This window comes from Pezoporus wallicus, unplaced genomic scaffold (assembly GCF_028554395.1).
Source record: "Pezoporus wallicus isolate ANWC-B61680 ecotype Strahan unplaced genomic scaffold, APGP_CSIRO_Pwel_v1 contig_6464, whole genome shotgun sequence".
In the NCBI taxonomy this organism is placed as follows: domain Eukaryota; kingdom Metazoa; phylum Chordata; class Aves; order Psittaciformes; family Psittacidae; genus Pezoporus; species Pezoporus wallicus.
The window spans coordinates 6,392,815-6,501,696 of NW_026642130.1; the positions used below are offsets into that span (position 1 = coordinate 6,392,815).

A 108,882-nucleotide genomic window follows, 5' to 3' on the forward strand; every position below is an offset into this window, starting at 1 on the left:
CAACACAAAACTGAAATTGTGGCCTTAATAGGCCTTGTTGAAAACTGAAGCTTTTTGGGCTCCAAAGGGCCCCTAAAATCTGAGGCTCCAAAGCAGAGGTGGACTGCTCAGCCCCTTGACCTCAACATTTCTTTTAAAATACCAAGCTAGATACAAGGTATGTATGCATCTAACATTCAAATTCAACATTTAGGATATTCATTTTCTCTTGACACAGTGTCCTCATAACAAGTTAAATCTTTGTTACCCGCATCTGGAAAAGAAAAAGAAGAAAACCTGAAGAAAACATTTCCTTTCTTTCTTCTTTTCTAGGCTATTTCAATTTTGCTGTAAATTATATTAAATACACAGGCTTTACTCAAAACACCAAAAGCTTGTGAGAAACAATTAAGTGATAGCATTTGTGTGTTTCACAAACTCAAGCACTGATCAGGCTACTTTTACTGTTGTTTGACCAATGCACAATAGCCGTCTACAGAACTAAGCAAGAGATTAGGCTGTCCAGGCACTACAGGTAGCCAATCAGTCTTTACAGACTAACTGAAACCAATTAGATTTAGGAGAGCCCTGTATTCATTCCAAAGATTTTCTCCAAATCAGTGAGTTATCCAGTCACAGTTTGTTGCCTTTTTTTTAAAGGCACTTTCTAGCCTAACAGGGATTAGTGCAGTCAGCATCACTCCTGATTTTTTTTTTAAAAATTTGCTCCCATTTTGTAATTAAGATCATGACACTTTCAAATTGCAATTACATAGAAATACACCAAAGCTGTAGCCAAAACTATCCTATTTCAGTAAAGCACAATAGATAGCCAGACAAACTACCCAGTCTCTTATGATAGTGGTAGCAGACATGAACCAGTGTTGAAATACTGCTCCTTTCCAAAACCATGATTTTTTGACAAGCAAAATGGATTTACCTATGTTAAAATTTGACACTTCTCCTCATCAATCCTACACTACTTACTCCTTTGAATTTCTATGCTATAAATGCAGGAATAGTATATTACTTTGACTAGCATATACCAATTTAACTGTGACTAGCTTGAATTCTATGTATTTTGACATTTCATGCACCTTTTAGATACGAACAACTGAGCTCACAATCAAGCATGTAAGGTTTTCCAGCAGTTTTACATTAAGACAAATTCAAAAGCACCAGTTAACAAAATTCAGTGTTCTGGAAGTTCTGCAGACTGAGGGTTAGATCTGTTTCTGTGAGTGACTTGTCTCTTCAATTTTACTAGTAGATTTGTCTGCACATTCCTTCTATTACTAGAGATCTGGTAAACTTTACATATAGGAGTCAGTGCAAGAGCAAAGAAAATCTAGTTGGATTATTTGCTACATAAACCTGAATGATACACCAGCACATCAACTTTATAGGACTGAGAACAGTTAACTGCATAGGTTTCTGAGATTTGCTTTCTGAATACACTGAATAGGTATTTGTGCAGTTGTCTTTCATTTCACTGCACTCAAACATACCTGGAGAGATGATGAAGCGAAGGAGTTTTTACATTCCTGGGAATGAAGCAAGCACATGTCTAGTTTGAAGTAACAGAACTTTTATGGAATTCAAGTCAGTCCAATTAAATAATTTTTCTACTTAGAAAAAAAACAGGAAATCTCAAACCCATCTTTCATTTAACAATGCAAAAGAATTACAACCCCATTCGCTTGCATAGGTAGCACAGACTAGTCAGCACTCATTGAAGTCTTACTAGAGACTCTAGCTCCATTCACAAACCCACATGCTACTTGGCAAACACAGTACAAAATATTTAATTTTTATGTTGATATCTCCTTTAGCAAAACATGGAATAGTTGGCTACAGATTTTATGCCTCAAGTACATGAATACCAAAACAATCAATTTGGTTGGAAATGGGGCAGGGGGAGTGAGGGGAAGAGGAAAGAAACCACAGTTTTCAAATAAGGATTTTCAACGTCTTTGAAACTTGGCCACATGCAGTTATTGTCTCAGTTCAGGACACAGGCAGATACATAGTATGAAGCCAACTACATCTGTCTAAACCACTATTTTGTATGGTAATCTCCACAAAAGCTGAAGTTTTTGTGCGACAAGGCTATAAAAGTGGGTTTCTATCCTAATGAGCTAGGTAGTTTAACATCACAATCTCCAAGACACTCGTAGGAGCACAAGAGAGGCAGAAACCCTCTCTACCACTAGTTCTAGTAATAACAATTCCTTCAGAACTCTGAGGCACTTCATATGCAGTATGCACCAGACTACCTCATTTCTATCTTCTCACACATGCACCTACCATCATGTGAAGACCCGACAGAACATTACACTGCATATCTTGTGAAAAAGTTAAATCCTGAAGATACTGAAGGTTTACAAGTTAGATAAGAGTTCAAATGTGAGCTTCCCTGAACATCTGTTGCCTAAAAGTTACTGTGAGAAGAATGCAAACTGCAGCAGCTTACTCTAAAATGTAAGTGAAACAATCTGTTCAGTCTCACTGTCCAAAGTGCAAAAATAAATACTATTTGTTCCTTAAAAGGTGCTGTCAGTAGTAAATAAATCTCAGAGAACTGTTCCACTTAAATATACTAAGAACTTAGAAGCTTTCTACCTAAGGAATTATAAGGATGACCTGTTCTACAGTTACCTCTGCTACATTATAGCCAGTCTCTGACCACCAAATTTAGTTAAAAATACTTCTATTATAGCAAATGATAGCACAGCACAAATTTTGCTCTCTAAGAGCACAGTACGGGAGGATGAGAGTGCATCCAGATATTGCTGGTTACATTTTTGGTTTTGTATAGTTCCACCTGCATGCAGGTTTTGGCCAGTTAAAAGCTAATTTGATCATGTACTTTTGATAGTGTTTTTTCGCTCATTCTTGAGCTGTCCATTGGGTGTAGCAGCAGTTTTATAGTCATTGTCAGGTGTTTTCATCACTAAGAGCCTGAAAGGTTCAGTTGTTTTCCAAAGTCTCTGAACAACAACTGCATTTTGAAGCTTTGCTTCCTGTAGTGTGAGTGTCTCATCTCGCAGCTCTCGAAATGGCAGCGAAGTAGTCAGCGTAAAGGGGACACTTCCCTCTGATCCTTGATACTTTGTTATGAAGTCTCTGACATGGCTTATTCTGAGAAGAAAGAAAGAGAACTCAGCATTAGAGTACTCCATTGCCAGCACAGACTATATGCACAACAGACAGTCACCACAAAAAGAAAATGAGACAACCACTTCATGAAATAGCTGATGGCGCAGAAATGGAGGAGTATAAATGGATGGAATCCTAAAGTGCCTGATCCACTTGGGAGGCAGTGACCAAGGCTCGTCTGCTCTGAGAGCATTCCCAAGGAAAAAAAGGATGAGTATCTTACTCTGAGCTCTCAAATGCTTCCCTGTGGCTCAGATGGTAGTTACACCAGCCTACTATTTCTTAACCAGCTGGTGGAGCCCTTACCTGAGGTTTCTGTAGCCAAGAGGTAGAATTAAATGTATGCCTCTAGTGTGTGGTAAATGTAGCAGAACCATAACACTAAAAAAAAAAAAAAAAGGTTTGCAAAAATTGTCTGGATAGCTTATCTAGGTCTAAATACAGTCTCCTTCAACCCAAGCAGGTGTATCAGTGAATTCATTACAGATTCAAGCTGCCTGTTGCGAAGAACCTTGCAACAAGCGAGCAAGACCGAGGTTTTGCTATGGAAGAGTCAGAATTGACCAATTTAATTAGAAAATGAAGATGACAGGATACATCTATACCAGTAAAATAAACATATTGTCAATGGTCATTCCCTCATCCTGAGGCCAGCTGACAGCCTCCTGCTACTGACAAATTATTAAACTCATCCTTTGTCTCCCCCATGCACAGGGTAGCCAATGGGGTTTAGTGCATCCTGGAATACTGAGCTAAGATCCAAACCAAGCCTAGGTATCACCTGAGAAACTGCTAGTTGGCTTGGCCAAAATCATCCTAACAGTTAGGCAGCACAGATGACCTTCATGGCTTAGCCACACTTACTAGGCCAGATATAGCCAGGTTTTAATTCCTGTGCATGCAGGCCTCAATCAAGAGACAGCACTTGGTCTTACAGGCCTAAAGCCTGAAAAATCTCAAGCAGGAATAGATTCTGGTTTTGACATTTACAGGTGTCTACATGCATGATATTGAAGTTGCAGCTCAGGCAACTGGCTGCCAGCTACCTGCTTTAGGATGGACAAGTTCCTGTCCAGGCTCCATAGACGATGCTCCAGGGTCACACTAACTTTGCAACTGCTTAAGGAAGAACACAGCTCAACTCAAGGTGTGCTGTTCCTACAGCACTGCTCTGCTTGTTGCTTTACTCTCATGTCTCCTCAACTCCCCATACTACAGCCCCAATGCTGTAACGTCAACCTTTCATCACGAACCACATCTTATCTAAAGCAGCAGTTACCGTGGCACACACACACACTCTATTTGTAAAAGGGTAGAAGTAATTTATCTACCCAGGCACTGCAATATATATATATATATGATACAGGTTATTGACCTGTAGTTTAATTAACGAAGAGTTGACTGTTTTCTGCTTCTCCATGAGGAGTGCTACACATACAATCATAATGCTTAAGGGCTTTGGACTCTAAAAGGATTTCCTCCTATTTCTCTTTAGGTCATGCTCAAATACTGTCTGTAGCACAAATATGCTGATCTTGTGATGAAAGGATAGGTTATGATGGAGTATTTATTTCAAACTACTTCAAGAAAAGTATCACATATTGTTGTTCTGCTTATCTCACTCTTTTTTTCCTCCTCCAAAAGCACTTAGCAGCTGTTCAAACTGCTACTTACCACGAAGACAAAAAGGTTCTAAATATACTTAAATGTGTGAAACCTGAAATAATTAAGATATTAAGCCCTTCAGTGTTTATAGCTGAAATAGCAGTTCATCCTTTAGCAGTACATGGCAACAGTGTTTTAGTTTATACCTTATGCCACTAGCAGTAATAAATTAGTACAAGTTAAAGTTACAGCCATTAACCTTCAGCTGCTGAGCTTTTCTTCTGACCAGCCACAGACACACACTGTTTACCTTGACAGCAGCCTGGGTTGTATTAGAGCTATGATGACTTCGAAATTACTTCACAGAGAAGCACAGGAAACATATCCTTTCTCTGGTGTGACTGTCTAGTAGTGGAGTAATTTCTTAAATTACAAATTTGAGAAAGGTTTCTAAAGACAGCAGATCTACAACTGAAACAGTTAATCCTACTTTCTCAAAGATCCTGCAGACATATGCTGTGCCAATACCTTCTTATGTAATCACCATTTATAAGCCTCTTTGAGAGCTGGAAATTTTACTACTTAAGAATTAAACACACTGCATACATTCTACTGTGTCCACGTTGATGTGCCAGTAATGACCCTCCGCTGCCTAGTGGACTGACTTTGGCCCTCCCAGGATGTTTCTGTGGCTCAACCCCAGAGTCGCACCCTCCAGCTCCTACCTGTGGTGCTGTCTGTGCCCAGTGACTAGCAGGCTTTTTGCTAAGCAATTTGCTCCAGGTGTAGTCATTTTGTGAGAGATCTGTCATCTTAAAAAGCTGTTTCCTCTAGTAATGAGCAATACATACACCTTAACTTCCACTAACCTACCAACAGCTCCTACAGTTGCCTTAGATTTTCATTTATGCTGAGTTATCTGCTGTCTACTAACATCAGTTCACATGTCTCTTATGCTCCTCTCATCAGCTGACAGGTTTCTTAACATCTGAAAAGTGGTTTTCTAGATGGAGCTGAACAGCAGTCCAGTGTTATGTGAACTGAGGAGGTAAGATGATTCACAGAAATTAGAGACTTTTCATGCCTACAGGCATAAGACAAGCAGGTCAGATGCAAATGTTTATGAAAGTGCTAAAATAAATCTTACCTGTGAGAAACATTGAATTTCTGAATTATCCTTTCTCCATCAGCTAACCAGATCTGGATGTTAGTGATAGGCTCCAAATTGTTTAACGGTACTAAAGGGAGGTGCCTTTTGTTGTCAGGTCCTTGATGATCATCTCTTACTTTGGAGATTATCCTTGGAGTAGCACTGAAAAGAAAAGCCAGATAAGGTTATGCCTTCTGTGTACATACGTGAGCTTGAACCTCCCTCCAGATCTTTGCTTCTGGAGCTTTCTGCCCTGGTTCAGGGTGTATTGATGACTTCTAACAAATATAGGAATACCTACATAAATGTCAGCTTTTCTGTTAAACTGTATGCCAATACTTTCTCTTGAAGACTTCAACATGCTAAAGAATTTCAGTTTGCTCATGTTAAACATTTTTACAAGATGGAAAGGAACTTAAATATCAAAGGATTAAATAGGAATACACAAGAGATAAAACAGTCTGAACATTCCTCGTGCGTTTTTTGTACTCTAATCACACAGGTGAAACTTTAAGGGGTTTGAGTATTGAATTTGCATACTCAATGTTAATTTTCACTGTAATGTGATTACAGTAACTCAATTTAAGTGAATGCTGTTAGCCTTGATTTAGACCCCAGAAGCATCTATTTCATCTTAGAAGCATTACTCATCTATCAGAGAAACTGAGTTCATATGAAAAATCCAGCCTGATGCACACAGCATTGCATTTTGTTTTTTTTCTAAGTCACTATCACAAGGGCAAAGATCCATAAAATGACTTCACAGAATACAGGGACCTCAGTCCAAGTGCGTGGTCTTAAAAACAATAAATTACTGGCAAAAATTTTTATTCTGAAGAAATGTCTAGAACTTACTGCTGCTGTCAGGACTAGGCTTGTTCAGCATGTACTGTTTAAGTCATCAGAAAGCCTGATCCAACAGGCATATCCTCAGCCCACGAGAGTATAACCAGATGTTTGCTTACAAAACAATAGCAGTGATTTAAGGAGTTACCATTTCTTCTGAGCTCAGCTGTGGTCACAAACTACACAAATATTTCACAGTGGTTTGCTGAAAAGCTTTCTCTTTGCACAGAAAACTGATGAGATACTGTTTCTTCAGAGAGCAGTCGGTAACCAATGGCCACAGAGCAACAGTCTTAATACTACACCTGCTTTGCATCCTTATGTTCTTGTGTGTATCTTAGTTTAATCATAAAGCAGAAAAATCACAGCAAATTTATTACTCAAACAAATATGGCTAAGGACTTAATATATTCAGGCTAATAAAGTCTTGGGCTCAAAAGTCCTGCTCAGTCTGAGGTATTTAAAAAACTTAATGACCCACTGCCTAGTTAAGTGCTCTCACTTCCAGGCTATCAGCCAGCAGAGGCACTTTTTATTTCCTCCATTGAAACTCTGCAAACAGAATGAGACTCAAGGAATCTCATTCCTAAGTGAGTAGTAAGTGATGTTCATTGCAACTGGAGGCAGATGAGAAGCACAGAACTCTTTTGTGTTACACAGAAATCAGCTGGGGCACAAGAACTTGGCACCAATATATTCCAAGAGGCACATCTGTACAATATCCTGGTGCTCCCAGTACAAGTGACTTATTATCACCCACCTACCTGTACTGATTTACTTATCTCACACCCAGGCTCTGTTTATGCTTGACCCAAATACAAAATAAAACCTCACTGTCCTCCAGATCTGGAAAAAAACACTTGAGAACCATCAACACTGTTAAACAGTCTTGTGAGCAGAGCGAAAAACCTCCACAAAAGTTCAAGCCCTACTTCAGTACAGCAGTGATCAGTGTTTGCTGTCTACTTTATCAGTTCCTTAGTGTTCAATTCCAGATCCAGACACTGAAGCATATACAGTTGTGTATGCACCAGCTGACCCCAGTATAGTGGAGGCTGGAGAGAGGTAGTCAGCCATGGGGATGCCAGGCAGCTGCTTTAGCCTGGGCTCAACTACACTGTAGCTTGGTCACAGTTGTAGTTCACAGAACTGTCTGAAATGGATATGGATTTTGGTGTCATTCTCGAACCAACTTCCCTCACAGTCACTGTGGTAGGCACTTAAGAGCATTCTTTCAATAGCCTGTATGTCTGAAACTGCAGGCAACATGCTAAGTGAAGCTGCAAGAGAAAGTCAGAAGATCTATATTCACTAAGGTTTAAAGCATTCCTATACTTAATAACTTTGCTGACAGATAAAACCAATCTAGTGGTGGGAGTTTTGACCAAAATCACAAAAGCAAGAACTTAAGTCTCTTATTTGCCTCAGATCAAAGCATTATCACCCCTTTTAAAGGCTTATTTCTGTTATAAGATTATACAAAGAAGATGTAAACTAAAGATTGAAAAGACATAAGAGCATCCTGTCAATTTTCTAAAAACAAGAATCCCAAATGTTAGGTATCATACCTTACTGTGACTAATGGTTAAGAAGCTTGGCACACAGTGTTTTACCCTAATGAAGTTATAGAGCAAGGCCACTTTGCTCCAAGGGATTTCAGTCAACAGTTTAATTAACATGCTTCTGAGGCAGTCCTTAAAAAGCATTGATAAGATGAATAGAAAAGCATAGTCACAAATCTTGTTATAATCCCAGACTCTTGAATGCAGCTGAAAGGTGGTAGACAAACCAGAATATATCTATTAGTTATATGGGGTCATCTGCCAGGGCCTAGGCTAGTGTGGGTAAGCCCTTCCCAAATCCTCGTTCGCGAAGCCAAGCCATCAATCAATCATATGGGTTCATAAGGTACATTGGAAAATAAGTCTCATTTGTTTCTCCAGTAAAACAAAGAGAGGGATCAAGCTCATGTGAGTTACATCAACCACTATATTTCTAGTTCCTCCATTTTTCCCCCTCTATGAAAAGTTATAATGAGCCACTCAACAGACTGATTCATAGTGGTTCATCCGCCACATAATCCTTCCACCTGGGAACACTGGCAGAAAATCGATAGACTATTAAAAGAAAGTGGTTTTGCAAAGCAGAACTTTAACTGGGTCATAAACTGAAGTAAACTGTTCAGTCATATGTCTCATTTCTGATTAAGCACACAAATGCAACTGTGGGAAGAGAGTAAAACAACTTAAAACTTCTTACAGGTATCGGCACCACTACTATTTCCCCACAAAGATTTTCGCTGAAAGAGTAGCATATGCAATGGACATTTATTAACATCAGGAAGTGAGCACTAGTTTATTGAGTAAGAGCACTCACAGATCATGGTTCCAACATCAGCAGAAGTTATTTACTAACCTTTAAATGAAAGGCTCTGATAGCATAGCACTGACTGGAGCAAGAGTAGATAAAAAAAAGGCATTTTATCTAGTCCATGAAGAAAAAAAAAGAAAAATGCTGAGCAAGTTGTAGGATGTCTCAGTGTACAAGACCAGCCAACTGAAATACACAGAATAGCATCCTTCCAGAGCCTAACTTGCCTTTTGGGAAGCAAGATCATTACTTGCTGTAGGCATGACAGAGCATGACAAGCAATAGAACACCCTCCCATTTAGCAATGGTTAGCAGCAGAAACTCAGTACACTAAAGACAGTTTGCTTTTGCTATACAGAGGTCTACTGTTAGATAAGGTTAAGCTCATGACTCTTGTTTGCTTAGGATTTCAGCGCTACCAAAATCAAGTCCTGCAGCATTTCATCCGTCTCTCAAGGGAAGACTTTTCCTATTGACCATATCTACTCAAGCATGCAGCAACTGAATGGCTGTGCTATAGAAACAGATAAATCTGATAAAACAGATACTTGCTTCTCTGAGGCAGCCTGGAACAACTCATCCTTTACTATTATCAGTCACTTATTCTGCACATTATTATCTTCTTACCCTGCTGCCTCATCTGTTCCTACCCAGGTGTCGTGGTTTAAACCCAGTCAGCCATAAATCATGCAGTCGCTCTCTCACTCCTCCCCCTTTACTTCCCCCGCTCCCAGAGGGATGGGGAGGAGAATCAAAAAGAATGTAACTCCCACAGGTTGAGATAAGAACAGTCCAGTAACTAAGGTATAACACAAATCACTACTGATACCACCAATAATAAGAATGATAAGGGAAATAACAAGGGAAGAGAATATGATACCACCCGCCAACTGAGCCTGATCGAGCAGCGAGTGCCCTTCCAGGTAATTCTCAGTTACATCCTGGGCATGATGTGCTGCGTTATGGAATACCTCTTTGGCTAATTTGGGTCAGGTGTCCTGTCTCTGCTTCCTCCCGACTTCCCCTCCTCCCTGGCAGAGCATGAGGCTCACAAAGTCCTTGGTCAGACTAAACATCTGGGCAGTAACTAAAACATCGGTGTTATCAGTGCTGCTCCCAGGCCAAAAGTCAAAACCACAGCACTGCACCAGCTTCTAAGGAGAAAAATGACAGCTACTGCTGAACCCAGGACACCAGGTCATGCTTTCCCTCAGAGTAAGCACTGGGCCTTAACAGCAAGACTTTTCTGCTTAATCAGAACAGCTCTTCACCTAAGGTTTTGCAGTCTGCCAAGCCACCCAGCAGGTCACTAGGCAGTCCCACCTGTGAAGGCTTCCTATAGGCTCCTTTGTCACTGAATGGGTTCTGTTCTCTAGGCTGAAGTCTTCTCTTATAGGCATGCAAGTCTTACACCACATGGGTATGTGAAACATATAATTTGGCTGGAGGAAGCAAAAGTCACAGGGATCAAATACAGGAATTCCTGGCCTGCCCCTTTGCAACAGCCTTTCAAAATACAGTACTGTTTGGTTATAAATCAAGTCCAGTTTTAGCACTGGCATTAGTGGCTGACACTTTCCAACTATAAGAGACTCATGGAGTAAACAAAAGATGATCACTGTAACACAGTATAATATCTTACTGCAATAAATATATGGTTAAATACTAAGGAATTTTAAGGGAATGCAAAATAACCTTACTACTTCATTTCCCTTTATAGGATTGTCATACTCCACTCTTCTTGCAAAATGTACTGCACATACAGCTTTAAAAGAGATTCTTTTCTCTTAAATCACAGAATAGTGACAGCCTTTCAGCTGGAAACAGTTCTGCTAGTACTGAGACCTTGAATAAAGAAAGCCAACCACATCCTGGTTGTATTAACCAGCAGACAGTAGATTGTCAGAGCCAGTTATGCCCCATGCAGCACATGTCAGACACACCTAAATACTGCACTCGGATTTGGTACCCAAAATAAAGACAAACTGGAGCAAGTTCCATGGAGGGCCACCAAGATAGCCACAGGCTGGAGCATCTGCCCTCTGAGAAGAAGTTGGATGAGGAGAGATTGTACAGCCTCTGGAAGAGATGGTGTTAGGGAAGACAAAACCTAACAGGAGCTAGCCAGGGTCTACAGAAGGTTATCCAGAGCAGGGAGCCAAGCTCATGGTGGACATAAACTGAAACAAGAGATGTTCACACTGGACACAGGAAAAATTTCTTTCCCATGAGTACAGTCCAGCACCGAAGCAGGCTGCACAGCTTCCACTCATACAGAATTTCAAAGTCCAACTCGATAAAAGCCCAAGCAACCTCATCTGCTCCCACACCTAATCCTGCTTTGAACAGAAGCTTGGATTAGAGAACTCCAGAGATCACTTCCAACCTGAATTATGAGAACCTTTACCACACGTATAGCTCACTTCAGCTACTCAGTCACAGATTACGTCAGACTACTCACCTTCCTAATCTGTAACCGTGTCCAGAAAAAGGATGAAACACTGGCTTTTGTGATGACAAATACAATTTATCTTTTTTATCTTCCACTTTCACATCTACCTCCTCTTTATCAAAAACTTTGCGTAGCTCAAAAGGCAGTTCCCTTAAGGAAAAAAAAAAAAAAAAGTCATAAAAAGAGCTGTTACACAGTATATGTTTTCAGTATACCAAATAGGTATCTGAGGTCCCTGAACTGCAAATTAACTAAAAAGCAAATAATAAAGACATTATCATGCAAGCTGAATGATGTTTAAATTTACTCAGCAGTTACCACTCCAAAGCATATGATGTGCAGGAAGTTCAGTATTGCCACACATTGCTGCAAAGGGTTCAATTATTTTATCCCCATAATGAAACAAGAAAAAAGAATTGGCTTTTAAAGAGAAAGAACTGAGTTTAGACACAATGTGTTTAATTACAAATAAACATGAATCTCAGCTTTTAAAAATTAGATCATTGCCAATAGCTACACTTCTAGTGTAGCAGTACCACGTCAGTAACGCTTTATTTGCATTAAGCAGAACACAACAATGAATTTCTCTATGAGCTCTGATGCAGACAGTACATTTTTGGGTGGTGGGGCTCAGCTGGCACAGGGGCTGTACTAAGTGCTCCTCTACCATCAACAATTATTCAGGAACCATCTTGTAATTAGTATGTTCACAAGCAAACAGTGGAAGAAAGGCAGCAAACTTTTGATGCACGCATACAAAGCGAGCAAAGCACTTTAAAAAGTGCAGTTAATTGCTATTACAACTAACACAGGCAACAGCTACAGAGGAGAAATAGTGTAAAAATAGTGGTTTTGATGGGCTAGCAAAGTATGCAAAATACAAAAATTACAATGGCTTAGTAGTTTCCCATACTTGAAAAGGAATTATTACATTATATTCTCAATAAAATTTTATTTGCCTCTGCATTTGAATGGGGTAAGGAAACAGACTACAAATTAAAGGCTCAAAATTACACTGGTTTGTATGGTCAACCTGCTTTTTTAAAGTAACATTGCAAACACTAGCAAATAACACAAATCATGCTATCCTGATAACAAGGGGATAACAGTAAGACTGCTACACACAAATGACTGAGATAGCAAGTTTGGACTGGGAAAGGTGTCTGAAATATAAGATTGATCAGAGTTTCTTGATGTTAAACGGATAAACTGTGCCCATTTAAGGCTTATCATCAATAAAAAGGAAACAAAGACCATAAAAACAGAAATGCTAAACCCCTTGTGCATTGAGTTCGTTAGCCAAAGTACCACTGATGAGTAGCTCTTACTGGGTATTCTGATTTATTCGTTATTTCATTTTGCACCTGCTGTGCCCCCCACCAACACTCACTTTTATCTATTTCATCAGCAACTGTACGAGTGCTGCAATTGAAAGCTATATTAAACCTGTTGATGTTAAAACAGCCATTAGCACTGCAGGAACTGAGTCAAGCGGCGGCCTGCACTCCTACAGGGATACTGCAGTGCAGCAAAGCCAAGCAGCTATGTAAAAAACCTAGAGCATAAGCTAAGTGCTACCCAAAGCACACTAACTCAGGCTGATTAAGAACACAAAACTCACCCTTTTTTTATGGAGTCCAAGAACTGCTGGTTTGCAACATCAGTGTAGCTCCTAAGTTCACCATCATTTACTGTAAACCCATTTTTCCAAAGTTTAATGATTACATCAACCTATAAAGTAAGAACAATTCTCATAACACCGCTGATGTAAGAACAGCTTGGTATACCCACAGTACCCTATAACTGTAAATCATCCACTGCATGGACTAAAAATACCAAGAGAAGGCTTGCTATAATCTGTTTCAGCTCTGTGCCAGCAGGCAGAACAACTGCAAGGGGTAAGTGACATTTCTAAATATCTTGTGTCAATCAGAGTTAGAAATAAACCTTCCCAATCATTTTGCTTCCCTATGTCAGGAACAACTTCAATTCCGCAGGAAAAAAAAAAGAAAGAATAAAAAAAAACAAAAAAGAGCTGGAATATCCCAGCCAGCTGCAACTCTTCGAGAGCTAATTTGAGAGCACACACATGCCTGGTGTTGGAACACCAGCAACCAGAATAGTCCAGCTGGGGATTTATTTGGGTAAAGCCTTGTTTTAATCATTCAGGAGGATTTTCTGCAAGTAAAGCACTGAAATACTTCACGCAGAAGCTTTTCACTCAGGAAATGCAGCAAGTATCAGAAAATTTACTTTCAGATAGTCATACATTTATGTCACCCTGGAATTTCTGGTGTATTCAAAACATTGGTATTAGGGCAATAAAAAAAAAAACAAACAAAAAAACCACAATAGCTTACTAACTTTGCAGAAAACATTCACTACTTTAACTTGTAGCTTTCACAATGTTCACTAAAATTTCTTCAACTTTAACATGGATATATATTTGGGATTACATTTTCGTATTTATGCATCACACCATTTAAAGAACATTTGATCATTAAGGTCTGACCCCTGAAATAATCTTGTCTTGACAGATACTTGGCTGCATGTGAGGTATATAAAGCAGGTACAAATGCAGAATTCACCTCAGCTGGAAATCAGCTTGAACTAGGCTTGACAGTACTTTACAATTTCATCTTTTTTTTTCTTTTTTTGCAGTTTAACTTGTTAGAAGATGATTGCTAAACACATTGATGACTGGTAGAGCACATAGCATGGGCAAACTGCTGAATAAAATAGCTTCTCTTTTGGTTGGGTAGTCTGTCAAAAAGGCACGCAGCACTCAGCAAAATGACATTCCTTTAAGTCTTGTGTCTTATGGCACCTATGCATACGGAAGTCTCATCATGGGAGAGCTCCTCTACAGTAAGCCAGTTTGCGAGTTTAACATAGACTAACTATTCCACACCAACTCCGCATTTAGACATTGACAGAAGTACTGCCATGGAACACTATTTCAGAACTGGAATTTCCTGGCTCCACTAACATGATTTCCAGCAACGCCCACTGAAAATTTCTCCTTGACATCTTTGCTCTACATGGCTGTTTCTCCAGCCCCTGACCAGTCTTTAGGGAACAACAGAAAAATATGAAAAGGACAGAATCACTGAGATACAAGCCCATAGTAAACATTTCACTACTACCAGAACTATACAAATGAGAGAGAATAAAAAAAAATCTGGCCTATGCCTCTAGAAGGAAAAAGCTACAACTCTTAAAACTTATGTAACAGTACTTGTCATGATTCCTTGCACCTCATGATCAGTTCACTCCCCTTGCTAATAAAGCAGAATTGCCATAGCCTATGCCAGTGTAAGTCCTAGAAGAACACTAAACCCACTATAAGTAAGAGCCAGAAGCACTGAAGCATAGGCCTGGCTGACTAAGAGATGGGAGATATTCTTCCTGCTGTCTGAATTCCATGTGCATTTACTTATTTACAGATGCACTGGATGAGGCTGCTGGACTTCTAACATGTTTTCTGGGGTAATCCTGGAGTGCTGTTACTTCAAACATGAGTATTTTTTTATTCTCTGCCTACCTGGTTCTTGACTGTAGTTGGGGGCATACATATAGCACCAACCTTCTGAGCTTCTTCAAAAAGATTATCTACAAAGTATTCACAGCTTTGTTCTGTACCATTCAAAATCTGATCATCAGTTCCTGATTTACACCTGCAGAACAAAGGCATAAGTAAAAATGAAGCCTTGGATAACAGGTTAGAAGACAAGCAGTTACCCTAGAAGCTCAGTACCAAGAGGTGTAAAAGGGATGCTTCCCCACACCCAGGTGACTCAGTTGTTACAAAACATCAGGTCAACTCTGTATTGTGCCTTTTCTAGAAACTTCGTATGACTCTCTTACTGCTACTATTTGCATTTCAGAAGCATAAGTTAAAGAATTACAATAGAAAAGGTGAATTCATCTATGCAGAAGCTTCTAAACTTGGTATCAGTGCAAGGAACGCAAGTTAGATGATTCATACTTCTAATTCAGACCCTCAGACACGTAACTGCACACCAGCGAATGGCCTTCCTTAAAGCATTTCCATGATACAGGCTTGGGTGACTTCCTTTGCCATAAGCTTTGAAAACCACATACAAGAAAACTGCCCGAGGATTTACTTCCCAACTCCTACCTGGACCTCCCCATCACAGAAACATCATTGCTGTCCTTGGAAGTACATAAGAGAAACTCAAGAAAAATCAACTCAACACCACTTGAGCACACTGAAGGAATGCAGTAGAAGACTTCAGTACCGTGGAGACTGCCAGGTGCATCAACTACATCTTTTTGTAGAACACTGTATATGTAACAGCCGTTTCTGTTCAATTTTCACCAAAATGCAGAAATATGCAACCTGAATGAACAACTATCTTTCAGTTTAGATCCTTTCCATAGTAAGAGGATTATGCAGCTTTTGGTAAACATTGCAGGAATTGTTCCTACTGGAGATTCAGAAAAGACTATTTTAAGCAATTCAGAAGAGAAAAAAAATCCCAGCTCTTGAAAAATATCCAGTTTTATGTAAAACTGCATTGAATTCAAGGGCAGCAATGCTTACTTGAATGGTAATTAGATACATTTGCATAAAAAGGAATTGTTTGCAGAGCATCTATGCGCCACTAAGAAATCCCTACAGATTAACATATTTAAACAAAAGAAAAACTCAGCAACCTGAAAAAAGAGATTTCAGACGTGGGCCGTCCCCAGTTTAGTTTCCTAATGGAACAAAAGAAACTTAAAATGTTAGTCTGGGTATTCACTAATGATTTACCTTGGAAACAGAACTGGAAAACCAAACACCTCCATATCAAATACAGAGATGCACAGCGAGTTAGCATTTTGCAGGCTGCCTTTCTACTTTAAATAAAAATATTTACGCAGCCTTTTCCATCTCAAAAAACATTGCAGGTATGTCAAAAATCTTTTAGCAAAACAATTTTTTTTTAACTTCAATGCATGTGGAGCAGGTGGACACAAAAAATTAACATGAAGTTTGAAAAGTCACAGCAGGACACTCAAACAGCAATAGCAAAGGAAGAGGAAAAAAGGGGTGGGAGGAACTGGGACCTACCATTCTTTCTTGACAGTTTTGATATTGTCCATGTCTTTCATTCTGGTGCTTCACCTAATTATGAAAAGAAGATGGTTTAAAAATCACCAAACTATAACAATTATACAAAATGCCCAGCACACTGCACCCTTTTGTAGCTGAAACACTATAGTTTTTCCTGTGTTGATAGTACATTTAACCAGAAACCTCCAAATGCCCCCCACCAAGTCTCCAGATGGTTCTTTGTTTTCCTGCAGCTTCTAATTTAATGACACATGAACCATGCATCTGTCTCAGATATTCAAAACGAAGGTTACTTTTTAGAAATGAACAAAATAAATTCCACAATAATGTGAACTGAAAATACATGCCCTCACTTATGCTAAGCAAAAATATCATATGCCTTTTCTGAGCCACATGATTTTAAACGCCACTGATTTTTCACACGCTGAGACAGTTGCAGAAAAACTGCATTGCCACTGCAGGCATTCTAATGACCTTCATCTTGATAGTGCGTGTTATCAAAAGGTGCAAGATTTGTCAGGTTCTACTTCCTACCATACCTCAACATATTGGTGCAGCATCCCAGAAACTGTGAATTTCTGGTCTCCTGTTTAGCTGGAAGGGAAATCTGGATTTGCAAGTACTAAATATACTACAGGATTAGTCTGCAGAATCAAAGAAATGCAGAATGCCATACTGATCTCATTATACTCAGTTCTGAACTCTCTGAAAAAAAGTTACAGAAAGTCACAGAAAGCCAGAGACATCCCACCCCCCACCCCCCCCCCCCCCCCCAAAAAAAAAAAAAAAATATCCATACAGAAAACCCAGAATCACTCTAAAATTCGAAAAAAGCCCCCAGGAGAACATAAATCTTAAACTGCAGCTGTGTTTAAAGAGTTACTCCTGAAGACTGATGAGTACAGGTTACACAGATGATGTTCTGTTCTGGCATGTTTGGAATGAAGTCATGACATTCTGCATAGCTCTTAAATAGTGTCAAAGTGAGCAGTAATGGCGACTGTTCTCCTGAAAAGCACAGTGAGACTAAAATAAATTTTTAGTGGTCTTGACACCTAATTTAAGAAGGTGAAGTTAGGGGGAAACAATATTCACTGCAGCACTAACAAGAAAAGCCATTCAATTATTTGGTAATAATTCATGTTCCTCAGGAGGTTGATATCGGTTAAATCCTTGTGAGACATCTTCTGTAGGAATGTATTATATAATCAGCCTTTAGGAAACCCCCAAGATGGCCAAATAGATTCAGTCAACAGATAGTCCATAACAGGTTTTAAAGTTTAGGCAGCCCTCAACATAACCAATGCTTTTATATGTTAGGTCAAAACATTATTCTCAGCACACCTTTGATAAGTCACACAAGATAAGGTACAGTCATCTCCCCTGAATGTTCTGCCAAAACATTACATTTGCGAGGCTGTGCTGGTACATTATGACTTTATAAGCATATCTGATCATTGTACTTGGAAATTTGTACCTGCACTTGGAAAAGAAAACTTTCAGTATCAAGTAAGTATAGTGAATATATGTGCTTAAAATATACCATTTTTCAATCTGCTCTCAAATTAAGTTTTAACACACTTTAGCACAAAGTACTTTTTGTGTTAATGTGCTTATCTTCTTATCTTTCGCTATTCAACAGAATACTCCCCAAAGCAACAAGAGCCACCTCCAGCCATCTGCTTTTGTTGATTCCCTGTGACATGTCATCAGAGCTGTTAAAGAGAGACAGACACAATGAAGCAGCTCTTCAAATTAATTCTTTTGCTACATTAGGCTGGCCTCAAATGTGCCTGAACAGTATTCATAACTGGTCAGCTGTGAAATTCACTGTTCCTTCTGAAGTACAACAGCAATTACGCTTAGAAGAAACATTTGTTTCAATGTATCAAGGTAAAGAAATCACCCTATACAGCATACTGACATATACTATGACCAAAAAGCCATTAGGAGATGATGACCTGACTGCACTGCAAGCACCTCAGCAAGCCAACCCAACCAGCACAAACAACCTCTCCGGCCAAACTTCTGACAGTCATCCTTAGCTGACACTTGAAACAGTAAGAGTTTTGGTACATAGTTTTTGGGTAATAAAATTATCACAGATTGGAACTTTCTGCGTTTTAAATTTAATCTCTGGAGGTGGAAGCAGCAGAAGCTAGCAGCAGCCCACCACAGCCACATCTAGTAACTGTGGGAGGATACTCCTGGCCTTTCCCAGCTCAGACTGGCTTCTCCAGCCCCAAAGGCTCTCCACCAGCCGAAGCTCCAGCCCTGCAACCGGCTCCACGAGGAGGAGGCCGATGACCCAGCAGTGTCATTTCATAGGTGGTTCTTGCAAACAAGCAGCTCTCACCTACACCGTTACAGACATACTAGTTTTTGCAGACATTTTTGCACTCAGTATTGTTCAGCCCACGTATCCAGTTATTTTCATGCAAGAAAAGCAAACGGAAACTACCTTTGATGCTTTCCTCGGTCTGAAGGGCAGGAATAGTCAAGCAAACACACACAGCCCCGGGCCTCATGAAAGCCTGCCTTACTAACTCTGGCACAAAGTGAACTTCTCAAGTTGAAAGCTATTTACAGCACAGACTATCACTACACCACGTAGAAATTATGACTGAAAACTGCGCCTTACCGTGCGACAAAGAAACAAGCAGCTACAGAGAAACTGCCAGCGCAAATTAAAAGCGAGATAAACATCAAACCTAATGGCCTGAATGCGACCGATACGCCCGCGTAAAACCACAGCACGCCTCTTGACCCCCCAGCCGGGTGGAAGGGCTGAGCACTTTGCAAAGAAACATGCCCACCCCGCGGCTGCCACACCGGCGCGTGCCCGCGCTCCCGGTGCCCAGGCCGGGCTTTTTCCGCTCAGCCCAGCCCCGCATGGAGCAAGGCTCCGCGCTTCCTGCCAAAGCCAGTGTTTAAAGACACCGGTCGCAGCTCACGCCGGCCCCGCGGGGGACAGCGCCTGAGGTATTGTTAGAGACGACCGGACCATAACGGGGCTGTAAGGCGGAGTAAGTAGAATCCCGGGGAGCCGAGAGAGGGACCCAGGTAACAACCCCCTCCGACCTGCCTGCGCCGAGGGACGTCGCGCTGACGCCTCGCTCCGCGCGGGACGGAACATGGGGCCGCTCGGTGGAGCGGGGTGAAGCGGCCAAGACGAAGCAGCGAGAAGGCTCAGCCCGCCCTTCCCCTCAGGGCGGCCGCGGGCAAAGTTCAAACCCGGTCGGAGCGGCAGGAGCGCTGCCCCGACCAGCATAGCCTCTGCCCCGCAGCAACTCACCCGACGGAAGCCGCCGCCACCACCACAGCCCCTCAGCGGCCTCCCCGCCGCGCCAGCTCGGCAGTGTCCCACAGTACACCGCGCTTACGCGACCGCCAACGGCCGAAACAGCCGCTGCCCCCGCCCGGACCGGGCGAGGCGGGGCGCAAAGCTCCGCCCCCAGCGCCGAGGGGCGGGGCCACGCCGCCATGTCGGGGGGTGGGCCGGGGGAGGGCTGTGCCGCGTCAGGAGTGTGGCGGCGTGGGGATCTGCATTGGCGGGGGGTGCGCGGGGCGAAGAGAAGCTTCCCGTGGTGCTAACCCTCCCCTCCTCTGCCCTGTCCTCCGTGGAGCGGCAGAGCTGGCGGCCCGCTGCATCCTAGCCCGGTCCTCCTCTCCCCTCTGCGGGTCGTTCTCTGGGGGCAGGGGACAAAATGTCCAGACAGGAACCTGGTTCAGCACCGCGGCTCGTGACCCTGAGCAAGGGGCTGCTGTTAACCCGTGGAGGCGCGGGTAGGCTTCTGTCTGCTAAGTCAATGCGTTTTACTGCCAACGCAGTTTTCCCCTCCTGGGTGAAGAACAAAAGAGAGTTTATACATCTGTACGTGGACGGGCAGCGGACAAAACGCAGCATTCAGCGGGGACTACAAAGCATAGAATGGGGCCAGTGTCTGTGACAGCCGGCTTGTGCCCACAGCTCTGCTCCAGCCTGCCCGGCTGCTCCCGCAGCACTGGCGCGGAGTTGCCCCAGCCCTTTGTCCTTCCAGCCGTGCGACGGCAGGAACAGCCGCACACTGAGCCATTTGGCGATGGAATGCTTCATTATGCTGGAAGGACTAATTAAGGGCGAGTGTTGACATATGTGAAAAGAAGCTTTGCCAAGGCCTTGCACGGAGGACAAAAGAGCAGCGTGGTGGTTGGAAAGCAGAGCCCCCGAGTTCCCCAGGGTACATGAGAAAGGAGAGAAAGAGACAGAATCCTCAGGGAGGCAAGAAGCATTTAGCGGAGTCTCTCCGCTCGCTGGGAGCTGTGATTCTGAGGTGTTTTGGGCCCCTGGAGAAGACTCACTTGGCGGGATGGATGGTGGTGCTAGGAGCTATCCAAAGTAAACACCGCGGCAGAGCAGTCAGTGCCTGGGAACATGCACGGAGTGGAGCAAAAGCAGCGATTACCTGTGTGCTTTTTAATAAGGGTTCGGTTTTTTTCATGATTAGTGATGCACTGTGAAACATTTAGAATTAACCTAAATTGAACAGCCACAACCAGCTAATTCATATTAATTAATGGGAAATCCACTGCGAATTTACAAGTGTGATCAAAGGTGATACTTCATTGAATGTCGTCTTCATGTGGGACCTGTTCCCACAACGCCTTAATTGTAACAATTACAATCACATTCTTCAAAAACACTGAAATAAGTTGCTTAGTCTCAGAGTTCAGTAAAGGTGGGTAAAAGAAGTAAAATCTGCCCCTTGACAATTTAAATTTCTTCCTCTTTGTCATGTATATCACAATGCACTAAATCCTTAGAACACAATTTGGATTAATTGTCAAGTCTTAACTGGATGAGATCTAATCACAGCTCCTGCCTGTGAATCTTCAGGGAAAATAATAAGAAATTTTCCCTTTGTTTTGGTATAAAAGACATGAAGTCTTTTATTCAAACATACAAATTTCTGAGATTCTATTCTCCCTGGATTTCTTTACTGTTTTGAATAAACCGATAATTTTGGATAGAAGGCACTTGTTTGTCACAAGTGTTACTTATGGATTCTATTAAATGAGGTTTTGTATGTTTAGAACTTAAAACAACTATCATACCACATCACCGTTGAAAAGTCCAAGTAATTTACAAAGCCCTAGGTAAAACTTCAGAAGGTTGTTTTGTATTTTCTGGACTGTTATATTTTCTTACAATATTTTAAGCACATTGGCTCCATTTCATTAAACACAGAAGTTCAGTAATATGCTTAACTCCTACCTGGGGGCCTTTCCTGTAAAAAACGTACAGACCCAGAGGTAAGCATGGAGGGAGGCAAGATTGGATTTACCTGGTGTAATGATGCAGGCTTCCCAACTGCAATCAGGTATTGATTTAGAAGATTAAGTCTATTACTGGAAATCAGAGTACAGCTGGAGACATGCTGACCTATTACAATAGGCATCGGTGTCCTAGTGAATATAGTGGTTTCTTAAAAGCCCTTCTAAGTACAGCTGTTCTCCCTCAGGACTGAAACTATTGACAAAGCATAGGAGTAAGAAAAATCTTAAGGAAGATGTTACTGTGTCTTCAACCCCTCTATAATGTAACAAATCAGTTTTTCTTAAAGCTGAATATTTTCAAGTTGTTACAATCAAGATGTCACTAAAACCCTTTTAGACTGTGTGTTTCATACAGCTTTTTCTCTGGCAAGAAATAGTACGCAAGATGAACAGAAGCAAATGGTCCTTTTCTTACTGGGTGGCGAATAGAAGCAAACAGCCCAGACTGAGTACACTGAAACACTCTACAGGGTATTCATGAGATGAATACAACAATCTCATGCCCCCTTTGTCAGGAGAGATCAGATGCACTGGTGTGGAAGATAGTTACAACCCCTGAACTTGTTTTATAATGTAGGAGTGAATCTCAGTGTCGATGAAGTGAAGCAGTGTTTTAGCTGTCACCACCCATCCCATCAAGGTCACAGGAGAACCAGTGCACATGGTGTATCTAAAAACAAGCAGAAAATTAATTTTGAAGGGATAATTTTAAACCATATATTTAACAAGGTTAACCCGTGCCAGAGGAAACCATCAGCTACCTATAATTAAACATCAGCAAGTCAGCTGTATTGATTGACCTTAACTTGAGATAGCAGTCGTTGCCTGAAGCCTTTTGTAAGTGTGTGCACACAGAGCTGTAATGGAACAGGAGGAAAATGGGACTGTAAAATAAACAGAATCTGGTTATTCCATACTTGGCAATTCCATTGACAAAGACAGCACACTCCTCTGCACAGTGTCCTTTTCCCACATGCTCCTCACAAGAATGTTAAACCTTGCAGGCTACCACACAGGAAGAAGAAGCTCAAGGAACTGCCGTTTCTGGGAGTTTGCTGCGCAATAGAAAAGTGAGTCATTGTTTTATGGGAGATGTTGGGTGAACCAGCATTTGTGAAGAGGGTGTTACCTCCATGCAATGAAAGGAGTATCCACACATGCTGCTGCACTCTTGGTCTGTAAATCCACAAGAGAAGTGAATACAGCTTCAGTTTTACAAGTAGAGTGGAATGCTTAAAACCATGAAAAATTCAGGATGGCCTAAGCAACTGTTTGTAGCAGGTAACACAGATTTATAAATAACATAGGATGTGAATTCTCAAAGACACTCTTCAATGAAATTACATCTATGACATGGAAGTGTAGTTTATGAGATCGTTCTTGGATCTGTAACAAGAAAACAAACTTCTAAAGTTAAGACTGTGTAAAGACCTGGGAGATTGATGGACAAATTATATTTCTGATGGGCTTCTTGTGTGACCTTCATCAAGTCATTCTGGATTCTTATGGTCCTAAAGCTTATCTACAAATGTGTTAATAAATGCCTATTTTTATTTTAAGCATTTTAGTACAGAGTCTGTTTCTTACTACAAAGCTATCCATCACTCAGCATAGTAACAGGCTGGAAGTGCTGCTTTCATATGCTTAGTGATCATAAACACCAAAGTGAGATTATTTGCCACTTTTGTCCAAGATAGAAGTAATTTACGCCCTGAATGATAGTGAAAAACAGACCCTGCAGATCCCTGGCTTAAAATATCATCAGCCTGTGGGTTTTACACAATTACTAGTATTAGAAAAACTATCTATTGTAACCTTAGCTGAGTGGGGCAAAATGTTGTGGAAGCTAATGGCTGGATGTGATGGAAAAATAATTTTGAAATATTAGGAGGTAACTCTTATAACTCCCATTTAATGTAATCTGAGAAGTCTACTCTCTGATCCTGCTTCAAGTTGCACGAATACTATCTATTGTAGTGTGGAAAAGAATCTTGAGATAGCTGTGGTGGTAACAGAATTGAACATTAACTATTTAATTCTAAAACATAATTATTGTACATTTTTAAAATTATCATGTTAGTCTTCAGAAATGAGCTACCTTTAATAAAATTGCAGTAACACTGCAAAATGCCTGCAATGTGGAGTGACTGTATCACCATGTGTTCAAGTTCAAGGTAGTACCAATCCTGACTACTGGACACCACTTCTTTGGGGTTTCCAGACTTCTATCCCATGGTCTTATCTTTATGATAGACATTTCTCAAAGGAGAAACCACACAACCTTAAATTTCCTAACATCCCCTCAGGACAGGACTTAAGGCAGGTTTACAAAAGCAAGATCTCTTGTGAATCTTTTTTTATTTCAAGATTCAACTGAAACCAGGATGAGTTGACAGCATGACGGAGAGGGGCACAGAAGAGCTTATAAATAGAGTCCTGAAAAGATGATTTGATTTCCATTCTTTGGAATATTATACCTATTCAGAGATACTGCAAAGTAATCTCTGGTAAATTGCCCATGATTGAAGCAAATGATAACTGACTGAATAGACCCCTTTGGTCCTCACGAGGCTGAAAAGCTCTACAGAAGTTCTGAATAAGGGATGAAGGACTTTTTCTTTTGTTGTAATACATTCCTGATTTCCTTGTAAAATAGGGGCATGTGACAACAAAATCTCCCATCTCCAAATATTTTTTGTGTTCTTAAATACAACTCATGGAGCAAAGAAGCCTTTCCATCCCGGCCACTTTTAATGTCTTTTTACATTGCTAAGTTCCAGTAACATTTCATTCCCTGAGCCATGTTTAATGGAGCAGGATTCTTTTGCTCAAGTACTTGTTCTTATTTTTCCCATTTCCCAGTGGTGTACCTGCCACAGCAGATGTTGTGGCTTCTTAATACATGTTTCAGATATCTTAATGTCTTTTGTGAACTACTAGAGATAAAAGGGTTTTGAACACTGCTGTAAGCTTCAGCATTTGTTATAAATTGGTTCCATTTGAAATACAGTCATTCCCAATGGCATTTGTTTTCAGAAGCATTCAGACATCTGCCCGTACGACCAAACTACAAATCTTGTACTTGAGTCTTACTGGGAATGAGCTCTACAAAATTTTTATGCAATACTTAGTGGAGTGTGGCTCCAGTCCTTCTCCCGTTTGTTTCTTCATTGTCTTTTGTTACTCGGAGTTACTTTTTTTTCACAAATATTTTTCTGCACATACAGATAACAAAAAATGGGAATGAGTAAATACTTGGATTAGTGAATTTAGTCTAAATCCACTTCTACAGTAAATAATCTTTCATTATTCAACCACATTTAAATCTCCAAGTATGTGTGGTATAAAATATTGTCTATCAACATGTTCTCTGTATTACAAGCAAAAAATCCAAACAAAACTAACAAGGAAACATTGTAATTAATGATTTATTTATATTGTCAGTACTAAAATATGGCAGTGGAGCTTACATAGATGCTATTAGGCCAAAAGCTGTTTGAGTCAAAATAACTAGCCACGCCTTGTAAGAGGGACAAGACAAATAAGAAACCTGAAAATATAACCATCTGTGAAAAACAACCTAGGGAGTAAACATCCAAACTGAAGCATGTCTTTACATGTCCCATTCTATGCTAACATAATGAGAATGCAGCACTAAAAATGTTCAAAGCAGTGAGCAGGGATTTTTAACTACATCAATCCCTCTACAAGAGTAGTCCCTCTGGCATCATAAAGAGTACTCACTTGAGTATGGCTCACAGGAGTGAGATCAGAACAGTAAAAAGAAGAAAAAAGGACACAGCTATGGTAAAAAGAAGTAAATTTAGTAAATGTAAAATACATAGATTTTAAGTTGTGGGGTTTCTGTTGCTTCAAGCAGATCTGTATAGGCACCCAGGAAAATCAATTGCTTGCATTAACAACCAAGTTTATTTTACTTTTTCAAAGTCATCAGCATTCATGAGAGGAGGAGTGCTGGTTTGAATCAGGCATGTTGCAAACAGATGTTATGCAAGTTTCCCCAAACGGTCCTGACAATGCATTGCAATCCTGAGTTATGACATTCACTAGAACTGCTGCAGTCTGGACCCTTTTTTGGGCCACAGATTGATCTGCTGGTTTTCCCAAAATGGGGACGATATTTTTGTGATGCATACAAAAACTTGAAGAAGATTAATATATTATTTTTAATTTTCAGACCAACGGAATTTGGACAACGTATCTGAGTTACATGGCCCATCAGCAGTACGGGACAGAAATGGAAAGTACATTACTTATCATATGTATGGCTGTGATAGTAACTCTTAGCAAGTATCATCTCCTGGTCCATTCCCACAATGTGTTTGGTAAGGGACAGTCTCTCACAATTTCCTCTGTTCTTACTTTTGGAGGAGACAAGGAAATGATTTCCAATACCAGTTTTGAAATCCATATAGGTTTTTAATTAACATACTCCTTTAGCCTAAAATGCATGAAATTGCTACATTCTTTCATAACCTTTAAACAACTAAATGAAGAAACAAAGGATATAAAATATAACTGATCTCATGGAGCAGAACAACTCCACTTTTTAAAGACCCTGCAGATTCTTGAACAGGAGATGAAGTACGTTTGCTAATGCACATTCAAAACCTTAAACAGAGAATATCAGATGAGAAAAATACCGTAATTCCTGCACCAAAACACACTGTACTGTGCAGTATCTCATAAAAATGAAAATTTGTTGCTGTTCACAGTAGGAACACTTTTGCTTGGAAATCTAAATAGCCCATTTTCTTATTATATAGCCTAATGTCATTGTTGCGTATTTTGTATTTTTAAGCATATGCTCTACCATTCTTTTTCAGACACTAATCTTGAAAAGATGTGGGAGTATACAGGTAAAGTGGAATAACAGTTTTTGCATTTACTGTTCTTTACTAAAACATGATTGCACTTTCCATCTTTGAACAATAAAAATACTTTGATAAAGCTTGCTCAAGCCTAACAGCCAGAGCCATGTGATCAGTAATTTTATTGTACTATTCTTTCTTGTTAAAGAAGCAGAAAGCAACTGAAATAACTTGGCCAGCGGTGCCAAACAAATCAGTGTGAAAATCAAAAGGTTGGTACTTTGTCACCTACATTTCTACACTTGTATTACTCAGCTACATTTCTTTTACATAGGTTTTGGTTTCGGGGCTTACGTGCAAGCACTGTTCAAGAAAGGGCAACAAGTTGTGGTGAGAACGAAGTGATTCTCCCTGTGCACCAGTGAGTAGGGATTGGATTATAGTTAATGAATAGTCTGAACAGCATTTAGGCATTCAATGTACTCTAATACCTACAATTCTTATTCCCTGTAAATTGGGGTTATTTGATTTGTGATAGAGGGAGGTGAGAAAAAAATCTTTCCAGCCAAGCAAGGAACGCCAAATGCAAGTTGAGGCTACTGGGCAAAATACAGAAGATGTTATTGTGACTTGTACGGCAGGCAAAGCAAGGGCTCATTCCTGGCAGCCTGGCTATCAAGGTGATTTCTTAATAGGGAGATTCACCAGGCTGTGCAATAGTTTCCAATGGGAAATTGGGGAGATTCTATCCATGGAGGGTCCGTTCGCTACAGCTGTCGAGCCAGCCTTCCTGGGCGAGCGGAGCCGCAGGCTGGAGTCCCCAGCCCCGCGGCAGAGCACCCTTCTCGGCTGTAAAAGGTGTCGCCTTTCACCCCCGCGACGCCCCTGAACTCCTCACCTAAGCGCACCCTCATCCCTCGCCTTCAGCCTTCAGGAGGCGGCGGCGGCGGCTACATCGCCCGCCGGGAGCGCAAGGCCAGGCCCATCCGGCTGCTCGCCAGATCCCGAAAGGCTTCGGCCCTGGGCTTCAGAGGCCGCTCGGGCCCTGTCGCGGGGCTAGTACCGCAGCCGCTGCTCCCGGGCTCCGCCGCTCCCCTCAGCCTGACAGGACAGCTCACCTCCCGCCCCGGCTTCCCTGGAAGCCGCCCCGCCTACTGCGAAGCCTTCAGTCACCGTCTCTCCGGTTGCGAGGGGCGACCCCGGCAGCGCTCGCCGGGGACCCGGCGCATGGGCCCAGCGAGGCAGCGGAGCCTGACCCTCCACTACCACCGCCGCCGCGCTCCCAGCGGACAGCGCCGCCCGCCACCTCCTCCCGGGGGCCAGCGCCAAGCCCATAGAGCGCGCCGGTGCCGTGCTAGAGCGTACGCAACGGGGGCCGCCTCTGTCTGCGCGCGGCGGCAGCGGCGCCGCAGCTCCCCCTCGCGGCAACCGGCGGCCTCGCTGCGGACCGAGAAGAGAAAGGGAGAAGGGGCAGTAATGGCGGCCAGTTAGTGCGAGGCTGAGCCGAGAAGGCTGTGGCAGCGACGGGAGGAGCCGGCGCGGCTCTGTCTGTGGCTCTGCCCGGCAGACCGGCTTCCCCGCGGCACTTTTTATCTTCCGCCCCCTCCCCCCTTTCCCCCTTTCCCTCCCCTTCCCCTCCCTACCCGATCCCCCGCCTGTCCGCCCTCCCTCCTCCCTCCGCGCCGGCGGCGGCGGCAGCGGCGGCGTCCCCCCGTGTGCCCCCTCCCCGGGGCCATGGTGAACACCAGGAAGAGCTCTTTGCGCCCCCTGGGCAAAGCGGCGGCCGCTGCGGCCGGAGCCGGCAGCCATTTCATCTCGTCCCGCACCCGCTCCTCCAAACGGGGCACCAAGGCAGATGCGGCCGGGCTGGAAGAGACGGCGGCAGCGCGGGTGAGGACCGGCGGGTTCACGGGGAACGGGGAGGGAGACGGCGGCGGGGGGACAGCGGCAGCAGCGAGGGCCTCGGCGGGGGTGTCGCTGGGGACAGCGCCGCTACTGTCGGGGGGGGCCGGGTACGGGCGCTGGAGGAGGGGGTGGGGGGGTGTTGAGCCGGCTGTCGGCTCGAGGGAAAGAGGAAGGACGGCGGAGCCGGCGGGGAGCCGGGGTGAGGAGGGACTGTTGGACCGTTGAGCCGGCGAGGAGCTCGGGGACGCGGGAGGCCAGCTGCGGAGAGCTACCCGTTGCGTCCCAACTGGGTTCCCTGCTCGGTGGGGAAAGGCCGGTGCCGCTGACAGGGTATGGGGGCGGCTGGGGCCGCGGGGGACGAAGTTACTGCCCCGCTAGTGCCGGTGCCTGTGGCGGGCAGGGCCGGCGGCAGCGGGCGGGGGTCCGGCGACGGCGCGGGGCTCCCCCTGCGGCCGCGCCCGGCGCTGCGCCGGCCGCCAGACAAAAGTTGGGAGCTGCGCCCGCAGCAACTTCGTAGCCCTCCTTCCCATGTATATCTATATATGTATGTGTATGTTTTCTTTTCCCTTAAATGACCTCGTTTCCGGCGGAGTTGGTGTTTGAGAAGGTTCCCCCCTTTTCGTAACACCCCAGCCCCCAAAACGGGAAGGGAGTAATTTTGCCGTCAGGTTTAAGTTGATTGCTTTCCTAACGTAAAATTTCCAACTTACTACAATGGCTTCGTTTGTACTGGCTAATGGCAAGTGAATAGTACGGCCTCATCTGGAAAATTAACGTTTGGTAAATTCTAATTGGCAGAAAGAATTCAGAGGCTTGTTTTTTTTTTCCCTTTGTTGTCTCTAAACAGATCTGTTGACAACACCTATTTTTTTTAATTATAAGCATGGCTTTTTTTCTTTCCATTGGTAGAACTTGATGTATTGCTTTGAAGATTTAAATTAGTGTTTGTAGTTGCCTGATCTGCATACATATTTTAAAAGCAATGTAAATATGGAAGGGAAAATTGAGGGTCAAAGCATTTGACAGTGTTGTACCAATTGGCCATGTCCCAGCCTCTGCTAAGGAGGAAGTTCGACAAGCAGAAAAACAGTAATAGCAGCCAGAGGCAGATCAGAAGGATGACACCTGGAACTGTCACAAAACCTTCAGCTCCATACTTTTAGTTTTAAAATACTAAAAAATCCCAAACAACCCCCAAAACAAAACAGACCTGCCCCCCTACAACCTCCCCAAAAAACTCTGACTAGGTATTCTATGCCTTCTGTGCTTCTCTTTCAGCTCTTTCATGCTTCACAGTTACTCTCTTCCTCGATTGTACTTTTCCTCCTTGTCCCCTATTTCTTCCTCGTTTAATTTCATTAGACTCATGGGGATGCAGCACCATGGCTGTAAAAAGCTGTTCTGCTTGTTCTAGTGTGCAGTTTCTGTTTATTCATATTGTGGGTCTTGCGGTATGTGAGGCAAAGTTTTAGTGTACCCTTTACTGGTTTACTTTGCAGGGAGTTTACTGCTGCTGAAAAAACCTACAGCTTAGGCTTCTTGCCAAATATTTTTCATCTATGACTAGTATTTTTATACTACAGATCATTAAAACGTTTAAATTATGTTATTGTCATGGTGTAAGGAAAGGAGATTGTGCAAAACATTGTCACAAGATCTGTAAATGCATCCCAGGATATTGCCCAAGCTTCTAAAAAAGCATTTCTTCTACAGTTAAGTGTATGTTCTGGTCTATGGCAGTGGGCTTGTTTCACTTCACAACAGGTCTCATGTATTTGAGGCAGTTTTATTTTTAAGATGTGATTGCCAAAGGTGAGCAGAAGTTATCCTGGGAGAGCTTTTTATGTATTTATTTATTTCTGTTTCTCCTAGTGAATTTTGTAGAATATATATATCCCACTGTATTTTACAGTTGTCTTTGTACAGCTGTTTTTATTTCCCAGATGGTAACTATTTGTCAGTGATACAGCGTCTTTCTCTTGAGCTCCTGAATCTTCTTGAAGTAGTGCCAGAGGAGGATTTCAGCGAGTAGAACATGAATAAGTATAGCAGTAGGAAGACAAAGCCTTTGCTTTTGGAAGCAACTGTCGGGAGACAGATAGCGAGGCTGTTTTGTGCAGAAAGTGCCCTGGGATTGTTTTCATGCAGTTGTATGTATTTTTTTTTTTTTTCCAAAGTTGACTGGAACAGTGTGTCCTTTTGAAATCTTTTGGGTGTCACGTCGGGAAACCAGCCTTACTATCAGCAGTTAATTGGGTTAATGGGCAGCTAGAATTTGGAGCTCTGGCAGAGATGGTACGCTTCTTATTTGCACTGTGTGACTTAATTTTCTTCCAGAGAGGTTCTGACTCGGACTCCCAGAGAAATGCTCTTCAGTGGCAATGATTGTAATTACCTTTCAGAATGTATTTGGAAAGATCGTCTATTTGTTCCTTATTAGCAGCAGAAACTCAGCAATCTAATGGTATCCTGTAGGATGCTGATTAGACCAGATGAGGGGTTAGGAGTTGCTTTCCACCTTTTTTATATCTATTTCCTTTTCCTTCCTTCTCCTTTTTATTTCCAGGCTTTTCCTGGTATACATAGGGTTTGGTTTGTTTTGCATACATTTAGAAGGACAAGCTTGAATCTCTCCTCTCCCAAGAACTAGTTTCTAGTCTTCCTGTTCAATATTATGTCTAGTTACATATTAATAGTGTCCGTTTTTGTTTGATCTGAATCTGGAAGCAACACACATTCTGTGGAAACGGGCTGTAATTGTCTAAATGCTTTTATTGTATCCTCTGTATTCCCTCTGTACTACTTGCTCATCTTGAGAAAGCAATGATGTCAGTCTTTGAAAAGTAAACAGTTTTGAATTATTGATTGGTGACCATGCGTTCAGTGATAGAGATAAGTACATGTGTGTCCACTAACCAGAAGCCAGATTAAAATGAGCAAAATCCCTCACTAAATGGATCAAGGAGCCAGGAAGTTTATTCTCTGAAATGATGTCATAGTGGAGTGTACAGAGAGGGTACTGGAGAGGAAAAACTGGGCTATGTTTTGTTCTTGTTTCCAGGATTGGTTTATACACTATTTAATAGAAATTGAAGCTATCCTTACATACATTTATATTCTGTCTTTAGATGAATTATATGTATTTTTTCCCTTCTAGCATTAAAATTTGGGAAGTGATATGGTTTTATATTAAAGCATTCTGATGAGAAAAGTGCCTAAAATCTTCCGAAGTTTTCAGAAACATAGAATTGTAGCATGAGACTTAACAAATCCAGTAGACTTCATTCACACTATGAAAGAATTGAGGATACTGTGACTATAACTGATTAAATTTGTGTTTTAGATTTACTGTTGTCTGCTGTTTTGAGAGATTGAGCTGTGATTGTGGTAACACTTATTTGCAATTGAAATGATTTTTCTCAGGCATCTGAAAACACAAAAATGTTGATCAAGAAAACTAATGAATTTATTGTAAAATAAACACTTAAAATTGTATCAGCCTATTAGACATTTTAGAAATGTATACAAGATTAGCTTAATTTAATTAGTCAAGAAAGCATTAGCAGTGCCTTAAGAGCTCCTTGAGGGCACTGTGATAATTGTAACACACGATCCTAGCTAAAAGTAGTACTGCCAACATTATTCGACTTACTTGGTGGCAACCTAGAGCTCTCCATTGTACTTAATTGCTAACAGCAGCAAACATGGACTTGGGGATTGACATTGAGTGCAGTAGTGTGGGAAGGCATAAAGCTAAGCAGCATTTCCTTGCTCAGTATATTTTAGTGTCTCTTACTGTAATTTCTCAGTCTGTAACAATATTTTTTTCTGATTTCTGGGTGATAATGTAGTTTTTATAGTGTAAGCTCATTGATAGGCTTTACTTCTTAAAAAATCTGTAATGGTCAGCTGTTGAAAATACAGAAAATGAACTTAAAAAAGAATTATTTCTTTTAAAATACTAGCTTTCAATGCACCCCTTAGAGCTTTCTAAAAATTAAATTTTCCTTTATGAGAGAGCCTGATTCAGATTAACATATTTCTTTGTTGTCTTTGCAAAGAGTCTTACAGTGTTCTGGATGTGTTCTCCGGCTTTAATTAAAGTGATAGAAAAAGTTAGAGTTTCCTCCACATGCTGGAAAAATTACACTTGCTGACTCAACACCCCCCACCCCGTAAAGCTCTTCAGGGCAATAAAAGCAAATAACTACGTTTTTAAGGAACTGCATTGTCTTACTGTTGGCGTTTACAGTCACATCAATAAAGGTGCTGAGGCTAATGCTTTTACAGTTCTTTGAAATACATCCTGAAATAGAGAGCTTTATGAAGTTATTCCAAATAATTTCATATAAAGGAAAATTCCCCCCAAAAATTAATCTTTTCAGTGCGTAATAAAATGTCGAGTTCTTTCTGGTTTAGTGGTCTGCTGCTCTTTTGGGACTTAGCAGGAGAGAATCAGTGATCTAAAATGAATTGTGCAGTCTGTTCCTTAGTAGCATGGGAAATTGAGCAATTGTTGGAAGCAATCTATGTCCAAGTTTCTGTCAAAATACCATACAGTCAGCATTTGTAATCCTTCCATGTTTCCAAAGGGGTGTCCTGAGTTTAATTTCTTCCTATTTATCTTGCCAAATCAGTCTGGGCCACTATCTGAAGTCAGGACACCTCCACAGTGTGCACAGTTTGGTTTGGGAGGCACGTGCATCATGTTTGAAGCTGGCTATCTTTGCTCTCACACTGTTAGCGGGCCTTAAAGGGAAGCAATCCAGGGACTAATCCAGTGAGTGAGTAGGACCTCCAAAGAGTACTCAGGAAATGGTGTTGATATTTAGTGTGCTGCATTGCTTCCTCTGAATACTGGGCTTGTCCCAAAGTAATATTAATAAAAGCTGCTTCTCCAACTACTGACTCTAAGTTTAAACTTAAAGCAGAATGCTGAACTCATTGCTGAGAGATCTCATGACAATTTCTGCAAGACTGGCGTACAATTTGGGGTTATGCAGGATAATTAGCTCAGGTAATTACATTCTGACCACCTCCATCCCCCTGCAGTTTCAATTGGATGTGGTATAGTTCTGCGTATCCCACCCTAAATCGTTGAGCATTTGCTATATAGTGTGGGAAAGTTTTCATTCCAATCTATTGATAGTTTAAATGATTTTGCTGTAAAACTTTATAAACCCCTTCTCAAACCAAAGCACCCAGCAAGTAGGCATCAGTGAAGCTTTCACTGTAGGTGTGGCCATTTTAAAGGTCGCTGATTGTTCATTAGATGTTTTAGTGTTAATATGTTATGATGTGTGTGGGTAGTATCACTCATGAGCCCACTTACTGCAAAGGGAGCTGACAATGTTTTTTCAGCTTTTTTTATTCTTTTTATTTTTTTTTTTGTAGCCTTCATGCCTTGCTGCTTTTTCTAAACAATTTTTCCATCTCTGAGTTTACTCTTAAAATACCATCTTTATTACCTTTGGAATAGTCATGGCTTATTTTAACCATTCATTTTGCTTTAAATTATTTGGTTGTTGTTTTGCATTTATACTTGCATAGACTCGTTTCCTGAATAAATTTAATTTCTTCTTGTTTGGTAGCTATTAAAACAGGCCACATTTCAACCAGTTTTAAGATGAATGTGTTACCTTCTGTAAGCTTTTTCATTTTGCACTGTTGAGTATGTTTATGCTATAGTAGCTTCAACTCCAGTTGAACTAGGTATGAAAGAGGTAGCTTTAGTACTTGTACCAGAAATACAGAGTTTATGAGCTTGTCCATGTTCCATAGTTTTTGTAGCCTGTTATGAATTTTGTGGCCGATGACCAAACTAATGTAAAGCTTTGGTGGAAAGGTTTATGCCCAGTTGCACTAGGAGCAGATAGTTCAGTTTGGGCATTTTCGTAATGTGGGAATGGGCTTTTTGCTCTTCTTCAACCTCCAGTCAAGTGCTTCATTTTAAATGGGTAAGTAGTTGAGCCAAGCCATTTAAATAACCTGAAATATAGAAGCTGTTTTTTCTGTAACAGTGGAAGAGATTACTTTCATGAAAATTTGTTGTTGTGCTTCAGCAATCTCTTATTCCAAATACTTAATAACTACCTTCTATTATTTCTCTGATGTATCTTTCAGACCTTGAATGTTGTTTTTATTATGATTTAAAATACATTAAATGTAAGATTTCATATTATGATTTTATTTTATTTTTCTTTTGAAATACTGTCTTCAGGTGCATTGTAGCTGGAGATACAGAAGTTTTGTATCATTAAAAAACATATTTTGTTTTTTAATTTCACACAGAAGCCCACCTTCCTGTAGTGGCACTTGCTGCAGATGCATCCTTGCTTAGTTTACTGACTCGAGTACTTGGTCATGTCTAAACTTTAGGGACCTCTCTGTGCCAGGGGTTCTCTCTGTTCTTCTACATGCTATCTTCATTCAGATCATTCTGCATCTTTACTTAGGTTTATAATAGCACTGAAAGGAGGCCATGTCCTCCAGACTTCCTTTGGGATGGTTTTTTTTCTGCAGAAACAAGATGGATTTTCGAGGACTAAGGGTAGGGAACAAACTTGTTGTTTGACTGTTTTAATTTTTTCCACTTCCAAATTGTAATTATTCTTGAATGTTTACATAAATACAGTTTTTGCTTTAAAAGTCTTAGTTAACATGATCTAGAAACACATGGAAGTGGTTAATGTGGTTCTGACTAAAAATGCCTTGCTTTTAGTATTCCTTCAGTGATAAATTAGGAAAATCAGTGGTTTTAAAAACTTCTGTTATGTAGATTTCTAAAAAAACTTCTGAGTGAGGTGTGGACTCCCATGCAGCAAGTAGAAACCTTTTCTGTGGAGACTTGCTTTTCTGAAGGTGTGTGATTTCATGTGTGCTGCAAGCAGTTAACTCCTTAATTGTGAAAACAAATAGACTTGCCAACACTAATGCTTGCTGGCCATTTGATCAGCTGGATCAGGATCAGGTTACTGGTTTGGCTCAAACTAACCCTCTTCCCCACATCCTCCTGCTTCCCCTTGCCTCCCATCCTTCCCTCTGATTGAAGGGGGCCTACAAGGATATCGAAGAGAGACTCTTCATCAGGGACTGTAGTGATAAGACAAGGGGTAATGGGTTTTAACTTAAGCAGGGGAAGTTCAGGTTAGATAAAAGGAAGAATTTTTTTACCTTGAGGGTGGTGAGGAACTGGAACAGATTGCCTGAAGACATAAATGCCCTGTCCCTGGCAGTGTTTGAGGCTGGGGTGGATGGAGCCTTGGGTGACATGATCTAGTGTCAGGCGTCCCTGCCCGTGGCAGGGAAGTTGGAACTAGATGATCTTAAGGTCCTTTCCAGCCCAAACCATTCTGTGATTGTATGATTATCAGCTGAAAGTTCACAATCATAGCATCCTACCTACCCTCTGCATGGGTAGAGGCACCTTCCCAGGTTACTCCAAGCCCCATCCAACCTGGCCTTGAACACTGCCAGGGATGGGGCAGCCACAACTTCTCTGGAAAACCTGTCTCAGCTCCTCACCACCCTCACAGGGAAGAATTTCTTCCTAATATCTAATCTAAATCTCTCTCTTTCAGTTAAAGTTTAAATCCATTTCCCCATCTCCTGTCACTATATCCCCATGTCAAAAGCACCTCTGCATGTTTCTTGTTGGCCCCTTTAGGCACTGGAGACTGCTCTGAGGTCTCCCTGGAGCCTTCTCCAGGCTGAACAACCCCAACTCTCTGAGCCTGTCACCATATGAGAGGTGCTCCAGCCCTCTAAGCATCTTTGTGGCCTCCTTTGAACTTGCTCCAGCAGCTCCACATCCTTCTTGCACTGGGGCCCCAGAGCTGGATGCAGTACTGTGGGTGGGGTCTCATGAGAGCAAAGGGTGAGAATCACCTCCCTCCGCCTGCTGGTCACAATATCACCCTAGTTTTAGTGAAGGCACAAAGGAGGGGAGAGGAACGCTTGTGGTGGAAATGCTTGGAGAGGAGCAGTAATGCTGGGTTGAGGACAAACCTCGGCTTGCTGTTTATGAGCTCTGTCATAGTTTGTCAGAGGCTTCTCTGTAGCTGATTCTCCCTTTCCTTCGTGAATCCACAACTAGGCCACAGATTGCAAGATTTTTTTGGTTGTCAGACCAAAAGTCATTGGAGGGCACTCAACTTGGATATGAATGGGTGTCTTTTTCTGTCGAAGACAGAGGGAATGTTTGCAAGTGTGAAAATTCCCACTGAACAGTGTTGTAGGTAGCAGTTTCTATTTTTGACTTGTAAACTTTAAACTTCTCTCCACAGTTTTCGTATGTATTAAATAACCTGTAATTCTAGAATTGGAGAGTTCCAGAAAATATAATGGAGGTCTGTTGAAAAAATGAAGCATATCTTCTTGTGCAAAAAAATCAGGGGCTTTTACCTGGACGAGTTGGAAAGAATTTATTTTTTTTTTTTCAGAAAAAGTCTAGATGATGATATTCTTTGTATTCTTAATGGCTCTTATTGATGTAAGCATTAAGTACTGAAAAATACCACAGAAGCTGAGTGTTAAAAGTATTTCGATCATCCTGCACTTGAGATATTCTTTACGGTCATTATCACCAATGAAATACAGCATTAATAGTTGTTTATTCCAAGATCATCAAGCACTTAAGCATGACTCTTGTTATTTTTCCTTAACACTTGTGGAAAGCCAGTAAATGACTGTGTGCAAACAAGTGAAAATGAGAGAACTGCAAGGAGGAGATGAGTTCTTTTAAGCCAACTTTAGCTCTTCTTAAGCTATCAGTAAGGTTGACACACAAGGTCCTTAATGAAACTTGAAGTTATTAGTATGGTAGTTAATGTGCTTTAATGGAAATACGTTTTTCTCCCTCCCCTTCCCCCCAGCTTCTTGTCACTTGAAGGCACAGGCAGTATACTTACACTAGATTTTTAGGACATGAAGTTAGATATTTAGTATGTGGCAGTACATACTTTACAGACATGAATACAGCCTACTGTATTATCCTGCAACTTCGAGTTGAGTCATGTTACCGTCTTCCCCCATGCAAGTGCATCAGGTCTTACTTCTTCCCACCAAGCAGGTAGCCAGTCCTCCCGTGGAAGAGGGGCTGAGGGCATTTGCCGGGATAATGTGGGTTGGGGTGGGGAGGGAAGAGGAGCTTGTTAGGATGTGTTGGTGCTGGAGGGAGTGGGCAGTGCAATGTGTCATCCTGAAATTAGGACATAGTGCAGATGTGTAAGGCAAGGTGTGGTCCTTAGTTTGGGCACGCCGATGAGAGGGTTTCAGCTACTGAAAATATGAGCAGAAAGGAACAGTTTTAGTCCTTTTTTTTTTTTTTTCTTTGTGGTGAAGATACTATATAGCAAAGTAGGGAACATAAGAAAAAGAAACAGGATTTGAAGGGATTTATTAAATTCTGGTCAGATGACGTGGCAGAAAATTTGTTTGATCTACTTACTAGGACTTGGAACCAAATAAGAGTAAAACTAAAAATATCTCAGAGAGATTGTGAAGCCTTTTGATTTTTAATTGCTTATTATGCCTAGCCCAAAAATGCATTAGGAAGGATACCTAGCTCTTACCTAACTTTCATCAACAGATCTTAAAGTAGATCTTTAATGGGATAAATTTGTAGAAATTCACGTTTTAATACATACTTTTTACCTCTGCAGAAACTGATACACAAGGAGGCAAGTGGTTTATCCACAATCACTGGACAGAAAGTGTTTTTGGTGTATTTTTTTGGTATGTTTGCAATGACCTTATAGTTCAAAGACAAGAAAAACAAGTTATTTGTTAACTGAGGGCAAGGTTATCTGAGGGCAAAGATGAGTGATCAGCTTAACTAATTGGTACACTGGGGACGCAATCACATATTTCATTAAATGCAGGTTTTGGAAAGACAACTTTTATCTTTTTGTACCATTGGGATAAAAATGTTTATTTAAATGCATTAAATATCCCTGAAATATGTATTGCATTTCCTCTTTTGCCTATTTCCAGAAAACTTTACATGTTAGTGGAAAAGGTAGATTGGATTTTTTCACATATACTTTTAAAATATTAATCCAGATTATTAATATTCTTGGGCGTCTGAGAAGATGCATTGTTATTCACAAAATACGTTTTAAATTATGATAGGAGTAACTGTAGGACCTGGATTCAGTTTCTCCAAAGTTAGTAAAAGTAGATTGAGAGATGTCCCAAGTCACTGTTGTCTTTTCAGAGTCAAATGGAGAGGAAAAAGTTACTTTTAAATACCAGAAGCAAAGAAGCCCATGGCAGGGGGATTGGAACTAGATGATCTTAAGGTCCTTTCCAAGCCTAACTATTCTATGATTCTAATAAACTAAAGTTTGAAGTAGAGACTGTTGAAAACCTGTACCTAAAACATTTATTGAAAATGTTTATTTTGTTATTATTGGGACAACAGCAAATATTGAGGTGTTCCATGTTTGTTCATTGGGCCAGAAAGAAAAACTATTTAGAATTGTTTGTACTTCTAACAAAATGTGGAGGAATAGCATGGATCACTTGAAGACAGAATGTTATTGTGTCTTAATTTTATGTCTTAGACAAGGGAAGAGGTCATAGCAAAGAGAGAAACATTGATGCTGAGAGGTTTAAGACATTAGATTGGAAACTCTCATGTCTGACTTCTGAAGTTGTGTGAGCAGTCATGCTAACTTTCTGGGTGTGTCAGAGGCTTAGGTGAAGGGTGTGACCCACAAAGTGGATGGCAAGGAGAGCAAGTTTGACCATGGTGGAAAAGTCAAATATTCATGTCTGCCTGCCTGTGTTTTAGTACAGCTGAACCTGTGGCAAACTAGATGGAGTCTTTTCAGAAATTGCAAGGTGTGGTTGTGGTTTGAATGTCAGCCCTTACTGAAAAACTCGATGAACTTGCCTTTATGTACTTGTTAATGATGGGGATAGAAGTGGTTCATACTCATCCTGTGTTACCAAGACTGCTGGGCTGTAGATCTTGGAATGCTGAGACCAGCAGCATAGTGAGTTCTTTGGATATTCTCTTGGCCAGGAGGTTCAAGCTTAAAACCAGAAGAAACAAACTTCCCTTCACTATGCCAGAAGTAATCTTTGTATTTTAACTTTAAAATTAATCAGCTATCATGCTTTAGCTAGATGATCCCTGTAATATAACTGAAGGCAAGCCCTTGTTAGTGAGGCCACCCTTTGTATGTGTGCCCTTCAGTCTCACTGAAAGGCTGTATTGGTGGTGTCACTTTTTTCCTAAAAGGTTAGATTGAGAAGTTGTCAGTTTTATTAATTTATTTCTAGTTTGTGTTCTTTCAAAACTTAAGCACTTGCCTGTCTTTTAAGTTAAGCTCTGTTAGTGTCAAATTAATATTTTGAAATTCAGGGTTGGAAATGGAAGAGACTGCAGGTAGTATTCTATAGCAGTGTTTTTAAAGCTTGTTTGTGAATGTGTGAGTTATAAACATGTTTTCCATCTTTCTCCTTTTCATGCAAAGTAGAGAAAATAAGTAATTGTGCAGCTATATTGATTTTATTGCTTTATTTACTTACTCATTTTAGATTTTCTTTCTAGTTATAGCACTATCAGCAGTCAACTCTTTTCAGTGAAGATGTATTTTCAGTGCTTGCCCACTACCTCTGCAAGACTCATGCTCTTGAATCTCTTAGCTCAACAGTGAAAGTGCAGCTAACACATTCTATTTTACTCTTGAATCCAAAAATAATGAAGACTGGCTTGCCAGTCTAGACCACAGATTGTATCCTGTTAACTCCAGTTATTTACTTACTATAACTGTAACTGTTAGTAAAAGTGCTTTCTGTAAGAAGCTGTGCTGGATTCTGGTTGTTCTGGATCACAGTTCGAGTTTAGCAGGTCTCATTTATGTTAGATCAATACCGTTGCACTAAATACTGTTTTACCTCTTTGTACTACCCGACAGTATGTAAGCTAATTTTTTGATTCTTCCATGCTTGCTTTTTCTTTGTGGCTTTGGTATGCTTTCAGGCAATTTATGACATGATTAAGATTTTATTAATTCATATTCTCTGCATTCTCTCATCATGTGAGTGTGTTTGCTTCAGTGCAGTGTTCCATTAGGAGCTTGGAGTTCAGTGCATTGGTTCCTACTTCTGGAATTGCATTATTAATTTCTTAATTTTTAAATTTGGAGGTTGTATCATACATTTCTCTTTCTAGTCCCAGGACATTTTCATGATGTGTATATTGTTAAGGAGTAAGCTTCTGGGTTGAAACTGAAGTACTGTTTTTAATCATAAAAGGTATAAATGGTTTGAGACCCAGTTACTTGAGGGAGCAAGCTGAGTGCAGTGGAATCATTAGACCTCGTTTGCTATAAATGGGAGGAAGCAGTGGATAGACTGCTCTCTGAAAAGGCTTCTCAAATTGAAATTAACTTTTTTTCTTGTTGTAGCATATCCCAATTTGGTTAGTCTCTTGAGTGTAGTGAAAGCTCCATCTCCATATTTTATGGTAGGTAAGTGAATGTTCTGGATGGCAGTCTAGGTGTGATTTGTTTCCTTAGAGCTCAAATTTTTAAGATTGTTAACTAGAAAATGGAGCTTGGGTTCTTATTAGATGTACCTAAATTGCAGTGATTTCTCATTGTAGTAGCTTTGTCACTGCTTCATGGTAAAGCATTTTGCATGTTAGAGCATCTTCTACAGCAGGCATCCTAACTTAAGTTAATGTTTGGCCTTGACTGTCTCAAAATTTAGACTTGCTTTGCACCTGCTACATTACTGTGTACAGTTAATATGCAGGCAAATGAGGCCCAACTGAAGGTAGTGTCCTACACAAAGGATAACCGGGAATCATCATGTCTGTTAAGTAAACGCCTTCATTACTAGCCCAGCTCTTTAGGCAGCGGCACTGATGTGATCACACTGACGGTTAGCCTGCCCTTCCAGTTTTTGAAGCTATTGGCCAGTATCTGTTCATTTGACTGAATTAGAGATCTCAAAGATATTCAGTATTTATAAATTTTGTGAATATTGGTAACTCAGTAGCAGAGGGAGACCTGATGTAGTGGATTTTGTCTCCAGGCTTATCGCTGATACTTTGGTTTACCTGCCAGCTGGCCACTTGACATGCATGTAGCTCCAGAGTAACTACATTGCTGTGTTGCCTTTGACCAATAAATGCATAGGACAAATGAGGAATACTAGATAATGTTGGGACCAGAAGCAAGTAGCTGGGTGAAATGCAGAGAAAGGTGGTCACAGAAGACCTGGGAGGAGTTAGGATTTTTACATGGGAAAGAGGTAGAAGAGGTATAGGAACCTGTGCATTATTAATTTTACTGCTCACAAAATTGCTTTAATGTTAGCACTTCTAAAGGTTCATTATATGCTTGTTCCTCTTTTTTTTAGTTTCATTTTCTCTGTCTTGCCTAGCCGGTTTAAGACTCGTTCTGTGGCTTACCCTGAAACTCTGCTTCTGTACTGCACAGGGCAGCTCTTGTAGTTTGAGAAAGTAATTACTAAAATTGAGTTAGTAATGATGTATTTCTCTAAGCCTGCAAATAAACTTGTGGCTGATTAAAGCGTAAAGTACATACACGGATGCTTACAGAATGCAGAAGTGAGTATGTCCACTACTAAAATTTTGTGAAAAGTTGATGTTTTGGAGTTGCAGAGTTATGGAAATATCTGGGTGTCTGCCCATGTATTTTACAGTGCTATGCAAGGTGCAGGTGTTTTGTATTGTGTGATAGTTACCTCTGCTACCACTTTGACTAAGCCTTAGTTTTAGATCCTGAATTCTGCTTAATCTAATTTAAAGTTTTAATTATGGTCATCTGGTATAAGTATTGAATTACATTGATTTACTTCCTAAAGAAGTGAAATAATGAGGAAGAAAAAAGTCTGGGTTTTGTTTTACTAGACTCAAATGAGTGTTAAGATTGAATCTTAACGTAGGCCTCTTTCTTTCCCTGGGTTTACCTTGAGAGGCTAAAAATTATCAAAGTTAAAACTATGTTTAAAATGAGACATGAACATGGGCTAGTTAGCATTTAAGACTAGTTTTTAGTATTTAGTGGCTTTTTTTTAAATATTGCCAAAAGTATTTACAAGTATTCATAGTATAAGTAAAACCCACATGTAGCATATTCAGTAAATAAAGATTATATCATAAGGAATGCAGTGTTAATTTATTAGTATTATAAGTATTTAATATTAGTTAATATTTTTTAATAATATAAATTTGGGAGCAAAATGTTAAGGGATGATGCAGGCAGCCTGTTTCACTCACAACTTGCTCTTCCTGTAGGCAGTGGTTCTGTCCTCACCTCATGTTTTTTTCTTGCACTGTCTTTTTACTCATCTGATTCCTCAGTGAAATTATTCACCTCACCAACTCACCCACTGACTTCCTGCTAACCTGGTAGGAAGCTAATATAACCAAAGGAAAGTGAACTTCCGAAGCTTTTTGAGTGGGTTTGGTTTATGGGTGGGTCAGAGAAACATCAGAAGAAGATCAAAGAAGGTTGGAGTGGTGCAGCCAGGTAAGGGAGTGCATGGGCCAGTCACAGGGCTCAGTGGCGCTGAGCGTCTGTGGAGCTGCACCTGTACATTTGAACTTCTTTAGGCTTTGCTACTTTTTAAATACTGTGCTGTGATACTCTTTCTCTCTTCAGAACAATACTTTTTTTCTTTTTAATTTTCTTGAGTATGTGAGACATGATGACGTTGAATTCTCTGGAGTACAAGTCAAATTGTTGTTGTTAATAAGCCTGATGAACAAATGGGCCTTCTGTGATTATCTCCTTTCATATAAGTAAAATTATCTTCTGTTCTTAAGTGCTTACTAAGAATTCCTGGACTTTCGTGTTTGAAAATTGGTTACTCTGTTGTTGCAAGGGAGGATATTTAGATTTTTTTCAGTGAAGGCTGTTTCCATAAGCTACAATTGTAAATTATATATGAATATAAAATTTATAGAATGTTGATATTTTTAAATTTTTTTTGTAGTTCTCCTTAACAGAAGCAGATCCTCCAAAATTTGCTGTCTGACTATTTCTGATATACAGCTCTGAAGTAATCCCTTGCCACAGTCTTTGAATTTTTGTGTTACGTTACCTTTGATAAGCACAACAGAAAAGCCCTCTGGTAGTGTGTAGGTGAGATTCTCACTGGTGTTAAGACTAACGCTGTTGGTGTGTATAATGCTGTTAATGAACATATTAGACAAAAAGTGCCATGAAAGTATGAAGTCCACTTTCAGTTAGTCCTAACTGTGTGTTTTACAGTCTAAAGAAGAGAACAAGGTCTTGCAAAACTCTTACAAGAAGGAAGAACATAATGTGACTGTTTAAGCATTTTAATGGCAGAGATAATATCAGTAGAATAAATTCATGCTGTGCTTCTACATATCTTGATTTTCCTAAAGCCTTTTTCTCTTTACTGCACTATTAGTTCTTTTGCAAGTAGCGTAACTGTAGCAGTGTCATGTATGATATGCAAAATACAGTGGGTTAGAGAAACCAAATGCTTGTTCAGAAATACACGTGAAGTATTATAGAACAGTTTATTATTTAAAATCCAATATTCTGGTAATGTTTTCAGAATAAACATTTTTAGTATTTCATGCAAGCTGGTGATAGAGACTTCCCTTTTACTAAGCTCAAGTTTCCTCCTCTTCTGTTTGGTTACATAAAAATGAGGCAATTAAGTATGGCCTGATGTTTTTTACTTTCCAGAAAGATGAAGGTAGTGATGCTAGCTTGAGTGATAGCCACGTATCTCCTCCCGCCAAACGTACCTCAAAACATGCTGATCCTGTGTGCAAAGACAAATCAAAATCACGCAGTACTGGGCAGCGAGAGGAATGGAGCATCTCAACTGGACAGTCCAGGTAACTTGGAGCCCAGAGAAAAATGAAATCTTACCCATTTTTCCTGTATTGTTAACCTGCGTATACTATTTCTGCACTGAGCTGCAGCTCATGCTCTTGAGTGTACTTTTAAAGTGTGTTATTTTCATACATTTTCTTTTAGTGGAAAAAGACTCTGGAATGTGGGTTACATCAGTCCTCTTGTCTTTGTGTTTTCTTTCTATGCGTATTTGTGCAAAAGTGGAAAGTAATTTTGAGATGCAGTCTGAATTCTAGTTTCTTCATACATCCAAATTTAGTGACTTAATTGGTATTTTTATGTACTCAAGCTATAGAAGACATATTTTAATTAGGAAATCAGTATTCCATCTATGGAATAGATAATGGTCAAGTTTCTTTCCATTGTTGTTTTCAGCCTCTCTTTGGTTATAAGGACTCAAGTAAATTACTGTATTTTAGTGAATATAGCCTCAATCCTACCACATTTTTATAACTTAAAAGAGAAGCAATTTGTTGCATTTTATATCTCTGATTAATAGTATTTTACAAAACATTCTAGTGCTCAAAAGGTTCTTCACATAAGTACAAGTGATTATGAGACAGTATGTTCCTGGGCCATGACCTTTCAGTTAATACTGGTTCTTTTGTAGCTATGTGTTTCATATTTATGTACAAATCAAAATCATTCTTGCAATGCTTTGTATGTAAGAATGACTCTGATTCTCTACTGGACATCTGCAGGGATGAAGTATACTTTTAAACCACGTAAATCTTTAAATAGATCTCTTTTCTTGCTTGTTTTTTCTTTTTAACACAGAATAAATTAAATATAGCATATTATGTGTCATGGTCATCTGTGAATGTATTGAAACTCATGCACCTTCTGTTTGTTTTAAGTGTAGACTTGTACCTGTTCAAAATTCTAAGAATTAAAAAAATACTGTGGCTAGGAGAATTTAGATCACTATGTCAAATGAAAATTTGGCTAGCATACTGAAGCTCATATTGTTACTCATGTAGAGCCCACTGCGACATGTCTTTGCATCCAAAGCTCTGGGTCTAGTAGTGATCTTGAATTGCAGAGCCTTTTCCCCAAAGTTTTGTTGCTTCTACTGGTTTATCCAAAGTGTTTAAATTGTAATTGCCTTTGAAGAGCTATATTAGGTTTCTGTTCTGAAACTTAAGGGGAGAGTTAATAGTAGGACATGGCATGAGGGAACACTGGAAGGATTAATAAAAGAGATGTTTAGTTAATTGGGGGGGATTCATATAATTGGTATTTGGCAGTTTTGTCCCCATGCCAGTGTTGTTCATGAAGCAGACTTTTCAGAGGCTATGTGTCACAAAGATTTTGAAGTCATAGTATATCATGTAACATTCTATGTTTGAAGTTTATTTTCACAGTATAACTTTTGCTTGGTGAAAGAGTGTTAACGTTATTTGTGTGTCTAATGCAATTGTTTCCTAGGTTAACTTCTCAACCTGGTGCTACACTACCAAATGGACGTAGCTTATGTAAGTGTATTACAGTGGACATCTTCTGTCTATTTTTACATTTAACAATTTTATGTCAATGATTTTAAGTTGCATATATTTTTGATAACCTCACTGATTACTCTGAGCATTTTGACTAGAAAAGTTACTGTTTTGGCTCAGTTTTCTTCTGTCAACATCTTGGATGCTCTCTGTGGACATGGGGAACATTCTTAGATGAAATTCCATTTCTCTTCTCAATTCAGACCTCTTGGCCGCGATCTTGATGTTTTCCTTAATTCCCAAATTTACTGTTATGAACTAATTTTGGCCATCCTCTCCCAGCTGGTCTCTTTAATTTACTTACTCTCTTTGCTCATTTAAAATTTGGCCTTCTGTGGTTCTTTACATAACCCTGCTATTGTTTTAGAGAGACCTGCCTTGTCTGCAGCTCCTGCTACCTTAAACAATTTTCCTATATGCTTGTACCTTACAAACTTGCCACCTCATTGCATATCTTAGCTAAAGCCACTTCGTCTTTCGTGTCCCTTTTTCATCAATTTTGTCTTGTTTAGTTCGGTGTTGACTCTATATGTTAAACCATAAGCATATTTGGTATTTTTATTATTTATTGTTGTGCCTAAGGAACAATCAGGAGTGGGATCTCTTTTTGTATGGCACTGTACAGAGTAGCTGGTATAGATTTGCTTGTGAAATCAATATGTTGTATCTGACCTTTTGATACTGTACTTGAAAGACTAAGAATTGAAACTGAGGCCAAGTGTGCATTTTAGTGTTGATTTTAACTTAAAAATATCAAATGGATATTTGAATGCCAAATTTTTATAATAAAAGGAGATTATTGTATAAGGAACAAGCTTGAGTCTTAAGAAATAGATTGTAAAATAACTGATAGCAATTTAAAAAATATATTTCTTTAGTGAATATAAAGGGTGCTTATACTGTGCTCCATAACTTGTTTTATTGTCCTTGCAAAATATTCTCTTATTAATTCTTATTTGTGAAAATGTTGTTTCCTGCATTTTGAAGTAGTAATACAAATTTCTCTTAGCTCTCAAAAGCCACCCCCTTCGAGGGGAAAAAAAGGGAGATGGGGACCATGCTTGCATAAACGGAGATATAGAAGTCAGAAAAAGTTGTCGGTCCAGGAAAAACAGATTTGAAACTTTGAATCAGAGTTTATTGTTTGATCAGCTAGTAAACAGGTATGTGGGGATACTTCAGTTGTATTCACAAAGCATCTTAATGGTTGTTTTAAAAGTTAGAAAACCTTGTCTTCCAGTGCCATCTATGTGTTTTACTGTGGGAATGTATTAGCATTGAGGTAAGCTAGATTGTGGTTTGAGTTGCAGGCTTGGTCCTATGCTGTAACTGCCTGTGTTATCCACGCTCTAAACGCAAAACAATTTACCAGGCTTCCACTGAGGAGTAAGCTACTCTGTGTTTACACCTGGATAAAACTGTGTATGTTGGCAGTTATTGCAGAGTGGCTGATGTGCTGTAAATCCACATTGTAGTTTGTTTCTTAGTAACCTGTTTATGTAGTGATACCCTAAATGTGATGTAAATTGGTGATCAGCAGCAGTGCTTGGAAGCATTCTAGATTTTGCTTGTATGATTTTTATCATAAAATACCAAAAGTTTGTAGCTTGTTTTTGTTTTTGTTTTTACCATTCGTTAGTAATTCACACAGGATGGGTGTCGCTTTTTGACATTTACTGTGCAGACAAAGTAGGTCAGAGAGGGAGGCACGGTCTGGTCTGAGCATAGGAATGGGAGCGAGAAATACTTTTCTTGAAACATTATTTCTCTGTGGCCCTGGGCAGGTCACTTAATATGTCACCATTTTCCCACCTGTAAAATGGATTTTAATAATCACATCTTTGAGAGAGTGCTTGCTCTTGGAAAATGATTTAAACAAGCATTTACTTGCCAAGTATGATCTTTATTGTTAAATGCATTCTGTTGAACCTTTATTAATTCAATTTTCTTTTTCAATTTGCTCAGTAAGTACTTGGTATCAATTTACAAATTTATATTGAGTTACATTTATTTTTTCTAGCTGCAGTTGAATCTTCCTCTCCCCATCAACAGTAGGAAAAAGTCTACCATGAAGTTTGTAATTTGATATGATCATGGTACTGAAGTCTGTATATGAACTTGTACTGTTCACACTGATAAGAGTGTGTCCCGTAATCATTGGAGAATTTTAAGAACAGGTTAGACAAATGTCTGTCAGGAATTATTTAGGTATTGTGTAGTTTGTTCTTGCCTGGCAGAGCAGGTGGACTTTTCCAGGTCCCTCCAACCCTATTTTCTTTGATAGCGAACTGCCATATCATTTTACTTGAAGTAGTTATGTCACATGACAGATATTTTAGAAGAATTGTTTAAAATTATGAGTGGTGCTCCATAATGAAATCTTGACTTTACTGACTTCTGTAACCAGAACTTCACAGACTTCTTTCTTGGCAGGCTTCACCCTTCAGATTTCCTTTTAAACAGCTTGAAAGAAAGGAAGGGAAAGTTTCTGCCTTCTTAGAATTATTATACAATTATAGTAGAATTCCAGTGGAAATCTGCCATAATATCTGTGGGAAGCAGTAACTTGGTGGTCAGGACAGGTGGCCAAATAGTTGACTTGGCCTGGGTAATACTCTGTAGTTTTCTTCCTTAGGAGTGAAGCATCTTGGCCAAGGTTATTATTTATACACCTCCATTGTTTTGGCAGCTGTTTACAAATACTTCAGATAATGAAAATTTAGACTAATTAAATAGTAGAAGAGAAGTGGTAGTGAGGTCAAATGCCGAATGATGAAATTCTAGGTGTTACTGATTTAACATTTAAAAAAACCCCAAACCTTTATGTATTAGTGACTTCCTGAGGCCAGGGTAAGATGCTGTAAAGCTTATGGGGTGAAGGCATTAATTGCTTTCCCAATATCATAATTATGTAGGTGAAAAGCTTTAGTTTCTTATTTGACAGCTAATCTAACATCTAAGCAGTTACAAATTTATATGCTACAATTTACTCTGAGCAAAATTTTTTTTTTAAATGTTTAAGAGGCTGCGGTTGGATTTGAACCTTGAATTTTAATAGCATCAGCATTTCTTCTTTGCATGTGGCTTAGCTTATATTCTGTAGGTTAGTCTTTCAGTTTTCTTTATTATGGTTGGTTTTGTCATTAGTTGATAAATTCAAGTAGATATCCTAAAATTTTCAGATTTTAGTTCATTTGTTTTTTTAGTTGACTTGTAGGCCTTGGAATAGCCAAGGTCTGTATGTTAAGTTGATGGATGTTATGTAAAAAGTTGTGTGTGTCTGCTATTTTAAGTCTAAATTTTTTGTGTTAACTGTTGCATATATTTTAGTACTGCTGAAGCTGTCCTACAGGAAATGGATAATATTAACATCAGGAGAAATAGGCGGTCTGGGGAAGTAGAACGGCTACGGATGTGGACAGATACAGAATTTGTAAGTGCAGAGTGTCTCAGATCTGGGATAAAAGTAGTATCAAGGGGAAGTGCATTTGTTTTTGCAGTCTCTGCATTTGTCTGTAGCTCTGTCAAAAGGTTGCAGATTCTCTTCAGTGGATAACATCAGAAAACTTGATAAATTCAGAACAGTATTAATAGTGTATTTATTGCTGAACTGACTGCCATGCTCTCATGATGTACTGTGGTGGTTCTCAGTTGGTTTGAAGCACACTCTGGTAGTCTGAAAACAGGACCAGGGACTTACATGTGCTTTGTTAACTCAAACGGCTTGATACTGATGTTAACTATGTATTAGATGGACTTAAGTACTGAGAGACTTATTTTACCACTTATGAAATGAGGCTGCTTTTGTAGTCTACCCGTGGAGGGCTTTGTTGGAAAAACACTTACGGGGTAGAGATTGTGTAGAGTGTTACTGACTGCAAGCTACAATTATGAGTGACATGGGACAGTACTGATGGGAGTATATGTTAATTTTATTCCAGGAAAACATGGATATGTATTCTCGAGTGAAAAGAAGGAGGAAATCACTGAGGAGAAATAGCTATGGGATTCAGAACCACCATGAAGTGTCCACAGAAGGGGAAGAAGAAGGTATGGATTGTAAAGAAATCTAAGGGTTTGTCTGAGAACCCTTAGAATTACTTACTATAATTACTTATTATTGCTTTGTACTTAAAACCCAAAGCTCTTCTCAATGCAAGATAGCACTATATTGCACTACAGAAAGTAATTTGGTTTTGGATATGGATTTGGAGTTACTAAATAGAACAATTAATGAGTACACTTCAGTGTGTACTTATTTGCAATAAGTACTGTACAAGAAGTTTTGGAGATCTCTGGATGGTTTTCTTTAAACAAAAGCAAGTTTATCTCAAAGTAGCAGAAGAAAGCCTCTTTTATACATTTTTATATACTATGTTTCCATATCTTTTTTGTAACAGTAAGTAATGGAACTTTCCTTCTAATCCCTCTAGCAATCCTCTGGTGGAAGCCAGGATGTGATGCCTGTAGTCTTACAACTATGCTTGTTCTAACTGGCTTGCTGTTTCTCATATGTTGAATGACCATTACCAGAAGGAATGTGTAATAGTTCTGCATCCTTCGTTTGGGGAATGCATTAATCAAAGTCTCTGTTTTCTGTCCATCCACTGAATTTTAGAAGGCTTGTAGACATACAGCTGGATTTGAAATTCTACTTTCCTTTAGAATTTTGGATTAAACTGGCTATTGGGTTCAAAAAGTATTAAGAAAGAAGGGATTATGGCTAACTTTGATGGCATGGTCAACAGCCTACTTGGCTTCCTTAAGAAATCAGACTCAAACTTCAGGGATCCATACAAGGTTCAGCATAGTGTACCTTGGTTTTGAAGTGAAACTGCTGGAAGAGGTAAGGATTGTTGCAGTTAATAAGAATGCAGTCTTAATTCTGAGATCCATGGATGGAAAGTCTGGTCCTGTTAATAGATGGACCTAGGTGGTACCGTTATACAGTGTATTATTTGCTTTGTGCAAAAATGATATTGTGCATGATAAAGTTGTACTTATTTTCATGCTGTGTCAAATACTAGATTTTCTGAGGCTCCGATGGGAAAAGAGACAAAAGACACTATTCTTAATTTGAAGGATAATTGCTAAAGAAAAGTAGTAGAAGTGATACTCAAAGTACTTCATAACTAAAGCTAATTTGACTGCATTTTTTTTCCTGTTGTTTTTCCAGAACTTTCTGTGGGAATCTAGAAGGAAGTTTGACAATTTGCTGTAGGTTTATCTTCAGATTTCCTGTGATTTGCCAAGTAGTGTTAATAATCCGAGGGGAATAATTATTCTCAGTGACCATTATAATGTTAATGTTTAGGATGAAGATAGCTCTGGCATCAAGTAGAAGTGTTCTGAAAATATTTTTTTCCCCAACAGAGTCCCAGGAAGAAGATGGAGATATAGAAGTAGAAGAAGCTGAGGGAGAAGAAAATGATCGGCCATATAATCTCAGACAGAGAAAAACTGTTGAAAGATACCAGGCCCCTCCAATAGGTGAGTAACTAGGCAGTGCTGATGGGGTCCTGTTCTATTGACCTCTGAGAATACCATGTGTGTGGGAAGGGAAAAGCTGGATGAGTTGCCTTCATCCCTGACAGAGAGTACCCATGCAACTCAGGGCTGACTAAAGGTTACAGGAATGTTGTTAAGGTCATTGTCCAAATGCGTTTTCAACACTGACAGGATTGGGCATTGACCATCTATCTAGGAAGCCTTCTCCAGTGTCTGACATCCTTCTCAGCAAAGAAGGGTTTCCTAATGTGAAGTCTGAATTTGCCCTGATGCAGTTTTGAACCATTCCCCCATGTTTTGTCACCATATCTCAGGGAGAAGAGATCAGCAGCAGCTCCCTTTCCACTTCGTCTCCTTAGGCAGCTGTTGTCCCTCAGCCTCTTTTCTCCAAACTAGACAAACCAGACTAGACAAACCCTGTGGCCTTAGCCATTCCTCACAGGACATACCATTAAGGATCCATCAGGATTCAGTATAGTGTCTCTTGATTTTGAACATTTTAATACTTCTGCTTAAAATAATGTATTCTATGCATATTTGGTTTAGATTAGCGTTGTATGCAGTGTCCTGTATCTTAAGGCAACTTGGAAATTGAGTCTGTAATAGAGAAATGCTGTGCTTCATTTGTTAAAGAGAAATTTCAAGACACCCATTATGACCAGCTGTGAAGAGGTTCCTGTATGTGGTTTCATGTCCTGCAAATAAAGTAAAAATGCTAGTGCCCTGAATGAATTATGTTCTGTGAAACAAAGCATAAGAGTTTTGATTTCCCTCCTCCTCCCTTCCGATAACATGATTGGTAAAGCAGTAATTTACAACTTCTGTGCTGTGTTTAGATTAGTTCCTTATTCAGATTATTCTTTTGTAATTGATATTACAAACATGCAACTTCTCTTATTCAGTGCCAGCTCATCAAAAAAAGAGGGAAAATACACTGTTTGATATTCACAGATCTCCTGCAAGAAGAAGCCATATCAGGTAAGTGTCAGTCTTTTGGTATGTAGTTGTTTGCTTCCCCTCAGTGCATTCCTGTTAGCTTTTGATTTTCAAAATGTTCTCGAGTGATTGTACAGTACATTCACATATGTGAGTGGGTGTTGAATTGTATCTTGGGTTCAGATCCTGATCAGCACACAAAAATGAATTTTATAGCACTTCATTATACCAGTAGAAGCTTTGTGATAAACAGAATGGAAACAGGTGTGCTGCAAATACAGAAAAGAGTTGCTGACTGTTTTCAAACTGGTATCAAACTGAACACCTTTTTGTACAGAAGATGTAATGTACATTCTTTAATATATCTGAAATATTCAGTTTTCTGAAATGCTGTCGTAGTAAAATAAGAGATTGTTAATGCAGCCTTTGAATAACTTTACTTAGGTCCAGAGCAGAAGTTAAACTATAATACAGGTATTTTGTAAAACTGTTCTGTTGTTCAGAATTAATTAAGAAGAGACCATGTGCTTTAGGAAATACAGAGATTTTTCACAGACTACTTGGAGGGAAGCACCAAACTGAGTAAGGCCATCCTGATGTGGTTGGAAGCTTTCCTAAGTACAGTTGCTGCCTGATGAACTTGGGCAGCTTATTGACTGAGTACCCAGTCACACTTGCTGAGATAGCGTGGAACGGACCACATATCTTATGGGGATCTGCTGTTTAGTAATGTTCATGTTGAAATCAGATGTTATTGCCCACTGAGATTATTTTGATACGTAATAAAAATCTGTATGCATTCTAAGCCTGAACTGTACTGTACTTGCTGTTTCAATTTTCTTTTTTATAAAAGAATCAAAACGTTCCATTCTACTGCAAAAATGACTGAGTTTATGTTTATTTTGCCACTTCAATAGGAGAAAGAAGCATGCCATTCACAGCAGTGATACAACCTCTTCAGATGAAGAACGTTTTGAAAGAAGAAAATCCAAAAGCATGGCCAGAGCAAGAAATAGGTATCAAAACATCCTTGGTCTTTAGGAGGGTTTGATTTTTATTGTTCGTAAGAAAGCAAGTGGAACTACTCTGTAATGTTCATCAGTTCTGCAGACTTTTTTTGATTCTGCCTGTAATTTCCTGCAGAGATACAGTTTAGGAGGATTCCTGGTTATATATTAAAATAGATTTGAAGTCTTATGAATAGGTAATTAACAATAGTGATTAAAAGATGGAAAGATAAGAATATCTGTTTGATTCAATTGGATTATAATACAAACAACTTCTGTCAGTTAAAATAGGTTTTTATTCTTGGTGGTGTTTGGTCTGATTTAGTTCAGTACTCTCAATACTAGCTCTTACTCTTCTCTCTGCCTGTTGTTTAACAATACATATTGATACTCAGTGCATATTGTTTTGACCTTATATTTATTCACCAGTTATCTAAAAGCAGAGGATCTATAAGGTATATCAGTAAATTTACTTACTGCCACAGATATAACAGTTGGAGAATGGAACAGGGGAAAAAAAGCTTTTACTCATCTTTTTCCCATCTTTCCTGTCCGCCGCACTGGTCCCTTTTCCATCCTGAGCAATTCCAGCAGTGTACAGCTAAATGTAGTTCCAAGTATAACCTGTGTCTTCTTGGTAACTCCCTTTATCTGTGTATTTCGCCTGATGCAATATCTGTTTTGGGGGCTTAAAGCTTCTTCGTGTACACTAAGAGGCTGGTACAGGTGGATGTGAGTTGTGATTGGTCTGCCAGAAATATTTCTTTTCTGTGGACTCTGATAAGCTATATTTTGAAATACCTGTTTTCCTTCTACTATTAATCCTTTTCTTACCATGCTGAACATATGCAGTTCCTCACTGTCCGTGGACAGTGTCCTGTTCTTTTGGTCAGCATTGTTTCTTCTGTGTTTAATCAAAGTAGTCTGTCCAGCCTAGTTCTTCAGTTTGAAATACCTGTATGGAAGCATAAAACTAACTTTTTATTTAAGGAACTTCCAGATGTACAGGAATAATTGCCACAATAAAAAGGTTAATTTTGATTACCTTATCAATCCAGGATGGTTGTGTCTTTAGGTACGAAGGCATTTAATCTCTTTGTTCTTCCAGTTGCAGCAAAATGATCAAAACAGCACAATATTTATTTGGTGGATGTTTTGTTGAACAGGTGCCTGCCTTTAAACTTTAGAGCAGAAGACTTAGCTAGTGGAATCCTGCGAGAACGTGTGAAAGTTGGGGCAAGTTTGGCTGATGTTGACCCTATGATTGTTGATAAATCGGTAGGTTTTGTTAGAACTTTGTATTATCCTTCCCTCAATTATACATAACCATAATTCACCACAGCCTCTCATTAGAGCTGAAGTAAATTCATAATAACCATACTGATCTCTGACTTCTTCCAGAGCTGTTCTCAGCCTTAGGCTGGGTCTCTGTAAGTGTCCATGTATCCTTGGCACAGTTACCTTGCAAACCGAATAAACCTCATGTGGGCAACTAGGAGCTGGCTTTTAGAACTTCTTTTACACTTTCAGAATTCATGGAACTCCTCTTGATCAATACAGTGTTGTTTGTAATTTATTTTCAAAGTTCTGGTGTCCTCAACATAAGAAGGACATGGAACTGTGGGAGCAAGTCCAGAGGAGGGCCATGAGGATGATCAGGGACTGGAGCACCTCCTATACGAAGACAGGCTGAGAAAGTTGGGGCTGTTCAGCCTGGAGAAGAGAAGGCTGCATGGAGACCTCATAGCAGCCTTCCAGTATCTGAAAGGGGCCTACAAGGATTCTGAAGAAGGACTCTTCATTAGGGACTGTAATGATAGGACAAGGGGTAATGGGTTTAAACTTAAACAGGGGAAGTTTAGGTTAGATATAAGAAGTTCTTTACTGTAAGGGTGGTGAGGCACTGAATGGGTTGCCCAGGGAGGTTGTGAATGCTCCATCCCTGGCAGTGTTCAAGGCCAGTTGGGACAGGGCCTTGGGTGAGATGGCTTAGTGTGAGGTGTCCCTGCCCATGGCAGGGGGGTTGGAACTAGGTGATCTTAAGGTCCTTTCCAACCCTAACGATTCTATGATTCTATAATTCTGTAAGTAAAGGTACTTTTGTGGAAAGGTGTTTCAATACATGCTTTGTGTGCTTTGTTTTTTTTCCCAAGGTACGTTTTGATAGTATAGGGGGATTGAGCCATCATATCCTTGCACTTAAGGAAATGGTAGTGTTTCCTCTTCTGTATCCAGAAATATTCGAAAAATTCAAAATTCAGCCACCAAGGTAGGTCTCTTTACTTTTATTGTATTTCATTTTATTAAGTTCTGAAGAATGCTTCTCTTGAAAACCCATAGGAGATTGATTATTTCCCTGAAGTGTTTTCAGTTCAAATAGACTTACATGTTTGCTACCCCACTTGTCTATCAATGTAATAAGTGGGATGAAGTGTTAAAAAATTCTAGTTGATTTTTCTTGTGGTAGGAAGTTAAACTTTGTGATTTGGTCAAAATAAGACTTCCGAAGTGTTCTGTTTAGTAGTACCTTGCCTTTCTTCCATTATGTCAGTAAATATTTTACTAAATCAAGCTAAATGCTGGTGTTTCTTCTATAGAAGTAATCTCAATAATGTTATAGTGTGGTTTTAATATATATCAGGTGTCTTGGTGTGTGATTTAGGTGGGTACACATAATCTAAGTAAATTAAAAATTTTGGGATATTTTTGTCATTTGAGGGACTTGAGTCTCTCCAAAGAAGTAACAGACACTGATTCAAGTATTACCTAAGATTTAATTCTTGAGGAAGTATTTGGCTTGTGTAAAACAGTCCTTTGGAAATTTAACGTGCTTTTGATTAATGTTCTCTACAAAGCAAGGATTTACTGATTTGAAGTATAAAACAAGCTTAGATCTTATGAATTATGTTGAACACACTAAGTAATGATAGTAGAACTTCAGTCTTTCTTCTCCAGGCTCCCTGTCTTCATTATAAAATTTGACTTGGAGTTTTTCAGGAGACATAAAATGAGTTTGTGACTGTGTTGATCCATTTATCTTCAGGGGCTGTTTATTCTATGGTCCTCCTGGAACAGGTAAAACCTTGGTAGCTAGAGCTCTAGCTAATGAATGCAGTCAAGGAGACAAAAAGGTGGCTTTCTTTATGAGGAAAGGAGCAGACTGTCTCAGTAAGTGGGTTGGTGAATCTGAACGTCAGCTTCGACTCCTTTTTGATCAGGTTAGAAGAAAATACATACTTTTCATAATTTCTCTCTATGTTGTTTGTTTTTGTTTTTGGTTTTTGTTTTGTTTTAGACAGCCAAAGTTATTTGCAGTTGAAACTAAATAACTAAATCTTCATAAATAGGACAGGATTTGTCCAAGTTATGTATTTAGATGAAAAAATAGAGGAATGCTGGCAGCAGTTTTTCTTGCTCTGAAACGTAAAGAAGAAGGCTCTTGGTTTGTCCATTAAGGAAGCAGACAAAGTAGTTTGGGTAAAAATTGGGGAGAAAAAAAAATTGGTGAGTTTGAGTTTGACTAGCATGTTCAAGATAAATGCTACATAGAGGAGGATGCAGGATTGCATCAGTTGTGTGCATTTTAGTGTCCTTATTTGGCTTGGAATGTGATGGACAGAAGAGAGAGACACATAAAACAGTGAAATGCAGTTTTCATACACAGGTGTCTAAACAAACAGGTTAGAAGCAGATAAGATACTGTTCTGTGTAACTGAGTTTAAGGCATCTGTGTTTGTCTCTAATCTCTCCAAAACACAGTAAAACTGATACACTGGTGCCATCTTGCTTATTCAAAGGAGAATGCAGTCTTTTTTGCTTTGAAAGGGTGCAAGGGGTGCTGGGGTTGAAAATTCAGTTTTATTTTCAGACTGGATACTTGTAAACAAACGTGTCTCAGTATGTATGTTAGTTTAGCATGTCTTTATAATAAAATGTTTGTTCAATGTTGATGGATGAATTACGAATTAACAGTGAATTTTGTTTTTTCTCTTTTGCATACCAGGCATACTTGATGAGACCCTCTATAATCTTTTTTGATGAAATAGATGGCTTGGCTCCAGTCCGTTCTAGTAGACAAGATCAGATTCACAGGTAATATTTCTTGTATCTTGGTACATCCTACATTATCTTGGTAAACTCGTAAGTGTAATTTTACTCAGTTCCCAAGTAAGGTTTTTACTTTTGCTTAAGCCCACTTACACTAGAAAGGACAGATTGTTGATTTGTTCTGGCATCAAAAGTCATCTTTGCAGTTCTTCAGGCAAACTGTAGTTTGCTGGGAATGGAATTGTAGTGGAGATTACCCTTCTGCCACATTATTAACTTCAGGATTTCCACAACCTTTCTTCTGGTTGCTGGTTTTGTCCTGAAACAGATTGTCTGTTACCAATCCAACATAAAAAAAGAGTTTGAAAAATCTGACTCTAAAACAATGAACTGTAATACTCTGTAAATGAACTGTCATTTTCTGGGTGTGCAGATTTATCTTGAGTTGCTATTGTGTAATTTTTTTTTAATGTTTTTTACATCAGTTTTCTGCTGCCTGAAATTTTTCCTGTCTACCTTCAGTCTCTGTGTTACTGTGCTTTTTAGGGCAATGCACTTGTATCTTTCATCCTATACATGGCATTTGTCTGTATGTCTTCCTCCATTCAAATGAGGGCATCAGGAAGGAAATTTTTAAGCCAGCAGGTTATGGCAACCTCTGTCTCAATGCATCTTTCTTCTTGATGCATTTTTCTTCTGCTACAGTTGTTCTAAACAGGACAATGCATACTCTGTTCATTAGATTCCTGAACCCACATTTCCCAAAGCATTTAAAGGAGGACGTTTAAATATGGTGTAATCCCTACGGGAGTCATAATACTAAGTATAATACAGATGATATTAAAAGTTTCCTTCGTATTTTGAGACTTGAAACAGTTGTGCAACTGGGTTTTTTTTAAACTTTTTTTCCCTTTGAAACTCTGAATGTTGCAGTTGAAAAAGTAAAAATTCTGGCAGTGTTCCCTCCACATTCTTTTTTTGAAAACTCTCTTTTAGCTCTATAGTGTCTACTCTTCTTGCCCTAATGGATGGACTGGATAATAGAGGTGAAATAGTTGTAATTGGTGCTACAAACAGACTGGATTCTATAGATCCTGCACTCAGGAGACCTGGTCGCTTTGACAGGGAATTTCTTTTCAACTTGCCTGATCAAAAGGTAAAACTTTATAAAGGAGATGTGTACTAGAAATGTTTCTTAATAATAAACATCTGGATGCCTGACAACCAAACTTATGAAATAATAAAATGCATTCTTACTTGTAAGAATGTTTACTTTTAGGAAGACACTTTGTCTTTTTACACATTCTATATGTAAAGTTGTACTGAACTTCAAATCTTCAAAATATAGTTCCAACTAAATGGAGAGCTAAATTGTTTGCATTAACTTGAATTGCTGATCTAAAACCTATGGTTTTATATGGATTTGTATAATGACACCTAACTATTGAAGTTTTGGAAGTTATGGTAAGAGAAAATAGCTTTATTGACATGTTGACTGCTAAGCACACAACAGTTGTACACAAAAAGCCAGACAACAGGAACATTTCCTTTTTCTGGGCTTCTGTAATCTCAGCCATAATTTATACTTTAAATTTACTTTGCATATTGATAGGTGTATTTCGATTCTGTAGAATTTTAGAATTAAATAGATTCGGAATTCATGTTTATGTACAGTGCTACTCTGCAGTAAATTAGTTGGTGAGGCATTTGTCAGTAGAACCTGTTAATCATAGGTGCAGCAATTAAAAATCAAATGCGAAAATTACAGTTCCTCATAGAACATGAGGTTTGATCTTTTCATGTATAATAGTGTTGATGAAACAGCAATTAAAGTGTGCAACTGGTATACTGAAAATATTACTGTATGTATATGAAATTAAAGAAGGGAAGACTTGCTCTTGACTTTTGAGTGCTAAGTTCTGTTTTATGCATCTCAGCAACATGTCAAAATCAGGTAAAATAATTCTACATTCACCTGAATAAATAACATTTTTGTCTAAAAGTATTATGACATGGAATTTTCTTGGTAATTCTGGGGATTTCTCTCTCTCTCTCTTTTTTTTTTTCTTTTTTTAATGAGGCACGGAAGCACATTTTACAAATTCATACCAGGGATTGGAACCCCAAATTGTCGGATCCTTTCTTAGGAGAACTGGCTGAAAAATGTGTTGGTGAGTGTTATAATGTTAGTACTTTTACTATAGATGCTTTCTCCTCTGTGTAAAACCTCGAAGGTATGTTAAATATATTGGGATATTTTATTATTTCTACCTTTCTAAACTTCTATACTTTCAGCAACACACTTTTTTTGTTGTAACAGAAATGCTTCTGTCTTGCTAAAACAAACTGAGTAGCTAGTAGTCATTTGAAAATACAGTTAATGTTTCCTTTTTGTAACATCACTGTCCTCATATAGGATACATACCCTCAAAATTAAGTGGGAATCAGAATCTTTAGGTAGACTGCACGTTATAGTAATGTATTACAGGAGAGATAGGGACACTTGGTTTTGTTGTACCCTCTTGTGGAAGGGAAAACAAAATCAATACTTGTGTGGGGTTTTTTAATTTTTTTATTTTTTTTACTGACTCGCATGCTCTCCTCTGACATAAATCCACCAAACTAACGAGCCTTTCTGAGGATGAATTTTTTTTTCCAGATTGCTAGCACAGAACAACCTCAAAGGTAGATATAGGCGGGGGTGGGAAAAAAGCACCACACCATGAGTACATTAAATAAACCTTTGGAGCGCCCAAAGACCTGCTGTACTGAATGGAGGATGGTTGTTCAAGATAAACCTGCTGCTTAAAAGTTCATCAGAAATAAACCCATATATTTTTATAGTGAATTTAACAGAGGAAATGACCCTAAAACACAAATCACAATCTCTTCTCAACAATTTGTCATGCAAAGATCCATTCTCTGTCAGTCATCTGCTTGGACAAGCACTGAAGTTCTTAGAAACAGGATGGTCTCAAATACCTGTGCATTGGAATCCATCATCAGAGAAATAAGAACTTTAAATAGAACATCAGCCCATTCAGTCATCTACAGTACATCCGAATTATCCTCTTCATCTACAGGGACATCTATGATCGAAGCAACATCCCTCCGCTTTTGATGCACAAAGACCTCCACAACTTCTGGTGAGGAGAAAGCATAACTGTCCAGCAAACACCAGTTTAAGCTTTGCCGGGTATAAGAGAGCATGTGCCAAACCCATTTTGTGTAAATTCTGCTTGATTTGTACAAGGACTTGGTGCTGCTTAGTGGGAGAGAGGGGAATAGGTGGGATAAAACCCAGTTGTCTTAGAAAATTCACTGTATTTCTGCATTGAGAACAGAAGTTTGTATTTTAAAATTTCAGACCATCGGGAAAGCTGTTTGTAGGTTTGATTGGAAGCCATTCTATGTGCTCAGTAAAGCCTGTTCTGTGGAAAAGTCAGCTTACAAAAAGAAATACCATTTTCTGTTTCCTTTGTTTTTTCTACTGTCCCAACTACTGTGCACTTGATTGTCTCCATTCGATATCTTGGAATTTAGCTGTTTCCGTACATCCAAGATTAAAACCTTCTGACTATTGCAAGGACTTTTTAAACCAGCTAAAGTAAGACTGGTTTATCTTCTTCATTGTGAGATTGCCTCATCATTTCTATAAGTGAAATCTGCAGGAACTAATTATTTAAACAGACTTTTCCAGATTCTTTGCAGCCATTGCAAATCAGGCTCATTGGCACACTTGTCGTATATGATACAGTATATACTGGTCTGCGATTTCCTCTTGTTGTGCAGGTTTTCTTTAAAAACCAGCAAACGTTCCTCCCTGCAAAAAAAAAACACCCAGCACTCTGCCTTCCCTAGGTAAAAGCTGTCTAGACTCAGCAGGCTTTTTGCACAGCATGGTTTATACCTCTCTCCAATTCAGCAAACTTGGCAACACTTAACTACAAGAGTATGGATCCTGATGAAGAAAGCTGCTGGAATACTCCCAAAGTAAATGACTTTGGGGAAGCAGGTGTATGTGCGACTCAGAACTTTTTAACATCCAGGGGTGTTATTATAAATAAATTAGAAGGGAAAAGCCCCAGGACTTGTAAAAAATAGGTTATTTCCTGAGGGTTGATTTTTGTCCCAGGTGTTATGGATCACATACCTTTTTGGAGATTTCTGTGTATGTGAGGATTAAAGAACCCACTTCAGTGAATGGCTGCATGACTGCAGTGTGTGCGAGACAAAGTGAAGCAGCTTGGGGAGAGTACAGAATTGCTCAGAAGACCTCCCACTGATGTCTTATTAGTACCTTCAATGAACACAAGTAATTACTGTTTTTTCTCCTTACTGGAGAGGGGCTCCAGATACCCTGAACTTTTAAAATCCTTCCTTCTCTCTTGTGCTTACTTCATTGTTCTGAATGATAACTTCCTGTAGGAAGAGAGACTGCTACCTGTTAATTCAGTCTTACAGGAAACAAAACGAACTAGCAACCAAAAAAAAATGCATCTGTCATCTTGCAGCTAAATCTTTTTGTGGTATAGTAAGTTATTTAAATATTGCTAAATAGAATTGTAAAGAAGCAAACCATCACACTCAAGATGTTAAAATATGGTGTTAAAAATACTCTATCCTGTCCTTATTACTGCAGGAGTATTTTGTAGCAAAATGACACCTTATTTCTCTCCTAACCTATTGTAATGATGTAGGGATTAGTGTTTGTTTTTCACAATCTTTTGGAAAAAAAAAAAAGAAAAAGAGAAAAAAGCAGTCATTTCTCATTTCCATCATCGTGCTGAGTTGTTGGCTAACTCTTTTCCCCTGCAGCCCATTTTAGGAGTTGCAGGGAGTTGTATGACAAATTGAAGAATTGGTCAAGTTTATTCACCTAAACATCACCCAGTTCCATAACAGTTTGTTGCAGGTTTTTGGGCGGATATTAGGCAGAGTTTTAAAGAAGACATGATTTCTGCACTGTAGGGGTGGAAGAGCATGGCTTTAAAATTGCCGTGGTCAAAGTGCAGTCCTTGGAAACCTATACAGGAATCCACTTGTTTGCCATCCTACTCTTTGAAAGTTGTACTTCAAAAATATTAAGCATAGCGTGGTGGTGATGGGTAGAGCAAAATGGGTACTTGACAAGAATACTTGTTTTGTGCTAAGTTAAGGCGTGCCAGTACATTTTGCCTGCCAAATTGAACATCCTTTGTGAGCTGCTTCAAAAAATGGAAGGAAAAACACTGAACCTTGGTTTTTATATTAGTGTCAATTTGGGCAAAAATAGGTTCAGGTTATTTACAGTTGGCATGATAGATTTTATTTTGCTTTGACAATACTTTACTACATTTTTCTTCCTCTTCATCAGTGTGCATTTACTATTTAGAACTAAAAATGCTTTTTAATGTTCTGTGGGATTTTCCAGTTTTCCTGTCACTGAAATGGATGTACAATATGCACAAGAGAGTCCCTCAAAAAGAGAGACCAATTATTAGTCTTCAAATGTAATTGCACCTGAGAAATGAAAAGTAGAAATAGAGACTAATTGTGTATCTGATCACGTGAGAATTTAATTTTTAAAATAGGCTACAGGCTATTATTTTCTAATTTTGCAATTCTTTGGAGATGTAGGAGCGGTGATTTAAATGACTGTTAGAAAGTGATATTACAACATTTATTAATAGAAAAATTGGAAAGGATGTAGCTCCTGAGCTGCTGAATCTTTTGTCATGAAGATACTAAACTAGTTTTTAAGGTGACAGGCATTCAGGGTGTTAACATCTCTAGCACATCTTTGATTTAAATTTTGATATAGTGTCCCCAGCATTTTTTGTTTAATCCACTGTGCTTGTTAGATGAAAAGTGGACCTGTTTAAATGGGAATGTGAACAAAGCAGAATTTAGAGAAAAAACCTTGGTTTTGATTTTCTGGTGCACCTGTAGTTATTGTCTTAATGGGTTCACATGGTTGATGGAGTTTGCCTTCATGGTTTTGATTATTCATGGTAGAGGTTAGCTAAATACAACCTTAGTGCTGAAAATAATTAGTTTCCTGTTGATTAGTATAGTGGATGTAACACATTTCAAATGTCACATGTATTTATTTAAGGGTAACTTGTGAATTGCTAAATACTTATATATAACAGTCACAGTGAGTGCTCAGCAAGTTTATACCATTATTGCTACTAATCTTACTATAAAATTGGAAAGCTTAGTTTAGAAGTTGCAGAAGGAGTCTGATATTTATGGTGATCTTCTGTTTGGTGGGGTTGTTTTTTGTTTTTTTTTTTTATTCAATTTTTTTTCTTTTTAAAAAGTTATTTTTCAAGTATACGTGAGAAACTCGTCTGGAATTTGAAGTCTCACCTGATTTAAGCCACCTTTGTAGCTGAAAAAGTTGGTATCTTTTATTATTATCTACCAAATTTTTATGTCTGAAAGATGGGAATGGAAGATTGTCTTACACATTGCTTCCTTTTTTATTTTTCAACACTGTGTATGAAATCAGCCTTGTTTGTTGTTGCCGTATGGATCTTGCAAAAGTGTGCATACCAGCAGCACATCAGAGGGTAGAGAGAGAAACAAGTCAGGGTCAGTTTTGGGATTCTGTGCTTCCAGAAGACCAGTGCAATAATAGAGAAAAAAAATGATTAAAAAGAAAATACAGAGAAGAAAAAAAGACAAAAGCTGTAGGACTGGTAGGAGGATAAAAAAAAAAGAAAGTTGACTGAGAATAATTTCACCAAATAATTGATTAATTAGTTTCTATAAGCACTTTGCTGCAAACCCATGAACTTCTATGTGGCAGGCCCTCACTGTAGCATGTTTTCCTATAGCGACTATAGTTCTCTAAAAGACTTTTCCCACTGGAATGGTGTTTCATGTTTTTTGAAAGGTGGAACTATGGTGCTACAAAATAACGTGGCATATTATTGTCTCTTGCTGAGAGATATGGAAAAATTCAAAACAATTTTCAACAAGAGGTTTCATCTCTTCCATACTCTACTCACGAAACACTTCTCTTTATACTGCTCATTTTCTCAGTCTGTAAAAGTTTAAAGTTGGTAATGTTCATCCAGTAGAGCAAAATTACTTTACTATTAAAGATTATATTTATGTAGAGATACTAAAATAAAAAAGGAGGAGGGGGACTGCCTTGTTAAAATTGCACACATACTTTAGACAATATTAAGAAAAAGAAAGCCATGACAGAGCAATAACCCTGGGATGAAAATACACTATATATTGTGCTATATAGTGAAAACGTACGTCAGTGTGGAATTAATTTCTTACTATGTTTCAGTATTCCTGGACATAATTTCTTGGTACACAACACAGTCATTGGATTATGACCTGATGCCTTTTGGCAGATGCTTTGTGGACGTTAACAATTAAGTATTACTGATTGTTTTTAGCTTTAGGCATGTATGTAGCGCAGCAGTGCTATTTCATGGACGATATTTTTGGTTTTGTGTGCACTAGGGTACTGCGGAGCTGACATAAAAGCACTTTGCACTGAGGCTGCCTTGATTGCCCTGAGACGACGCTATCCCCAGATTTATGTGAGCAGTCAGAAACTGCAGCTTGATGTTTCTTCAGTAGTTCTCAGCGCGCAAGATTTTTATCATGCAATGCAGAATATTGTGCCTGCTTCCCAACGTGCCGTGACATCTTCAGGACATGCGTTATCTCCTGTGATCAGACCACTGTTGGAACGTACCTTCACTAACCTTCTTGAGGTTTTACACAAAGTGTTCCCTCATGCTGAATTCAGCCAGGGTGACAAAAGTGAAGGTATGTGGTTTGGTTTGGGCTTTCTTTTTGCAACTGCTGTTAGAATTTGGAAACATTTCAGCTGGCTTTCTTGTATTGCTAGTCCTAAACCTGGTGTGTATTTGATTCAGAGTGTTAATATGTTAATACAGTCCACTTGGATGTTCAGAATTATTTTTGCTGATTACAAGCTGCGGAATTTAATAAACTGACCTGTATAGACCAAAATCCCATAGGAACAAGTGCCACCTGAAAAAAGGAGAACCCCCAAGTAATTTGCAAATCAGGTACAAGAAATAATGGAGATACTCAGGCAAAACAAAATTAAGTAGTAAGATAATGTTGTGTTGGTAGTAGGACCTGGAATTGGTGCTCCTGTGTTAGTATGTTAGGACCTGGAATGGGTGTTCCTGTCTTGAGTGTCCGTTATCTGTGCCCTGTCCTTTGTTGATGGGGCAGAAGCAGGCTGCAGAGGAGTGATGTGGGGAGCTTGCAGCACAGTTGATGAGACTGCAGTTAGCTGAGATACCTAAGCCTATGCAATGGTCATTGACTGGTTAGGGAGAAAGTCCTGAGGCTTCCCTCCCTTTGAACTGGCCTGATTCACTCCTCATCCTCTGAGGTGCTTCTGCTGGCTTCGCAAGCGGAGAACTATTTGCTGTTTTGTCAAGTTAGCTTTTTGACAAATTAATGGCTAAACTCAACTCACTAAGGGGTCAGATGTATGCCAGAACACCGCTGCAATGGGAGCAATGTGAGTGCAGTGAGAAAGCAGGGAATAAGAAGGAATGCAACTGACTGTTTTGACTGCAGTGAGTCAATAGGTTCTGTTTGTTTTTTTTTACCTAGTTCTTTGAGACACACTTTAATAGTTACCCTGGTCATTTCTTGGAAGTTTAATTTGAACAAGGTATCTTAGTTTTGATACCTACTTTTTCTGACATACGATTTTCTACTGTTCTTATCTGGGATCGCCCTCATTCCCCCAGCTGTGTAAACAGTACTTGTGGTCGTGTGTGATTAATTTGAAAATAGTCCAAATCTATGACAGCCATGACTTCCTTTACATTTTTACTCCAGAGCATGCTTTCAGACTGCAGCCCAGGCAGCTAAAGATGATCCTTGTGCTGGCAGCTGTTCCTCCAGCCCAGCTGTCCACTTTTGCTCTGTCCCTTCCAGTTACTCTAGTACTTCAGGCCCTTTGTTAAACCATTTTAGCCAGCAAACCCATCCAAAAATGATGTATTTTTGTCGGGTTAGTTTTCTGCTGACTGTGGAATAGTTGGAGGTTTTAATAAGTGTTGAAGTTGGCATGAGATAGGGCCTGGGAGCGTGTAGTGGTTGATAGGGGGAAATGATCTGATTACATCTGCAGTTGGGTTGTATTAGGCTCCCTTGACCAGATCAGGTTCTCATAACCAAAGTTGTTTAAGGTGTTAAAATCTCCATATACTGTTAACTTGCTGGTAATGCCCAACATAGAGATAGTCATTATTGTTGAAGGAATGAATTAGGCGCCCCTGGCTTTCTTGTAAAGTTCTAGTTCAGAATATTTTCCTCAGTTACATTCTTTACAATCCTATTTATTACTACTTATTGCTTACAAAGTGAGTTTGGAAGCATTTATTGATTTAAATAGTAGTTTTACTAGATAATTCTGCTGCTATGGCTACTTTAAAATATTTGTAGATAGTCAGTTTTGAAGATACATGGACTAAGGTTTCTTTTAACATTTCTGTTGTACCTTGGTTGTTATTCTTAACCCCTTAAACACCCCAAAATATTGAATAATAAGCTTAATCTGTGTTAGAAGCAGCAAAATCCACTTTCATGTACGATGATTATAAATGTAAATGTAGATTACACACTAGGGCTTCAGTTTTTCTTAAATTTGGAGCCAAGTATATAGCAGATGCTTACTCATGTACTTACAGCCTGCAAGTTTGGTTTTCTACATGCTTTGAGTTCATTAATGATACCTGTTTCTCATAATTCAGTGAGTCAGGCGCACAAGCAAAGAATGTCACAGAGGCTTGATGCTTGGGATTAAAAGATGGGCTGCCATTTAAAATAATTATGTATTTTAGGAAATGAAAGGTGTGTCCAGTGCATGACCATAGGTTTTACCCTATGGTCTAACTTATGGTCTGCCTTTGATATAGCAGAAAAATTCTGCCTATTTAGAGACTGGAGGGAGCCAAGAATTAGGAGGCCGATGTCCATTTGATTTGAAGGCCTGTGCTCTTGCTGGAGCTAAGTGTCGAGCAGCTTCTGAACTGCTCTTTCTTCCTATGGACTAGCTTTCATTGTCTCTTAACAATTTCTCCTTGGACTGCATGTCTGGATGCATAGCCCTTAGATGGCATCTCTGTCCAACAATTAATGTTGCTTTGAAGTTAATTCCTTTGTCCTGTGGTGGTGGTTTGATCAGTCTAGCGGGACCTGGGCCATGGCTTCATGTAAATCAGGCAAATTATGCAGTGGGTCATATATCTGAGAGTGGCACGTCTCTCTCTATTTCACTCTTCCATTTCACAGCAGTCCATTTTCTAAGCAGTGGTGGCCAACTTGAGCTACTGTTAGGTTGTCCAGTGGTTGCCCTGAGCACAGTGTGCTGCAATGAGTCTGGGATGTTCTCAGAAATGCTGCTCATTTCATTGCAGAGCATTTGCTTTCTCAGGAGACCTGGCCTCTGCGCTGCTCTTACTGTTCAGCTGAGTGGCTTGTTTAGGGTAACATCAACTGAACTCCTTTCCTTGGGCAATTAAAGATGTTGCAACAGTATTTTCCCATTATCAAATCACAGCAGTCCACTTTTAATCCCCTTGTGGCTTTGGTGACTAATTTAGCTGTACCTGATTTTCAGCTGTCAATTGATTATTTTGTTTTAGTGCCATATTTGTAATTTTAATAGTTGTTTGTCCCTGCAGCCTGCCTTTTGAATGTCTTTTAGATTTTAGTTTCTGAAAGTTTATAATGTACTTCAGTTCATTATACTAATCTACTAGCAAAGGGATTAAAATAGGTTAAGGTGTAGTAAATGAACTTGGAATGAATTGAAGTGACTATGATAAACAGTAATTTGATACTCTTTGGCAGATGATCAGAGGGTGGAAAGCAGCTCTTCATAAACATATATTGTCTCAGTAGATGTGCTGAGAATAATTTTGGAAGAAGTGTGCCTGTAAAAATTTGGGCGCTTAGAGCAAGTAAATAAGTACAAAGTTCTGCGTAGTTTGAGGAATTGCAGATTTTGTAACTTTATCCTTGAAAAGCCTCTAGCTGTGAAATAAAACCAAAGGAAGCATTTCATAACAAATTAAACGTTTGTATTCAGGAAGTTGTTCTGCTTGATGGTTTAAAAATATAAATTGTAATTATGATTAGACTTCTACAATATTTAATTTTTGTTTTTTGAAGTAATAAGTACTTATTATTCTGTGTTCTGATAGTTAAACACATTTTTTTCTATGTTTGAAAATGTGTTATAATTTACATGAACAAAATTGTAATGTCTTTTCTTGCTTGTTGTGCCTATATTGAGAAGTGACAAGATTCTAATTAATATATTTCTTGGAACAGATGTACCAAGTTTAATATTAGATGATAGTGAAGATGAGAATGCTTCTTCAATTTTTGAGACAAGCTGTCACTCAGGATCACCAAAGAAACAGTCATCAGCTGCTATACATAAACCCTACCTTCATTTTACAATGTGAGTGTTTCTATAAATACATGTAATCAGATATGTAAAACTATTTGTCTTTGTCGCTGACATGGACAGTGGGATTGAGTGCGCCCTCAGCAAGTTTGCCGATGACACCAAGCTGTGTGGTTCGGTTGATACGCTGGAGGGAAGGAATGCCATCCAGAGAGACCTCGACACACTTGTGAGGTGGGCTGATGCCAACCTTATGAAGTTTAACCATGCCAAGTGCAAGGTCCTACACCTGGGTTGAAGCAATCCCAGGCACAGCTACAGGTTGGGCAGAGAAGAGATTCAGAGCAGCCCTGCAGAGAAGGACTTGGGGGCATTGGTTGATGAGAAAATGAACATGAGCCGGCTTCAGTGTGCACTTGCAGCCCAGAAAGCCAACTGTATCCTGGGCTGCATCAAAAGGAACGTGACCAGCAGGTCGAAGGAGGTGATCCTGCCCCTCTACTCTGCTCTCGTGAGACCTCACCTGGAGTATTGTGTGCAGTTCTGGTGTCCTCAACATAAAAAGGACATGGAACTGTTGGAACCAAGTCCAGAGGAGGGCCATGAGGATGATCAGGGGACTGGAGCACCTCCTGTATGAAGTTAGGCTGAGAAGTTGGGGCTGTTCAGCCTGGAGAAGAGAAGGCTGCATGGAGACCTCATAGCAGCCTTCCAGTATCTGAAGGGGGCCTACAAGGATTCTGAGGAAGGACTCTTCATTAGGGACTGTAGTGATAGGACAAGGGGTAACAGGTTCAAACTTAAACAGGGGAAGTTTAGATTGGATATAAGGAAGAAGTTCTTTACTGTTAGGTTCGTGAGGCACTGGAATGAGTTGCCCAGGGAAGTTGTGAATGCTCCATCTCTGGCAGTGTTCAAGGCCAGTTTGGACAGAGCCCTGGGTGACATGGTTTAGTGTGAGGTTTCCCTGCCCATGGCGAGGGGGCTGGAACTTGATGATCTTAAGGTCCTTTCCAACCCTAACTATTCTATGATTCTATGAAAACTATGTAATTCTACATGAGGAGAGGTATCAAAGAAATCTTTTTGTTTGTGGTGGCAGTGCTGTTCTGTAATAAAAACACTTTACTGTAGCGACAAGAGTTTTAGATATGTGAATGATCTTGGGAAGGGCCACATCCTAGACACAATACTCAGAAGTAGTTTGCGACAGGCAGGTGGAGCGTAGAAGTAAGGATGTCAACGGCAGTTCTTAATTATGACAAATTATTTTGATTTAAAAGATGAAGAACTGGGAAGAGAAGTATGTAAGAATATTTTGGAGGGATTGTTTGTTTTTCCTGGGTCTGAAGTATTGTTGAGCTTCTGCAGCTGTTTGGACGCATTATGTGACTAATGCATTCAGCATTTCTAACATCTTTTCTGTATTGTTTTTTCATGGAATGTTTTTTGGAAAATGGAAATTTAGAAAGCATGTGTGAAATTTGGATGAGTCTTCCCTGTATAGATTGGACTGGCTACAGTAATTAACAATGATAAACTAACATTTGTTTGTCTTGTATTAAGAATCGTTTTAGACTACTTTTTGAGGGGTTCTGCAGGGAGTTTGCTAAATAAAGAAAATGAGGTTAGGGAAAGCATACAGTAGTAATACTGTTTAGTAGAGCCATCTTGTGGAAAACTGCAAAAATTTTTGTGTAATGCGCATAGTACATACTCAAGTATTTTAATGCCAAATTTAAGCTTTTTATTGGGAGGTTGCAAGGGGGGAACCCAAAAGCAAAACAACAGTATATGTTTGGGTGGATATGTGTTTAAATAAAATAATGTTGATTAGTATATTTATTTTTGTAAACTATGTAAGACTCTCTTAAGCTATCTTTCTGAGCATTTTTGATCACTATCTATGTGTGTAACCACTGCCAGTACTGAAAAGCCAAAAGTCAACAATGTTGACAGCTGTTACAAAAGATTTAACCTGAACTAAAACCAGCCAGGTTTGTTGCACTGCCCGAGATGATTGATGTGCACATAAAAAATGCTTTAATGAGGTCAGAGGCAAATTAATTAAAAAAGAACCCTCTTGTTTCATAACCAATTTTCTATACATGGGAAAGACTTATAGTGGAAAAAACAAATGCTTCTCTCTTCATGTCTCACTTGTCCCCCCAGGGTAACCCCCACCCAAAACAAACAAACAAAACCCCCCATATCCTTGAATGCACTCCTTACAATTTCTTCTCAACAGGAAAAGAAAAAAATAAGTTTACCTTTGCAGTTTTTCCTTCAAAATCTTTTGTCTGTCTGAAAATCTACGGAATAGAAGTGTGTGATTATGCTAGAATAGAAGAAGAATAGTGATTTATTCAATTGTATTTTTTAATTAAAGAAAGTATTGAAATCTTAGGTGGATTTTGGAAGTTTGGGTAGTACTTAAAAAGATGAATGGATTGACCTGGGATTCCTGATGCTGCTAAAGAGATGCTGTAGTAGTTAGGACTGAAGTAGACATGATTAAATGAATATCTTCACTGGAAGTCCATGAGGTCTTCTTATATGCTCAATAAATTAATTTTAAATAAACCGGGTAGTCAGAATTTTCATGAATTTGGTATACGCATAATTTTGCATAGATGGGTTTGAATTGTTGTGAAATCAAAGAATAGACAAAGCTTGAGCTTTGGAGACTTCGGAGTAGTGTTAAGGTATAGTCGTTTTATTTGAATCTTTTTTCACTGTCATAGGAACCTTACCCATTACTGAAAATCTTCTGGATTCTAAAATACCTTACTACATATATTGTTCCATTAATAACATTGGCAAGTTAATTTTACTTTGCAACTTTTGCTCTGTTGTAGGTCAGCTTATCACCAGCCAACCTCTTACAGACCAAGGTTACTGCTATCTGGAGAGAGAGGTTCGGGTCAGACTTCACACCTTGCTCCAGCACTGTTGCACACTCTTGAAAAATTCTCTGTACACAGGCTAGATCTGCCAGCACTTTATTCAGTCAGTGCCAAAACGCCTGAAGAATCATGTGCACAGGTGACATTACAGATTCTTTTGTAATGAGTAAATTATGTAATTCTGGAACAGATTAGTTGAATCAATATAAAGGCAGCTAACTGGAATGTAACTTTAAATCTAGGTTTTCATAGGCTCCTTCTATTTTCATGTTTAAAAGAAAGGGATCTCTAGAGGGTGATTGAGATCTCTCTGCTGACTAGTGAGAGTAATTACGTTTTTAACTTGCCCCCTTAGTCACATACCTAATACCCAGTAAGTTTAATCTGGGTATTCAGTTCCTGAATTTCGTTTTATTAGCTTGTGTATGAATTGGTGTGCTGTGGTTCTGGGTTCATATACTCAGTTTTAAATGTTTCAGGTTTCAAAACAGTTTGTGGTGGATTTTGCATGGATTGCAGTCTAGTTTAATTTTCATCCTGACTGTTCAGTTTTAGCAAGTTTTTAAAGCATATATGACAAGTAGTTGTTCTGTAGTCTCCCTAGCACATAGACTTCCTAGCTAACAGTCACGAACACATGTTTAGAAAACCTTTCTGTTTAGATAATTACATTTTACTGGAACATTTATATATAAAATATCACGAACATGAGTAACTTGCTAGTCCACAAGAATTTTATTACTCACAAGTGATAATAACAATTCATTTCTTAGTCTAAATACCACTGTTTCTTCTAATTAGATCTTTCGTGAAGCTCGAAGAACAGTACCAAGTATTGTTTACATGCCTCATATTGGTGATTGGTGGGAAGCTGTTAGTGAAACTGTGAGAGCTACTTTTCTGACTTTGCTGCAAGACATACCATCTTTCTCCCCTATATTTCTACTGTCTACCTCTGAGTCCATGTATAGTGATTTGCCTGAAGAGGTGAGTTTATACTGGAAGCAGGCATTGTTAAGGGAGGTATGTGCTCTTCAGAATGTTTTGATCATGTAAAACCATTCTGTTTTGCAGTGGTTTTCTAATGTAATTTAAAATATGTAAAACTGGAAATGTAATATTAATTAAATGTTTGTAATCTTCTTTAATGAGGACTGTATGCCCATATTACTGATTTTCATAATCTCCATGCTACTTTGAGAAGACAAAATTGTTCATTTTGACAAATTACTCCACTGTAATTAAATGCAGATTTAGTCTAAAGGCCTAACCTTTAGCTTTACATATTCTGAGGCTCAGGATGGGGGAGGCTGTTCCTTTTTTTTTTTTCAACAACCCTTTTACTGTTGTTGTTTTTTTTTTTTTCTCCCTCCTGCCCTTTCCCTTTTTTTTCACTGCAGAGGTGGCTGTTGTTGGTATCATGGGGTACTGCAAGTTTAGTTACTACAGAAAATTCAGTGAGCATTACAAGGATTTGTTTTCCCTAAGCTGTATGTGCAGCTTTCAGTAGAGTTTACTGTCTTCTTTCCTGTAGCTAATTTTGATAAGTTTATTCATGTATTTTTGAGTGGCCGCTCATTTTTTTTTTCCTAGGTGAAATGTATTTTCAGAATCCAGTATGAAGAGGTTTTCTATATTCAGAAACCAAGTGAAGAAGACAGATTGCGATTTTTCAAAGGGTTAATTCTTGATGAGGCAGCAATGCCCCCACCAAGAAGGAAACAGGCTGGTAAACTAAGTTACAGTAAAAACAATTATAATGTGGTCTGAATGTTTTGTGATGTTTTCCTTTTTCAAAAGGTATGGGTAAATGACAGTGTAATTCACATTTGACAGTGTTAATCAGTGCCCAGAATAAATTTTGTGCATTACATTTATCAGGTTTGGAAATGGGAGAGTTATGGGGCTAAACATGCAGTCATAGTCAGATTGATGAGGCAGGTTAAGTATATAATCAAATCTGGATTGGCATAATCCCAAGAATCATTGTCATGTTACTATTTCCATTGTCTGACTTCTTGTTATTTTCCCTAGCTCTTCGTGCTCTGGAAGTTCTTCCTCTTGCACTGCCATGCCCTGCCCGCGAGCTGTCAGAAGCAGAGAAGCAGCGAATGGAGGACCAGGAAGAGAACACATTGAGAGAGCTGCGGTTATTTCTCAGGGATGTTACCAAGAGGCTGGCCACAGACAAACGCTTTAATATCTTCAGCAAACCGGTGGATATTGAAGAGGTCTTGTTTCAGTAATGTGCAAACAATGAAGTTGAAACAGTTAGAAAAAAGAATATGAATTGAAAAAAGGAAATTGATGCCAGAAAAATAGATGCTTGATCCATGATTTTTCCAGGCTAAAATGCTGTTTTGTAGCTGGTGAGGTAGCCACAGCCTTGTCATGTGTGGTGGAAGGAGTTGGAGCGTGTTCTTTGGCTATATGTGGTGCAAGGAGTTGGAGCGTGTTCTTTGGCTATACCTTGTGCATTCTTGTCAATTTTATAACTGAAATCAGCATTTAGAAATGCAATTGCTCCTACTGCTACCAGTGCTCCTGAAGTATTTGAAACCATAAATATAATTCTTTAAAAAAAGCTTTTACAGCATTGTAATCATAGGCATGATAATATTGGGAAAGTGATCTGTGTTCTGTAATGTATTCAGCATTAATAGTATTGTTGAATAATTTCAGCAGTAATGCTTGTGGATGCCATTAATCACAGATGGTAGCACATTATGAGGCATTAACTGGTTGATTATGGTGTGTGCACACCTAACTGAGACAGTTTGATCTGCAAATCTATTTTCAGGTGCTGCTGTATGAATAGGATTGTGTTCAGTCTGAATTTGAGATCAGATGCTGGTGCTTTGCAAGCTTGGTAATTAAAAAAAATGTTTAATTGCTTCTGAAGAGAAGCATCTTTTGAAAGATATTAAGATACGAAAATGGGATATTGAAAGTACAGCTTTGTAAAAAGTAGATTTGCAGTTTTAATTCCTTGCAGGATGAACAGGCATCTTTTATGGGCTTATATTTGAGGTTTCCATAGTGGCTAGTAGCTAACTGTTTTTAATAGGTTGACAAGAGCTCTTCAATGTGTGAGCATGGTCTGAGCAGTAACTGATTCTTATTATGAATCTGCTTGGGAGGTCCATTATTGTAGGAAACTCTTCATACTTGCAGTAAAGGCAGTCCCTTTCCCCTAAGAACTTGTGGTCTAAACTTAGGTGAATAAGGAAACAAATTACCATGCTTGTTCTGTAGATGGAGAGAATCAGAATGTGAATTTGTTATTTAAAGACTTGCCAAAACCCTTGCTAGTTTATCAAAGCACTAGAAATTTAATGTAATCCTTTTTGTCCCACTTGGTGCTTTTAAGTGAAGGATTATCCTTTCCTACACCAGGCTGTCTGCTTGACTTTCTTTGAAAATCGAAGCTTGTTTCACTCCTACCTGTGAGAATGCTGCTATGTGATAAGTCAAGGATTTTCCTGACTAATTCATCAGGAATGTTTACAGTTTCCAGCGAAGATCCTTTCTGATGTATTAGCAAGAAAAGGAAGCCCGTGGCTTGGCTTTCCAATCACTGAACCCATTATCATCATGTTTCCATAGAGGGAGACAAAAGAGAATTTTTGCAATTTTAATTTTTCACCAAAAATTTCAATGTCTATATTTAAGGCATTAGGTTATAGACTAATAAAAGTAATGAAAAAGTAATGCATTAATCATAAAATCAGAATGGTTTGGGTTGGCAGGTACCTGAAAGATCATCTAGTTTTAACTCCCTTGCAAACCTTCCACTAGACCAGGTTGCTCAATGTTAGTTTATAATTTTTTTAATGAATGTCTACAGATATATTATTTAAAAAAAAACCTAAAACTTATGGAGCTGTTACAGCTTTATTTGAATATGTATTTAACTCTTCAGTATTTGGTAGCCACCATCATATGTGAGTAATTTCAAAAGAAAAACGCAGTACTGTTTCTGGGGCTGCCAGTATTTCTAATTGATTGTAAACTCCATCGCACTGAAACTTTCAAGCATAGGGGTTTTTTCCTTGAATTAAATAACAAATCCATAGATTTTTTTTTTTTGTGAATTTTGTTAACAGCAGCTGTGCTGGTGCATTTGACTATCAAGCTTGAGACCCTGATGGTATCGTTAATTACATTAAATACTTTTTAGCGTACCCAAGTGGTTGCTGAATCTCCAGTTACGAGCTAAGCTCCTAGTAAGCTGCGAGCAATGGTACAAGGCTTTCTCTTCAGACTGTTCTGTACCATCAGTCTAACATCTTCAATCAAGAAAACCTGACTTTTTTTTTTGTTGAATGAGTGATTGAGGGAAGTGTTTAATAGAAGATATTTAAAAGCTGATAATTTGACCATTCAGTTTAATGGGAACTTTTCCTACAATGTGAACTTCCCTAGTTCATCCTAAGGTTTTGAGTTAGGCTGATTGCCAAGACAGTGTTATAACACAAAAAAAAAAAAAAAAAAATCAGTCTAAATAAAATTAAAAATACATGTACGTTTAAATATGTTGTCTCAAAAATACCATTAAGTTAATTTTGAAAGATATGTTGGTGAGCTACAGCTTTGCAAGTCTTGTGTTTTTAGTCTGATTAAACCTCTGTTTTTAACGTTTGTTCAGAAATTAAAATCTTTGGTTAATACGTTAGAGCTAAACATACGGAATGAATATATGAGCATAAAGATATGAAATTGGCAATGTTCAAATGTAATGCATATTGTTCTGTGTCATTTCTGCATGCTGTCTGCTTATAGGTTTCAGATTACCTTGAAGTTATCAAAGAGCCAATGGACCTATCAACAGTAATAACTAAAATTGATAAACACAACTACTTAACAGCGAAGGATTTCCTAACAGACATTGACCTGATCTGCAGCAATGCATTGGAGTACAATCCAGACAAAGATCCTGGAGGTAAGGGTCTACCTCGTTTTGGCCTACCCAAACCCAAAAGCGTGGTGTTTAATCATGTAGTTGGTTAGTATTCAAGCATATAAATAAACTGCATGCTGTGTGACAGTTAGGATAAGCAAGTGCTAAGGCTCTGTGCTTTTAGTATTCTGAGGCATGTGGGGTACTGGGGAATATTATAAGAAGAGAAGAACTACAGCATTCAGAGTTGTTTTCTAATAAATAAGGTTTTGTAGTTAATTTTCAAATTTACGGCTCCTTTTCAGTGAATAGACTTTGTATATGCAACAAAACCCCAGTGTGATTTGGAGAGCTCTGTAGAGAATCCTGCACGCAATCTGTCAGTGGCCTGCTTTATTTCCATATTGGCTTAGAACATGAAATCCTCACACGGAAATTAAGAACTATGTATTTGGGGATAGAAATAAACCAGGATAAATCATCAGGCAAGAAAGTCAGTTGCAGCTGATTAGGAGAGATTAAAAGGTATTGTCTTGACAAAGTGTGATGGGACACTTTCAATTAAAATGGAATTTGTGGATTGAAATGTGTGTAAAAGCTGTTAATGCCCAAAACTAAGGGAAGAACATCTTAATGTTCTCTTTGCTAGTGCCCCCTTATAGTGTACATTGCCAAAAGAAAGCCTTCAATTGGCAGCTTCAAGAGTCATTAATAAAACAAAAACAACAAAGTACCCTTTTAATGTAGTTGTATTTAATATAGGTGGTACTTGGAAATCTGGGTCCATCTACAGATGTACTCCAATGTGCTAAATATTTTTAATTTAAATCTTGTGCAGTAATTTTACCAGGTTAAAGCCTGATTTTCTGTATTTTTGTTGATTCTCAAATTTTTGATTTTCTGAGGCATTTGTGAAACTAAATACAAAATAGTCAGGTCAAATAGTTGCACATTGCCTTTTGAACACAGTGCTAGTTTATCACTGTAAAAGATAAACTTTATGTCTTCAATTTATAATGCATTTTATTTTAAAATTAAAAAAGAACATTGATTATATACAGCAGAAGGTTTTCTGCCATCTTTATAACACTTCTGAGGACTTCTGATGTGTAATTGATATGAACTAATCAAAGCCTTTGATTGACACTTGGGATTCTGGGTGTCTGAAGAGTGTCTGTGTAGAAGATGAGGATGAGACATACTTCCTGCATGTGACTGATGTACGCTTGTGACTAAGTGATGGGCTTTGGGGAAAATTGGCATCAATATATACCCTTTGTTCTCATTTCTAGGCCATTTGGATCCGTGAGCTTGGTTTTTTAATTCTAGGAAATACAGTCTGAAGAGGTTTTTTAAAGTTTTACAGCAGGTATTATGTGACTGCAGTTCCAAGGTCAGATCTGCTCAGGATCAATAAACAACACAAGGCTCAGGTTCAGTGTGTCAGAAACATAAAATAACAAAGACAGCTTGGGGAGCATTAGTGGCAGAAGTTTTCATGTAGGGATATTTTGGTTTTCCTTGCTGTCGTAACTTAGCTGGGAAAAATTGATCTGGCTATTTCTAGGTTAAGTTCTGGAGTTTCTCATCATTGAGTAGGTAATGAAAGATAGTTCTGTCCTCTGTGTTGTCACCAGTTGATGATGTATTGCTCTTCTGGCATGCAAGATTTCTGTGAATATACTGCTGAAGCAGCACATCATGTCTATTCAGAGTAAGCAATATATGTGTTCAGATGCATTAACTTAATAATAACGTATAAATATTCACTTTCTTTAAAGCTGGGCTTATATGCTTGCCTCTGCTTCATGCTTGAATTTACAGAAGAATCATACTGTACCTACTTCTGTCATTAAGTTGGAAAAGCAATTGGACTACCAGAGTAGCTGGTTTTATATACAGTACAGATATTGAAAACTGGCTTCTTTGAGGTTTTTCTCCTGGTACTTTGCTAAAAAATTTCAGATAGGTTATATAATAAGGTAGGGTTTTTTTTTTTTCTTCCATTGTTTGACCAGGAAATATTCTTAAATGCATGGAAACATAACCATTGTGTGTTAGACATAATAGCATTTGCCTCTTTGAAGCACGGTCTGTGGAAAAGTCTTGCCCATCACACAGTTAGAAGAAAGTCATAGTTCAATCAAATACTCCTGATTTGATTTCTTTTTTCTTTCTATTTTTTTCTTTCCTTTCTTTCTTTCTTTTGCAAGGTCATCTTAAACTGTGTTATCTGACCAGCTTTTTAAAGTCTTAACACTGCAAAATTACATCTGCAGAGAATGCATTATAATTTCTTTTTGTGGTCATAAACCATAATGCTTCACAAATATGTGGTTAAAAAATTCTGGTTTCCAGTTGATTTAAGTGGTGATAGATTTTCCCAGAAAACTTATGTAAGGTTCATTGGAGTGGGATACTGGATGTTCTTTTACACTTAGCAGTTTTTCCAGCTGTAAAATTTGCTGCTTCTAGAATTATAAACCTTGTTTGGTAAATGTTCACTGATATTCTTAATTGTTGTCTTTAGTGATTATTAAAACAGATTAAATCTGCTAATTGTATAATATGTTGTAGACATTAATGTTGATGTTTGCTGTTGAAGTACCTCCATCAGCTGGAAAAAGTAATTCAGTATGGATGAATTGACAAATTAAATATGTTTGTACTAATGGCAAACAACGAGTGCTTTAGCTTTCATTGAAAAGAAGCATTCTAGATGTCAATTTTCTCCACACATGGGCTTACTTAATAAGTTACCATTATTTTTAAATTTCAACAGTGTTGGTATAATTTCTTTTGTGTGTTTCAAAGGTATGGGAATTGGTCTTTGAGAACATGTTTTTTTATGAGTCATGTTTAGGCTTCCAGTGTGGGCAATATTTTTTTTGTCTTGTTCCCCAGATAGACATGAAAATGTAGCAAACCTGAGGCTTATTTCTTGCCAGGTTTTCTCAATGGATTAAAATAAGAAATAGCTATTCAGTATTAGCAATAAAGTAATCTGGTTTAGCACAGTTTTGAATTTTCTAGTAGTTGGTTAAATAACAAGCAATAACTTCAGGTTTCAAAAAAACAACAGGGGAGGAATGTGAGCAAGCCAGGTCTACCTTGCAGATGAAGGAGATATCCAGAATGATTTTGCAGTATAAATTGTACAAATGCTTGTAGACTCCAGTGGGTAAATTCATCCCTGGACAAGTCTCTCTGTTACTTTTGGGACTCTGCACGGTACTGCATGACACTGTGTAGATCTGCCTGTGAGAACTGGCCACACCTGCTGCTTCTAGCAAGTTTCTAAAGATGGCAAGTTGATTTAGGTGTATTCATCATTCGCTGTTTGCCACTCTTGATTAAAGTAATAACTGGCGGTTCTGAAAACTCCTGTATCTCTTAGATAGCTGGGTTGTCATTCTTCAGCATACTAGGGTATTGATCTATTTACATTTTCATACATTTGTAGTATTTCCCAAGTACTTGTCTCTGTATCAGTGTTGTAATATGCAGTACAGAACAACATTAAAATGGTAAAAAATTCATGTAATTGTGGTAAAACTAACAAGTGTGCTGTCCTGTTCTCTAGATAAAATAATTAGACATAGAGCATGTACTTTGAAGGACACTGCTCATGCTATCATTGCTGCTGAACTGGATCCAGAATTTAATAAGATGTGTGAAGAAATCAAGGAAGCAAGAAGAAAAAGAGGTATGTTTAGCTTCATTTATCATAGCATAACATATATGGGATAGAAAACAGAATTCACAAATGTCCATATAAAAAATTAGTTAAGGTGAAGTACTGAATACATGTCAGACTCGGGCAGTGCATGTTAAAGGATAACTGAGCTCAAAACTTGTCTTTTTCCGTGTGTATGAGCTGGTCTGACAAAGCACCATCCTTCTTTACAAAGAAGGATGTATTGCCTACTGGCACAAACAGTATCACAGAACATGGTGAACAGATAAATGTTGGGAAATTCCATGTCATGCAGTGTAATAACAATTATGATAAGGGAGAGAAAGCATTTAAACCAGTGGATTTTCAGTTTACCCTGTCATGTGCATATGTGTAGGTTTGGTGATAATCTGTTGACTTTCCTCTTTTTTTGATTAAGAAACAGCTGTTACATCCACATTGAGGGGAGCATGAGGCTGGCAGTGTAGTAGCCCAGAGTCGGAAAATACAGCCCCCTATAGTGAAGGACATCGCTAATTTCTGTTTTGTTTGAATTGGTGCATTTATTTTCAATTCGTAGTCGATACAACTCCAAGTCTGTGGACAGCTTCTAAAGTGACTGAGAAAGGTAATCAAAAGCCCAAATGTATTCCCAGTATGGGAACAGGGCTCTGTTTACATGAAGGATTCTGTACGTCCATGGAAAATTTTTACAGTTTTGAAAGTTGAAAAAGGTTGAAAATCACTGAACTCTAACATTCAAACAAAATTTCATGCTGATTTAAGGGCTACTGATTTCAATAATTCCAACTTTATCTTGGCAGGCTGTTTCCTGGTTTTCTTCCTGCTTTGGTAAAAAACTTGCATTATTTGATTTCTAAGTTGAATTTGGCTGGTCTTAACTTACCGCTGCTGGTTCTTGAAGTGCTTCTGTCAGTAGACTGAAGACCTTTTATTAGTAAATTTCTTTGAACTGTGCAAGTATCTGTAGGCTTTCTCTTCTTCAGGTTAAAACGGATACAGTTCCTTTTATTTTCCCATTCAGTCACACATTTATATTTTTTTTGTGTCTAATTCTGTACAGGCTTGAATTATGTGTCTTGAATTGTGGATAAATGAACCAATTGTAATTCACTGTGGTTGTAAAATAGAGCTAATATAATGCCTTCATTTCTCCTCTGTACTTTTCTATTACGAGTATAAGAATATTCACAATTCTGGCCTTAGTGTCACGCTGTGAGCTGTGCTCAGTTAATTATCCATTACGAGTCCCCCATGATTGTTAAAGGTTATTGCGTCCGAGGTTAAAGTAACCGTTTGTAAGAGCTCTTCGTTACACAGAGTGACTGTATAGCTCATAGCCCCTCCTTGCAAGTCTTGCAAGAGCTAACTGGAACACTGCCCTGCTTTTTTGTGGCGATGACCAAGCAATATATGTTCTGGTGGCAAAACCTGCAGACCCCGTTGAAGAAAAAGTGTGTTTTCAGAAGTCATAATTAAAGCTGATGGTTTCATGCAATCAACTTGTTGAATCATAAAAAAGAAGGTACTGTTGGTATCAGATGCTGGTTAGTGGACATTCAGATGTAGGTCGGTGACTAACAGCACCAGTGTGACTGACAACAGCTCACATACAGCAATGGCTGGGTTTCAGAGTGCTCTCTGTGCAGCGGCATGGAAACTGTAACAGTGTCACAGATACCTGCAAATCACATTTCAAAGATACTCATGCTTCTGGACCCCACATTGTGGTGGTTTCAGGAACAGATGAGCTCTGTAGTTGGTCCAGCTGCAGAGTGTGGAAGGCTAGAATAACTTACTGGGTTAGCAAGGACAGAAGATTTGGAACACACGTAAGAAGCTTTGTTAGATTAACTGCTTATGAATGAAGAAAAATGTATGAAGCTTTTGAGGCCTGAGGAAACCTCATGCTGTAAGGCAAGCACAAGAGGTTTTCCTGTGCCTGGATCAAGCATTGTGTCAAAGATTGTGGTGTAGAACGTCAAGAAGATGGCACTTTGGGCATGTAGTCTTGGTCATTGTAATGGATAGAAGGCATGTGAATGCTGATCAATGCTGCTGTTACTCCCATTTTGCTCTACAGAATATGCTCAGCAAGCTGGCAAATCAGCAAAATCACAGTGTATCTGCTGGTCTAGACTTTGACACATACCTTGTTTCAGAACATTTTGGACAAGGGGTAACAAAGGCATAACTTGCATTTTCTTCTTTTGACTGGATGTCCACAAGCTTATTAAGAGATTTCTTCCATGTATTGATTACCAGATGGTCAAATATAGAAGCGATCCCCAGGTCCTTCTTCTTCCCCTCTGCTTCATAGTAAGAGTATATTTTGAAATAGTGGAATGTTTCAATGAGGAAATACTTGAGAAAAACTGTGTAAGTGTAAACAGTAAAAGTGTCCAAAAGCTTTGTGCCACTGCTCACCTAAATGCAAGAGTGGTAGCTCATACCAGGCCATTTGCCTGAGTGGAGCTACCCGATGAAATCATGTTGAATTGGGCAGCCAGCCTTGTTGCCTGACCAGTGTATGAGACAAAGTGGTGGGGAATTGAACCCTGAAGCAAAGCCTTAAATGAATATTTAGACTGAAGTCACAGTGAGTGTTCTTCATTGTAAGATGCACAGCAGGCTTTTTTTCAGCTCAGAATACCTTGAGCTTCTCTTCTCATGTTCCTTTAAAAGTGCCATACTAGCATGTATGCAGTCTGATGGGGGAAAAAAACCAAAAACATGTAGTGTCCACACTTCTCCACATCCGCATGTGTGTGTGGAATCAGGTTGGTAAAGGATTCAAGACTTAGCAGAGTAAATTTCTTAGCTTGCTAACAGCACTGTAGTGACAAAAAGGGTGATAATGCGAACTGTGGGACTATGAAAAAGAAGTCCAGGTTTATCATGTGGATCTACTAGCAGTTTTTGAACTAAAACTTGTATTAATGCTTTTCTTGGAAGAGGTCAAGGTAGTGTTGCAGTCACAGATTGAGTCAGAGTGGGTGGCTGTGGCCATCAAAAAGGAAATCTGCCTTCTGACAAAAAAGAATGTACCCTGTACTTGGTTAGATCTGGCCAACATTTTCTTGGCTGTATTTGGAAAGAATTCAACATTCAAGATGAGATTTGGATGGAATTGAGCAAGCTGATCTGCATGAGGCTTCTCATACGTTCTCTGGAAATGTTATGAAGTGTTTCTGTCTGGAATCACAGAGGAGTTTGGAAGGCAAGTGACATATACTGTAGGCATTTTAATCTTTACCCAGTTGAAAAGCCGTCGATTTTCTGAATTGTGCCACATATGAGCTCTTAATTTGTTTCCGGGATACTGAAGGGTGAGGGTTAAGGCTAAAAGGCTCCATGTCAGTTTTTCTTCACAATTCTCTTGGCAAGTTATTTAGCAGTCTTAATAGTTTTGAAATTGAAGGTATTTTCTAGATTACTTTTTTTTTCCACAACTTCTCTAAATTTTTGACAGAACTGCCATTTTTGCTTAGTACTAGGACTGGTGACCAGTGTCAAAAAGAAGTACTGCAGTGTAACAGAATGATAAACTTTATAATAGAATTAGAATATAGAAGTTAAACTAGAATTTCTTCTTGTGTTACTGAAATGAGGTGATGTTGTAGAAAGATGATGAATGTAATGATAGCAAATTCTAAGTTGCTAAATTAAGAATGATGTATACTAGATGATTGGAATTGCAGCTTCTTGTTGAAACCAGTAGATGACAAGGTAGATAAATGCTGGATGTTTTGAGTAGTGAAATGACTTCTGATACACAGGTTAAGATATTTGTAATGGTATCTAGAAACTTACAATGTAACCAATAACTGCTAGGTGAGAGTTCCCAAGTGAATCTTTTCATTTCTGCATCCATCATTTTTAGAGCTTCTTGTCAGCTCTCAAGCACTTGATTCTGGTTAGTATTGGAGACATGGTGTGACATTTTGAAGACTTTTAGTGGATGGATAGGAAATTCTAGTTCAAAAATGCGTCTTTAAAATGTGCTTAACCAATATGAAAGTTTGTATTTTTAGAATTTAATTAAAAAACCCTGTGAAATAGTAGAAGCTATGAGATCAACTTAGATTGCAGAAAGCAAAACAAACTTTTTCTTAAAAGCAGAATTGCATTTTCTCAACCTAGAAGCTCATACTGAATCTGAAATGGATACACTGTACGTAACATAGATCATGGTGACAACACAAGGTTTTTATTCGGATGCTCTTTTTGATGTGGCATACAATGCCATTATGAATTGCCACTCATTTTAAATCACCTGTTTAAAATCAGGAAAAAATTTAAACTGCCAATAAGAATTTGCTTTGTAGAGGAAATACAGATAGAAGAGTGCAATCTTTGGGGACCCAAGTGTGAGATATTTTTCTAATCCTTCAGTGTTGACAGTTTTAAGACCATGAAACCAGTAAGTTATTTTGTCAGTAGAAAACAAATATCTTTGATTGTCCAGCTAAATATTAACTGATGTGTTCTCATTGCAGCATGGTATCCCAAGTTTCTTTTAAAATTCAGTCATTTTATGCAGCTTGGTTTATTTAAATAGGTATGGTTATCTTCTGTATGCAGGCTTATCGGTAACAGCAGAACAAATAAATCCTCATGGATCCACTGTACGGAAGACAGAAGCTAGAGCTGAAGAGGCATTTCGGAACAAACAAAAACCCACGATGGCTGTGTGGCCCAACTCTGTGAATAAATGTGCATGTGAGTACCTTGGGTGATAATTGTGCAAAATTAGAGGTGCTTTCAATGGCAAACATCTCAAATGTGTCTTTGCTACTGTTTCCTGGTTATTTCCAGAAGTAATTTGAGGCATGAAACACATGTAACTTTAGGAAATACTCGTTTTTTTCTGACTACATAAAATCTCTGCACAAGAAGTTGTAAAGAAACAAGATTTCTGTTTTTGTGATGATGATTTTTTTTCTCATGTAATATGAGTATTACTTTTTTCTTTGTAGAAGACAGTTTTCAGTATAAGACATCTTTAATCCAACGAGAAGATCTCTTTTATCTGTTTAAGATTTGTTTACACTGCGTGTGTATTCACAGGTACATACCCACATGCTGCTTAATAGTCTCCCATGCACTATAGTTACTTCCTATCTTCAGTACATACAGTATCATGCTAAAAGTTAGTAAAGAAATTACAGATTGAACTGTTTTCCTTTATGGCACTTGGTTTTCAATGTAACGATCCATTACTGGATACTCTGGCTGTAACCTACTGGGTAAGTCCAATGAAGTGAAGAAAATTTCTAGAATTGTGAGGAATGACTGTGGTGTAGGTAAGCAGAGGAACTGTTGATTATTTTCAAGAGGTAAGTTGATTCGAACAGGTAAATACACAACAGATATTTTGTCATAAACAAAATAAAGACTATAATAGAAGGTGAGTATGAGAGATACAGATAGTTGTGCATGGCTTTCCAGCTGAAGAGGTGGAATCCATCATTAATATGTTATTAACAGCATTATCGATTGCTTAATAGGCAAACTGATAGATTGAGGCTGAAAAATTTTCATTGGTCTTTGTGCTTTCTTTCATGGTACTTTTCCTTGATGAGAAAGGGTTTTCTGGGCATGGTGGTAAGTGTTCAGAGATAAACATTGTTTACATATGAATGATAGTGTTGATGTCAAATACTTTAATTAATTAGAGGTGTATGGTTTTATTTCCTTGTCGTGGTTTAAACCCAGTCAGGTAACTCGTTCGCTCACTTCCCCCCCTTTCTTGCCTTCCCCCTGCTCTCGGAGGGACAGAGAGGAGAATCAAAATCCACGGGTTGAGATAAGAACAGTTTAGTAACTAAGGTATAACACAAATCACTACTGCTACCACCAATGATAATAATGATAAAGGAAATAACAAGGGAACAGAATACAACACCTCACCACCCGCTGACCGATAACTCGCCCCCCAAGCCCGACCAAGCTCCGACCGATACCTCCTCCAACCCTGCAGTCTCCCAGCCCTTCCGGCTAACTCCCAGTTACATCCTGGGCATGACGTGCTGTGGTATGGAATACCTCTTTGGTCAGTTTGGGTCAGGTGTCCTGTCTCTGCTTCCTCCCAGCTTCCCCTCCTCCCTGGCAGAGCATGAGGCTCACAAAGTCCTTGGCCAAACCAAAACATCTCTATCAGCTCTGTTCCCGAGCCGAAAGTCAAAACACTGCACTGCACCAGCTACCAAGGAGGAGAAACATGACTGCTACTGCTGAACCCAGGACATTCCTGAAGGAATTAAAGTCACTGGTACAGAATTATGGCTTGAATAACTTGTTATAGAGTTAATTGATAATGTGGATCCAAGCTGTTCTTTACTCATTTGGCAGCTTGTGCAGAAACGGAGAGGAGGGAAGGGAGTCTCAGTTTTTTTGTTTAGTTTCCTATGAAATCTGAGATGGAGATACTCACTCTGGCTGATCTACAGAGCACTTTCCTGGCTGTGCGTGCTGTGCAGCAGGCGGTAGGGTTTATAGACCTCCAAGCCAGACATCTCCTGGGAAGAGAAATAGCAGCTATTACTGGTGACTTGTATGAAAAGAAGCTCTGGTAACTCTGCTCCCTTTTCCACCTTACATTACGGAGGTAGTGGCAATTGTTTGAAGACTAGAGACATCAACTGAAGGAAATTGCCAGCATTTCTGTGTGTAAACAAACAAACAAAAAAAAAGAAGTTAGTATTAAGGCACTGTTTCTGCTACTATTCTGGTGATTTAGGTTTGGAAGGAAAGTAAATTTGAGCCTTAGTGGTGTTTGGGACTACGATCAAATGAAAATCTGCCTTTTAAGGCTGAGTCTGGGAAAAGCAACTAGTCCGGGAGTGATGTGATGGATCTGGTAATCAAGAGGGAGAACCAGGAATTGATAAGCAATCAGAAGTGTGCAGAAGAGATTCAGGTGGTACATGGCCACACTTAAAGATTGATGTAGTAAGTTCAGTAGAGACTAGAAATTAGGAAGAGAGTCTTAAAAGGGGGAAGAAGGGTGCTAGAGTAATGCAGGAACAGAACTGAGCAGATTGCAGAGAGCTCAAATAGCAGCAAATTATATGGTGGATTGCAGTTGTGTAAGTGGAAGAAACAGGTTTCGAGAATGGATTTCTGAACAGAGGTGATTTTAGAGGTAGAGTGGCAATTATTTTTTTGGTCAAGAACTAAGTTTGATTTTTTTAAAGACTAAAATGTATTACATGAGCAGAGTAATAAAGACAATGATTCATGTATTTTAATTACACAGGATAGAACCTGTACTTTGCAATTAATAATTCTGAAAATCTTCCATTTTTTCCTGCTATTTAAATTTGAATTACTTTTTTATGTAGATAAATCTAAGGGAAAAAATCACCAATCACACGACTGTTTTCCTGATATTTTTTTTTGGGGGGGGGGAAGCTTTGTTTACAGTATTTTAGAAAATAGCTGCAAAAAGGTCAGTTCAGATGAAACACTTGAGAACCCTAAAGGAAATTAATGTCAAGCATCTTCTCTGAAAACAGAGTGGACTACAAACAGTGCAGCAGCCTTGTTCGATTTAAAGACCCCTTTATCGTTCAGGGCTGGTACAATAGAGAATAAGAAATAGTTTATCAGGTGTTGGTTTGTTTTCTGAGGTTATTTATTTTGTGTGAAACTTTTTTTTAGTTACCTATTATTTTGTGATTAAATTTTCAAGTATATATATATATATTTTAAATTATTCAATTAGAGCCAGTGGACTCTCAGAAATGTGGCACAAAATAGTTGTTTTGTTTGAAAGCATGGTGATATACGTTCCTGAGTTAGGTTTAATCTGCAATCTTCCATTTCCCTGGTTGAAGATACACCTGTGGTGGACTGTGTGTCACAGTATAGATGAGTTTTAAAAGTATTGCATTACTGGAAGTTGCTGAAAATCCATTTGGGAGAGTTCTGCAATGGATAATTTAAAATATTTTCATACTGACTGTGTGTTTTGAGAAAAGTGAAAATGATGAGAACTTAGAATGGGACATGGGTCAAAAGGCTGATGTTAAGTAGTTGTTTGATCGTAGAATCACAAAATTACTGTGGTTGGAAGGAACCTCTGGAGATAATCTAGTCTAACTCCCTGCTCTGAGCTGGTTGCACATGGCTGTCTCCAGTTGTGTTTTGAATATCTCCAGGAAAGGAGGCTCCGTGACGTGCCTGGGAAACCTCCATTAGTGCTTGGCCACTCTCACAAGAATATTTTTTTTTCTTAATTTTGAATTGAATGTCTTGTGCTTTGGTCTGGCCCATTACCTCTTATTACTGGGTACTGATAAGAAGGTATGTATGTGTGTGGAAAAGGAAGCTACCAGCATTGTGCAGTTTGGTGTGTCTGGTAAATTAATCATCGTAATTGGTTTAGATACACGTTAGCACATAAAACATTAGCATCTCTTTATTGGGATGCTGTATAATAAAGCTTGTTCTGCTGCTCTGTTTTGCCAGTAGATGGGGTATGTTGCATATTATTTTGCTGTCTTGCAGTTGCTTTCTTTAATGTTACACATAAATAAACTGTATGGGGAAGATCTGGTTTTACATTCTTATCTTTTTTTTTGCAGTATTTAACAATAACATATTGTAGTGATAGACTGCAGATTTTATGTCTTCTTCATGGAGAAGATGTCTTTTATGCTGTATATGAACATGATAGCTGTGAAAATGGCATTTGGAGGAAATAAAAAAAATAAAATATTTTCTGTTATGTGAAGTATTATATTAAAGTCATAAAAGTCATTTTATGAAATACGAAGTAAACACACTGATAAATTTTCCCAATAACTGAAGTGATTAGTGGTCTCTGTAGAACTATAGGGAGATAAAGCAAGGATATAAAAAACTGCTGCAGAAAATCTAGTTTCTCAATAATATTTTGTGCACCTCTGGTTTTTTGGTGGTGGTGGGTTTTTTGCCTTTTTTTTTTTTTTCTGAATGGCTGTCTTTGCTCCCGTGAAGTTGTTGCTGCTTTATAATGGAAAGGAGGCTGTGTTTTGGCAGGAATGATTAGAAAAATTAAAAATAAAGGTCTTTTGTTTATATTCTTTCACAAAAGCTGTTTTATTTTCAGTCTTTGATTTTCATCTGTTTTGTCTCTGACCTCTGTGCTGCCGTGGTGTCAGTATTTGCTGTACCTTAGGCATTGATATGACTACAGTAATGCCTTATCAGAGGACATGGCAGACCAGATGCTATATCGCTTTTATTATTTTAAATATTTTCAGCCTTTTGCACTAGTTCTGAATTTGGATACTGGCATACAGTATCCAGCCTGACAACAGTCATCCAGATGCTAACACTAAAATCCTAGCAGCTGCTGCTGTTTTGTCACAAATCTTATGCGTTCCACTGTTTTCTTCTCCTGCTCTCCAGATTTGACTTGGATTAATTCTCACTTGAGATAGAGACAAGTACTGTAATTTGACAAGCACCATTAAAAATGATTTTCTGGAATTTGAGGACATCTTTACTCAGAGCTGAGACAACTGTCCCTTTTTGTTACTTTATCATTCTGTTCTGGGTAGTGTAGGAGTTGGCATTCTGGATGACAGTAGTTTGATGTCCTGTATCTGATGCTGGCTTCAACCAGATGCTTTAAAAGGAAGTTTTAACATTTGAGAAATAAAAATTTTTCTTTTTTCATGCCTGATTTTGAAGGAAATGCAAACTTTGCTGGTGTTGAGTTCGTTAACACATCTTTTAATATCCATAGGCTTTGTAATTCTTCTAATTTAAAATGCTAATTAGTGAATTTGAAGGAGTTCTAATGTATGCTGAATGGCTGTTCATTTTTGGGATCCAGGCTTTTGGAGTTGGTGATATGTAGTGGCAAAGAAATTTTCTTACATTGTTATTAAATACCTGACTCTTGAAGTAATCAAATGTTATTTTATTTTATTTTAATTTAATTTTATTTAAATTTTATTTCCTTCTCTGACAGAGGGCAAAATAGGATCCTAAGATTTACCTGATCAGTGACTTTTTCATTTTATACTCTTGTTATTCATCTTCTTTCTAGCTCAGTGATGCAAGATTGCTCAGCCTTGCTTAAGAAGGCAGTTTTCGTAAAAGCTTTATCATCACCTTTCTTATAAACATGGTTGAAAGTGAGAATTTTTAGATTTGTTTTTAATGAGTTCTTCTGAAATAAATTTTTTACTCTTAAGTGTTACACTATCTTATATATCTTACTCCTTACTCTCTTTTGAAAACTGTGGCAATGTTGGCTTTAAATAGTTTAAAGACTTGGTGTAAAGTTTCTGCCTGCAGAAGTAGTTGATTTTCATGTGATTATTACCCATTCCTTAACTTGAATTTTCTCTTTAATTTTTTTATTTATTTTGCCTCTTTGACAGAGAAACCAAGCAGCAGCCATGAGCTTTTCACATATGTGGTATAAATGAATGCTGTAAATGCTACAGAATGTAATTTTGAGTTGGAGACTCTACTTTTTGTTCATGGCTGTCTGTGTCATTCTACAGTCCTTAAGAGCCAACTGAATGTGCCAAAAGTGTATATAGCTGTAATGGCTGCTATTGTGCATGCCTACTCAGAGTGGGAAAATAAGCAAATCTAGAGGTGGAAAGTAAAAAAATTATCTCCACCAGTGATATTAATCTGATTGTTGCTTTTGACTTCATTTTTCTCCTCAGTTTTCCTGTGTGACTGTTTTAGAATGGGTTGAGTTGGAAGAGACCTTAAAGATCTTCTAATTCCAACCCCCCCTGCCATAGGCAGGAACTCCTTTCACTAGACCAAGTTGCTCCAAGGTCCACCCAGTGTGGCCTTGAACGCTGCCAAGGATGGGGCAACCACAGCTTCTCTTGTCCATGTTTTTCTCAGGTTGGGAGCCTCAGAGTTGAGCACAGTACTGCAGGTGGGATCTCATGAGAGTGGAGTAGAGAAGGAGAATCATCTCCCTCAACCTGCTGGTCACACTTCCTTTTATGCAGCCCAGGATACAGTTGGCTTTCTGGGCTGCAAGCGCACATTGCTGGGTCATGTTGAGCTTCTCATCAACAAACACCCCCAAGTCCTTCTCCTCAGGCCTGCTCTCAAAATAGTCTCCTCCCACCCTGTATTTCTGCTTGGGACTGTCCTCACCCAGGTGCAGAACCTTGCACTTGGTCTTGTTGAACTTCAGGAGGTTTTCACTGGCCCATCTCTCAGCCTGTCCAGGTCCCTCTGGGTGGCATCTCACAGAGGTCCCTCCAGTGTGTCAACCGTACCGCACAGCTTGATGTCATCAGCAAACTTGCTGAGGGTGCACTTGATCCCACTGTTCATGTCGCCAACAGTGATGTTAAACAACACTGGGCCCAATACTGACCTCTGAGGAATGCCACATGCAAAGGAAATCCTTTGATCTGACAGGAGGTGAGAGCTGAAAGATTTGATTCCTGCCGGTTTTGTAAAAATTGGTAGTTGTCTAAATCTACACATCTACTGGAGGAAAAGGCTATAGATTGAAAATGGCTGTTAACCTGTTCTGGCTGGATTTGTTAGCTGATCAGGTAAAACATTGTATGGCCAGGCATAGCATGAGCACTTCAGATGCAGTATATCTTGTGTCCTCTTTAGCTGGGGTGGGGTGGAACAGGAGATACTGGGAGAGTTTTGTGGGAAATACTGGGAAGAGCTGAGAGCATTCTAAGGTATAACAGGTGGAAGTTGAGTAGGAGGAGAATGTGCTAGGGATACTGCAGCCAAGATATTTCTATTTTTTTATTTTTTTAAATATGCTTTATCTCTGTCTTATGTAACTTGACTGCTTCTTCTTGAAGTAGCGTGCCTAGGTGATTTTTTAGGTCTATTTGTCAGGTCTGTGCCTTTAGTGCCTTCCATCTGGGTAAAGAAAATGAAGTGTTTTATGGGTTAGTTCCACAGTCACTTCAAGCTGGTCAAACTGCAGGTTACTGCTAAAGGTGCTGTCTTGACTTTACACTGGTTGCATCTTCCCATCGTCTCCCCTGTGCCAGCACCATCATTCATGAGTTGGAAAGCTCACCTGAAGATTTTGAAAACTAACCCAGAAAAAATTGTGTTATGTTTCAAATGGATTTAGTTCCCTTATCTGTTTTACTGCAAGAACAGCACTGCCGGCACAAATGAGGTAGTGGAAATGCTATAGCTGGCTTTGGAGGGAGAAATGGCTTTGTCTGTTAGTAGAAGCTGGCACCTCATTTTGCTTTTTAAGCCATTGTGGAACTCTCCTCTGTTCTTTCTTGCTGCTTATCTCTGACTGCAGTTTGGGACTTTGACTAAAAACTCCAGAGACTTTCAAGTGGACTATTCAGTGTCCCTTGGTAAGGAAAGTGGAGCTACTGGAAGCAGCTAAATTACTGTGGCAGATATACTGATATCCTGGATGCTGCATAAGAGAGCCTAAATTGCTGGTATTAAGTGCTTTCTCAAGGCTTTGAGTTACTTTACACACAAGACATCAGAAAGAAGTTTAGGGTTTTGATCATGGAAGAAAAACTTGAAACACGTGCGTTGCTTCAAGTGGTTCTTGATGATACTGCAGACACACAATCTAGATCCATGGTGATCTTGCTTGCCATGAGAATCTCCTTTGGATTTTAATCCCCAGGAATTCTTTATGAAATAAAGGTAACAATAGAGAATCTACTGTTTGATGGATGTCAGTTTTGTCATTTAATGACAGAGGATTCACATTCTCTGGTGGACTTTTAAGCAGTGCAGAGGCATAGAAGGGTCTTTTCTACAGCATGAAATGAACTTGTTAGCCTCCACTAATACTGTACTGCACTTAATATACTGTATTAGTCAAACTACAAAAATTTCAAAAGAAACATACCTGCTTTGACTGCTGCATCTTCTCATTAGAATTCACCCACATTAAGGCAAGCAGACTTGCTTGTTAACGATTGACAGTCTTCGAATCTTCTAATTATATCTACTTCCTTTTCCAACTGTTAACTTTATTTCTATGTAGTCTGCAGTTATGTCATTGTATGGCTAGATTTGGGGCATAGCAACAGTGTATACCTCAACTCTGAAGCTTCTGTACCACTCACTCATGTTTTTGAGATGTTTTCCTGAGACAGTACTAAACAGAAAGGTCACAGTTACAAGGTTGAAGTGCACCCCTAAAAAAAGGATGCTTGTTTGATGTGAAGAGGTTATCCTTACTTGGTGTGTCTGGCTTGAGACTCTCCAAGCAGAACCTGTTGGTGGGCAAGAATTGAGAATTTCTGAAAGTCTGCTGCAGGTTTCATTTTACTCAAGTTGTTCCTAGGAGACTAGTCCTTCTGCAATAAGTATAGAATTTAGTTTTTATCACCATGGGGGGCCAGTTCTGGGGAAAAGGTTGTCTGCCTTGAGTTCAGGGCCTTTCAGCTGACTCTTACAAAGTTTCTCAAGATAGGAATGGAAGAATTGAGAAACCTCACTTACCACTTAAGGAGATGTAGAGTAAATTTGTATTCAGTGATTAATTACATTGTATTATGTTGAACTTCTAGAAAATGCTGTCTTCATAGGCTGTGCAGCTTAGGAAAAGAAAAAAGTGAGGAAGGTTTGCTTTTGATATGAACTTCATGCGAACCCAGGTGAAAAGTTATGTGTGACTGCTGGTCAAACAGGTATTTATTGTCCTTAAAGATTCTGAATACTGATTAACAAAAAAGCAAACTAGGAAAGCTAGAACTGCACTGAGGATCCCCTTGGCAAATCTGTAGAGGTTATGTGAAGATTATAGAGTTCAGCAATTCAGAAAGCAAGTGACTGTATTCATGTGTGAATAATTGGTATTATAATAATTTGAGTTATAGAAACTCAGTTCTGTAAAGCAGGATTCCTCTGACAATAGTATTTTTACTGCCTCTGGCACAAATACTGCCAAAAGACTGAGTATCAATGGGTAGTTTTCAGACAAGTAGTTTTAAAAAGAATAATTGAAAAGGTGTTAAGGTGCTCACTTGCAATTGTATATACTCTGTTAATTTTTTTAACAAAGTTAACTCAAAGTTTTTCTTCTATAAAAAGCTATCCCATTCTGTTAGTTACTGAAAACTTCAATATGACATAAATCATACTGACGATAAAATAAAAAGTGTGGGATTCTGCTCTTGATAGTTTACAGTCTTACATCAACATTAAGGTAGAGAAGAGGGGACTCCAGGTCAAGCTTATTTTTTAGCAGCAGTCCATTACCCTGTTAGTTCCTGCCCGTTAGGTCTTTAGTTTTGCATCAGTTTTTACCTTGTGGTAGCTCCTTCTTCCTTTTTGAGTCCTATTTTTGAACTGTCTTGCAGAGCTCAGAGATAAATTTTACAAGTAGTAATAGGACAAGGGGGAATGGCTTTAAACTGAAAGAGGGTAGATTTAGATTAGGTATGAGGAAGAAATTGTTTACAGTGGGGCTGGTGAGATGCTGGCACAGGTTGCCCAGAGAAGCTGTGGCTGCCCCATCCCTGGCAGTGTTCAAGGCCAGGTTGAACAGAGCTTTGAGCAACCTGGTCTAGTGGAAGGTGTCCCTGCTTATGGCAGGGGGTTGGAACCGGGTGATCTTGAAGGTCCTTTCCAACCCAAGCTGTTCTGTGATTCTAGGTGACATCTTACCAAGTCTGTGTTATTCTCACAGTAGTACCTTTTTCTTTCCGTCAAATACAAAGAAAATCAGTCTAGGTGATGAAATCTGTTGTCAACATCTACATTTGGTCACATGGTTGCCTTCTACATTAACCATTCCTCCTACTTGTGCCACTCCCTTAGCTTTATTGAGGGAAGTGGGCAGGACAGAAAGACAGACTGGTGGTGGAGTTTGGTTTTAAATGTTGTATTCCTTGGTCAGTTTTTCTCTTTTCCTTGAGGCTTGGCTGTCTGTATGAAAGGAAAATCCGTGTAACATTGTTATGTGTGCTAAGGATGTGAACCCAAAATTTCTTCTCCCAGCAGACTTTTTTTTTGCACAGAGAAGTGCAGCCTAGATGAGAACAAAAAGGCATCATTTGAATGGGGCACTTTAAATGTGAGAACTAGAATTCTACTTTTGATATTATCAGGAGGGTAAACACTGGTGCATGGGCTCAAATATATGTTATTAGGTGAGAGACTGGGAGTCTCCCTGAGTTCATGGACATGATGCAGGTAGTTCTGTGTTAAACAAATTTAAAAGAGATTTAGGTGGGTTTATGAAAGCCTGAAGAGAGAAAGCTTCAGTGCTTGGGATGGAAAGGCTTGAAAGCAGGAAGGCTTTTACTCAAATGACAAGGGGGGAAAGTTGATTCTTAGAAGTATAGGGACAAAAAGAATTAGGATTTTAGAAGCGCTGGTTACCTGTTGGTTACAGGTCTTGGTGGGTCAGGTGAAGATGTACTGCTGAGAAGTAAGAGTTTATAAGAGCCTGGGAGGAAAAAAAGTTATCATTAATTGAGTTCTATTGACTAAATGTGAGTGAAAACCCAAACTAGATAGATTATTGGTTTTGTCAGTTCAGATACTGTTAAATGTTAGGACGGTGTCTTCTGCAGTATTGGGCAATGAAATTCTGTTCTTTCCTAAATCTCAAGAGCTGGTTAGTGGTATCAGGGTTTTTTTGATACTGTGACATAACAGTGGTTTTACAATGATAGCAGTGTTTCAACCAAAGTTCTGTTTTGTGTGCACTGGTGTGATGAGGCAGATGAAAATTTCTCTGTGTTTACTGGTTTAATGCAGTGTAAACCTCAGAGTTCCTGTGAGGACGTCTTCTGCGTATCCTGCACCATTTTCTGTGGTTGCTTTGTTGTAATTAAAAACAGCAGTAAAAAGCAACATGCACAATGTGCATTTGAATAGTGCTGCATGAAAGAGAGTGAGTTGGACTTGCTGTCTGTGACCTTGAAATTTGGTGAAATGTGTGACACAAGGATTAATTCAATTTTACTTTAATGTGATTTCTCCTACACTTAATTTTAGGAACGTGCCTGTGTGAAGTTATGGGTTCTTATCCCAGGTAGAGCTCATAGGGTGGACAAAAGGGATGAACTAGTAAACCGGGCATATTTAAAGTACGATTCATTGGTATAATAAATGTCAAATATATTTGACATATCTGATTCTTAGAGCAAAGTCAACCTAAAAAGCCAGAATCAGTGTCTCTTTAAAAATTTCAACTTTGTTACTAATCTGTACACTTGACAACATAGTATATTTCCTTTAGAAGATTCCCCTTCTGTGTTGGAGCTGACCTGAGGCTAAACCCATTGCCTTAATAGGGGAATTTTCTTTGTCCTTAAGTTTGCACCTCCCTGTTTAGTTTCAGATTTGCTGCTTTTGTTAATAATTAAAATCTCTTTCAAAATCTAAGGGAAGATTACATGAGCTCCTGAAAAGTTATGTGAATGGGTTGTAGTTTATCATCAATAAATCATGTATACTGATGCTAGCTGTAGAGGCCCCTGTCAAATCTACAGAACAGCCGGAGAAAAGGGATTTTTCTCCTCAAATTTTACAGCTCTCCATAAGGTCTGTTTGTAACAATGAATACACATTCCAAGTGAGACTGTGTTTTTATTGCAGTGGGATTGTATCTTTAGATAGCTTTAAAGCTAAAAGGTTAAGATTTATTCCTAGTGTAGTGGTTAAACAACCTGCTTGCACACACCACTCATGGGGAGCAAATTCTGAAGTACAGCTATGCTTCTCTTATCTTCTGTGAATTAATTCTCAACGCTTGTACCTGCATAGTGCTTGTATCTTCAAAGCAAGATCTTTGTAACTCACTGTGAGTCTGGCAGACATAGATCTGGGACTTTATACCCCATAAATCAAAGCAACTTACAAATACCAAGAACAGTATGGAGGTGCTCAACATAAGGGTTCATTTTCAAATGGAAGAAGATTTGTTAATCTCTGGTTACTGTTGGCTGGATTTTCAATTATATTTGCTTGGTCACAACTTGAGCAATTTTGCAAATATATGAGCAGTCTGTATCATTATTTGAATTTGAATGTAGAAGTTTCAGTTTTTCCCTGTCTCTTCTGGAGTCTTTTGAGCTTTGTTTCGTTAGTGCTCTTGAAAAGGAGCAGTAGTATCATGTTTGAATGGTCTTCCTTCTGTATTTGCTGGTCGCATTGCAAATGTGCACCAAATTCTTTTAGATTGGTGGTTTAGCAAATAGATTAGTAAAAAAAATCCTTTCTAAAAAAAAAAAGCTTATTATGTGATTTTTTCAACGGCACAGGAAGTTCAAATGAGAAATAGAAGAAATGGAAAAGTAAGGATACAGAGGTGATGAAGAAAGGATCACGTGTCCATGTTGCTTCACATTGAGTTTCATGATATGGAGGGAATGCATTGGTTATGAGCCTATTTAAGGACCTAGGCTTTCCCTTCTGCTTACAGACTCATTGCAGAAATGCAAATGTTTGTGAGGTCTCTCTGTAGAAGGGGTTGCCAAGTGGTGTGGGTCTAAACCAAAGTTCCTCAGTTTTTAAAACTACGTTTTGTCAACTTGAGTAAAGAAGTGGGAATGGAAGGAAGGTTGAGGAGATCTAGCCAACTTAGAGGGAAGATGTCTTTGACTTGACAGTGGACATAAATTGAAAGGAGAGGTGCTGATCTGATATAGGGCAAAAAGCCTTTTCACTGGTATGAGTATGTGAGTATGCATTGATACAGAGTGCCCATGAAGGTCATTTCATCTGCATCTGTGGAGCTTTTCAGTACAGGGCTGGATAAAGCCTTGAGCAACCTAGTCTGCCCTCGTAGCTGACTCTGTTTTGGGTAGTAGGTTGGACTGGAGACTTCCTGATGTCTGTTCTGAATTATTCCACGAATGCCTGGATTTCACTTCCATTTGTTTCATTGTATAATGATTCCCAATCACTGAGGTTCTAAAAGAGGAAAATGAGGAAAAACTGACATTAGAGTTTGCATTAACCAAATGAGAGTGAGAGAGTTCTACATCATTGGTTAGCTTTTTGCTTTTATTATTTTACCTACAAATGGATATATCTAAAATATATATTTCCTTCAAATGTGAACACATTTGATTGCCTCAAAAGCCACAGCATATTCTGTTATCCTAGTATGTTTGTTGAGGGGTACCTGTGCATCTAAAGGTTTCTTTTTTTCATTACAATTCAGTTCGAATAAGGAGAAAATCAAGACGGCGCTCACAGTGGGGCAAAGGCATTATTAAGAAGAGGAAAGTCAATAATTTAAAGAAAGATGAAGATGATGCTAAGTTTGCTGATGATGAAAATCATGGAGAGGATAGTAAATTGCTGGAAAATGGAGAGCTAGAGATCAGCGCTGACTGCATTGAGGAGAATGGGGAGGAAATAGGAGATCTCTCTATAACAAATGATGAATCCTCTTGTGATATTATGGATATTGATGCAGAGCAGAGGCTTAACAATGGGACATCAGGAAAGGAAAACAATTTTGCATCCACAGAAGAAGAGAGCTCAAATGAATCTCTTTTAATAACTGACAGTGTTACCCTGAGTGCTGAAAAGGAATTAAGGAAGGACTCTACATTGAAAGGGGACTGTGTGAATGGGGAGACATCTGTACAGAGATCAGAAGGTGTACCTCTTCCCGCATGTCACAACGGTAGAATGGATTCAGTTGATACTGTTTCACCCTGTGACAACAGTGATGGGTCTATTAACAAACAAAAATCTTTGTCTGAAGATCAGCCAAAGGAGCAAACGGAAGTTTCCAGTGAAAATCAAGGACCTGATCTAGTGAAAGCTGAATTACCACATTGCAGCAATAATGACAGAACACTACAGAGCACAGACACTGAAACTAAGGATGCTGAAACAGATAAAGAAGGTATAGCTTGTTTTCAATGCTTCTGTTCTTATCTTGGTGTCCAAGTTAATATATATATATTTTTAATTGTAGTATTTTATGTTATTATTGTATGATAACATTTTATGAACTGCTCTCTGTTTATTTGAAACTTTTGGTGTGCTTACAACATTTAATTCCACATCATAAGTCCACACTTTACTTGCTATAATGTTATCTTTCACAAGTAGGTATATCTCCATACTTAGACTGTTCTGTTTATTTTTGTAGTCTTTATGGGAAATATTGTAAATAATGAGATACTATTTAAACAATAATTAAAGATTTAAAAGCTATTACCAATGCACATAAATATATATGTTTTGGTCTGTGTTTGTTCTATATTTTTACCTGTATATGTTTTGACTTGTTTTATTAGATTTATAATAAAAGTATCTTTGATATTTGTTGAAAAAACACAGGAATACAGAATGTGTTCCTTTAAAAACTATTGCTCATAGCAAAAGTTAAAGCAGTTTAACTCATGGCAAAAGCCAGATAAACTGTTATTTATCTATTGGAGAAGGTACCTGGTTTTGGAGTTACAGTCAACACAGTAACAGTGCAGCAAAAAGATAAGAAAAGGAGAAGGGAAATCCTGGTGGTGCATAAAAGAAGGGGCCACGTCCTTTGAAGACAAGAGACATCATTTCCTCAGGGAAGAGAAATAAAAGGCTTATGCATGACTGCCTTTTTAATTAGCTTTTCAGAATTGTCTGAAAGGATGAAATCTTTACTTCAAAAGTTAGTGCTGAGATTTACAAAGTAAATGAGCTTTAATGAGAGATCTGAACTATGAGAATATCACTACATACATGTTGGCTGTGTTTGTACATACACATTTTCTCGAAGTGTAAGGAGAATAGTAGAGGAAAGTTCCTAAGAATAGCAGGAGTATGATGTACAGTAAAAGCCTTTATATTTCTGAATTTAGTAGTTGAATTTTATTTACATTACAGATGGTTATAATAACAGGGAGGTCCTAAAAATAGTTTTAAATAGTTGAGGAGAAAAACAACGGATGAGTGTAGGGAGAGAATCAGGAGATAAAAAAATACTTTGTTTTCCACAACAGGATGGGACAACAGCTTTAATGCAGAGGTGGAAGAAGTTTGTCACAAAAGCATGAAGTTTCAGGAGCAGAGCTGATGTTAGAATTAGTGTGGTGATGAAGACATAGGATGCTTTGGAGAGAAAAACAAGGATTTGATTTACTTAAGCTAATGCTCAAAATCTTTCTGCTTAGTATCTGAACTTCCCTTAAAAGCTGTGTAATTTGATGTCGCTAAGTAGAAATAATACAATGGGAAAACTCTTTCAGTGACATTCAGTTTTCTGTTGGGACCAGTTTCATGTGTGTTTTCTGAACTGTGGTTTCGTGCAACTGTAAACATTCAGAATTCTGCAAAGCTGATGAATAATGCGCACTGTCACAATTACTCTTGCTTGGTTAAAAAAAACCTCAACAAACCAAACAGGCAAAATCAAACCACAGTGAAGAAACAAGTTGTTCATTTTGAGAGACTGACAGTGCTGATAATTGTTTTTCAAATCACAGGTGTATACAAAAGCAAGAAAACACGAAAAGTTGCTCTGGAACAGTCAAAGCCCACAAGTTTGGAGCAGGTCCCTGAGGAACCATTGGATCCCTTACCCTCTGTAGTTGTTGACCATGTCAGACTAAAGGTAATGGAACCAAAAAATCAATTGAACTGTTAACAGACTCCGTGCAAAATGCTTTCTTTCTCTCTTCTGAAGCAACATTCCCTTTATTTTTGGCTGCAAATGAGTATTATGACAGCAGTAACTTCTGAAAATGGTATGTTGGTCAGTGGGTTGGTTTTTTGTTTTGGTTTTTTTTTTTTTGGATGAAAAGTTAATAAAACTACTGAATCCTTACTGTCCCATCATTCCTGCCATTGCAAATCCAGTAATAGCCCAGCAGTCCACTGTTTTAATTGCCATTTTTGCAGGTACTCATATGTTAATTGGACATGCCAGTTACTGAGGAACTGCTGGATACCTAGTAATTAGGGGTTAACATCATCTTTTCCCTTCCCATGTATGTATACTTAGTGGAAAGAACTGTTAGTGGATTGGAAAGCAAATTGGAATTTGTGCTGATGTTTTGGCATCATAGACTGAACCCCTGCTGGTTAATTTTCTTTCAGTTTTGTCTCTTTTTAAGCAAAGCTACAACAAAATTTGGTGTCTTCTGTTGTAGAAACTAGATTGACCTACTGTGAAATTTAGATCCCATTTGTAGTGGAGTACAGATGATAATCTCTTTGGAAACAATTATACAGGAAACACAAAAGTGTTATGAAAGGGACAGTTCTTAAATTTTACTCTGGTACTATGTAAAGTACACGCTTTCACCTTCTGTTTGTGAGCACTTCTCTGTGTGTCGTGCCCCTCTCCCGCCCCCCTTCTTTTATTGTACTGTTTTTCAACATTTGTGGAATTCCAAATGTCTTTCCATCTGGTACTACTTACAATTTAATGCCAATGCAAGTTCTTACAAATGTCTCCTTTAGCTATCAAAGCAGATTTTATAGTTTGCTGTGTCATACTTATTGACCAAGATGAAATAGGATAAATTATTGTTCAAATAGAACAAGCATTGCCCCAGATACACTGATTATAAAATGGAAGACAAGAAAAAGAAGTGTGGGTATAAGCAGAGAAGTCGAAAGAGACATTAAGTCCTTTTGCATTTGCATGGAAGCAGTGGCCTTACTGGTGTCCAGGTGTGGTCCATTTTATTTTTATGTATCCCACCAAGACAGGGCTTCAGAAGGAGATTTAATTTCTGATTTGTCCTTAAAAAAAATGAAGTGATTATAAAACCCCTTGTAACGTCACCTTTTGTTGTTCCAACAGAAACTTCTTAATTTGGTGGTTAAGAAAAGTGACAACCTGACTGTTGACCAGCTAGAGAGATTGTATTCACTCCTCAGTCAGTGCATCTACAGACACCGTAGAGACTATGACAAATCACAACTTATAGAGGTGATGTTGTACCATTTCTTTTATTCTTTATCTGAATTTTGTGAGGCTGTTTTTTTAAGAACTAAGTTCATCTCTCAGTTTACTGTTGTACTAGCAGGCAGAAGCCTTAAATAAACTTTGAGGAAAGTATCTAAAAATGAAATAAACTTTAGTGTAGAAATTACTTAAAAAAACAGAGGCTGTTTCTAATAATACTTTTCTCAGAAAAGGATTAAGGATTTAACCTATAAGAAGGAAGGAAAAAGAGGAGAGAATACAGCAGCATGGAGAAGCACATGTTAGCAGAGTAAAAGTGGAGTAGAAGCAGTTACCACATTTATGATATGAATAACAGTGGATGTAAAGTGAGTACTTACAGGCACACTGAGCCAGCGTTGCTGCAGTTGCTTTTACTTGCAGTTGTGTAACTAGGACCCCAAAAATGACATACGTCTTCTTCATTCAGTTAGCTGACTGTAACTTTCATACAAGACCTTAAAAGTTTGCAAAATTTCTCTAACTTGGTAAGTCCAGCACAGTGTAATTTAAGCCAGTTGTATGCTTTGCTGTCATCCTTTTCCTCTAGGATGCCCAGGCCTCCTGTCTGCATCAACAGTAAGTTGATCATTTCACCACTGGCATAGGCTGATCATAACTCTGAACGTGCATTCCTTCCAACATCATTGTTCTAGCTGTAGAGAGGTTTGGATCAGCTTGCTGATTCAACTAATAACCAACCCTGTTGAGAAAAGGACAGCAATTGCTAGTTTCCAGTTGGATTACTGAACACTAAATATTTTTCTCCATGAATATTTTACAGCAAAACCTGGAAAAGCTTTAGCATGGGATATCGCAGAATTACTGCAAAATGCTTTTCAAGCCATTTTCGTGCTATTCCTCTCACCATCTTGCCACCTAAAAATATGTTGAAAGTCTGTGCCAAATGTTAGGTAGATTAAAAAGACATTTATCCAGCAGGAATATGCAGAGACTGATCTCTACTTTGATTTTCCAAACTGTGCAGATACGTGTGTACAGCAGAGTTACCAATAGCATAAGTGTGCAGGAAGACTTGGATTCATGCAGTGCGCTATTGCAATGCTTGCTTAATACATATTGAGTATGCTAATTATATAAATGACCCTAATACACTTCGATTTTCTCATGGACTGTCATAGTGGCGTGCTTTTCTGCATTAGTACTTCTTTAATTAGTTTCCTCTTTTAGCATATTTTGCTAGCAGACAGCAGCTAATAAACAGAAATTTCTATTTTCCTATTAATTATTTTTTCAGATATTTTAAAAAATAGTCAAGTAAATATGATTATGCAATGTAACTTTATTTCCTTCTCTGTATATTTATGTATAATTGATGCCCTGTGTCTCTTGCAGGAGATGGAAAGAACAGTTCATGTGTTTGAAACATTCCTGTGAACTCAACAAGATGGGTGGGTTTATCCTCTCAAACTGCTCATGGGAGAGCAGTCCTCTGAGCCATTCAGTTTCCATTTGCACCAAGTACGTGCAGAGCCTTGGTCTTAAGTGCTCTCTCTTTTTCTTTTTGTTGAATTTGGTGCTATTGTCTCAGGTACCTGAAACCAACCAGCCTACAAGAACCAAACGGAACTTCATATAATTGTATCTGATATAAATAAAGAATACAATGCCACAGCTTGGAGATTTTTGGTGCTACAGAAACTGTTTTCATTTCTGCTCTTGTTCATGCATTATCTTTGGGGAAACTTCAGGCAAAGTGGAGACCAACACATAACAAGAGGAGTGGAAAGAGCAGATCTAAGTTGAATATTTTTAAACAGGCAACCTTTCTTATTTTCTTTTTTTTCCAGTTTTTCTCTTCTCTGGGGAATGGACAAAAATATCTGTTCTAAAGAAGGCAATGATGTATTGTGGTAGGAATCTTGAGTAACTGGATGTACAGTAATTTGAAGATGAGGCTCTCTAGAACTGCCTTTAATGTGCCTTTTAGTCAGTTGAGAAAGATAAGGCTGATCAATTAGTTTGGATTATAGCAAGTGGCAATGTTAGAAAGCTGTCTTCAGAATGAAGATCTCCAAAAGGATGATTTGTGTTCTCTTCATTCAATGGCAACCAGTATTATGGTTCTATAATACCTGTCTTGCTCTACAGAACTAAACTAAGACACACTGAAAAAGCCACATACTTTACCAAAAGAGTGAAATTCCTTTTTTCCTTGGTATGTATTTGTTTTAGAAACAAGTTACACAGTGAAATCTTTCTCTGTTGCTAAAAATTAAGCATTTTCCCACCATCCCCCTGTTTTCCATTTTGAGTTCTTTTAAGAAAAACAAGTGTAATACTGGTAGGTTTATTTTTGAAGTTCTGTGTTTGTAATATAGCTTGGACTGAAGTGCAGGTAAGAAGACACTGTAGTTGGTCAATGTCCTGGAGCCCAAGCTCACGTGAAAATAAAGCTTAAACTAGGCTTCACAACTTGGTCCATAAAAAGCATTGTTAATGTTGGAGGTTTGGAGGACAGCCTTTTGAATCGATCTTTGGACCAAAGTTCTCTGAATTGTCTGGGTCTGAATTGTGTCATTCAAAACCCTTCTCTTCTAGCAACTGGAGAGAACAGTCTAGGCAGTTTCAAGAAAAACATATTTTATCACAAGCTCAGTATTAAAACATTACCTGGGCTGATTTATTTCAAACCTGTGTGGAAAGTGTTTTAGAGAAGTTGGCTGGTGTTGCCATTGTTAACCATTCATTATGACTGTCCCTTACTTAGCTGCGGAAGTGTCTTTCTGGAAATATGCAACACAGTGTGATTAGTTTGTAATTAGACAAAACAGACTACTGCAGAGATACTGAGCTACCTCAGCTTTTTGTATTTTAGTTACCAACAGTGTTTATGGAGGACTCCCATTTGCAAGCTGAAGCTAAGGTATTTGTCTCCACCTCTACGGCTAATATTAGTATAGCACTGCAGAGAAACAAAACATGGGCCTTGGGCTACTGCAGTAATCCAGAGTGCTTTGTCCATTCTGGTTAAACATAGTTCTTAGATCTTTTTCTCTCCAGAATGCCATTGTTTGTCTTTCTAGCTAATGGCAGAGAAAGGTTTTAAGCATTCATGTACATCTAATTACACCTTCTAAATGCAACCCATGCAGAAACACTGTATTTTTTAGGTGGGAAAGTGCGATTAAAAACAACAAAAACAAGCAGAAAACACATTTTAAATGAGATTCTTTGATCTCAGATTTGATTATGGGATTTTTTTCCATGTTTCATTTAGTATTTATTAGCATCATACCTGTTTGAAATATTTTTGTGTCTGGTACATTAACAGCATTTTGTATTTTGATGGGAATTGTTACAAACTTTAAGATTTGATTAAATAAAAATGTAGCAGATTTTTTGTAGCAAGTTTCTGATAAAAGGGGTTTTTGCAAGTCTCAGGTTCTTGCTGCAGAATTTTTTAAAAGTATTTATTCCAGTTTCACTTACTCAGAGAAGTTTTTGTTCAAGTAACAGCAGCACTTGTGGAAGATAAAACCGCACACGTTTTTAAGATGATAAATTTATATGAATTTAAAAAGAAATTTTTTGTCACCAGTGGGTGTGAAAAGCAAGTTTAAGGCTAGTGCCTGACATTACAATGGTTCGAAAAGGTCAGGTTTCTAAAGGAAAATTTTTACTGTCAGTTGTTGATTGGGAAAAAATTGTAAAGAGGCAACTTTACTAATGGAAGAGCTGCCATGTTGTTTTAGAGAAAAGTAGCTGATATCAGATGTTCTAGTGGACAGCTTACCTAAAATGATATGCTCGCCTTCTTAGCCCAAATAACCACACTTCAGTTCTTGTTTTCCTTTACAGATGTCTGGTGGTTATAGAGTTAAAACAGCTGTTAATCTATCCATGTGGTCTAAACTTGTTTACTCTTTGTATGTTTTTAATTTTTGTTGCCACATAGCACTGGCAAGAGTTTGTACAAATTGACCTCTCTTCCTTGTTTCTTGTTGTGAAAATTGCAAATAAACTCCTGTGTGAGTCCTTGTACTGGGGTCAGTGAAATGTGGCCAGCCAGAAGGAAGGAGGCTTCTCTGGAGGGCTGACTGGGCTGTCTTGGAGATAATAGAGTTGCTCTTGGGTGAAGTTGATGGCTATGGAGTTAATTGTATTTGCAAGCTTGAATCTCACCTGTGATTAATTTGTTTTGTTTTGTGTCCTCTGTATTGTTACTTGATTTTCTCATATGCCAATGTATTTATAGGATTACTGTTTTTTGTAATATCTTGTCTTCCTTTTTTTTGGTTTGTTGGTTTTATTTTTCCATTACTTTGATGGGTCAGCTCTGGTTTTACCTTTACCTGAAGGCATGTCCTGCAGCTGATAGTCATTTATTTTGTTTTTATTTTATTTTGTAATCACAGCATAAGCTTGAATTTGGGCTTGTACTTGCATCTTTTGTAACTTGTACATTGGGTTATTTAGACATTGGGGACTCCTGTTTGGTTTCATTAACGTGTGTCTACTTCGTGGATTAAGTAGACTTCCTTCATCAGCTATGGTATATTTTGGATTCTATAGTTTATTCAGAACTGTGTTTAAATTGATGTTTTGCATTTTGACTTCCTTTTATGTTAGTTTGAAGTAAGTTATTTAATTTTTTTGAACTTCTGGAAATTTTGAACATTTTACTGTAATTTGTAATATAACTGCTGTGAAATACTTGAATAAAGATGACAAGAAAACACAGCTTCAGAAATGTTTAAAAGAAAACCTGCCTCCTAGCTAGTATCAGTCTTTCTCTTACCAGGCCTTCATGATTTCAAGGTCCAGATGTGCCCCACGTTGGGTGCCAAAAAGAACTGTTGTGGTTTAAACCCAGCCAGCCAGCTCATTCACTCACTCCCCCCCTTTCCTCCCTCTTTTTTCCTCCCCCCCCCCCCCCCCCCCCCTTTCCTGCTCCTGGAGGGATGGGGAGGAGAATCGAAAGAATGTAAGTCCCACGGATTAAGATAAGAACAGTTTAGTAACTAAGGTATAACACAAATCACTGCTGCTACCACCAATGATAATAATGATAAGAGAAATAACAAGGGAAGAGAATACGATACCACCGCCGAAAACGAGTCTGACCCAGAAGACCCCATGTCCTTCCGGGTAACTCCCAGTTACCACCCCCTCCAGGCATGACGTGCTGTGGTATGGAATACCTCTTTGGCTAGCCTGGGTCAGGCGTCCTGTCTCTGCTTCCTCCCGGCTTCCCCTCCTCCCTGGCAGAGCATGAGGCTCAGAAAGGCCTTGGTCAGGGTAAACATCACTTAGCAACAACCGAAAACATCGGTATCACCAGCACTGTTCCAGGCTGAAAGTCAAAACACAGCACTGCACCAGCTACCAAGAAGGAGAAAAATTGACTGCTACTGCTGAACCCAGGACACACCCAGGACTGCTTATAGTACATCAGCATCCAACTAATAGTAGAGTTTCCCATTAAAGGTGTTTTAAGGAAACATTCTCTTTCCTTGCTGTTTATCAGAGTGGTTCTACTTTCTGACAGGTTTTGATTTTCTTTTTTTTAAAGATGAGCTTCTAATATTTCTAGAAATTCCTTTAGTTCTTCTCCCTCCCCCAAATAGGAGGGTGCATAGGAGAGTAAGAAGTTGCTAGAGATTATGGAAGTGAAGAATCAACTCGCATCTTACTCATTAGCAATTTATCCAGAGCTAACTGCATGTGATTTATATATAATGTGGAACAGAGTATGAGAAGCTGTACTAAAGATCTGTTACAGCCTGTCTTGAGGTATAGAACATAAAACAGGCCTGCTCATTTTCCTCTTTTTCTTTCTGTGTACTGTCGGGCTCCTGGACAAAAGGCTATTTGAGGAAGAGAGTGGTAGTAACTTAATTCATGACTCTGATTCCACTTTTATATGCAGAATTGAAAGCATAATTAGGTATTAAATACACTATTATGTAAATTACTATATAAATATAAAAGCAAAGTTGATCCATGACAGCTGGGACTAATTTGTATCAGTATGGTTAGATATGGTGTTTGTATCTGAATGGCCTTGCAGGTACCAGCACCATGGTTTGACACTGTCCAAGGAGTCTGCACTATGTGAATGAGGAACATAGTGTATGTTCCAGGTCTGATTTCTGACAGTGACTGTAAAAATAATCAGTCATAAGGGACAAAACTGTGCTTTATTTGTGTAAAGTACTCAGTGAACTTTGAGTGGTGCTTCAAAAGCAGAAATTAATGAGGAATAGTTGGGTGCCATTGCGTGTTCCTAATAAAGCCTTAGTATAAGCTTGTGTTACACTCATATTTGTCAAGTGTTCAGTGATTAACACTGCTTCCTTCTGCTGTTGGTTTCTGCTTTGAATGTAGCTCTGAAATGCTATTTCCCATATTTCCTTAAACTTGCAGTGCTGCAGATCCTGTGTTTCCTCCTTTAAGCTCCTCAGATAATTTATTTAAATAAATTAAAAATGAGATCCCATTGTTGTGTAACTTGGGTAGGATTTGGACTTGTAATATATGGGATTTTAAGCTAGCA

The 108,882-nt window shown here is 38.7% G+C and overlaps 2 protein-coding genes across 10 annotated transcripts; one reads left to right on the top strand and one right to left on the bottom strand.

Moving 5' to 3' along the window:
* Positions 1-1,675: 1,675 nt before the first annotated feature.
* Positions 1,676-19,328, bottom strand: UBXN2A (UBX domain protein 2A). 6 transcript variants are annotated; one of them, XM_057427629.1, is made up of 8 exons: positions 19,106-19,327; positions 16,642-16,695; positions 15,106-15,238; positions 13,183-13,292; positions 11,571-11,711; positions 5,891-6,055; positions 3,445-3,519; positions 1,676-3,120 (listed from the first exon to the last, which is right to left on the bottom strand). In XM_057427629.1, the coding sequence occupies exons 2-8, from the start codon at positions 16,680-16,682 to the stop codon at positions 2,841-2,843; spliced, it is 945 nt and encodes a 314-aa protein (XP_057283612.1). In that variant the 5' UTR covers positions 16,683-16,695; positions 19,106-19,327; the 3' UTR covers positions 1,676-2,840. The 6 variants fall into 6 exon arrangements, with proteins under 6 accessions (XP_057283612.1, XP_057283610.1, XP_057283611.1 ...); XM_057427627.1 differs by lacking the exon at positions 19,106-19,327 and adding an exon at positions 17,989-18,565; XM_057427628.1 differs by lacking the exon at positions 19,106-19,327 and adding an exon at positions 17,184-17,375.
* Positions 19,329-28,150: 8,822 nt separating this feature from the next.
* Positions 28,151-107,066, top strand: ATAD2B (ATPase family AAA domain containing 2B). Of its 4 annotated transcripts, XM_057427609.1 has the most exons (29): positions 28,152-28,682; positions 44,405-44,559; positions 46,007-46,053; positions 47,084-47,237; positions 49,405-49,507; positions 50,016-50,124; positions 51,448-51,564; positions 52,485-52,560; positions 53,436-53,534; positions 54,692-54,803; positions 55,679-55,794; positions 56,569-56,743; positions 57,529-57,617; positions 58,569-58,728; positions 59,653-59,743; positions 65,043-65,354; positions 68,916-69,048; positions 71,853-72,039; positions 72,702-72,887; positions 73,494-73,629; positions 73,935-74,131; positions 76,683-76,842; positions 80,384-80,506; positions 85,082-85,219; positions 98,622-99,065; positions 99,174-99,317; positions 100,894-101,021; positions 102,219-102,347; positions 103,719-107,066. In XM_057427609.1, exons 1-29 carry the CDS (start codon positions 28,527-28,529, stop codon positions 103,758-103,760), a joined length of 4,218 nt encoding a protein of 1,405 aa, XP_057283592.1. In that variant the 5' UTR covers positions 28,152-28,526; the 3' UTR covers positions 103,761-107,066. The 4 variants fall into 4 exon arrangements, with proteins under 4 accessions (XP_057283591.1, XP_057283592.1, XP_057283590.1 ...); XM_057427608.1 differs by having other exon boundaries at positions 28,151-28,682; positions 73,935-74,116; positions 98,622-99,317; XM_057427607.1 differs by having other exon boundaries at positions 28,153-28,682; positions 98,622-99,317.
* The last annotated feature ends 1,816 nt before the right edge of the window (positions 107,067-108,882 follow it).

Bases quoted from the DNA above. Each gene is read 5' to 3' on its own strand.
- UBXN2A (XM_057427629.1), bottom strand. From the start codon at position 16,682: ATGAAAGACATGGACAATATCAAAACTGTCAAGAAAGAATG. The intron at 13,293-15,105 runs GTAGGCAGAGAA...CTTACTTTATAG, and splicing joins CAACTACAGTCAAGAACCAG to GTTGATGTAATCATTAAACT. The intron at 3,520-5,890 runs GTAAGATTTATT...TTTTTTTTTTAG, and splicing joins AAATTCAATGTTTCTCACAG to TGTTATGGTTCTGCTACATT.
- ATAD2B (XM_057427607.1), top strand. From the start codon at position 28,527: ATGGTGAACACCAGGAAGAGCTCTTTGCGCCCCCTGGGCAAAGCGGCG. The intron at 53,535-54,691 runs GTATCAAAACAT...TTTGTTGAACAG, and splicing joins ATGGCCAGAGCAAGAAATAG to GTGCCTGCCTTTAAACTTTA. The intron at 73,630-73,934 runs GTAAACTAAGTT...TATTTTCCCTAG, and splicing joins ACCAAGAAGGAAACAGGCTG to CTCTTCGTGCTCTGGAAGTT.